A 144,179-nucleotide genomic window follows, 5' to 3' on the forward strand; every position below is an offset into this window, starting at 1 on the left:
GTGTTCTGTGAAATCATCTCACAGAGTTACAGCTTTCCCCTCAAGAAGCCTTTCGCCAAGACAGTTTTTGTGGAATTGGCAAAGTGATATTTGGAAGCCCATAGAGGGCTATGGTGAAAAAGAAAATATCCTCAGATGAAATCTGCAAAGAAGCTTTCTGAGAAACTGCTTAGTATTCTGTTAATTCATCTCACAGAGTTACATGTGTATTTCGTGGATCTCTTTGCTAGCCTTATTTCTGTGGAATCTGAGAACAGATATTTCGGATCCCTTGGAAGACTATAGGGCCAAAGGAAATATCCTCCGATAACAAAGAGAAAGAAGCTTTCTGAGAAACTTCTTTGTGTTCTTTGAAATCATCTCACAGAGTTACAGCTTTCCCCTCAAGAACCCTTTCGCCAAGACAGTTCTTCTGGAATTGGCAGAGTGATATTTGGAAGCCCATAGAGGGCTATGGTGAAAAAGGAAATATCCTCAGATGAAATCTGGAAAGAAGCTTTCTGAGAAACTGCTTAGTGTACTGTTCATTCATCTCACAGAGTTACATCTGTATTTCGTGGATCTCTTTGCTAGCCTTATTTCTGTGGAATCTGAGAACAGATATTTCGGATCCCTTGGAAGACTATAGGGCCAAAGGAAATATCCTCCGATAACAAAGAGAAAGAAGCTTTCTGAGAAACTTCTTTGTGTTCTTTGAAATCATCTCACAGAGTTACAGCGTTCCCCTCAAGAAGCCTTTTGCTAAAACAGTTTTTGTGGAATTGGCAAAGTGATATTTGGAAGCCCATAGAGGGCTATGGTGAAAAAGGAAATATCCTCAGATGAAATCTGGAAAGAAGCTTTCTGAGAAACTGCTTAGTGTTCTGTTAATTCATCTCACAGAGTTACATCTGTATTTAGTGGATCTCTTTGCTAGCCTTATTTCTGTGGAATCTGAGAACAGATATTTCGGATCCCGTGGAAGACTATACGGCCAAAGGAAATATCCTACGATAACAAAGAGAAAGAAGCTTTCTGAGAAACTTGTTTGTGTTCTGTGAAATCACCTCACAGAGTTACAGCTTTCCCTTCAAGAAGGCTTTCGCCAAGACAATTCTTGTGGAATTGGCAAAGTGATATTTGGAAGCCCATAGAGGGCTATGGTGAAATAGGAAATATCCTCAGATGAAATCTGGAACGAAGCTTTCTGAGAAACTGCTTAGTGTTCTGTTAATTCATCTCACAGAGTTACATCTGTATTTCGTCGATCTGTTTGCTAGCCTTATTTCTGGCGAATCTGAGAACAGATATTTCGGATCCCTTGGAAGACAATAGGGCCAAAGGAAATATCCTCCGATAACAAAGAGAAAGAAGCTTTCTGAGAAACTTCTTTGTGTTCTGTGAAATCATCTCACAGAGTTACAGCTTTCCCCTCAAGAAGCCTTTCGCCAAGAAAGTTCTTGTGGAATTGGCAAAGTGATATTTGGAAACCCATAGAGGGCTATGGTGAAAAAGGAAATATCCTCACATGAAATCTGGAAAGAAGCTTTCTGAGAAACTGCTTAGTGTTCTGTTAATTCATCTCATAGAGTTACATCTGTATTTCGTGGATCTCTTTGCTAGCCTTATTTCTGTGGAATGTGAGAACAAATATTTCGGATCCCTTGGAAGACTATAGGGCCAAAGGAAATATCCTCCGATAACAAAGAGAAAGAAGCTTTCTGAGAAACTTCTTTGTGTTCTGTGAAATCAACTCACAGAATTACAGCTTTCCCCTCAAGAAGCCTTTCGCTAAGACAGTTCTTGTGGAATTGGCAAAGTGATATTTGGAAGCCCATAGAGGGCTATGGTGAAAAGGGAAATATCCTCAGATGAAATCTGGAAAGAAGCTTTTTGAGAAACTGCTTAGGGTTCTGTTAATTCATCTCACAGAGTTACATCTGTATTTCGTGGATTTCTTTGCTAGCCTTATTTCTGTGGAATCTGAGAACAGATATTTCGGATCCCTTGGAAGACTTTAGGGCCAAAGGAAATATCCTCCGATAACAAAGAGAAAGAAGCTTTCTGAGAAACTTCTTTCTGTTCTTTGAAATCATCTCACAGAGTTACAGCTTTCCCCTCAAGAAGCCTTTGGTCAAGACAGTTCTTGTGGAATTGGCAAAGTGATATTTGGAAGCCCATAGAGGGCTATGGTGAAAAAGGAAATAACCTCAGATGAAATCTGGAAAGAAGCTTTCTGAGAAACTGCTTAGTATTCTGTTAATTCATCTCACAGAGTTACATGTGTATTTCGTGGATCTCTTTGCTAGCCTTATTTCTGTGGAATCTGAGAACAGATATTTCGGATCCCTTGGAAGACTTTAGGGCCAAAGGAAATATCCTCCGATAACAAAGAGAAAGAAGCTTTCTGAGAAACTTCTTTCTGTTCTTTGAAATCATCTCACAGAGTTACAGCTTTCCCCTCAAGAAGCCTTTGGCCAAGACAGTTCTTGTGGAATTGGCAAAGTGATATTTGGAAGCCCATAGAGGGCTATGGTGAAAAAGGAACTAACCTCAGATGAAATCTGGAAAGAAGCTTTCTGAGAAACTGCTTAGTATTCTGTTAATTCATCTCACTGAGTTACATGTGTATTTCGTGGATCTCTTTGCTAGCCTTATTTCTGTGGAATCTGAGAACAGATATTTCGGATCCCTTGGAAGACTATAGGGCCAAAGGAAATATCCTCCGATAACAAAGAGAAAGAAGCTTTCTGAGAAACTTCTTTGTGTTCTTTGAAATCATCTCACAGAGTTACAGCTTTCCCCTCAAGAACCCTTTCGCCAAGACAGTTCTTGTGGAATTGGCAAAGTGATATTTGGAAGCCCATAGAGGGCTATGGTGAAAAAGGAAATATCCTCAGAAGAAATCTGGAAAGAAGCTTTCTGAGAAACTGCTTAGTGTTCTGTTAATTCATCTCACAGAGTTACATGTGTATTTCGTGGATCTCTTTGCTAGCCTTATTTCTGTGGAATCTGAGAACAGATATTTCGGATCCCTTGGAAGACTATAGGGCCAAAGGAAATATCCTCCGATAACAAAGAGAAAGAAGCTTTCTGAGAAACTTCTTTGTGTTCTTTGAAATCATCTCACAGAGTTACAGGGTCCCCCTCAAGAAGCCTTTTGCTAAAAGAGTTCTTGTGGAATTGGCAAAGTGATATTTGGAAGCCCTTAGAGGGCTATGGTGAAAAAGGAAATATCCTCAGATGAAATCAGGAAGGAAGCTTTCTGAGAAACTGCTTAGTGTTCTGTTAATTCATCTCACAGAGTTACATCTGTATTTCGTGGATCTCTTTGCTATCCTTATTTCTGTGGAATCTAAGAACAGATATTTCGGATCCCGTGGAAGACTATACGGCCAAAGGAAATATCCTCCTATAACAAAGAGAAAGAAGCTTTCTGAGAAACTTCTTTGTGTTCTTTGAAATCATCTCACAGAGTTACAGATTTCCCTCAAGAAGCCTTTCTTTAAGACAGTTCTTGTGGAATTGCCAAAGTGATATTTGGAAGCCCAGAGAGGGCTATGGTGAAAAAGGAAGTATCCTCAGATGAAATCTGGAAAGAAGCTTTCTGAGAAACTGCTTAGTGTTCTGTTAATTCATCTCAGAGAGTTACATGTGTATTTCCTGGATCTCTTTGCTAGCCTTATTTCTGTGGAATCTGAAAACAGATATTTCGGATCCCTTGGAAGACTATACGGCCAAAGGAAATATCCTCTGATAACAAAGAGAAAGAAGCTTTTTGAGAAACTTCTTTGTGTTCTGTGAAATCATCTCACAGAGTTACAGCTTTCCCCTCAAGAAGCCTTTCGCCAAGACAGTTCTTGTGGAATTGGCAAAGTGATATTTGGAAACGCATAGAGGGCTATGGTGAAAAAGGAAATATCCTCAGATGAAATCTGGAAAGAAGCTTTCTGAGAAACTGCTTAGTGTTCTGTTAATTCATCTCATAGAGTTACATCTGTATTTCGTGGATCTCTTTGCTAGCCTTATTTCTGTGGAATGTGAGAACAAATATTTCGGATCCTTTGGTAGACTATAGGGCCAAAGGAAATATCCTCCGATAACAAAGAGAAAGAAGCTTTCTGAGAAACTTCTTTGTGTTCTTTGAGATCATCTCACAGAGTTACAGCTTTCCCCTCAAGAAGCCTTTCGCTAAGACAGTTCTTGTGGAATTGGCAAAGTGATATTTGGAAGCCCATAGAGGGCTATGCTGAAAAAGGAAATATCCTCAGATGAAATCTGGAAAGAAGCTTTCTGAGAAACTGCTTAGTGTTCTGTTAATTCATCTCACAGAGTTACATCTGTATTTCGTGGATCTCTTTGCTATCCTTATTTCTGTGGAATCTAAGAACAGATATTTCGGATCCCGTGGAAGACTATACGGCCAAAGGAAATATCCTCCAATAACAAAGAGAAAGAAGCTTTCTGAGAAACTTCTTTGTGTTCTTTGAAATCATCTCACAGAGTTACAGATTTCCCCTCAAGAAGCCTTTCTTTAAGACAGTTCTTGTGGAATTGCCAAAGTGATATTTGGAAGCCCATAGAGGGCTATGGTGAAAAAGGAAATATCCTCAGATGAAATCTGGAAAGAAGCTTTCTGAGAAACTGCTTAGTATTCTGTTAATTCATCTCACAGAGTTACATGTGTATTTCGTGGATCTGTTTGCTAGCCTTATTTCTGTGGAATCTGAGAACAGATATTTCGGATCCCTTGGAAGACTATAGGGCCAAAGGAAATATCCTCCGATAACAAAGAGAAAGAAGCTTTCTGAGAAACTTCTTTGTGTTCTTTGAAATCATCTCACAGAGTTACTGCTTTCCCCTCAAGAACCCTTTCGCTAAGACAGTTCTTGTGGAATTGGCAAAGTGATATTTGGAAGCCCATAGAGGGCTATGGTGAAAAAGGAAATATCCTCAGATGAAATCTGGAAAGAAGCTTTCTGAGAAACTGCTTAGTGTTCTGTTAATTCATCTCACAGAGTTACATGTGTATTTCGTGGATCTCTTTGCTAGCCTTATTTCTGTGGAATCTGAGAACAGATATTTTGGATCCCTTGGAAGACTATAGGGACAAAGGAAATATCCTCCGATAACAAAGAGAAAGAAACTTTGTGAGAAACTTCTTTGTGTTCTTTGAAATCATCTCACAGAGTTACAGGTTTCCCCTCAAGAAGCCTTTCGCTAAGACAGTTCTTTTGGAATTGGCAAAGTGATATTTGGAAGCCCATAGAGGGCTATGGTGAAAAAGGAAATATCCTCAGATGAAATCTGGAAAGAAGCTTTCTGAGAAACTGCTTAGTGTTCTGTTAATTCATCTCACAGAGTTACATCTGTATTTCGTGGATCTCTTTGCTGCCTTATTTCTGTGGAATCTGAGAAGAAATATTTCGGATCCCGTGGAAGACTATGGGGCCAAAGGAAATATCCTCCGATAACAAAGAGAAAGAAGCTTTCTGAGAAACTTCTTTTTGTTCTGTGAAATCATCGCACAGAGTTACAGCTTTCCCTTCAAGAAGCCTTTCGCTAAGACAGTTCTTGTGGAATGGGCAAAGTGATATTTGGAAGCCCATAGAGGCTATGGTGAAAAACCAAATATCCTCAGATGAAATCTGGAAAGAAGCTTTCTGAGAAACTGCTTAGTGTTCTGTTAATTCATCTCACAGAGTTACATGTGTATTTCATGGATCTCTTTGCTAGCCTTATTTCTGTGGAATCTGAGAACAGATATTACGGATCCCTTGGAAGACTATAGGGCCAAAGGAAATATCCTCCGATAACAAAGAGAAAGAAGCTTTCTGAGAAACTTCTTTGTGTTCTGTGAAATCATCTCACAGAGTTACAGCTTTCCCCTCAAGAAGCCTTTCGCTAAGACAGTTCTTGTGGAATTGGCAAAGTGATATTTGGAAGCCCATAGAGGGCTATGGTGAAAAAGGAAATATCCTCAGATGAAATCCTGAAAGAAGCTTTCTGAGAAACTGCTTAGTGTTCTGTTAATTCATCTCACAGAGTTACATCTGTATTTCGTGGATCTCTTTGCTAGCCTTATTTCTGTGGAATCTGAGAAGAAATATTTCGGATCCCGTGGAAGACTATGGGGCCAAAGGAAATATCCTCCGATAACAAAGAGAAAGAAGCTTTCTGAGAAACTTCTTTTTGTTCTGTGAAATCATCGCACAGAGTTACAGCTTTCCCTTCAAGAAGCCTTTCGCTAAGACAGTTCTTGTGGAATGGGCAAAGTGATATTTGGAAGCCCATAGAGGCTATGGTGAAAAACCAAATATCCTCAGATGAAATCTGGAAAGAAGCTTTCTGAGAAACTGCTTAGTGTTCTGTTAATTCATCTCACAGAGTTACATGTGTATTTCATGGATCTCTTTGCTAGCCTTATTTCTGTGGAATCTGAGAACAGATATTACGGATTCCTTGGAAGACTATAGGGCCAAAGGAAATATCCTCCGATAACAAAGAGAAAGAAACTTTCTGAGAAACTTCTTTGTGTTCTTTGAAATCATCTCACAGAGTTACAGCTTTCCCCTCAAGAAGCCTTTCGTTAAGACCGTTCTTGTGGAATTGCCAAAGTGATATTTGGAAGCCCATAGAGGGCTATGGTGAAAAAGGAAATATCCTCAGATGAAATCTGGAAAGAAGCTTTCTGAGAAACTGCTTAGTGTTCTGTTAATTCATCTCACAGAGTTACATCTGTATTTCGTGGATGTCTTTGCTAGCCTTATTTCTGTGGAATCTGAGAACAGATATTTCGGATCCCTTGGAAGACTATAGGGCCAAAGGAAATATCCTCCGATAACAAAGAGAAAGAAGCTTTCTGAGAAACTTCTTTGTGTTCTGTGAAATCATCTCACAGAATTACAGCTTTCCCCTAAAGAAGCCTTTCGCTAAGACAGTTCTTGTGGAATTGGCAAAGTGATATTTGGAAGCCCATAGAGGGCTATTCTGAAAAAGGAAATATCCTCAGATGAAATCTGGAAAGAAGATTTCTGAGAAACTGCTTAGTATTCTGTTAATTCATCTCACAGAGTTACATGTGTATTTCGTGGATCTCTAGCTAGCCTTATTTCTGTGGAAACTGAGAACAGATATTTCGGATCCCTTGGAAGACTATAGGGCCAAAGGAAATATCCTCCGATAACAAAGAGAAAGAAGCTTTCTGAGAAACTTCTTTGTGTTCTGTGAAATCATCTCACAGAGTTACAGCTTTCCCCACAGGAAGCCTTTCGCCAAGACAGTTCTTGTGGAATTGGCAAAGTGATATTTGGAAGCCCATAGAGGGCTATGGTGAAAAAGGAAATATCCTCAGATGAAATCTGGAAAGAAGCTTTCTGAGAAACTGCTTAGTGTTCTGTTAATTCATCTCACAGAGTTACATCTGTATTTCGTCGATCTCTTTGCTAGCCTTATTTCTGTGGAATCTGAGAACAGATATTTCGGATCCCTTGGAAGACTATAGGGCCATAGGAAATATCCTCCGATAACAAAGAGAGAAAGAAGCTTTCTGAGAAACTTCTTTGTGTTCTTTGAAATCATCTCACAGAGTTACAGCTTTCCCCTTAAGAAGCCTTTCGCTAAGACAGTTCTTGTGGAATTGGCAAAGTGATATTTGGAAGCCCATAGAGGGCTATGGTGAAAAAGGAAATATCCTCAGATGAAATCTGGAAAGAAGCTTTCTGAGAAACTTCTTAGTGTTCTGTTAATTCATCTCACAGAGTTACATCTGTATTTCGTCGATCTCTTTGCTAGCCTTATTTCTGGCGAATCTGAGAACAGATATTTCCGATCCCTTGGAAGACAATAGGGCCAAAGGAAATATCCTCCGATAACAAAGAGAAAGAAGCTTTCTGAGAAACTTCTTTGTGTTCTGTGAAATCATCTCAAAAAGTTACAGCTTTCCCCTCAAGAAGCCTTTCGCTAAGACAGTTCTTGTGGAATTGGCAAAGTGATATTTGGAAGCCCATAGACGGCTATGGTGAAAAACGGTATATCCTCAGATGAAATCTGGAAAAAAGATTTCTGAGAAACTGCTTAGTGTTCTGTTAATTCATCTCACAGAGTTACATCTGTATTTCGTGGATCTCATTGCTAGCCTTATTTCTGTGGAATCTGAGAACAGATATTTCTGATAACTTGGAAGACTAGAGGGCCAAAGGAAATATCCTCTGATAACAAAGAGAAAGAAGCTTTCTGAGAAACTTCTTTGTGTTCTGTGAAATCATCTCACAGAGTTACAGCTTTCCCCTCAAGAAGCCTTTCGCTAAGACAGTTCTTGTGGAATTGGCAAAGTGATATTTGGAAGCCCATAGAGGGCTATGGTGAAAAGGGAAATATCCTCAGATGAAATCTGGAAAGAATCTTTTTGAGAAACTGCTTAGGGTTCTGTTAATTCATCTCACAGAGTTACATCTGTATTTCGTGGATCTCTTTGCTAGCCTTATTTCTGTGGAATCTGAGAACAGATATTTCGGATCCCTTGGAAGACTTTAGGGCCAAAGGAAATATCCTCCGATAACAAAGAGAAAGAAGCTTTCTGAGAAACTTCTTTGGGTTCTTTGAAATCATCTCACAGAGTTACAGCTTTCCCCTCAAGAAGCCTTTGGCCAAGACAGTTCTTGTGGAATTGGCAAAGTGATATTTGGAAGCCCATAGAGGGCTATGGTGAAAAAGGAAATATCCTCAGATGAAATCTGGAAAGAAGCTTTCTGAGAAACTGCTTAGTATTCTGTTAATTCATCTCACAGAGTTACATGTGTATTTCGTGGATCTCTTTGCTAGCCTTATTTCTGTGGAATCTGAGAACAGATATTTCGGATCCCTTGGAAGACTATAGGGCCAAAGGAAATATCCTCCGATAACAAAGAGAAAGAAGCTTTCTGAGAAACTTCTTTGTGTTCTTTGAAATCATCTAACAGAGTTACAGCTTTCCCCACAGGAAGCCTTTCGCCAAGACAGTTCTTGTGGAATTGGCAAAGTGATATTTGAAAGCCCATAGAGGGCTATGGTGAAAAAGGAAATATCCTCAGATGAAATCTGGAAAGAAGCTTTCTGAGAAACTGCTTAGTGTTCTGTTAATTCATCTCACAGAGTTACATGTGTATTTCGTCGATCTCTTTGCTATCCTTATTTCTGTGGAATCTGAGAACAGATATTTCGGATCCCTTGGAAGACTATAGGGCCAAAGGAAATATCCTCCGATAACAAAGAGAAAGAAGCTTTCTGAGAAACTTCTTTGTGTTCTTTGAAATCATCTCACAGAGTTACAGCTTTCCCCTTAAGAAGCCTTTCGCTAAGACAGTTCTTGTGGGATTGGCAAAGTGATATTTGGAAGCCCATAGAGGGCTATGGTGAAAAGGGAAATATCCTCCGATGAAATCTGGAAAGAAGCTTTCTGAGAAACTGCTTAGTGTTCTGTTAATTCATCTCACAGAGTTACATCTGTATTTCGTCGATCTCTTTGCTAGCCTTATTTCTGGCGAATCTGAGAACAGATATTTCCGATCCCTTGGAAGACAATAGGGCCAAAGGAAATATCCTCCGATAACACAGAGAAAGAAGCTTTCTGAGAAACTTCTTTGTGTTCTGTGAAATCATCTCACAGAGTTACAGCTTTCCCCTCAAGAAGCCTTTCGCTAAGACAGTTCTTGTGGAATTGGCAAAGTGATATTTGGAAGCCCATAGAGGGCTATGGTGAAAAAGGGTATATCCTCAGATGAAATCTGGAAAAAAGATTTCTGAGAAACTGCTTAGTGTTCTGTTAATTCATCTCACAGAGTTACAACTGTATTTCGTGGATCTCATTGCTAGCCTTATTTCTGTGGAATCTGAGAACAGATATTTCTGAGAACTTGGAAGACTAGAGGGCCAAAGGAAATATCCTCTGATAACAAAGAGAAAGAAGCTTTCTGAGAAACTTCTTTGTGTTCTGTGAAATCATCTCACAGAGTTACAGCTTTCCCCTCAAGAAGCCTTTCGCTAAGACAGTTCTTGTGGAATTGGCAAAGTGATATTTGGAAGCCCATAGAGGGCTATGGTGAAAAAGGAAATATCCTCAGAGGAAATCTGTAAAGAAGCTTTCTGAAAAACTGCTTAGTGTTCTGTTAATTCATCTCACAGAGTTACATGTGTATTTCTTGCATCTCTTTGCTAGCCTTATTTCTGTGGAATCTGAGAACAGATATTTCGGATCCCTTGGAAGACTATTGGGCCAAAGGAAATATCCTCCGATAACAAAGAGAAAGAAGCTTTCTGAGAAACTTCTTTGTGTTCTTTGAAATCATCTCACAGAGTTACAGCTTTCCCCTCAAGAACCCTTTCGCTAAGACAGTTCTTGTGGAATTGGCAAAGTGATATTTGGAAGCCCATAGAGGGCTATGGTGAAAAAGGAAATATCCTCAGATGAAATCTGGAAAGAAGCTTTCTGAGAAACTGCTTAGTGTTCTGTTAATTCATCTCACAGAGTTACATCTGTATTTCGTGGATCTCTTTGCTAGCCTTATTTCTGTGGAATCTGAGAACAGATATTTCGGATCCCTTGGAAGACTATAGGGCCAAAGGAAATATCCTCCGATAACAAAGAGAAAGAAGCTTTCTGAGAAACTTCTTTGTGTTCTGTGAAATCATCTCACAGAGTTACAGCTTTCCCCACAGGAAGCCTTTCGCCAAGACAGTTCTTGTGGAATTGGCAAAGTGATATTTGGAAGCCCATAGAGGGCTATGGTGAAAAAGGAAATATCCTCCGATGAAATCTGGAAAGAAGCTTTCTGAGAAACTGCTTAGTGTTCTGTTAATTCATCTCACAGAGTTACATCTGTATTTCGTGGATCTCTTTGCTAGCCTTATTTCTGTGTAATCTGAGAACAGATATTTCGGATCCCTTGGAAGACTATACGGCCAAAGGAAATATCCTCCGATAACAAAGAGAAAGAAGCTTTCTGAGAAACTTCTTTGTGTTCTGTGAAATCATCTCACAGAATTACAGCTTTCCCCTCAAGAAGCCTTTCGCTAAGACAGTTCTTGTGGAATTGGCAAAGTGATATTTGGAAGCCCATAGAGGGCTATGGTGAAAAGGGAAATATCCTCAGATGAAATCTGGAAAGAAGCTTTTTGAGAAACTGCTTAGGGTTCTGTTAATTCATCTCACAGAGTTACATCTGTATTTCGTGGATCTCTTTGCTAGCCTTATTTCTGTGGAATCTGAGAACAGATATTTCGGATCCCTTGGAAGACTTTAGGGCCAAAGGAAATATCCTCCGATAACAAAGAGAAAGAAGCTTTCTGAGAAACTTCTTTGTGTTCTTTGAAATCATCTCACAGAGTTACAGCTTTCCCCTCAAGAAGCCTTTGGCCAAGACAGTTCTTGTGGAATTGGCAAAGTGATATTTGGAAGCCCATAGAGGGCTATGGTGAAAAAGGAAGTATCCTCAGATGAAATCTGGAAAGAAGCTTTCTGAGAAACTGCTTAGTATTCTGTTAATTCATCTCACAGAGTTACATGTGTATTTCGTGGATCTCTTTGCTAGCCTTATTTCTGTGGAATCTGAGAACAGATATTTCTGATCCCTTGGAAGACTATAGGGCCAAAGGAAATATCCTCCGATAACAAAGAGAAAGAAGCTTTCTGAGAAACTTCTTTGTGTTCTTTGAAATCATCTCACAGAGTTACAGCTCTCCCCACAGGAAGCCTTTCGCCAAGACAGTTCTTGTGGAATTGGCAAAGTGATATTTGGAAGCCCATAGAGGGCTATGGTGAAAAAGGAAATATCCTCAGATGAAATCTGGAAAGAAGCTTTCTGAGAAACTGCTTAGTGTTCTGTTAATTCATCTCACAGAGTTACATCTGTATTTCGTCGATCTCTTTGCTAGCCTTATTTCTGTGGAATCTGAGAACAGATATTTCGGATCCCTTGGAAGACTATAGGGCCAAAGGAAATATCCTCCGATAACAGAGAGAAAGAAGCTTTCTGAGAAACTTCTTTGTGTTCTTTGAAATCATCTAACAGAGTTACAGCTTTCCCCACAGGAAGCCTTTCGCCAAGACAGTTCTTGTGGAATTGGCAAAGTGATATTTGAAAGCCCATAGAGGGCTATGGTGAAAAAGGAAATATCCTCAGATGAAATCTGGAAAGAAGCTTTCTGAGAAACTGCTTAGTGTTCTGTTAATTCATCTCACAGAGTTACATGTGTATTTCGTCGATCTCTTTGCTATCCTTATTTCTGTGGAATCTGAGAACAGATATTTCGGATCCCTTGGAAGACTATAGGGCCAAAGGAAATATCCTCCGATAACAAAGAGAAAGAAGCTTTCTGAGAAACTTCTTTGTGTTCTTTGAAATCATCTCACAGAGTTACAGCTTTCCCCTTAAGAAGCCTTTCGCTAAGACAGTTCTTGTGGAATTGGCAAAGTGATATTTGGAAGCCCATAGAGGGCTATGGTGAAAAGGGAAATATCCTCCGATGAAATCTGGAAAGAAGCTTTCTGAGAAACTGCTTAGTGTTCTGTTAATTCATCTCACAGAGTTACATGTGTATTTCGTCGATCTCTTTGCTAGCCTTATTTCTGTGGAATCTGAGAACAGATATTTCCGATCCCTTGGAAGACAATAGGGCCAAAGGAAATATCCTCCGATAACAAAGAGAAAGAAGCTTTCTGAGAAACTTCTTTGTGTTCTGTGAAATCATCTCACAGAGTTACAGCTTTCCCCTCAAGAAGCCTTTCGCTAAGACAGTTCTTGTGGAATTGGCAAAGTGATATTTGGAAGCCCATAGAGGGCTATGGTGAAAAAGGAAATATCCTCAGATGAAATCTGGAAAGAAGCTTTCTGAGAAACTGCTTAGTGTTCTGTTAATTCATCTCACAGAGTTACATCTGTATTTCGTGGATCTCTTTGCTAGCCTTATTTCTGTGGAATCTGAGAAGAAATATTTCGGATCCCGTGGAAGACTATGGGGCCAAAGGAAATATCCTCCGATAACAAAGAGAAAGAAGATTTCTGAGAAACTTCTTTTTGTTCTGTGAAATCATCGCACAGAGTTACAGCTTTCCCTTCAAGAAGCCTTTCGCTAAGACAGTTCTTGTGGAATGGGCAAAGTGATATTTGGAAGCCCATAGAGGCTATGGTGAAAAACCAAATATCCTCAGATGAAATCTGGAAAGAAGCTTTCTGAGAAACTGCTTAGTGTTCTGTTAATTCATCTCACAGAGTTACATGTGTATTTCATGGATCTCTTTGCTAGCCTTATTTCTGTGGAATCTGAGAACAGATATTACGGATCCCTTGGAAGACTATAGGGCCAAAGGAAATATCCTCCGATAACAAAGAGAAAGAAACTTTCTGAGAAACTTCTTTGTGTTCTTTGAAATCATCTCACAGAGTTACAGATTTCCCCTCAAGAAGCCTTTCGTTAAGACCGTTCTTGTGGAATTGCCAAAGTGATATTTGGAAGCCCATAGAGGGCTATGGTGAAAAAGGAAATATCCTCAGATGAAATCTGGAAAGAAGCTTTCTGAGAAACTGCTTAGTGTTCTGTTAATTCATCTCACAGAGTTACATCTGTATTTCGTGGATCTCTTTGCTAGCCTTATTTCTGTGGAATCTGAGAACAGATATTTCGGATCCCTTGGAAGACTATAGGGCCAAAGGAAATATCCTCCGATAACAAAGAGAAAGAAGCTTTCTGAGAAACTTCTTTGTGTTCTGTGAAATCATCTCACAGAATTACAGCTTTCCCCTAAAGAAGCCTTTCGCTAAGACAGTTCTTGTGGAATTGGCAAAGTGATATTTGGAAGCCCATAGAGGGCTATTCTGAAAAAGGAAATATCCTCAGATGAAATCTGGAAAGAAGATTTCTGAGAAACTGCTTAGTATTCTGTTAATTCATCTCACAGAGTTACATGTGTATTTCGTGGAACTCTAGCTAGCCTTATTTCTGTGGAAACTGAGAACAGATATTTCGGATCCCTTGGAAGACTATAGGGCCAAAGGAAATATCCTCCGATAACAAAGAGAAAGAAGCTTTCTGAGAAACTTCTTTGTGTTCTGTGAAATCATCTCACAGAGTTACAGCTTTCCCCACAGGAAGCCTTTCGCCAAGACAGTTCTTGTGGAATTGGCAAAGTGATATTTGGAAGCCCATAGAGGGCTATGGTGAAAAAGGAAATATCCTCAGATGAAATCTGGAAAGAAGCTTTCTGAGAAACTGCTTAGTGTTCTGTTAATTCATCTCACAGAGTTACATCTGTATTTCGTGGATCTCTTTGCTAGCCTTATTTCTGTGGAATCTGAGAACAGATATTTCGGATCCCTTGGAAGACTATAGGGCCATAGGAAATATCCTCCGATAACAAAGAGAGAAAGAAGCTTTCTGAGAAACTTCTTTGTGTTCTTTGAAATCATCTCACAGAGTTACAGCTTTCCCCTTAAGAAGCCTTTCGCTAAGACAGTTCTTGTGGAATTGGCAAAGTGATATTTGGAAGCCCATAGAGGGCTATGGTGAAAAAGGGTATATCCTCAGATGAAATCTGGAAAAAAGATTTCTGAGAAACTGCTTAGTGTTCTGTTAATTCATCTCACAGAGTTACATCTGTATTTCGTGGATCTCATTGCTAGCCTTATTTCTGTGGAATCTGAGAACAGATATTTCTGATAACTTGGAAGACTAGAGGGCCAAAGGAAATATCCTCTGATAACAAAGAGAAAGAAGCTTTCTGAGAAACTTCTTTGTGTTCTGTGAAATCATCTCACAGAGTTACAGCTTTCCCCTCAAGAAGCCTTTCGCTAAGACAGTTCTTGTGGAATTGGCAAAGTGATATTTGGAAGCCCATAGAGGGCTATGGTGAAAAGGGAAATATCCTCAGATGAAATCTGGAAAGAATCTTTTTGAGAAACTGCTTAGGGTTCTGTTAATTCATCTCACAGAGTTACATCTGTATTTCGTGGATCTCTTTGCTAGCCTTATTTCTGTGGAATCTGAGAACAGATATTTCGGATCCCTTGGAAGACTATAGGGCCAAAGGAAATATCCTCCGATAACAAAGAGAAAGAAGCTTTCTGAGAAACTTCTTTGTGTTCTTTGAAATCATCTAACAGAGTTACAGCTTTCCCCACAGGAAGCCTTTCGCCAAGACAGTTCTTGTGGAATTGGCAAAGTGATATTTGAAAGCCCATAGAGGGCTATGGTGAAAAAGGAAATATCCTCAGATGAAATCTGGAAAGAAGTTTTCTGAGAAACTGCTTAGTGTCCTGTTAATTCATCTCACAGAGTTACATGTGTATTTCGTCGATCTCTTTGCTATCCTTATTTCTGTGGAATCTGAGAACAGATATTTCGGATCCCTTGGAAGACTATAGGGCCAAAGGAAATATCCTCCGATAACAAAGAGAAAGAAGCTTTCTGAGAAACTTCTTTGTGTTCTTTGAAATCATCTCACAGAGTTACAGCTTTCCCCTTAAGAAGCCTTTCGCTAAGACAGTTCTTGTGGGATTGGCAAAGTGATATTTGGAAGCCCATAGAGGGCTATGGTGAAAAGGGAAATATCCTCCGATGAAATCTGGAAAGAAGCTTTCTGAGAAACTGCTTAGTGTTCTGTTAATTCATCTCACAGAGTTACATCTGTATTTCGTCGATCTCTTTGCTAGCCTTATTTCTGGCGAATCTGAGAACAGATATTTCCGATCCCTTGGAAGACAATAGGGCCAAAGGAAATATCCTCCGATAACACAGAGAAAGAAGCTTTCTGAGAAACTTCTTTGTGTTCTGTGAAATCATCTCACAGAGTTACAGCTTTCCCCTCAAGAAGCCTTTCGCTAAGACAGTTCTTGTGGAATTGGCAAAGTGATATTTGGAAGCCCATAGAGGGCTATGGTGAAAAAGGGTATATCCTCAGATGAAATCTGGAAAAAAGATTTCTGAGAAACTGCTTAGTGTTCTGTTAATTCATCTCACAGAGTTACAACTGTATTTCGTGGATCTCATTGCTAGCCTTATTTCTGTGGAATCTGAGAACAGATATTTCTGATAACTTGGAAGACTAGAGGGCCAAAGGAAATATCCTCTGATAACAAAGAGAAAGAAGCTTTCTGAGAAACTTCTTTGTGTTCTGTGAAATCATCTCACAGAGTTACAGCTTTCCCCTCAAGAAGCCTTTCGCTAAGACAGTTCTTGTGGAATTGGCAAAGTGATATTTGGAAGCCCATAGAGGGCTATGGTGAAAAAGGAAATATCCTCAGAGGAAATCTGTAAAGAAGCTTTCTGAAAAACTGCTTAGTGTTCTGTTAATTCATCTCACAGAGTTACATGTGTATTTCTTGGATCTCTTTGCTAGCCTTATTTCTGTGGAATCTGAGAACAGATATTTCGGATCCCTTGGAAGACTATTGGGCCAAAGGAAATATCCTCCGATAACAAAGAGAAAGAAGCTTTCTGAGAAACTTCTTTGTGTTCTTTGAAATCATCTCACAGAGTTACAGCTTTCCCCTCAAGAACCCTTTCGCTAAGACAGTTCTTGTGGAATTGGCAAAGTGATATTTGGAAGCCCATAGAGGGCTATGGTGAAAAAGGAAATATCCTCAGATGAAATCTGGAAAGAAGCTTTCTGAGAAACTGCTTAGTGTTCTGTTAATTCATCTCACAGAGTTACATCTGTATTTCGTGGATCTCTTTGCTAGCCTTATTTCTGTGGAATCTGAGAACAGATATTTCGGATCCCTTGGAAGACTATAGGGCCAAAGGAAATATCCTCCGATAACAAAGAGAAAGAAGCTTTCTGAGAAACTTCTTTGTGTTCTGTGAAATCATCTCACAGAGTTACAGCTTTCGCCACAGGAAGCCTTTCGCCAAGACAGTTCTTGTGGAATTGGCAAAGTGATATTTGGAAGCCCATAGAGGGCTATGGTGAAAAAGGAAATATCCTCCGATGAAATCTGGAAAGAAGCTTTCTGAGAAACTAGTTAGTGTTCTGTTAATTCATCTCACAGAGTTACATCTGTATTTCGTGGATCTCTTTGCTAGCCTTATTTCTGTGTAATCTGAGAACAGATATTTCGGATCCCTTGGAAGACTATACGGCCAAAGGAAATATCCTCCGATAACAAAGAGAAAGAAGCTTTCTGAGAAACTTCTTTGTGTTCTGTGAAATCATCTCACAGAATTACAGCTTTCCCCTCAAGAAGCCTTTCGCTAAGACAGTTCTTGTGGAATTGGCAAAGTGATATTTGGAAGCCCATAGAGGGCTATGGTGAAAAGGGAAATATCCTCAGATGAAATCTGGAAAGAAGCTTTTTGAGAAACTGCTTAGGGTTCTGTTAATTCATCTCACAGAGTTACATCTGTATTTCGTGGATCTCTTTGCTAGCCTTATTTCTGTGGAATCTGAGAACAGATATTTCGGATCCCTTGGAAGACTTTAGGGCCAAAGGAAATATCCTCCGATAACAAAGAGAAAGAAGCTTTCTGAGAAACTTCTTTGTGTTCTTTGAAATCATCTCACAGAGTTACAGCTTTCCCCTCAAGAAGCCTTTGGCCAAGACAGTTCTTGTGGAATTGGCAAAGTGATATTTGGAAGCCCATAGAGGGCTATGGTGAAAAAGGAAGTATCCTCAGATGAAATCTGGAAAGAAGCTTTCTGAGAAACTGCTTAGTATTCTGTTAATTCATCTCACAGAGTTACATGTGTATTTCGTGGATCTCTTTGCTAGCCTTATTTCTGTGGAATCTGAGAACAGATATTTCTGATCCCTTGGAAGACTATAGGGCCAAAGGAAATATCCTCCGATAACAAAGAGAAAGAAGCTTTCTGAGAAACTTCTTTGTGTTCTTTGAAATCATCTCACAGAGTTACAGCTCTCCCCACAGGAAGCCTTTGGCCAAGACAGTTCTTGTGGAATTGGCAAAGTGATATTTGGAAGCCCATAGAGGGCTATGGTGAAAAAGGAAATATCCTACGATGAAATCTGGAAAGAAGCTTTCTGAGAAACTGCTTAGTGTTCTGTTAATTCATCTCACAGAGTTACATCTGTATTTCGTCGATCTCTTTGCTAGCCTTATTTCTGTGGAATCTGAGAACAGATATTTCGGATCCCTTGGAAGACTATAGGGCCAAAGGAAATATCCTCCGATAACAAAGAGAAAGAAGCTTTCTGAGAAACTTCTTTGTGTTCTTTGAAATCATCTCACAGAGTTACAGCTTTCCCCTTAAGAAGCCTTTCGCTAAGACAGTTCTTGTGGAATTGGCAAAGTGATATTTGGAAGCCCATAGAGGGCTATGGTGAAAAAGGAAATATCCTCAGATGAAATCTGGAAAGAAGCTTTCTGAGAAACTGCTTAGTGTTCTGTTAATTCATCTCACAGAGTTACATCTGTATTTCGTCGATCTCTTTGCTAACCTTATTTCTGGCGAATCTGAGAACAGATATTTCCAATCCCTTGGAAGACAATAGGGCCAAAGGAAATATCCTCCGATAACAAAGAGAAAGAAGCTTTCTGAGAAACTTCTTTGTGTTCTGTGAAATCATCACACAGAGTTACAGCTTTCCCCTCAAGAAGCCTTTCGCTAAGACAGTTCTTGTGGAATTGGCAAAGTGATATTTGGAAGCCCATAGAGGGCTATGGTGAAAAAGGGTATATCCTCAGATGAAATCTGGAAAAAAGATTTCTGAGAAACTGCTTAGTGTTCTGTTAATTCATCTCACAGAGTTACATCTGTATTTCGTGGATCTCATTGCTAGCCTTATTTCTGTGGAATCTGAGAACAGATATTTCTGATAACTTGGAAGACTAGAGGGCCAAAGGAAATATCCTCTGATAACAAAGAGAAAGAAGATTTCTGAGAAACTTCTTTGTGTTCTGTGAAATCATCTCACAGAGTTACAGCTTTCCCCTCAAGAACCCTTTCGCCAAGACAGTTCTTGTGGAATTGGCAAAGTGATATTTGGAAGCCCATAGAGGGCTATGGTGAAAAAGTAAATATCCTCAGATGAAATCTGGAAAGAAGCTTTCTGAGAAACTGCTTAGTGTTCTGTTAATTCATCTCATAGAGTTACATCTGTATTTCGTGGATCTCTTTGCTAGCCTTATTTCTGTGGAATGTGAGAACAAATATTTCGGATCCCTTGGAAGACTATAGGGCCAAAGGAAATATCCTCCGATAACAAAGAGAAAGAAGCTTTCTGAGAAACTTCTTTGTGTTCTGTGAAATCATCTCACAGAATTACAGCTTTCCCCTCAAGAAGCCTTTCGCTAAGACAGTTCTTGTGGAATTGGCAAAGTGATATTTGGAAGCCCATAGAGGGCTATGGTGAAAAGGAAAATTTCCTCAGATGAAATCTGGAAAGAAGCTTTTTGAGAAACTGCTTAGGGTTCTGTTAATTCATCTCACAGAGTTACATCTGTATTTCGTGGATCTCTTTGCTAGCCTTATTTCTGTGGAATCTGAGAACAGATATTTCGGATCCCTTGGAAGACTTTAGGGCCAAAGGAAATATCCTCCGATAACAAAGAGAAAGAAGCTTTCTGAGAAACTTCTTTGTGTTCTTTGAAATCATCTCACAGAGTTACAGCTTTCCCCTCAAGAAGCCTTTGGCCAAGACAGTTCTTGTGGAATTGGCAAAGTGATATTTGGAAGCCCATAGAGGGCTATGGTGAAAAAGGAAATATCCTCAGATGAAATCAGGAAAGAAGCTTTCTGAGAAACTGCTTAGTATTCTGTTAATTCATCTCACAGAGTTACATGTGTATTTCGTGGATCTCTTTGCTAGCCTTATTTCTGTGGAATCTGAGAACAGATATTTCGGATCCCTTGGAAGACTATAGGGCCAAAGGAAATATCCTCCGATAACAAAGAGAAAGAAGCTTTCTGAGAAACTTCTTTGTGTTCTTTGAAATCATCTCACAGAGTTACAGCTTTCCCCTTAAGAAGCCTTTCGCCAAGACAGTTCTTGTGGAATTGGCAAAGTGATATTTGGAAGCCCATAGAGGGCTATGGTGAAAAAGGAAATATCCTCCGATGAAATCTGGAAAGAAGCTTTCTGAGAAACTGCTTAGTGTTCTGATTTCTGGCGAATCTGAGAACAGATATTTCCGATCCCTTGGAAGACAATAGGGCCAAAGGAAATATCCTCCGATAACAAAGAGAAAGAAGCTTTCTGAGAAACTTCTTTGTGTTCTGTGAAATCATCTCACAGAGTTACAGCTTTCCCCTCAAGAAGCCTTTCGCTAAGACAATTCTTGTGGAATTGGCAAAGTGATATTTGGAAGCCCATAGAGGGCTTTGGTGAAAAAGGTTATATCCTCAGATGAAATCTGGAAAAAAGATTTCTGAGAAACTGCTTAGTGTTCTGTTAATTCATCTCACAGAGTTACATCTGTATTTCGTGGATCTCATTGCTAGCCTTACTTCTGTGGAATCTGAGAACAGATATTTCTGATAACTTGGAAGACTAGAGGGCCAAAGGAAATATCCTCTGATAACAAAGAGAAAGAAGCCTTCTGAGAAACTTCTTTGTGTTCTGTGAAATCATCTCACAGAGTTACAGCTTTCCACTCAAGAAGTCTTTCGCTAAGACAGTTCTTGTGGAATTGGCAAAGTGATATTTGGAAGCCCATAGAGGGCTATGGTGAAAAAGGAAATATCCTCAGAGGAAATCTGGAAAGAAGCTTTCTGAAAAACTGCTTAGTGTTCTGTTAATTCATCTCACAGAGTTACATGTGTATTTCGTGGATCTCTTTGCTAGCCTTATTTCTGTGGAATCTGAGAACAGATATTTCGGATCCCTTGGAAGACTATTGGGCCAAAAGAAATATCCTCCAATAACAAAGAGAAAGAAGCTTTCTGAGAAACTTCTTTGTGTTCTTTGAAATCATCTCACAGAGTTACAGCTTTCCCCTCAAGAACCCTTTCGCTAAGACAGTTCTTGTGGAATTGGCAAAGTGATATTTGGAAGCCCATAGAGGGCTATGGTGAAAAAGGAAATATCCTCAGATGAAATCTGGAAAGAAGCTTTCTGAGAAACTGCTTAGTGTTCTGTTAATTCATCTCACAGAGTTACATCTGTATTTCGTGGATCTCTTTGCTAGCCTTATTTCTGTGGAATCTGAGAACAGATATTTCGGATCCCTTGGAAGACTATACGGCCAAAGGAAATATCCTCCGATAACAAAGAGAAAGAAGCTTTCTGAGAAACTTCTTTGTGTTCTTTGAAATCATCTCACAGAGTTACAGCTCTCCCCACAGGAAGCCTTTCGCCAAGACAGTTCTTGTGGAATTGGCAAAGTGATATTTGGAAGCCCATAGAAGGCTATGGTGAAAAAGGAAATATCCTCCGATGAAATCTGGAAAGAAGATTTCTGAGAAACTGCTTAGTGTTCTGTTAATTCATCTCACAGAGTTACATCTGTATTTCGTCGATCTCTTTGCTAGCCTTATTTCTGGCGAATCTGAGAACAGATATTTCCGATCCCTTGGAAGACAATAGGGCCAAAGGAAATATCCTCCGATAACAAAGAGAAAGAAGCTTTCTGAGAAACTTCTTTGTGTTCTGTGAAATCATCTCACAGAGTTACAGCTCTCCCCTCAACAAGCCTTTCGCTAAGACAGTTCTTGTGGAATTGGCAAAGTGATATTTGGAAGCCCATAGAGGGCTATGGTGAAAAAGGGTATATCCTCAGATGAAATCTGGAAAAAAGATTTCTGAGAAACTGCTTAGTGTTCTGTTAATTCATCTCACAGAGTTACATCTGTATTTCGTCGATCTCTTTGCTAGCCTTATTTCTGTGGAATCTGAGAACAGATATTTCGGATCCCTTGGAAGACTATAGGGCCAAAGGAAATATCCTCCGATAACAAAGAGAAAGAAGCTTTCTGAGAAACTTCTTTGTGTTCTTTGAAATCATCTCACAGAGTTACAGCTTTCCCCTTAAGAAGCCTTTCGCTAAGACAATTCTTGTGGAATTGGCAAAGTGATATTTGGAAGCCCACAGAGGGCTATGGTGAAAAAGGAAATATCCTCCGATGAAATCTGGAAAGAAGCTTTTGAGAAACTGCTTAGTCTTCTGTTAATTCATCTCACAGAGTTACATCTGTATTTCGTCGATCTCTTTGCTAGCCTTATTTCTGGCGAATCTGAGAACAGATATTTCCGATCCCTTGGAAGACTATAGGGCCAAAGGAAATATCCTCCGATAACAAAGAGAAAGAAGCTTTCTGAGAAACTTCTTTGTGTTCTTTGAAATCATCTCACAGAGTTACAGCTTTCCCCTTAAGAAGCCTTTCGCTAAGACAATTCTTGTGGAATTGGCAAAGTGATATTTGGAAGCCCATAGAGGGCTATGGTGAAAAAGGAAATATCCTCCGATGAAATCTGGAAAGAAGCTTTCTGAGAAACTGCTTATTGTTCTGTTAATTCATCTCACAGAGTTACATCTGTATTTCGTCGATCTCTTTGCTAGCCTTATTTCTGGCGAATCTGAGAACAGATATTTCCGATCCCTGGGAAGACAATAGGGCCAAAGGAAATATCCTCTGATAACAAAGAGCAAGAAGCTTTCTGAGAAACTTCTTTGTGTTCTGTGAAATCATCTCACAGAGTTACAGCTTTCCCCTCAAGAAGCCTTTCGCTAAGACAGTTCTTGTGGAATTGGCAAAGTGATATTTGGAAGCCCATAGAGGGCTATGGTGAAAAAGGGTATATCCTCAGATGAAATCTGGAAAAAAGATTTCTGAGAAACTGCTTAGTGTTCTGTTAATTCATCTCACAGAGTTACATCTGTATTTCGTGGATCTCATTGCTAGCCTTATTTCTGTGGAATCTGAGAACAGATATTTCTGATAACTTGGAAGACTAGAGGGCCAAAGGAAATATCCTCTGATAACAAAGAGAAAGAAGCTTTCTGAGAAACTTCTTTGTGTTCTGTGAAATCATCTCACAGAGTTACAGCTTTCCCCTCAAGAACCCTTTCGCTAAGACAGTTCTTGTGGAATTGGTAAAGTGATATTTGGAAGCCCATAGAGGGCTATGGTGAAAAAGGAAATATCCTCAGATGAAATCTGGAAAGAAGCTTTCTGAGAAACTGCTTAGTGTTCTGTTAATTCATCTCACAGAGTTACATCTGTATTTCGTGGATCTCTTTGCTAGCCTTATTTCTGTGGAATCTGAGAACAGATATTTCGGATCCCTTGGAAGACTATACGGCCAAAGGAAATATCCTCCGATAACAAAGAGAAAGAAGCTTTTTGAGAAACTTCTTTGTGTTCTGTGAAATCATCTCACAGAGTTACAGCTTTCCCCTCAAGAACCCTTTCGCCAAGACAGTTCTTGTGGAATTGGCAAAGTGATATTTGGAAACGCATAGAGGGCTATGGTGAAAAAGGAAATATCCTCAGATGAAATCTGGAAAGAAGCTTTCTGAGAAACTGCTTAGTGTTCTGTTAATTCATCTCATAGAGTTACATCTGTATTTCGTGGATCTCTTTGCTAGCCTTATTTCTGTGGAATGTGAGAACAAATATTTCGGATCCCTTGGAAGACTATAGGGCCAAAGGAAATATCCTCCGATAACAAAGAGAAAGAAGCTTTCTGTGAAACTTCTTTGTGTTCTGTGAAATCATCTCACAGAATTACAGCTTTCCCCTCAAGAAGCCTTTCGCTAAGACAGTTCTTGTGGAATTGGCAAAGTGATATTTGGAAGCCCATAGAGGGCTATGGTGAAAAGGAAAATTTCCTCAGATGAAATCTGGAAAGAAGCTTTTTGAGAAACTGCTTAGGGTTCTGTTAATTCATCTCACAGAGTTACATCTGTATTTCGTGGATCTCTTTGCAAGCCTTATTTCTGTAGAATCTGAGAACAGATATTTCGGATCCCTTGGAAGACTTTAGGGCCAAAGGAAATATCCTCCGATAACAAAGAGAAAGAAGCTTTCTGAGAAACTTCTTTGTGTTCTTTGAAATCATCTCACAGAGTTACAGCTTTCCCCTCAAGAAGCCTTTGGCCAAGACAGTTCTTGTGGAATTGGCAAAGTGATATTTGGAAACGCATAGAGGGCTATGGTGAAAAAGGAAATATCCTCAGATGAAATCTGGAAAGAAGCTTTCTGAGAAACTGCTTAGTATTCTGTTAATTCACCTCACAGAGTTACATGTGTATTTCGTGGATCTCATTGCTAGCCTTATTTCTGTGGAATCTGAGAACAGATATTTCGGATCCCTTGGAAGACTATAGGGCCAAAGGAAATATCCTCCGATAACAAAGAGAAAGAAGCTTTCTGAGAAACTTCTTTGTGTTCTTTGAAATCATCTCACAGAGTTACAGCTTTCCCCTTAAGAAGCCTTTCGCCAAGACAGTTCTTGTGGAATTGGCAAAGTGATATTTGTAAGCCCATAGAGGGCTATGGTGAAAAAGGAAATATCCTCAGATGAAATCTGGAAAGAAGCTTTCTGAGAAACTGCTTAGTGTTCTGTTAATTCATCTCACAGTGTTACATCTGTATTTCGTCGATCTCTTTGCTAGCCTTATTTCTGGCGAATCTGAGAACAGATATTTCCGATCCCTTGGAAGACAATAGGGCCAAAGGAAATATCCTCCGATAACAAAGAGAAAGAAGCTTTCTGAGAAACTTCTTTGTGTTCTGTGAAATCATCTCACAGAGTTACAGCTTTCCCCTCAAGAAGCCTTTCGCTAAGACAGTTCTTGTGGAATTGGCAAAGTGATATTTGGAAGCCCATAGAGGGCTTTGGTGAAAAAGGGTATATCCTCAGATGAAATCTGGAAAAAAGATTTCTGAGAAACTGCTTAGTGTTCTGTTAATTCATCTCACAGAGTTACATCTGTATTTCGTGGATCTCATTGCTAGCCTTATTTCTGTGGAATCTGAGAACAGATATTTCTGATAACTTGGAAGACTAGAGGGCCAAAGGAAATATCCTCTGATAACAAAGAGAAAGAAGCTTTCTGAGAAACTTCTTTGTGTTCTGTGAAATCATCTCACAGAGTTACAGCTTTCCCCTCAAGAAGTCTTTCGCTAAGACAGTTCTTGTGGAATTGGCAAAGTGATATTTGGAAGCCCATAGAGGGCTATGGTGAAAAAGGAAATATCCTCAGAGGAAATCTGGAAAGAAGCTTTCTGAAAAACTGCTTAGTGTTCTGTTAATTCATCTCACAGAGTTACATGTGTATTTCGTGGATCTCTTTGCTAGCCTTATTTCTGTGGAATCTGAGAACAGATATTTCGGATCCCTTGGAAGTCTATTGGGCCAAAAGAAATATCCTCCGATAACAAAGAGAAAGAAGCTTTCTGAGAAACTTCTTTGTGTTCTTTGAAATCATCTCACAGAGTTACAGCTTTCCCCTCAAGAAGCCTTTCGCTAAGACAGTTCTTGTGGAATTGGCAAAGTGATATTTGGAAGCCCATAGAGGGCTATGGTGAAAAAGGAAATATCCTCAGATGAAATCTGGAAAGAAGCTTTCTGAGACACTGCTTAGTGTTCTGTTAATTCATCTCACAGAGTTACATCTGTATTTCGTGGATCTCTTTGCTAGCCTTATTTCTGTGGAATCTGAGAACAGATATTTCGGATCCCTTGGAAGACTATAGGGCCAAAGGAAATATCCTCCGATAACAAAGAGAAAGAAGCTTTTTGAGAAACTTCTTTGTGTTCTGTGAAATCATCTCACAGAGTTACAGCTTTCCCCTCAAGAAGCCTTTCGCCAAGACAGTTCTTGTGGAATTGGCAAAGTGATATTTGGAAACGCATAGAGGGCTATGGTGAAAAAGGAAATATCTTCAGATGAAATCTGGAAAGAAGCTTTCTGAGAAACTGCTTAGTGTTCTGTTAATTCATCTCACAGAGTTACATCTGTATTTCGTGGATCTCTTTGCTAGCCTTATTTCTGTGGAATGTGAGAACAAATATTTCGGATCCCTTGGAAGACTATAGGGCCAAAGGAAATATCCTCCGATAACAAAGAGAAAGAAGCTTTCTGAGAAACTCCTTTGTGTTCTGTGAAATCATCTCACAGAGTTACAGCTTTCCCCTCAAGAAGCCTTTCGCTAAGACAGTTCTTGTGGAATTGGCAAAGTGATATTTGGAAGCCCATAGAGGGCTATGGTGAAAAGGGAAATATCCTCAGATGAAATCTGGAAAGAAGCTTTTTGAGAAACTGCTTAGGGTTCTGTTAATTCATCTCACAGAGTTACATCTGTATTTCGTGGATCTCTTTGCTAGCCTTATTTCTGTGGAATCTGAGAACAGATATTTCGGATCCCTTGGAAGACTTTAGGGCCAAAGGAAATATCCTCCGATAACAAAGAGAAAGAAGCTTTCTAAGAAACTTCTTTGTGTTCTTTGAAATCATCTCACAGAGTTACAGCTTTCCCCTCAAGAAGCCTTTGGCCAAGACAGTTCTTGTGGAATTGGCAAAGTGATATTTGGAAGCCCATAGAGGGCTATGGTGAAAAAGGAAATATCCTCAGATGAAATCTGGAAAGAAGCTTTCTGAGAAACTGCTTAGTATTCTGTTAATTCATCTCACAGAGTTACATGTGTATTTCGTGGATCTCTTTGCTAGCCTTATTTCTGTGGAATCTGAGAACAGATATTTCGGATCCCGTGGAAGACTATAGGGCCAAAGGAAATATCCTCCGATAACAAAGAGAAAGAAGCTTTCTGAGAAACTTCTTTGTGTTCTTTGAAATCATCTCACAGAGTTACAGCTTTCCCCACAGGAAGCCTTTCGCCAAGACAGTTCTTGTGGAATTGGCAAAGTGATATTTGGAAGCCCATAGAGGGCTATGGTGAAAAAGGAAATATCCTCAGATGAAATCTGGAAAGAAGCTTTCTGAGAAACTGCTTAGTGTTCTGTTAATTCATCTCACAGAGTTACATCTGTATTTCGTCGATCTCTTTGCTAGCCTTATTTCTGTGGAATCTGAGAACAGATATTTCGGATCCCTTGGAAGACTATAGGGCCAAAGGAAATATCCTCCGATAACAAAGAGAAAGAAGCTTTCTGAGAAACTTCTTTGTGTTCTTTGAAATCATCTCACAGAGTTACAGCTTTCCCCTTAAGAAGCCTTTCGCCAAGACAGTTCTTGTGGAATTGGCAAAGTGATATTTGGAAGCCCATAGAGGGCTATGGTGAAAAAGGAAATATCCTCCGATGAAATCTGGAAAGAAGCTTTCTGAGAAACTGCTTAGTGTTCTGTTAATTCATCTCACAGAGTTACATCTGTATTTCGTCGATCTCTTTGCTAGCCTTATTTCTGGCGAATCTAAGAACAGATATTTCCGATCCCTTGGAAGACAATAGGGCCAAAGGAAATAACCTCTGATAACAAAGAGAAAGAAGCTTTCTGAGAAACTCCTTTGTGTTCTGTGAAATCATCTCACAGAGTTACAGCTTTCCCCTCAAGAAGCCTTTCGCTAAGACAGTTCTTGTGGAATTGGCAAAGTGATATTTGGAAGCCCATAGAGGGCTTTGGTGAAAAAGGGTATATCCTCAGATGAAATCTGGAAAAAAGATTTCTGAGAAACTGCTTAGTGTTCTGTTAATTCATCTCACAGAGTTACATCTGTATTTCGTGGATCTCATTGCTAGCCTTATTTCTGTGGAATCTGAGAACAGATATTTCTGATAACTTGGAAGACTAGAGGGCCAAAGGAAATATCCTCTGATAACAAAGAGAAAGAAGCTTTCTGAGAAACTTCTTTGTGTTCTGTGAAATCATCTCACAGAGTTACAGCTTTCCCCTCAAGAAGTCTTTCGCTAAGACAGTTCTTGTGGAATTGGCAAAGTGATATTTGGAAGCCCATAGAGGGCTATGGTGAAAAAGGAAATATCCTCAGAGGAAATCTGGAAAGAAGCTTTCTGAAAAACTGCTTAGTGTTCTGTTAATTCATCTCACAGAGTTACATGTGTATTTCGTGGATCTCTTTGCTAGCCTTATTTCTGTGGAATCTGAGAACAGATATTTCGGATCCCTTGGAAGTCTATTGGGCCAAAAGAAATATCCTCCGATAACAAAGAGAAAGAAGCTTTCTGAGAAACTTCTTTGTGTTCTTTGAAATCATCTCACAGAGTTACAGCTTTCCCCTCCAGAACCCTTTCGCTAAGACAGTTCTTGTGGAATTGGCAAAGTGATATTTGGAAGCCCATAGAGGGCTATGGTGAAAAAGGAAATATCCTCAGATGAAATCTGGAAAGAAGCTTTCTGAGAAACTGCTTAGTGTTCTCTTAATTCATCTCACAGAGTTACATCTGTATTTCGTGGATCTCTTTGCTAGCCTTATTTCTGTGGAATCTGAGAACAGATATTTCGGATCCCTTGGAAGACTATACGGCCAAAGGAAATATCCTCCGATAACAAAGAGAAAGAAGCTTTTTGAGAAACTTCTTTGTGTTCTGTGAAATCATCTCACAGAGTTACAGCTTTCCCCTCAAGAAGCCTTTCGCCAAGACAGTTCTTGTGGAATTGGCAAAGTGATATTTGGAAACGCATAGAGGGCTATGGTGAAAAAGGAAATATCTTCAGATGAAATCTGGAAAGAAGCTTTCTGAGAAACTGCTTAGTGTTCTGTTAATTCATCTCACAGAGTTACATCTGTATTTCGTGGATCTCTTTGCTAGCCTTATTTCTGTGGAATGTGAGAACAAATATTTCGGATCCCTTGGAAGACTATAGGGCCAAAGGAAATATCCTCCGATAACAAAGAGAAAGAAGCTTTCTGAGAAACTCCTTTGTGTTCTGTGAAATCATCTCACAGAGTTACAGCTTTCCCCTCAAGAAGCCTTTCGCTAAGACAGTTCTTGTGGAATTGGCAAAGTGATATTTGGAAGCCCATAGAGGGCTATGGTGAAAAGGGAAATATCCTCAGATGAAATCTGGAAAGAAGCTTTTTGAGAAACTGCTTAGGGTTCTGTTAATTCATCTCACAGAGTTACATCTGTATTTCGTGGATCTCTTTGCTAGCCTTATTTCTGTGGAATCTGAGAACAGATATTTCGGATCTCTTGGAAGACTTTAGGGCCAAAGGAAATATCCTCCGATAACAAAGAGAAAGAAGCTTTCTGAGAAACTTCTTTGTGTTCTTTGAAATCATCTCACAGAGTTACAGCTTTCCCCTCAAGAAGCCTTTGGCCAAGACAGTTCTTGTGGAATTGGCAAAGTGATATTTGGAAGCCCATAGAGGGCTATGGTGAAAAAGGAAATATCCTCAGATGAAATCTGGAAAGAAGCTTTCTGAGAAACTGCTTAGTATTCTGTTAATTCATCTCACAGAGTTACATGTGTATTTCGTGGATCTCTTTGCTAGCCTTATTTCTGTGGAATCTGAGAACAGATATTTCGGATCCCGTGGAAGACTATAGGGCCAAAGGAAATATCCTCCGATAACAAAGAGAAAGAAGCTTTCTGAGAAACTTCTTTGTGTTCTTTGAAATCATCTCACAGAGTTACAGCTTTCCCCTTAAGAAGCCTTTCGCCAAGACAGTTCTTGTGGAATTGGCAAAGTGATATTTGGAAGCCCATAGAGGGCTATGGTGAAAAAGGAAATATCCTCCGATGAAATCTGGAAAGAAGCTTTCTGAGAAACTGCTTAGTGTTCTGTTAATTCATCTCACAGAGTTACATCTGTATTTCGTCGATCTCTTTGCTAGCCTTATTTCTGGCGAATCTGAGAACAGATATTTCCGATCCCTTGGAAGACAATAGGGCCAAAGGAAATAACCTCCGATAACAAAGAGAAAGAAGCTTTCTGAGAAACTCCTTTGTGTTCTGTGAAATCATCTCACAGAGTTACAGCTTTCCCCTCAAGAAGCCTTTCGCTAAGACAGTTCTTGTGGAATTGGCAAAGTGATATTTGGAAGCCCATAGAGGGCTATGGTGAAAAAGGGTATATCCTCAGATGAAATCTGGAAAAAAGATTTCTGAGAAACTGCTTAGTGTTCTGTTAATTCATCTCACAGAGTTACATCTGTATTTCGTGGATCTCATTGCTAGCCTTATTTCTGTGGAATCTGAGAACAGATATTTCTGATAACTTGGAAGACTAGAGGGCCAAAGGAAATATCCTCTGATAACAAAGAGAAAGAAGCTTTCTGAGAAACTTCTTTGTGTTCTGTGAAATCATCTCACAGAGTTACAGCTTTCCCCTCAAGAAGCCTTTCGCTAAGACAGTTCTTGTGGAATTGGCAAAGTGATATTTGGAAGCCCATAGAGGGCTATGGTGAAAAAGGAAATATCCTCAGAGGAAATCTGGAAAGAAGCTTTCTGAAAAACTGCTTAGTGTTCTGTTAATTCATCTCACAGAGTTACATGTGTATTTCGTGGATCTCTTTGCTAGCCTTATTTCTGTGGAATCTGAGAACAGATATTTCGGATCCCTTGGAAGACTATTGGGCCAAAGGAAATATCCTCCGATAACAAAGAGAAAGAAGCTTTCTGAGAAACTTCTTTGTGTTCTTTGAAATCATCTCACAGAGTTACAGCTTTCCCCTCAAGAACCCTTTCGCTAAGGCAGTTCTTGTGGAATTGGCAAAGTGATATTTGGAAGCCCATAGAGGGCTATGGTGAAAAAAGAAATATCCTCAAATGAAATCTGGAAGGAAGCTTTCTGAGAAACTGCTTAGTGTTCTGTTAATTCATCTCACAGAGTTACATCTGTATTTCCTGGATCTCTTTGCTAGCCTTATTTCTGTGGAATCTGAGAACAGATATTTCGGATCCCTTGGAAGACTATACGGCCAAAGGAAATATCCTCGGATAACAAAGAGAAAGAAGCTTTCTGAGAAACTTCTTTGTGTTCTTTGAAATCATCTCACAGAGTTACAGCTTTCCCCTCCAGAACCCTTTCGCTAAGACAGTTCTTGTGGAATTGGCAAAGTGATATTTGGAAGCCCATAGAGGGCTATGGTGAAAAAGGAAATATCCTCAGATGAAATCTGGAAAGAAGCTTTCTGAGAAACTGCTTAGTATTCTGTTAATTCACCTCACAGAGTTACATGTGTATTTCGTGGATCTCATTGCTAGCCTTATTTCTGTGGAATCTGAGAACAGATATTTCGGATCCCTTGGAAGACTATAGGGCCAAAGGAAATATCCTCCGATAACAAAGAGAAAGAAGCTTTCTGAGAAACTTCTTTGTGTTCTTTGAAATCATCTCACAGAGTTACAGCTTTCCCCTTAAGAAGCCTTTCGCCAAGACAGTTCTTGTGGAATTGGCAAAGTGATATTTGTAAGCCCATAGAGGGCTATGGTGAAAAAGGAAATATCCTCCGATGAAATCTGGAAAGAAGCTTTCTGAGAAACTGCTTAGTGTTCTGTTAATTCATCTCACAGTGTTACATCTGTATTTCGTCGATCTCTTTGCTAGCCTTATTTCTGGCGAATCTGAGAACAGATATTTCCGATCCCTTGGAAGACAATAGGGCCAAAGGAAATATCCTCCGATAACAAAGAGAAAGAAGCTTTCTGAGAAACTTCTTTGTGTTCTGTGAAATCATCTCACAGAGTTACAGCTTTCCCCTCAAGAAGCCTTTCGCTAAGACAGTTCTTGTGGAATTGGCAAAGTGATATTTGGAAGCCCATAGAGGGCTTTGGTGAAAAAGGGTATATCCTCAGATGAAATCTGGAAAAAAGATTTCTGAGAAACTGCTTAGTGTTCTGTTAATTCATCTCACAGAGTTACATCTGTATTTCGTGGATCTCATTGCTAGCCTTATTTCTGTGGAATCTGAGAACAGATATTTCTGATAACTTGGAAGACTAGAGGGCCAAAGGAAATATCCTCTGATAACAAAGAGAAAGAAGCTTTCTGAGAAACTTCTTTGTGTTCTGTGAAATCATCTCACAGAGTTACAGCTTTCCCCTCAAGAAGTCTTTCGCTAAGACAGTTCTTGTGGAATTGGCAAAGTGATATTTGGAAGCCCATAGAGGGCTATGGTGAAAAAGGAAATATCCTCAGAGGAAATCTGGAAAGAAGCTTTCTGAAAAACTGCTTAGTGTTCTGTTAATTCATCTCACAGAGTTACATGTGTATTTCGTGGATCTCTTTGCTAGCCTTATTTCTGTGGAATCTGAGAACAGATATTTCGGATCCCTTGGAAGTCTATTGGGCCAAAAGAAATATCCTCCGATAACAAAGAGAAAGAAGCTTTCTGAGAAACTTCTTTGTGTTCTTTGAAATCATCTCACAGAGTTACAGCTTTCCCCTCAAGAAGCCTTTCGCTAAGACAGTTCTTGTGGAATTGGCAAAGTGATATTTGGAAGCCCATAGAGGGCTATGGTGAAAAAGGAAATATCCTCAGATGAAATCTGGAAAGAAGCTTTCTGAGACACTGCTTAGTGTTCTGTTAATTCATCTCACAGAGTTACATCTGTATTTCGTGGATCTCTTTGCTAGCCTTATTTCTGTGGAATCTGAGAACAGATATTTCGGATCCCTTGGAAGACTATAGGGCCAAAGGAAATATCCTCCGATAACAAAGAGAAAGAAGCTTTTTGAGAAACTTCTTTGTGTTCTGTGAAATCATCTCACAGAGTTACAGCTTTCCCCTCAAGAAGCCTTTCGCCAAGACAGTTCTTGTGGAATTGGCAAAGTGATATTTGGAAACGCATAGAGGGCTATGGTGAAAAAGGAAATATCTTCAGATGAAATCTGGAAAGAAGCTTTCTGAGAAACTGCTTAGTGTTCTGTTAATTCATCTCACAGAGTTACATCTGTATTTCGTGGATCTCTTTGCTAGCCTTATTTCTGTGGAATGTGAGAACAAATATTTCGGATCCCTTGGAAGACTATAGGGCCAAAGGAAATATCCTCCGATAACAAAGAGAAAGAAGCTTTCTGAGAAACTCCTTTGTGTTCTGTGAAATCATCTCACAGAGTTACAGCTTTCCCCTCAAGAAGCCTTTCGCTAAGACAGTTCTTGTGGAATTGGCAAAGTGATATTTGGAAGCCCATAGAGGGCTATGGTGAAAAGGGAAATATCCTCAGATGAAATCTGGAAAGAAGCTTTTTGAGAAACTGCTTAGGGTTCTGTTAATTCATCTCACAGAGTTACATCTGTATTTCGTGGATCTCTTTGCTAGCCTTATTTCTGTGGAATCTGAGAACAGATATTTCGGATCCCTTGGAAGACTTTAGGGCCAAAGGAAATATCCTCCGATAACAAAGAGAAAGAAGCTTTCTAAGAAACTTCTTTGTGTTCTTTGAAATCATCTCACAGAGTTACAGCTTTCCCCTCAAGAAGCCTTTGGCCAAGACAGTTCTTGTGGAATTGGCAAAGTGATATTTGGAAGCCCATAGAGGGCTATGGTGAAAAAGGAAATATCCTCAGATGAAATCTGGAAAGAAGCTTTCTGAGAAACTGCTTAGTATTCTGTTAATTCATCTCACAGAGTTACATGTGTATTTCGTGGATCTCTTTGCTAGCCTTATTTCTGTGGAATCTGAGAACAGATATTTCGGATCCCGTGGAAGACTATAGGGCCAAAGGAAATATCCTCCGATAACAAAGAGAAAGAAGCTTTCTGAGAAACTTCTTTGTGTTCTTTGAAATCATCTCACAGAGTTACAGCTTTCCCCACAGGAAGCCTTTCGCCAAGACAGTTCTTGTGGAATTGGCAAAGTGATATTTGGAAGCCCATAGAGGGCTATGGTGAAAAAGGAAATATCCTCAGATGAAATCTGGAAAGAAGCTTTCTGAGAAACTGCTTAGTGTTCTGTTAATTCATCTCACAGAGTTACATCTGTATTTCGTCGATCTCTTTGCTAGCCTTATTTCTGTGGAATCTGAGAACAGATATTTCGGATCCCTTGGAAGACTATAGGGCCAAAGGAAATATCCTCCGATAACAAAGAAAAGAAGCTTTCTGAGAAACTTCTTTGTGTTCTTTGAAATCATCTCACAGAGTTACAGCTTTCCCCTTAAGAAGCCTTTCGCCAAGACAGTTCTTGTGGAATTGGCAAAGTGATATTTGGAAGCCCATAGAGGGCTATGGTGAAAAAGGAAATATCCTCCGATGAAATCTGGAAAGAAGCTTTCTGAGAAACTGCTTAGTGTTCTGTTAATTCATCTCACAGAGTTACATCTGTATTTCGTCGATCTCTTTGCTAGCCTTATTTCTGGCGAATCTAAGAACAGATATTTCCGATCCCTTGGAAGACAATAGGGCCAAAGGAAATAACCTCTGATAACAAAGAGAAAGAAGCTTTCTGAGAAACTCCTTTGTGTTCTGTGAAATCATCTCACAGAGTTACAGCTTTCCCCTCAAGAAGCCTTTCGCTAAGACAGTTCTTGTGGAATTGGCAAAGTGATATTTGGAAGCCCATAGAGGGCTTTGGTGAAAAAGGGTATATCCTCAGATGAAATCTGGAAAAAAGATTTCTGAGAAACTGCTTAGTGTTCTGTTAATTCATCTCACAGAGTTACATCTGTATTTCGTGGATCTCATTGCTAGCCTTATTTCTGTGGAATCTGAGAACAGATATTTCTGATAACTTGGAAGACTAGAGGGCCAAAGGAAATATCCTCTGATAACAAAGAGAAAGAAGCTTTCTGAGAAACTTCTTTGTGTTCTGTGAAATCATCTCACAGAGTTACAGCTTTCCCCTCAAGAAGTCTTTCGCTAAGACAGTTCTTGTGGAATTGGCAAAGTGATATTTGGAAGCCCATAGAGGGCTATGGTGAAAAAGGAAATATCCTCAGAGGAAATCTGGAAAGAAGCTTTCTGAAAAACTGCTTAGTGTTCTGTTAATTCATCTCACAGAGTTACATGTGTATTTCGTGGATCTCTTTGCTAGCCTTATTTCTGTGGAATCTGAGAACAGATATTTCGGATCCCTTGGAAGTCTATTGGGCCAAAAGAAATATCCTCCGATAACAAAGAGAAAGAAGCTTTCTGAGAAACTTCTTTGTGTTCTTTGAAATCATCTCACAGAGTTACAGCTTTCCCCTCCAGAACCCTTTCGCTAAGACAGTTCTTGTGGAATTGGCAAAGTGATATTTGGAAGCCCATAGAGGGCTATGGTGAAAAAGGAAATATCCTCAGATGAAATCTGGAAAGAAGCTTTCTGAGAAACTGCTTAGTGTTCTCTTAATTCATCTCACAGAGTTACATCTGTATTTCGTGGATCTCTTTGCTAGCCTTATTTCTGTGGAATCTGAGAACAGATATTTCGGATCCCTTGGAAGACTATACGGCCAAAGGAAATATCCTCCGATAACAAAGAGAAAGAAGCTTTTTGAGAAACTTCTTTGTGTTCTGTGAAATCATCTCACAGAGTTACAGCTTTCCCCTCAAGAAGCCTTTCGCCAAGACAGTTCTTGTGGAATTGGCAAAGTGATATTTGGAAACGCATAGAGGGCTATGGTGAAAAAGGAAATATCTTCAGATGAAATCTGGAAAGAAGCTTTCTGAGAAACTGCTTAGTGTTCTGTTAATTCATCTCACAGAGTTACATCTGTATTTCGTGGATCTCTTTGCTAGCCTTATTTCTGTGGAATGTGAGAACAAATATTTCGGATCCCTTGGAAGACTATAGGGCCAAAGGAAATATCCTCCGATAACAAAGAGAAAGAAGCTTTCTGAGAAACTCCTTTGTGTTCTGTGAAATCATCTCACAGAGTTACAGCTTTCCCCTCAAGAAGCCTTTCGCTAAGACAGTTCTTGTGGAATTGGCAAAGTGATATTTGGAAGCCCATAGAGGGCTATGGTGAAAAGGGAAATATCCTCAGATGAAATCTGGAAAGAAGCTTTTTGAGAAACTGCTTAGGGTTCTGTTAATTCATCTCACAGAGTTACATCTGTATTTCGTGGATCTCTTTGCTAGCCTTATTTCTGTGGAATCTGAGAACAGATATTTCGGATCTCTTGGAAGACTTTAGGGCCAAAGGAAATATCCTCCGATAACAAAGAGAAAGAAGCTTTCTGAGAAACTTCTTTGTGTTCTTTGAAATCATCTCACAGAGTTACAGCTTTCCCCTCAAGAAGCCTTTGGCCAAGACAGTTCTTGTGGAATTGGCAAAGTGATATTTGGAAGCCCATAGAGGGCTATGGTGAAAAAGGAAATATCCTCAGATGAAATCTGGAAAGAAGCTTTCTGAGAAACTGCTTAGTATTCTGTTAATTCATCTCACAGAGTTACATGTGTATTTCGTGGATCTCTTTGCTAGCCTTATTTCTGTGGAATCTGAGAACAGATATTTCGGATCCCGTGGAAGACTATAGGGCCAAAGGAAATATCCTCCGATAACAAAGAGAAAGAAGCTTTCTGAGAAACTTCTTTGTGTTCTTTGAAATCATCTCACAGAGTTACAGCTTTCCCCACAGGAAGCCTTTCGCCAAGACAGTTCTTGTGGAATTGGCAAAGTGATATTTGGAAGCCCATAGAGGGCTATGGTGAAAAAGGAAATATCCTCAGATGAAATCTGGAAAGAAGCTTTCTGAGAAACTGCTTAGTGTTCTGTTAATTCATCTCACAGAGTTACATCTGTATTTCGTGGATCTCTTTGCTAGCCTTATTTCTGTGGAATCTGAGAACAGATATTTCGGATCCCTTGGAAGACTATAGGGCCAAAGGAAATATCCTCCGATAACAAAGAGAAAGAAGCTTTCTGAGAAACTTCTTTGTGTTCTTTGAAATCATCTCACAGAGTTACAGCTTTCCCCTTAAGAAGCCTTTCGCCAAGACAGTTCTTGTGGAATTGGCAAAGTGATATTTGGAAGCCCATAGAGGGCTATGGTGAAAAAGGAAATATCCTCCGATGAAATCTGGAAAGAAGCTTTCTGAGAAACTGCTTAGTGTTCTGTTAATTCATCTCACAGAGTTACATCTGTATTTCGTCGATCTCTTTGCTAGCCTTATTTCTGGCGAATCTGAGAACAGATATTTCCGATCCCTTGGAAGACAATAGGGCCAAAGGAAATAACCTCCGATAACAAAGAGAAAGAAGCTTTCTGAGAAACTCCTTTGTGTTCTGTGAAATCATCTCACAGAGTTACAGCTTTCCCCTCAAGAAGCCTTTCGCTAAGACAGTTCTTGTGGAATTGGCAAAGTGATATTTGGAAGCCCATAGAGGGCTATGGTGAAAAAGGGTATATCCTCAGATGAAATCTGGAAAAAAGATTTCTGAGAAACTGCTTAGTGTTCTGTTAATTCATCTCACAGAGTTACATCTGTATTTCGTGGATCTCATTGCTAGCCTTATTTCTGTGGAATCTGAGAACAGATATTTCTGATAACTTGGAAGACTAGAGGGCCAAAGGAAATATCCTCTGATAACAAAGAGAAAGAAGCTTTCTGAGAAACTTCTTTGTGTTCTGTGAAATCATCTCACAGAGTTACAGCTTTCCCCTCAAGAAGCCTTTCGCTAAGACAGTTCTTGTGGAATTGGCAAAGTGATATTTGGAAGCCCATAGAGGGCTATGGTGAAAAAGGAAATATCCTCAGAGGAAATCTGGAAAGAAGCTTTCTGAAAAACTGCTTAGTGTTCTGTTAATTCATCTCACAGAGTTACATGTGTATTTCGTGGATCTCTTTGCTAGCCTTATTTCTGTGGAATCTGAGAACAGATATTTCGGATCCCTTGGAAGACTATTGGGCCAAAGGAAATATCCTCCGATAACAAAGAGAAAGAAGCTTTCTGAGAAACTTCTTTGTGTTCTTTGAAATCATCTCACAGAGTTACAGCTTTCCCCTCAAGAACCCTTTCGCTAAGGCAGTTCTTGTGGAATTGGCAAAGTGATATTTGGAAGCCCATAGAGGGCTATGGTGAAAAAAGAAATATCCTCAAATGAAATCTGGAAGGAAGCTTTCTGAGAAACTGCTTAGTGTTCTGTTAATTCATCTCACAGAGTTACATCTGTATTTCCTGGATCTCTTTGCTAGCCTTATTTCTGTGGAATCTGAGAACAGATATTTCGGATCCCTTGGAAGACTATACGGCCAAAGGAAATATCCTCGGATAACAAAGAGAAAGAAGCTTTCTGAGAAACTTCTTTGTGTTCTGTGAAATCATCTCACAGAGTTACAGCTTTCCCCTCAAGAAGCCTTTCGCCAAGACAGTTCTTGTGGAATTGGCAAAGTGATATTTGGAAACGCATAGAGGGCTATGGTGAAAAAGGAAATATCCTCAGATGAAATCTGGAAAGAAGCTTTTTGAGAAACTGCTTAGGGTTCTGTTAATTCATCTCACAGAGTTACATCTGTATTTCGTGGATCTCTTTGCTAGCCTTATTTCTGTGGAATCTGAGAACAGATATTTCGGTTCCCTTGGAAGACTTTAGGGCCAAAGGAAATATCCTCCGATAACAAAGAGAAAGAAGCTTTCTGAGAAACTTCTTTGTGTTCTTTGAAATCATCTCACAGAGTTACAGCTTTCCCCTCAAGAAGCCTTTGGCCAAGACAGTTCTTGTGGATTTGGCAAAGTGATATTTGGAAGCCCATAGAGGGCTATGGTGAAAAAGGAAATATCCTCAGATGAAATCTGGAAAGAAGCTTTCTGAGAAACTGCTTAGTATTCTGTTAATTCATCTCACAGAGTTACATCTGTATTTCGTCGATCTCTTTGCTAGCCTTATTTCTGGCGAATCTGAGAACAGATATTTCCGATCCCTTGGAAGACAATAGGGCCAAAGGAAATATCCTCCGATAACAAAGAGAAAGAAGCTTTCTGAGAAACTTCTTTGTGTTCTGTGAAATCATCTCACAGAGTTACAGCTTTCCCCTCAAGAAGCCTTTCGCTAAGACAGTTCTTGTGGAATTGGCAAAGTGATATTTGGAAGCCCATAGAGGGCTATGGTGAAAAAGGGTATATCCTCAGATGAAATCTGGAAAAAAGATTTCTGAGAAACTGCTTAGTGTTCTGTTAATTCATCTCACAGAGTTACATCTGTATTTCGTGGATCTCATTGCTAGCCTTATTTCTGTGGAATCTGAGAACAGATATTTCTGATAACTTGGAAGACTAGAGGGCCAAAGGAAATATCCTCTGATAACAAAGAGAAAGAAGCTTTCTGAGAAACTTCTTTGTGTTCTGTGAAATCATCTCACAGAGTTACAGCTTTCCCCTCAAGAACCCTTTCGCTTAGACAGTTCTTGTGGAATTGGTAAAGTGATATTTGGAAGCCCATAGAGGGCTATGGTGAAAAAGGAAATATCCTCAGATGAAATCTGGAAAGAAGCTTTCTGAGAAACTGCTTAGTGTTCTGTTAATTCATCTCACAGAGTTACATCTGTATTTCGTGGATCTCTTTGCTAGCCTTATTTCTGTGGAATCTGAGAACAGATATTTCGGATCCCCTGGAAGACTATAGGGCCAAAGGAAATATCCTCCGATAACAAAGAGAAAGAAGCTTTCTGAGAAACTTCTTTGTGTTCTTTGAAATCATCTCACAGAGTTACAGCGTCCCCCTCAAGAAGCCTTTTGCTAAAACAGTTCTTGTGGAATTGGCAAAGTGATATTTGGAAGCCCTTAGAGGGCTATGGTGAAAAAGGAAATATCCTCAGATGAAATCTGGAAGGAAGCTTTCTGAGAAACTGCTTAGTGTTCTGTTAATTCATCTCACCGAGTTACATATGTATTTCGTGGATCTCTTTGCTAGCCTTATATCTGTGGAATCTGAGAAGAGATATTTCGGATCCATTGGAAGACTATGGGGCCAAAGGAAATATCCTCCGATAACAAAGAGAAAGAAGCTTGCTGAGAAACTTCTTTGTGTTCTGTGAAATCATCTCACAGAGTTACAGGTTTCCCCTCAAGAAGCCTTTCGCTAAGACAGTTCTTGTGGAATTGGCAAAGTGATATTTGGAAGCCCATAGAGGGCTATGGTGAAAAAGGAAATATCCTCAGATGAAATCTGGAAAGAAGCTTTCTGAGAAACTGCTTAGTGTTCTGTTAATTCATCTCACAGAGTTATATCTGTATTTGGTGGATGTCTTTGCTAGCCTTATTTCTGTGGAATCTGAGAACAGATATTTCGGATCCCTTGGAAGACTATTAGGGCCAAAGGAAATATCCTCCGATAACAAAGAGAAAGAAGCTTTCTGAGAAACTTCTTTGTGTTCTTTGAGATCATCTCACAGAGTTACACCTTTCCCCTCAAGAAGCTTTTCGCTAAGACAGTTCTTTTGGAATTGGCAAAGTGATATTTGGAAGCCCATAGAGGGCTAGGCTGAAAAAGGAAATATCCTCAGATGAAATCTGGAAAGAAGCTTTCTGAGAAACTGCTTAGTGTTCTGTTAATTCATCTCACAGAATTACATCTGTATTTCGTGGATCTCTTTGCTAGCCTTATTTCTGTGGAATCTGAGAACAGATATTTCGGATCCCGTGGAAGACTATACGGCCAAAAGAAATATCCTACGATAACAAAGAGAAAGAAGCTTTCTGAGAAACTTCTTTGTGTTCTTTGAAATCATCTAACAGAGTTACAGCGTTCCCCTCAAGAAGCCTTTTGCTGAAACAGTTTTTGTGGAATTGGCAAAGTGATATTTGGAAGCCCATAGAGGGCTATGGTGAAAAAGGAAATATCCTCAGATGAAATCTGGAAAGAAGCTTTCTGAGAAACTGCTTAGTGTTCTGTTAATTAATCTCACAGAGTTACATCTGTATTTCGTGGATCCCTTTGCTAGCCTTATATCTGTGGAATCTGAGAAGAGATATTTCGGATCCCTTGGAAGACTATGGGACCAAAGGAAATATACTCCGATAACAAAGAGAAAGAAGCTTTCTGAGAAACTCCTTTGTGTTCTGTGAAATCATCTCACAGAGTTACAGCTTTCCCCTCAAGAAGCCTTTAGCTAAGACAGTTCCTGTGGAATTGGCAAAGTGATATTTGGAAGCCCATAGAGGGCTATGGTGAAAAAGGGTATATCCTCAGATGAAATCTGGAAAAAAGATTTCTGAGAAACTGCTTAGTGTTCTGTTAATTCATCTCACAGAGTTACATCTGTATTTCGTGGATCTCATTGCTAGCCTTATTTCTGTGGAATCTGAGAACAGATATTTCTGATAACTTGGAAGACTAGAGGGCCAAAGGAAATATCCTCTGATAACAAAGAGAAAGAAGCTTTCTGAGAAACTTCTTTGTGTTCTGTGAAATCATCTCACAGAGTTACAGCTTTCCATTCAAGAAGCCTTTCGCTAAGACAGTTCTTGTGGAATTGGCAAAGTGATATTTGGAAGCCCATAGAGGGCTATGGTGAAAAAGGGTATATCCTCAGATGAAATCTGGAAAAAAGATTTCTGAGAAACTGCTTAGTGTTCTGTTAATTCATCTCACAGAGTTACATCTGTATTTCGTGGATCTCATTGCTAGCCTTATTTCTGTGGAATCTGAGAACAGATATTTCTGATAACTTGGAAGACTAGAGGGCCAAAGGAAATATCCTCTGATAACAAAGAGAAAGAAGCTTTCTGAGAAACTTCTTTGTGTTCTGTGAAATCATCTCACAGAGTTACAGCTTTCCATTCAAGAAGCCTTTCGCTAAGACAGTTCTTGTGGAATTGGCAAAGTGATATTTGGAAGCCCAAAGAGGGCTATGGTGAAAAGGAAAATTTCCTCAGATGAAATCTGGAAAGAAGCTTTTTGAGAAACTGCTTAGGGTTCTGTTAATTCATCTCACAGTGTTACATCTGTATTTCGTGGATCTCTTTGCTAGCCTTATTTCTGTAGAATCTGAGAACAGATATTTCGGATCCCTTGGAAGACTATAGGGCCAAAAGAAATATCCTCCGATAACAAAGAGAAAGAAGCTTTCTGAGAAACTTCTTTGTGTTCTTTGAAATCATCTCACAGAGTTACAGCTTTCCCCTCAAGAAGCCTTTGGCCAAGACAGTTCTTGTGGAATTGGCAAAGTGATATTTGGAAGCCCTTAGAGGGCTATGGTGAAAAAGGAAATATCCTCAGATGAAATCTGGAAAGAAGCTTTCTGAGAAACTGCTTAGTATTCTGTTAATTCACCTCACAGAGTTACATGTGTATTTCGTGGATCTCTTTGCTAGCCTTATTTCTGTGGAATCTGAGAACAGATATTTCGGATCCCTTGGAAGACTATAGGGCCAAAGGAAATATCCTCCGATAACAAAGAGAAAGAAGCTTTCTGAGAAACTTCTTTGTGTTCTTTGAAATCATCTCACAGAGTTACAGCTTTCCCCTTAAGAAGCCTTTCGCCAAGACAGTTCTTGTGGAATTGGCAAAGTGATATTTGTAAGCCCATAGAGGGCTATGGTGAAAAAGGAAATATCCTTCGATGAAATCTGGAAAGAAGCTTTCTGAGAAACTGCTTAGGGTTCTGTTAATTCATCTCACAGAGTTACATCTGTATTTCGTCGATCTCTTTGCTAGCCTTATTTCTGGCGAATCTGAGAACAGATATTTCCGATCCCTTGGAAGACAATAGGGCCAAAGGAAATATCCTCCGATAACAAGGAGAAAGAAGCTTTCTGAGAAACTTCTTTGTGTTCTGTGAAATCATCTCACAGAGTTACAGCTTTCCCCTCAAGAAGCCTTTCGCTAAGACAGTTCTTGTGGAATTGGCAAAGTGATATTTGGAAGCCCATAGAGGGCTTTGGTGAAAAAGGGTATATCCTCAGATGAAATCTGGAAAGAAGCTTTCTGAGAAACTGCTTAGTGTTCTGTTAATTCATCTCACAGAGTTACATCTGTATTTCGTGGATCTCATTGCTAGCCTTATTTCTGTGGAATCTGAGAACAGATATTTCTGATAACTTGGAAGACTAGAGGGCCAAAGGAAATATCCTCTGATAACAAAGAGAAAGAAGCTTTCTGAGAAACTTCTTTGTGTTCTGTGAAATCATCTCACAGAGTTACAGCTTTCCCCTCAAGAAGTCTTTCGCTAAGACAGTTCTTGTGGAATTGGCAAATTGATATTTAGAAGCCCATAGAGGGCTATGGTGAAAAAGGAAATATCCTCAGAGGAAATCTGGAAAGAAGCTTTCTGAAAAACTGCTTAGTGTTCTGTTAATTCATCTCACAGAGTTACATGTGTATTTCGTGGATCTCTTTGCTAGCCTTATTTCTGTGGAATCTGAGAACAGATATTTCGGATCCCTTGGAAGTCTATTGGGCCAAAAGAAATATCCTCCGATAACAAAGAGAAAGAAGCTTTCTGAGAAACTTCTTTGTGTTCTTTGAAATCATCTCACAGAGTTACAGCTTTCCCCTCAAGAACCCTTTCGCTAAGACAGTTCTTGTGGAATTGGCAAAGTGATATTTGGAAGCCCATAGAGGGCTATGGTGAAAAAGGAAATATCCTCAGATGAAATCTGGAAAGAAGCTTTCTGAGAAACTGCTTAGTGTTCTCTTAATTCATCTCACAGAGTTACATCTGTATTTCGTGGATCTCTTTGCTAGCCTTATTTCTGTGGAATCTGAGAACAGATATTTCGGATCCCTTGGAAGACTATACGGCCAAAGGAAATATCCTCCGATAACAAAGAGAAAGAAGCTTTTTGAGAAACTTCTTTCTGTTCTGTGAAATCATCTCACAGAGTTACAGCTTTCCCCTCAAGAAGCCTTTCGCCAAGACAGTTCTTGTGGAATTGGCACAGTGATATTTGGAAACGCATAGAGGGCTATGGTGAAAAAGGAAATATCTTCAGATGAAATCTGGAAAGAAGCTTTCTGAGAAACTGCTTAGTGTTCTGTTAATTCATCTCACAGAGTTACATCTGTATTTCGTGGATTTCTTTGCTAGCCTTATTTCTGTGGAATGTGAGAACAAATATTTCGGATCCCTTGGAAGACTATAGGGCCAAAGGAAATATCCTCCGATAACAAAGAGAAAGAAGCTTTCTGAGAAACTCCTTTGTGTTCTGTGAAATCATCTCACAGAGTTACAGCTTTCCCCTCAAGAAGCCTTTCGCTAAGACAGTTCTTGTGGAATTGGCAAAGTGATATTTGGAAGCCCATAGAGGGCTATGGTGAAAAGGGAAATATCCTCAGATGAAATCTGGAAAGAAGCTTTTTGAGAAACTGCTTAGGGTTCTGTTAATTCATCTCACAGAGTTACATCTGTATTTCGTGGATCTCTTTGCTAGCCTTATTTCTGTGGAATCTGAGAACAGATATTTCGGATCCCTTGGAAGACTTTAGGGCCAAAGGAAATATCCTCCGATAACAAAGAGAAAGAAGCTTTCTGAGAAACTTCTTTGTGTTCTTTGAAATCATCTCACAGAGTTACAGCTTTCCCCTCAAGAAGCCTTTGGCCAAGACAGTTCTTGTGGAATTGGCAAAGTGATATTTGGAAGCCCATAGAGGGCTATGGTGAAAAAGGAAATATCCTCAGATGAAATCTGGAAAGAAGCTTTCTGAGAAACTGCTTAGTATTCTGTTAATTCATCTCACAGAGTTACATGTGTATTTCGTGGATCTCTTTGCTAGCCTTATTTCTGTGGAATCTGAGAACAGATATTTCGGATCCCGTGGAAGACTATAGGGCCAAAGGAAATATCCTCCGATAACAAAGAGAAAGAAGCTTTCTGAGAAACTTCTTTGTGTTCTTTGAAATCATCTCACAGAGTTACAGCTTTCCCCACAGGAAGCCTTTCGCCAAGACAGTTCTTGTGGAATTGGCAAAGTGATATTTGGAAGCCCATAGAGGGCTATGGTGAAAAAGGAAATATCCTCAGATGAAATCTGGAAAGAAGCTTTCTGAGAAACTGCTTAGTGTTCTGTTAATTCATCTCACAGAGTTACATCTGTATTTCGTCGATCTCTTTGCTAGCCTTATTTCTGTGGAATCTGAGAACAGATATTTCGGATCCCTTGGAAGACTATAGGGCCAAAGGAAATATCCTCCGATAACAAAGAGAAAGAAGCTTTCTGAGAAACTTCTTTGTGTTCTTTGAAATCATCTCACAGAGTTACAGCTTTCCCCTTAAGAAGCCTTTCGCCAAGACAGTTCTTGTGGAATTGGCAAAGTGATATTTGGAAGCCCATAGAGGGCTATGGTGAAAAAGGAAATATCCTCCGATGAAATCTGGAAAGAAGCTTTCTGAGAAACTGCTTAGTGTTCTGTTAATTCATCTCACAGAGTTACATCTGTATTTCGTCGACCTCTTTGCTAGCCTTATTTCTGGCGAATCTGAGAACAGATATTTCCGATCCCTTGGAAGACAATAGGGCCAAAGGAAATAACCTCCGATAACAAAGAGAAAGAAGCTTTCTGAGAAACTCCTTTGTGTTCTGTGAAATCATCTCACAGAGTTACAGCTTTCCCCTCAAGAAGCCTTTCGCTAAGACAGTTCTTGTGGAATTGGCAAAGTGATATTTGGAAGCCCATAGAGGGCTTTGGTGAAAAAGGGTATATCCTCAGATGAAATCTGGAAAAAAGATTTCTGAGAAACTGCTTAGTGTTCTGTTAATTCATCTCACAGAGTTACATCTGTATTTCGTGGATCTCATTGCTAGCCTTATTTCTGTGGAATCTGAGAACAGATATTTCTGATAACTTGGAAGACTAGAGGGCCAAAGGAAATATCCTCTGATAACAAAGAGAAAGAAGCTTTCTGAGAAACTTCTTTGTGTTCTGTGAAATCATCTCACAGAGTTACAGCTTTCCCCTCAAGAAGTCTTTCGCTAAGACAGTTCTTGTGGAATTGGCAAAGTGATATTTGGAAGCCCATAGAGGGCTATGGTGAAAAAGGAAATATCCTCAGAGGAAATCTGGAAAGAAGCTTTCTGAAAAACTGCTTAGTGTTCTGTTAATTCATCTCACAGAGTTACATGTGTATTTCGTGGATCTCTTTGCTAGCCTTATTTCTGTGGAATCTGAGAACAGATATTTCGGATCCCTTGGAAGTCTATTGGGCCAAAAGAAATATCCTCCGATAACAAAGAGAAAGAAGCTTTCTGAGAAACTTCTTTGTGTTCTTTGAAATCATCTCACAGAGTTACAGCTTTCCCCTCAAGAACCCTTTCGCTAAGACAGTTCTTGTGGAATTGGCAAAGTGATATTTGGAAGCCCATAGAGGGCTATGGTGAAAAAGGAAATATCCTCAGATGAAATCTGGAAAGAAGCTTTCTGAGAAACTGCTTAGTGTTCTCTTAATTCATCTCACAGAGTTACATCTGTATTTCGTGGATCTCTTTGCTAGCCTTATTTCTGTGGAATCTGAGAACAGATATTTCGGATCCCTTGGAAGACTATACGGCCAAAGGAAATATCCTCCGATAACAAAGAGAAAGAAGCTTTTTGAGAAACTTCTTTGTGTTCTGTGAAATCATCTCACAGAGTTACAGCTTTCCCCTCAAGAAGCCTTTCGCCAAGACAGTTCTTGTGGAATTGGCAAAGTGATATTTGGAAACGCATAGAGGGCTATGGTGAAAACGGAAAGATCTTCAGATGAAATCTGGAAAGAAGCTTTCTAGAAACTGCTTAGTGTTCTGTTAATTCATCTCACAGAGTTACATCTGTATTTCGTGGATCTCTTTGCTAGCCTTATTTCTGTGGAATGTGAGAACAAATATTTCGGATCCCTTGGAAGACTATAGGGCCAAAGGAAATATCCTCCGATAACAAAGAGAAAGAAGCTTTCTGAGAAACTCCTTTGTGTTCTGTGAAATCATCTCACAGAGTTACAGCTTTCCCCTCAAGAAGCCTTTCGCTAAGACAGTTCTTGTGGAATTGGCAAAGTGATATTTGGAAGCCCATAGAGGGCTATGGTGAAAAGGGAAATATCCTCAGATGAAATCTGGAAAGAAGCTTTTTGAGAAACTGCTTAGGGTTCTGTTAATTCATCTCACAGAGTTACATCTGTATTTCGTGGATCTCTTTGCTAGCCTTATTTCTGTGGAATCTGAGAACAGATATTTCGGATCCCTTGGAAGACTTTAGGGCCAAAGGAAATATCCTCCGATAACAAAGAGAAAGAAGCTTTCTGAGAAACTTCTTTGTGTTCTTTGAAATCATCTCACAGAGTTACAGCTTTCCCCTCAAGAAGCCTTTGGCCAAGACAGTTCTTGTGGAATTGGCAAAGTGATATTTGGAAGCCCATAGAGGGCTATGGTGAAAAAGGAAATATCCTCAGATGAAATCTGGAAAGAAGCTTTCTGAGAAACTGCTTAGTATTCTGTTAATTCATCTCACAGAGTTACATGTGTATTTCGTGGATCTCTTTGCTAGCCTTATTTCTGTGGAATCTGAGAACAGATATTTCGGATCCCGTGGAAGACTATAGGGCCAAAGGAAATATCCTCCGATAACAAAGAGAAAGAAGCTTTCTGAGAAACTTCTTTGTGTTCTTTGAAATCATCTCACAGAGTTACAGCTTTCCCCACAGGAAGCCTTTCGCCAAGACAGTTCTTGTGGAATTGGCAAAGTGATATTTGGAAGCCCATAGAGGGCTATGGTGAAAAAGGAAATATCCTCAGATGAAATCTGGAAAGAAGCTTTCTGAGAAACTGCTTAGTGTTCTGTTAATTCATCTCACAGAGTTACATCTGTATTTCGTCGATCTCTTTGCTAGCCTTATTTCTGTGGAATCTGAGAACAGATATTTCGGATCCCTTGGAAGACTATAGGGCCAAAGGAAATATCCTCCGATAACAAAGAGAAAGAAGCTTTCTGAGAAACTTCTTTGTGTTCTTTGAAATCATCTCACAGAGTTACAGCTTTCCCCTTAAGAAGCCTTTCGCCAAGACAGTTCTTGTGGAATTGGCAAAGTGATATTTGGAAGCCCATAGAGGGCTATGGTGAAAAAGGAAATATCCTCCGATGAAATCTGGAAAGAAGCTTTCTGAGAAACTGCTTAGTGTTCTGTTAATTCATCTCACAGAGTTACATCTGTATTTCGTCGATCTCTTTGCTAGCCTTATTTCTGGCGAATCTGAGAACAGATATTTCCGATCCCTTGGAAGACAATAGGGCCAAAGGAAATAACCTCCGATAACAAAGAGAAAGAAGCTTTCTGAGAAACTCCTTTGTGTTCTGTGAAATCATCTCACAGAGTTACAGCTTTCCCCTCAAGAAGCCTTTCGCTAAGACAGTTCTTGTGGAATTGGCAAAGTGATATTTGGAAGCCCATAGAGGGCTTTGGTGAAAAAGGGTATATCCTCAGATGAAATCTGGAAAGAAGCTTTCTGAGAAACTGCTTAGTGTTCTGTTAATTCATCTCACAGAGTTACATCTGTATTTCGTGGATCTCATTGCTAGCCTTATTTCTGTGGAATCTGAGAACAGATATTTCTGATAACTTGGAAGACTAGAGGGCCAAAGGAAATATCCTCTGATAACAAAGAGAAAGAAGCTTTCTGAGAAACTTCTTTGTGTTCTGTGAAATCATCTCACAGAGTTACAGCTTTCCCCTCAAGAAGTCTTTCACTAAGACAGTTCTTGTGGAATTGGCAAATTGATATTTAGAAGCCCATAGAGGGCTATGGTGAAAAAGGAAATATCCTCAGAGGAAATCTGGAAAGAAGCTTTCTGAAAAACTACTTAGTGTTCTGTTAATTCATCTCACAGAGTTACATGTGTATTTCGTGGATCTCTTTGCTAGCCTTATTTCTGTGGAATCTGAGAACAGATATTTCGGATCCCTTGGAAGTCTATTGGGCCAAAAGAAATATCCTCCGATAACAAAGAGAAAGAAGCTTTCTGAGAAACTTCTTTGTGTTCTTTGAAATCATCTCACAGAGTTACAGCTTTCCCCTCAAGAACCCTTTCGCTAAGACAGTTCTTGTGGAATTGGCAAAGTGATATTTGGAAGCCCATAGAGGGCTATGGTGAAAAAGGAAATATCCTCAGATGAAATCTGGAAAGAAGCTTTCTGAGAAACTGCTTAGTGTTCTCTTAATTCATCTCACAGAGTTACATCTGTATTTCGTGGATCTCTTTGCTAGCCTTATTTCTGTGGAATCTGAGAACAGATATTTCGGATCCCTTGGAAGACTATACGGCCAAAGGAAATATCCTCCGATAACAAAGAGAAAGAAGCTTTTTGAGAAACTTCTTTCTGTTCTGTGAAATCATCTCACAGAGTTACAGCTTTCCCCTCAAGAAGCCTTTCGCCAAGACAGTTCTTGTGGAATTGGCACAGTGATATTTGGAAACGCATAGAGGGCTATGGTGAAAAAGGAAATATCTTCAGATGAAATCTGGAAAGAAGCTTTCTGAGAAACTGCTTAGTGTTCTGTTAATTCATCTCACAGAGTTACATCTGTATTTCGTGGATTTCTTTGCTAGCCTTATTTCTGTGGAATGTGAGAACAAATATTTCGGATCCCTTGGAAGACTATAGGGCCAAAGGAAATATCCTCCGATAACAAAGAGAAAGAAGCTTTCTGAGAAACTCCTTTGTGTTCTGTGAAATCATCTCACAGAGTTACAGCTTTCCCCTCAAGAAGCCTTTCGCTAAGACAGTTCTTGTGGAATTGGCAAAGTGATATTTGGAAGCCCATAGAGGGCTATGGTGAAAAGGGAAATATCCTCAGATGAAATCTGGAAAGAAGCTTTTTGAGAAACTGCTTAGGGTTCTGTTAATTCATCTCACAGAGTTACATCTGTATTTCGTGGATCTCTTTGCTAGCCTTATTTCTGTGGAATCTGAGAACAGATATTTCGGATCCCTTGGAAGACTTTAGGGCCAAAGGAAATATCCTCCGATAACAAAGAGAAAGAAGCTTTCTGAGAAACTTCTTTGTGTTCTTTGAAATCATCTCACAGAGTTACAGCTTTCCCCTCAAGAAGCCTTTGGCCAAGACAGTTCTTGTGGAATTGGCAAAGTGATATTTGGAAGCCCATAGAGGGCTATGGTGAAAAAGGAAATATCCTCAGATGAAATCTGGAAAGAAGCTTTCTGAGAAACTGCTTAGTGTTCTGTTAATTCATCTCACAGAGTTACATGTGTATTTCGTGGATCTCTTTGCTAGCCTTATTTCTGTGGAATCTGAGAACAGATATTTCGGATCCCTTGGAAGTCTATTGGGCCAAAAGAAATATCCTCCGATAACAAAGAGAAAGAAGCTTTCTGAGAAACTTCTTTGTGTTCTTTGAAATCATCTCACAGAGTTACAGCTTTCCCCTCAAGAACCCTTTCGCTAAGACAGTTCTTGTGGAATTGGCAAAGTGATATTTGGAAGCCCATAGAGGGCTATGGTGAAAAAGGAAATATCCTCAGATGAAATCTGGAAAGAAGCTTTCTGAGAAACTGCTTAGTGTTCTCTTAATTCATCTCACAGAGTTACATCTGTATTTCGTGGATCTCTTTGCTAGCCTTATTTCTGTGGAATCTGAGAACAGATATTTCGGATCCCTTGGAAGACTATACGGCCAAAGGAAATATCCTCCGATAACAAAGAGAAAGAAGCTTTTTGAGAAACTTCTTTCTGTTCTGTGAAATCATCTCACAGAGTTACAGCTTTCCCCTCAAGAAGCCTTTCGCCAAGACAGTTCTTGTGGAATTGGCACAGTGATATTTGGAAACGCATAGAGGGCTATGGTGAAAAAGGAAATATCTTCAGATGAAATCTGGAAAGAAGCTTTCTGAGAAACTGCTTAGTGTTCTGTTAATTCATCTCACAGAGTTACATCTGTATTTCGTGGATTTCTTTGCTAGCCTTATTTCTGTGGAATGTGAGAACAAATATTTCGGATCCCTTGGAAGACTATAGGGCCAAAGGAAATATCCTCCGATAACAAAGAGAAAGAAGCTTTCTGAGAAACTCCTTTGTGTTCTGTGAAATCATCTCACAGAGTTACAGCTTTCCCCTCAAGAAGCCTTTCGCTAAGACAGTTCTTGTGGAATTGGCAAAGTGATATTTGGAAGCCCATAGAGGGCTATGGTGAAAAGGGAAATATCCTCAGATGAAATCTGGAAAGAAGCTTTTTGAGAAACTGCTTAGGGTTCTGTTAATTCATCTCACAGAGTTACATCTGTATTTCGTGGATCTCTTTGCTAGCCTTATTTCTGTGGAATCTGAGAACAGATATTTCGGATCCCTTGGAAGACTTTAGGGCCAAAGGAAATATCCTCCGATAACAAAGAGAAAGAAGCTTTCTGAGAAACTTCTTTGTGTTCTTTGAAATCATCTCACAGAGTTACAGCTTTCCCCTCAAGAAGCCTTTGGCCAAGACAGTTCTTGTGGAATTGGCAAAGTGATATTTGGAAGCCCATAGAGGGCTATGGTGAAAAAGGAAATATCCTCAGATGAAATCTGGAAAGAAGCTTTCTGAGAAACTGCTTAGTATTCTGTTAATTCATCTCACAGAGTTACATGTGTATTTCGTGGATCTCTTTGCTAGCCTTATTTCTGTGGAATCTGAGAACAGATATTTCGGATCCCGTGGAAGACTATAGGGCCAAAGGAAATATCCTCCGATAACAAAGAGAAAGAAGCTTTCTGAGAAACTTCTTTGTGTTCTTTGAAATCATCTCACAGAGTTACAGCTTTCCCCACAGGAAGCCTTTCGCCAAGACAGTTCTTGTGGAATTGGCAAAGTGATATTTGGAAGCCCATAGAGGGCTATGGTGAAAAAGGAAATATCCTCAGATGAAATCTGGAAAGAAGCTTTCTGAGAAACTGCTTAGTGTTCTGTTAATTCATCTCACAGAGTTACATCTGTATTTCGTCGATCTCTTTGCTAGCCTTATTTCTGTGGAATCTGAGAACAGATATTTCGGATCCCTTGGAAGACTATAGGGCCAAAGGAAATATCCTCCGATAACAAAGAGAAAGAAGCTTTCTGAGAAACTTCTTTGTGTTCTTTGAAATCATCTCACAGAGTTACAGCTTTCCCCTTAAGAAGCCTTTCGCCAAGACAGTTCTTGTGGAATTGGCAAAGTGATATTTGGAAGCCCATAGAGGGCTATGGTGAAAAAGGAAATATCCTCAGATGAAATCTGGAAAGAAGCTTTCTGAGAAACTGCTTAGTGTTCTGTTAATTCATCTCACAGAGTTACATCTGTATTTCGTCGACCTCTTTGCTAGCCTTATTTCTGGCGAATCTGAGAACAGATATTTCCGATCCCTTGGAAGACAATAGGGCCAAAGGAAATAACCTCCGATAACAAAGAGAAAGAAGCTTTCTGAGAAACTCCTTTGTGTTCTGTGAAATCATCTCACAGAGTTACAGCTTTCCCCTCAAGAAGCCTTTCGCTAAGACAGTTCTTGTGGAATTGGCAAAGTGATATTTGGAAGCCCATAGAGGGCTTTGGTGAAAAAGGGTATATCCTCAGATGAAATCTGGAAAAAAGATTTCTGAGAAACTGCTTAGTGTTCTGTTAATTCATCTCACAGAGTTACATCTGTATTTCGTGGATCTCATTGCTAGCCTTATTTCTGTGGAATCTGAGAACAGATATTTCTGATAACTTGGAAGACTAGAGGGCCAAAGGAAATATCCTCTGATAACAAAGAGAAAGAAGCTTTCTGAGAAACTTCTTTGTGTTCTGTGAAATCATCTCACAGAGTTACAGCTTTCCCCTCAAGAAGTCTTTCGCTAAGACAGTTCTTGTGGAATTGGCAAAGTGATATTTGGAAGCCCATAGAGGGCTATGGTGAAAAAGGAAATATCCTCAGAGGAAATCTGGAAAGAAGCTTTCTGAAAAACTGCTTAGTGTTCTGTTAATTCATCTCACAGAGTTACATGTGTATTTCGTGGATCTCTTTGCTAGCCTTATTTCTGTGGAATCTGAGAACAGATATTTCGGATCCCTTGGAAGTCTATTGGGCCAAAAGAAATATCCTCCGATAACAAAGAGAAAGAAGCTTTCTGAGAAACTTCTTTGTGTTCTTTGAAATCATCTCACAGAGTTACAGCTTTCCCCTCAAGAACCCTTTCGCTAAGACAGTTCTTGTGGAATTGGCAAAGTGATATTTGGAAGCCCATAGAGGGCTATGGTGAAAAAGGAAATATCCTCAGATGAAATCTGGAAAGAAGCTTTCTGAGAAACTGCTTAGTGTTCTCTTAATTCATCTCACAGAGTTACATCTGTATTTCGTGGATCTCTTTGCTAGCCTTATTTCTGTGGAATCTGAGAACAGATATTTCGGATCCCTTGGAAGACTATACGGCCAAAGGAAATATCCTCCGATAACAAAGAGAAAGAAGCTTTTTGAGAAACTTCTTTGTGTTCTGTGAAATCATCTCACAGAGTTACAGCTTTCCCCTCAAGAAGCCTTTCGCCAAGACAGTTCTTGTGGAATTGGCAAAGTGATATTTGGAAACGCATAGAGGGCTATGGTGAAAACGGAAAGATCTTCAGATGAAATCTGGAAAGAAGCTTTCTAGAAACTGCTTAGTGTTCTGTTAATTCATCTCACAGAGTTACATCTGTATTTCGTGGATCTCTTTGCTAGCCTTATTTCTGTGGAATGTGAGAACAAATATTTCGGATCCCTTGGAAGACTATAGGGCCAAAGGAAATATCCTCCGATAACAAAGAGAAAGAAGCTTTCTGAGAAACTCCTTTGTGTTCTGTGAAATCATCTCACAGAGTTACAGCTTTCCCCTCAAGAAGCCTTTCGCTAAGACAGTTCTTGTGGAATTGGCAAAGTGATATTTGGAAGCCCATAGAGGGCTATGGTGAAAAGGGAAATATCCTCAGATGAAATCTGGAAAGAAGCTTTTTGAGAAACTGCTTAGGGTTCTGTTAATTCATCTCACAGAGTTACATCTGTATTTCGTGGATCTCTTTGCTAGCCTTATTTCTGTGGAATCTGAGAACAGATATTTCGGATCCCTTGGAAGACTTTAGGGCCAAAGGAAATATCCTCCGATAACAAAGAGAAAGAAGCTTTCTGAGAAACTTCTTTGTGTTCTTTGAAATCATCTCACAGAGTTACAGCTTTCCCCTCAAGAAGCCTTTGGCCAAGACAGTTCTTGTGGAATTGGCAAAGTGATATTTGGAAGCCCATAGAGGGCTATGGTGAAAAAGGAAATATCCTCAGATGAAATCTGGAAAGAAGCTTTCTGAGAAACTGCTTAGTATTCTGTTAATTCATCTCACAGAGTTACATGTGTATTTCGTGGATCTCTTTGCTAGCCTTATTTCTGTGGAATCTGAGAACAGATATTTCGGATCCCGTGGAAGACTATAGGGCCAAAGGAAATATCCTCCGATAACAAAGAGAAAGAAGCTTTCTGAGAAACTTCTTTGTGTTCTTTGAAATCATCTCACAGAGTTACAGCTTTCCCCACAGGAAGCCTTTCGCCAAGACAGTTCTTGTGGAATTGGCAAAGTGATATTTGGAAGCCCATAGAGGGCTATGGTGAAAAAGGAAATATCCTCAGATGAAATCTGGAAAGAAGCTTTCTGAGAAACTGCTTAGTGTTCTGTTAATTCATCTCACAGAGTTACATCTGTATTTCGTCGATCTCTTTGCTAGCCTTATTTCTGTGGAATCTGAGAACAGATATTTCGGATCCCTTGGAAGACTATAGGGCCAAAGGAAATATCCTCCGATAACAAAGAGAAAGAAGCTTTCTGAGAAACTTCTTTGTGTTCTTTGAAATCATCTCACAGAGTTACAGCTTTCCCCTTAAGAAGCCTTTCGCCAAGACAGTTCTTGTGGAATTGGCAAAGTGATATTTGGAAGCCCATAGAGGGCTATGGTGAAAAAGGAAATATCCTCCGATGAAATCTGGAAAGAAGCTTTCTGAGAAACTGCTTAGTGTTCTGTTAATTCATCTCACAGAGTTACATCTGTATTTCGTCGATCTCTTTGCTAGCCTTATTTCTGGCGAATCTGAGAACAGATATTTCCGATCCCTTGGAAGACAATAGGGCCAAAGGAAATAACCTCCGATAACAAAGAGAAAGAAGCTTTCTGAGAAACTCCTTTGTGTTCTGTGAAATCATCTCACAGAGTTACAGCTTTCCCCTCAAGAAGCCTTTCGCTAAGACAGTTCTTGTGGAATTGGCAAAGTGATATTTGGAAGCCCATAGAGGGCTTTGGTGAAAAAGGGTATATCCTCAGATGAAATCTGGAAAGAAGCTTTCTGAGAAACTGCTTAGTGTTCTGTTAATTCATCTCACAGAGTTACATCTGTATTTCGTGGATCTCATTGCTAGCCTTATTTCTGTGGAATCTGAGAACAGATATTTCTGATAACTTGGAAGACTAGAGGGCCAAAGGAAATATCCTCTGATAACAAAGAGAAAGAAGCTTTCTGAGAAACTTCTTTGTGTTCTGTGAAATCATCTCACAGAGTTACAGCTTTCCCCTCAAGAAGTCTTTCGCTAAGACAGTTCTTGTGGAATTGGCAAATTGATATTTAGAAGCCCATAGAGGGCTATGGTGAAAAAGGAAATATCCTCAGAGGAAATCTGGAAAGAAGCTTTCTGAAAAACTGCTTAGTGTTCTGTTAATTCATCTCACAGAGTTACATGTGTATTTCGTGGATCTCTTTGCTAGCCTTATTTCTGTGGAATCTGAGAACAGATATTTCGGATCCCTTGGAAGTCTATTGGGCCAAAAGAAATATCCTCCGATAACAAAGAGAAAGAAGCTTTCTGAGAAACTTCTTTGTGTTCTTTGAAATCATCTCACAGAGTTACAGCTTTCCCCTCAAGAACCCTTTCGCTAAGACAGTTCTTGTGGAATTGGCAAAGTGATATTTGGAAGCCCATAGAGGGCTACGGTGAAAAAGGAAATATCCTCAGATGAAATCTGGAAAGAAGCTTTCTGAGAAACTGCTTAGTGTTCTCTTAATTCATCTCACAGAGTTACATCTGTATTTCGTGGATCTCTTTGCTAGCCTTATTTCTGTGGAATCTGAGAACAGATATTTCGGATCCCTTGGAAGACTATACGGCCAAAGGAAATATCCTCCGATAACAAAGAGAAAGAAGCTTTTTGAGAAACTTCTTTCTGTTCTGTGAAATCATCTCACAGAGTTACAGCTTTCCCCTCAAGAAGCCTTTCGCCAAGACAGTTCTTGTGGAATTGGCACAGTGATATTTGGAAGCCCATAGAGGGCTATGGTGAAAAAGGAAATATCCTCAGATGAAATCTGGAAAGAAGCTTTCTGAGAAACTGCTTAGTGTTCTGTTAATTCATCTCACAGAGTTACATCTGTATTTCGTGGATCTCTTTGCTAGCCTTATTTCTGTGGAATCTGAGAACAGATATTTCTGATCCCTTGGAAGACTATACGGCCAAAGGAAATATCCTCCGATAACAAAGAGAAAGAAGCTTTTTGAGAAACTTCTTTGTGTTCTGTGAAATCATCTCACAGAGTTACAGCTTTCCCCTCAAGAAGCCTTTCGCTAAGACAGTTCTTGTGGAATTGGGAAAGTGATATTTGGAAACGCATAGAGGGCTATGGTGAAAAAGGAAATATCTTCAGATGAAATCTGGAAAGAAGCTTTCTGAGAAACTGCTTAGTGTTCTGTTAATTCATCTCACAGAGTTACATCTGTATTTCGTGGATCTCTTTGCTAGCCTTTTTTCTGTGGAATGTGAGAACAAATATTTCGGATCCCTTGGAAGACTATAGGGCCAAAGGAAATATCCTCCGATAACAAAGAGAAAGAAGCTTTCTGAGAAACTCCTTTGTGTTCTGTGAAATCATCTCACAGAGTTACAGCTTCCCCCTCAAGAAGCCTTTCGCTAAGACAGTTCTTGTGGAATTGGCAAAGTGATATTTGGAAGCCCATAGAGGGCTATGGTGAAAAGGGAAATATTCTCAGATGAAATCTGGAAAGAAGCTTTTTGAGAAACTGCTTAGGGTTCTGTTAATTCATCTCACAGAGTTACATCTGTATTTCGTGGATTTCTTTGCTAGCCTTATTTCTGTGGAATCTGAGAACAGATATTTCGGATCCCTTGGAAGACTTTAGGGCCAAAGGAAATATCCTCCGATAACAAAGAGAAAGAAGCTTTCTGAGAAACTTCTTTGTGTTCTTTGAAATCATCTCACAGAGTTACAGCTTTCCCCTCAAGAAGCCTTTGGCCAAGACAGTTCTTGTGGAATTGGCAAAGTGATATTTGGAAGCCCATAGAGGGCTATGGTGAAAAAGGAAATATCCTCAGATGAAATCTGGAAAGAAGCTTTCTGAGAAACTGCTTAGTATTCTGTTAATTCATCTCACAGAGTTACATGTGTATTTCGTGGATCTCTTTGCTAGCCTTATTTCTGTGGAATCTGAGAACAGATATTTCGGATCCCTTGGAAGACTATAGGGCCAAAGGAAATATCCTCCGATAACAAAGAGAAAGAAGCTTTCTGAGAAACTTCTTTGTGTTCTTTGAAATCATCTCACAGAGTTACAGCTTTCCCCACAGGAAGCCTTTCGCCAAGACAGTTCTTGTGGAATTGGCAAAGTGATATTTGGAAGCCCATAGAGGGCTATGGTGAAAAAGGAAATATCCTCAGATGAAATCTGGAAAGAAGCTTTCTGAGAAACTGCTTAGTGTTCTGTTAATTCATCTCACAGAGTTACATCTGTATTTCGTGGATCTCTTTGCTAGCCTTATTTCTGTGGAATCTGAGAACAGATATTTCGGATCCCTTGGAAGACTATAGGGCCAAAGGAAATATCCTCCGATAACAAAGAGAAAGAAGCTTTCTGAGAAACTTCTTTGTGTTCTTTGAAATCATCTCACAGAGTTACAGCTTTCCCCTTAAGAAGCCTTTCGCCAAGACAGTTCTTGTGGAATTGGCAAAGTGATATTTGGAAGCCCATAGAGGGCTATGGTGAAAAAGGAAATATCCTCCGATGAAATCTGGAAAGAAGCTTTCTGAGAAACTGCTTAGTGTTCTGTTAATTCATCTCACAGAGTTACACCTGTATTTCGTCGATCTCTTTGCTAGCCTTATTTCTGGCGAATCTGAGAACAGATATTTCCGATCCCTTGGAAGACAATAGGGCCAAAGGAAATATCCTCCGATAACAAAGAGAAAGAAGCTTTCTGAGAAACTCCTTTGTGTTCTGTGAAATCATCTCACAGAGTTACAGCTTTCCCCTCAAGAAGCCTTTCGCTAAGACAGTTCTTGTGGAATTGGCAAAGTGATATTTGGAAGCCCATAGAGGGCTATGGTGAAAAAGGGTATATCCTCAGATGAAATCTGGAAAAAAGATTTCTGAGAAACTGCTTAGTGTTCTGTTAATTCATCTCACAGAGTTACATCTGTATTTCGTGGATCTCATTGCTAGCCTTATTTCTGTGGAATCTGAGAACAGATATTTCTGATAACTTGGAAGACTAGAGGGCCAAAGGAAATATCCTCTGATAACAAAGAGAAAGAAGCTTTCTGAGAAACTTCTTTGTGTTCTGTGAAATCATCTCACAGAGTTACAGCTTTCCCCTCAAGAAGCCTTTCGCTAAGACAGTTCTTGTGGAATTGGCAAAGTGATATTTGGAAGCCCATAGAGGGCTATGGTGAAAAAGGAAATATCCTCAGAGGAAATCTGGAAAGAAGCTTTCTGAAAAACTGCTTAGAGTTCTGTTAATTCATCTCACAGAGTTACATGTGTATTTCGTGGATCTCTTTGCTAGCCTTATTTCTGTGGAATCTGAGAACAGATATTTCGGATCCCTTGGAAGACTATTGGGCCAAAGGAAATATCCTCCGATAACAAAGAGAAAGAAGCTTTCTGAGAAACTTCTTTGTGTTCTTTGAAATCATCTCACAGAGTTACAGCTTTCCCCTCAAGAACCCTTACGCTAAGACAGTTCTTGTGGAATTGGCAAAGTGATATTTGGAAGCCCATAGAGGGCTATGGTGAAAAAGGAAATATCCTCAGATGAAATCTGGAAAGAAGCTTTCTGAGAAACTGCTTAGTGTTCTGATAATTCATCTCACAGAGTTACATCTGTATTTCCTGGATCTCTTTGCTAGCCTTATTTCTGTGGAATCTGAGAACAGATATTTCGGATCCCTTGGAAGACTATAGGGCCAAAGGAAATATCCTCCGATAACAAAGAGAAAGAAGCTTTTTGAGAAACTTCTTTGTTTTCTGTGAAATCATCTCACAGAGTTACAGCTTTCCCCTCACGAAGCCTTTCGCCAAGACAGTTCTTGTGGAATTGGCAAAGTGATATTTGGAAACGCATAGAGGGCTATGGTGAAAAAGGAAATATCCTCAGATGAAATCTGGAAAGAAGCTTTTTGAGAAACTGCTTAGGGTTCTGTTAATTCATCTCACAGAGTTACATCTGTATTTCGTGGATCTCTTTGCTAGCCTTATTTCTGTGGAATCTGAGAACAGATATTTCGGATCCCTTGGAAGACTTTAGGGCCAAAGGAAATATCCTCCGATAACAAAGAGAAAGAAGCTTTCTGAGAAACTTCTTTGTGTTCTTTGAAATCATCTCACAGAGTTACAGCTTTCCCCTCAAGAAGCCTTTGGCCAAGACAGTTCTTGTGGAATTGGCAAAGTGATATTTGGAAGCCCATAGAGGGCTATGGTGAAAAAGGAAATATCCTCAGATGAAATCTGGAAAGAAGCTTTGTGAGAAACTGCTTAGTATTCTGTTAATTCATCTCACAGAGTTACATGTGTATTTCGTGGATCTCTTTGCTAGCCTTATTTCTGTGGAATCTGAGAACAGATATTTCGGATCCCTTGGAAGACTATAGGGCCAAAGGAAATATCCTCCGATAACAAAGAGAAAGAAGCTTTCTGAGAAACTTCTTTGTGTTCTTTGAAATCATCTCACAGAGTTACAGCTTTCCCCACAGGAAGCCTTTCGCCAAGACAGTTCTTGTGGAATTGGCAAACTGATATTTGGAAGCCCATAGAGGGCTATGGTGAAAAAGGAAATATCCTCAGATGAAATCTGGAAAGAAGCTTTCTGAGAAACTGCTTAGTGTTCTGTTAATTCATCTCACAGAGTTACATCTGTATTTCGTCGATCTCTTTGCTAGCCTTATTTCTGTGGAATCTGAGAACAGATATTTCGGATCCCTTGGAAGACTATAGGGCCAAAGGAAATATCCTCCGATAACAAAGAGAAAGAAGCTTTCTGAGAAACTTCTTTGTGTTCTTTGAAATCATCTCACAGAGTTACAGCTTTCCCCTTAAGAAGCCTTTCGCTAAGACAGTTCTTGTGGAATTGGCAAAGTGATATTTGGAAGCCCATAGAGGGCTATGGTGAAAAAGGAAATATCCTCCGATGAAATCTGGAAAGAAGCTTTCTGAGAAACTGCTTAGTGTTCTGTTAATTCATCTCACAGAGTTACATCTGTATTTCGTCGATCTCTTTGCTAGCCTTATTTCTGGCGAATCTGAGAACAGATATTTCCGATCCCTTGGAAGACAATAGGGCCAAAGTAAATATCCTCCGATAACAAAGAGAAAGAAGCTTTCTGAGAAACTTCTTTGTGTTCTGTGAAATCATCTCACAGAGTTACAGCTTTCCCCTCAAGAAGCCTTTCGCTAAGACAGTTCTTGTGGAATTGGCAAAGTGATATTTGGAAGCCCATAGAGGGCTATGGTGAAAAAGGGTATATCCTCAGATGAAATCTGGAAAAAAGATTTCTGAGAAACTGCTTAGTGTTCTGTTAATTCATCTCACAGAGTTACATCTGTATTTCGTGGATCTCATTGCTAGCCTTATTTCTGTGGAATCTGAGAACAGATATTTCTGATAACTTGGAAGACTAGAGGGCCAAAGGAAATATCCTCTGATAACAAAGAGAAAGAAGCTTTCTGAGAAACTTCTTTGTGTTCTGTGAAATCATCTCACAGAGTTACAGCTTTCCCCTCGAGAACCCTTTCGCTAAGACAGTTCTTGTGGAATTGGCAAAGTGATATTTGGAAGCCCATAGAGGGCTATGGTGAAAAAGGAAATATCCTCAGATGAAATCTGGAAAGAAGCTTTCTGAGAAACTGCTTAGTGTTCTGTTAATTCATCTCACAGAGTTACATCTGTATTTCGTGGATCTCTTTGCTAGCCTTATTTCTGTGGAATCTGAGAACAGATATTTCGGATCCCTTGGAAGAATATAGGGCCAAAGGAAATATCCTCCGATAACAAAGAGAAAGAAGCTTTCTGAGAAACTTCTTTGTGTTCTTTGAAATCATCTCACAGAGTTACAGCGTTCCCCTCAAGAAGCCTTTTGCTAAAACAGTTCTTGTGGAATTGGCAAAGTGATATTTGGAAGCCCTTAGAGGGCTATGGTGAAAAAGGAAATATCCTCAGATGAAATCTGGAAGGAAGCTTTCTGAGAAACTGCTTAGTGTTCTGTTAATTCATCTCACCGAGTTACATATGTATTTCGTGGATCTCTTTGCTAGCCTTATATCTGTGGAATCTGAGAAGAGATATTTCGGATCCATTGGAAGACTATGGGGCCAAAGGAAATATCCTCCGATAACAAAGAGAAAGAAGCTTTCTGAGAAACTTCTTTGTGTTCTTTGAAATCATCTCAGAGAGTAACAGCTTTCCCCTCAAGAAGCCTTTGGCCAAGACAGTTCTTGTGGAATTGGCAAAGTGATATTTGGAAGCCCATAGAGGGCTATGGTGAAAAAGGAAATATCCTCAGATGAAATCTGGAAAGAAGCTTTCTGAGAAACTGCTTAGTATTCTGTTAATTCATCTCACAGAGTTACATGTGTATTTCGTGGATCTCTTTGCTAGCCTTATTTCTGTGGAATCTGAGAACAGATATTTCGGATCCCTTGGAAGACTATAGGGCCAAAGGAAATATCCTCCGATAACAAAGAGAAAGAAGCTTTCTGAGAAACTTCTTTGTGTTCTTTGAAATCATCTCACAGAGTTACAGCTTTCCCCACAGGAAGCCTTTCGCCAAGACATTTCTTGTGGAATTGGCAAAGTGATATTTGGAAGCCCATAGAGGGCTATGGTGAAAAAGGAAATATCCTCAGATGAAATCTGGAAAGAAGCTTTCTGAGAAACTGCTTAGTGTTCTGTTAATTCATCTCACAGAGTTACATCTGTATTTCGTGGATCTCTTTGCTAGCCTTATTTCTGTGGAATCTGAGAACAGATATTTCTGATCCCTTGGAAGACTATACGGCCAAAGGAAATATCCTCCGATAACAAAGAGAAAGAAGCTTTTTGAGAAACTTCTTTGTGTTCTGTGAAATCATCTCACAGAGTTACAGCTTTCCCCTCAAGAAGCCTTTCGCTAAGACAGTTCTTGTGGAATTGGGAAAGTGATATTTGGAAACGCATAGAGGGCTATGGTGAAAAAGGAAATATCTTCAGATGAAATCTGGAAAGAAGCTTTTTGAGAAACTGCTTAGGGTTCTGTTAATTCATCTCACAGAGTTACATCTGTATTTCGTGGATTTCTTTGCTAGCCTTATTTCTGTGGAATCTGAGAACAGATATTTCGGATCCCTTGGAAGACTTTAGGGCCAAAGGAAATATCCTCCGATAACAAAGAGAAAGAAGCTTTCTGAGAAACTTCTTTGTGTTCTTTGAAATCATCTCACAGAGTTACAGCTTTCCCCTCAAGAAGCCTTTGGCCAAGACAGTTCTTGTGGAATTGGCAAAGTGATATTTGGAAGCCCATAGAGGGCTATGGTGAAAAAGGAAATATCCTCAGATGAAATCTGGAAAGAAGCTTTCTGAGAAACTGCTTAGTATTCTGTTAATTCATCTCACAGAGTTACATGTGTATTTCGTGGATCTCTTTGCTAGCCTTATTTCTGTGGAATCTGAGAACAGATATTTCGGATCCCTTGGAAGACTATAGGGCCAAAGGAAATATCCTCCGATAACAAAGAGAAAGAAGCTTTCTGAGAAACTTCTTTGTGTTCTTTGAAATCATCTCACAGAGTTACAGCTTTCCCCACAGGAAGCCTTTCGCCAAGACAGTTCTTGTGGAATTGGCAAAGTGATATTTGGAAGCCCATAGAGGGCTATGGTGAAAAAGGAAATATCCTCAGATGAAATCTGGAAAGAAGCTTTCTGAGAAACTGCTTAGTGTTCTGTTAATTCATCTCACAGAGTTACATCTGTATTTCGTGGATCTCTTTGCTAGCCTTATTTCTGTGGAATCTGAGAACAGATATTTCGGATCCCTTGGAAGACTATAGGGCCAAAGGAAATATCCTCCGATAACAAAGAGAAAGAAGCTTTCTGAGAAACTTCTTTGTGTTCTTTGAAATCATCTCACAGAGTTACAGCTTTCCCCTTAAGAAGCCTTTCGCCAAGACAGTTCTTGTGGAATTGGCAAAGTGATATTTGGAAGCCCATAGAGGGCTATGGTGAAAAAGGAAATATCCTCCGATGAAATCTGGAAAGAAGCTTTCTGAGAAACTGCTTAGTGTTCTGTTAATTCATCTCACAGAGTTACACCTGTATTTCGTCGATCTCTTTGCTAGCCTTATTTCTGGCGAATCTGAGAACAGATATTTCCGATCCCTTGGAAGACAATAGGGCCAAAGGAAATATCCTCCGATAACAAAGAGAAAGAAGCTTTCTGAGAAACTCCTTTGTGTTCTGTGAAATCATCTCACAGAGTTACAGCTTTCCCCTCAAGAAGCCTTTCGCTAAGACAGTTCTTGTGGAATTGGCAAAGTGATATTTGGAAGCCCATAGAGGGCTATGGTGAAAAAGGGTATATCCTCAGATGAAATCTGGAAAAAAGATTTCTGAGAAACTGCTTAGTGTTCTGTTAATTCATCTCACAGAGTTACATCTGTATTTCGTGGATCTCATTGCTAGCCTTATTTCTGTGGAATCTGAGAACAGATATTTCTGATAACTTGGAAGACTAGAGGGCCAAAGGAAATATCCTCTGATAACAAAGAGAAAGAAGCTTTCTGAGAAACTTCTTTGTGTTCTGTGAAATCATCTCACAGAGTTACAGCTTTCCCCTCAAGAAGCCTTTCGCTAAGACAGTTCTTGTGGAATTGGCAAAGTGATATTTGGAAGCCCATAGAGGGCTATGGTGAAAAAGGAAATATCCTCAGAGGAAATCTGGAAAGAAGCTTTCTGAAAAACTGCTTAGAGTTCTGTTAATTCATCTCACAGAGTTACATGTGTATTTCGTGGATCTCTTTGCTAGCCTTATTTCTGTGGAATCTGAGAACAGATATTTCGGATCCCTTGGAAGACTATTGGGCCAAAGGAAATATCCTCCGATAACAAAGAGAAAGAAGCTTTCTGAGAAACTTCTTTGTGTTCTTTGAAATCATCTCACAGAGTTACAGCTTTCCCCTCAAGAACCCTTACGCTAAGACAGTTCTTGTGGAATTGGCAAAGTGATATTTGGAAGCCCATAGAGGGCTATGGTGAAAAAGGAAATATCCTCAGATGAAATCTGGAAAGAAGCTTTCTGAGAAACTGCTTAGTGTTCTGATAATTCATCTCACAGAGTTACATCTGTATTTCCTGGATCTCTTTGCTAGCCTTATTTCTGTGGAATCTGAGAACAGATATTTCGGATCCCTTGGAAGACTATAGGGCCAAAGGAAATATCCTCCGATAACAAAGAGAAAGAAGCTTTTTGAGAAACTTCTTTGTGTTCTGTGAAATCATCTCACAGAGTTACAGCTTTCCCCTCAAGAAGCCTTTCGCCAAGACAGTTCTTGTGGAATTGGCAAAGTGATATTTGGAAACGCATAGAGGGCTATGGTGAAAAAGGAAATATCCTCAGATGAAATCTGGAAAGAAGCTTTTTGAGAAACTGCTTAGGGTTCTGTTAATTCATCTCACAGAGTTACATCTGTATTTCGTGGATCTCTTTGCTAGCCTTATTTCTGTGGAATCTGAGAACAGATATTTCGGATCCCTTGGAAGACTTTAGGGCCAAAGGAAACATCCTCCGATAACAAAGAGAAAGAAGCTTTCTGAGAAACTTCTTTGTGTTCTTTGAAATCATCTCACAGAGTTACAGCTTTCCCCTCAAGAAGCCTTTGGCCAAGACAGTTCTTGTGGAATTGGCAAAGTGATATTTGGAAGCCCATAGAGGGCTATGGTGAAAAAGGAAATATCCTCAGATGAAATCTGGAAAGAAGCTTTGTGAGAAACTGCTTAGTATTCTGTTAATTCATCTCACAGAGTTACATGTGTATTTCGTGGATCTCTTTGCTAGCCTTATTTCTGTGGAATCTGAGAACAGATATTTCGGATCCCTTGGAAGACTATAGGGCCAAAGGAAATATCCTCCGATAACAAAGAGAAAGAAGCTTTCTGAGAAACTTCTTTGTGTTCTTTGAAATCATCTCACAGAGTTACAGCTTTCCCCACAGGAAGCCTTTCGCCAAGACAGTTCTTGTGGAATTGGCAAACTGATATTTGGAAGCCCATAGAGGGCTATGGTGAAAAAGGAAATATCCTCAGATGAAATCTGGAAAGAAGCTTTCTGAGAAACTGCTTAGTGTTCTGTTAATTCATCTCACAGAGTTACATCTGTATTTCGTCGATCTCTTTGCTAGCCTTATTTCTGTGGAATCTGAGAACAGATATTTCGGATCCCTTGGAAGACTATAGGGCCAAAGGAAATATCCTCCGATAACAAAGAGAAAGAAGCTTTCTGAGAAACTTCTTTGTGTTCTTTGAAATCATCTCACAGAGTTACAGCTTTCCCCTTAAGAAGCCTTTCGCTAAGACAGTTCTTGTGGAATTGGCAAAGTGATATTTGGAAGCCCATAGAGGGCTATGGTGAAAAAGGAAATATCCTCCGATGAAATCTGGAAAGAAGCTTTCTGAGAAACTGCTTAGTGTTCTGTTAATTCATCTCACAGAGTTACATCTGTATTTCGTCGATCTCTTTGCTAGCCTTATTTCTGGCGAATCTGAGAACAGATATTTCCGATCCCTTGGAAGACAATAGGGCCAAAGTAAATATCCTCCGATAACAAAGAGAAAGAAGCTTTCTGAGAAACTTCTTTGTGTTCTGTGAAATCATCTCACAGAGTTACAGCTTTCCCCTCAAGAAGCCTTTCGCTAAGACAGTTCTTGTGGAATTGGCAAAGTGATATTTGGAAGCCCATAGAGGGCTATGGTGAAAAAGGGTATATCCTCAGATGAAATCTGGAAAAAAGATTTCTGAGAAACTGCTTAGTGTTCTGTTAATTCATCTCACAGAGTTACATCTGTATTTCGTGGATCTCATTGCTAGCCTTATTTATGTGGAATCTGAGAACAGATATTTCTGATAACTTGGAAGACTAGAGGGCCAAAGGAAATATCCTCTGATAACAAAGAGAAAGAAGCTTTCTGAGAAACTTCTTTGTGTTCTGTGAAATCATCTCACAGAGTTACAGCTTTCCCCTCGAGAACCCTTTCGCTAAGACAGTTCTTGTGGAATTGGCAAAGTGATATTTGGAAGCCCATAGAGGGCTATGGTGAAAAAGGAAATATCCTCAGATGAAATCTGGAAAGAAGCTTTCTGAGAAACTGCTTAGTGTTCTGTTAATTCATCTCACAGAGTTACATCTGTATTTCGTGGATCTCTTTGCTAGCCTTATTTCTGTGGAATCTGAGAACAGATATTTCGGATCCCTTGGAAGAATATAGGGCCAAAGGAAATATCCTCCGATAACAAAGAGAAAGAAGCTTTCTGAGAAACTTCTTTGTGTTCTTTGAAATCATCTCACAGAGTTACAGCGTTCCCCTCAAGAAGCCTTTTGCTAAAACAGTTCTTGTGGAATTGGCAAAGTGATATTTGGAAGCCCTTAGAGGGCTATGGTGAAAAAGGAAATATCCTCAGATGAAATCTGGAAGGAAGCTTTCTGAGAAACTGCTTAGTGTTCTGTTAATTCATCTCACCGAGTTACATATGTATTTCGTGGATCTCTTTGCTAGCCTTATATCTGTGGAATCTGAGAAGAGATATTTCGGATCCATTGGAAGACTATGGGGCCAAAGGAAATATCCTCCGATAACAAAGAGAAAGAAGCTTTCTGAGAAACTTCTTTGTGTTCTGTGAAATCATCTCACAGAGTTACAGGTTTCCCCTCAAGAAGCCTTTCTCTAAGACAGTTCTTGTGGAATTGGCAAAGTGATATTTGGAAGCCCATAGAGGGCTATGGTGAAAAAGGAAATATCCTCAGATGAAATCTGGAAAGAAGCTTTCTGAGAAACTGCTTAGTGTTCTGTTAATTCATCTCACAGAGTTATATCTGTATTTGGTGGATGTCTTTGCTAGCCTTATTTCTGTGGAATCTGAGAACAGATATTTCGGATCCCTTGGAAGACTATTAGGGCCAAAGGAAATATCCTCCGATAACAAAGAGAAAGAAGATTTCTGAGAAACTTCTTTCTGTTCTTTGAGATCATCTCACAGAGTTACACCTTTCCCCTCAAGAAGCTTTTCGCTAAGACAGTTCTTTTGGAATTGGCAAAGTGATATTTGGAAGCCCATAGAGGGCTTGGCTGAAAAAGGAAATATCCTCAGATGAAATCTGGAAAGAAGCTTTCTGAGAAACTGCTTAGTGTTCTGTTAATTCATCTCACAGAGTTACATCTGTATTTCGTGGATCTCTTTGCTAGCCTTATTTCTGTGGAAACTGAGAACAGATATTTCGGATCCCGTGGAAGACTATACGGCCAAAGGAAATATCCTACGATAACAAAGAGAAAGAAGCTTTCTGAGAAACTTCTTTGTGTTCTTTGAAATCATCTCACAGAGTTACAGCGTTCCCCTCAAGAAGCCTTTTGCTAAAACAGTTTTTGTGGAATTGGCAAAGTGATATTTGGAAGCCCATAGAGGGCTATGGTGAAAAAGGAAATATCCTCAGATGAAATCTGGAAAGAAGCTTTCTGAGAAACTGCTTAGTGTTCTGTTAATTCATCTCACCGAGTTACATATGTATTTCGTGGATCCCTTTGCTAGCCTTATATCTGTGGAATCTGAGAAGAGATATTTCGGATCCCTTGGAAGACTATGGGGCCAAAGGAAATATCCTCCGATAACAAAGAGAAAGAAGCTTTCTGAGAAACTTCTTTTTGTTCTGTGAAATCATCTCACAGAGTTACAGCTTTCCCTTCAAGAAGCCTTTCGCTAAGACAGTTCTTGTGGAATTGGCAAAGTGATATTTGGAAGCCCATAGAGGCTATGGTGAAAAACGAAATATCCTCAAATGAAATCTGGAAAGAAGCTTTCTGAGAAACTGCTTAGTGTTCTGTTAATTCATCTCACAGAGTTACATGTGTATTTCATGGATCTCTTTGCTAGCCTTATTTCTGTGGAATCTGAGAACAGATATTTCGGATCCCTTGGAAGACTATAGGGCCAAGGGAAATATCCTCCGATAACAAAGAGAAAGAAACTTTCTGAGAAACTTCTTTGTGTTCTTTGAAATCATCTCACAGAGTTACAGATTTCCCCTCAAGAAGCCTTTCGTTAAGACAGTTCTTGTGGAATTGCCAAAGTGATATTTGGAAGCCCATAGAGGGCTATGGTGAAAAAGGAAATATCCTCAGATGAAATCTGGAAAGAAGCTTTCTCAGAAACTGCCTAGTGTTCTGTTAATTCATCTCACAGAGTTACATCTGTATTTCGTGGATCTCTTTGCTAGCCTTATTTCTGTGGAATCTGAGAACAGATATTTCGGATCCCTTGGAAGACTATAGGGCCAAAGGAAATATCCTCCGATAACAAAGAGAAAGAAGCTTTCTGAGAAACTTCTTTGTGTTCTGTGAAATCATCTCACAGAGCTACAGCTTTCCCCTCAAGAAGCCTTTCGCTAAGACAGTTCTTGTGGAATTGGCAAAGTGATATTTGGAAGCCCATAGAGGGCTATGGTGAAAAAGGAAATATCCTCAGATGAAATCTGGAAAGAAGCTTTCTGAAAAACTGCTTAGTGTTCAGTTAATTCATCTCACAGAGTTACATGTGTAATTCGTGGATCTCTTTGCTAGCCTTATTTCTGTGGAATCTGAGAACAGATATTTCGGATCCCTTGGAAGACTATTGGGTCAAAGGAAATATCCTCCGATAACAAAGAGAAAGAAGCTTTCTGAGAAACTTCTTTGTGTTCTTTGAAATCATCTCACAGAGTTACAGCTTTCCCCTCAAGAACCCTTTCGCTAAGACAGTTCTTGTGGAATTGGCAAAGTGATATTTGGAAGCCCATAGAGGGCTATGGTGAAAAAAGAAATATCCTCAAATGAAATCTGGAAAGAAGCTTTCTGAGAAACTGCTTAGTGTTCTGTTAATTCATCTCACAGAGTTACATCTGTATTTCCTGGATCTCTTTGCTAGCCTTATTTCTGTGGAATCTGAGAACAGATATTTCGGATCCCTTGGAAGACTATACGGCCAAAGGAAATATCCTCGGATAACAAAGAGAAAGAAGATTTTTGAGAAACTTCTTTGTGTTCTGTGAAATCATCTCACAGAGTTACAGCTTTCCCCTCAAGAAGCCTTTCGCCAAGACAGTTCTTGTGGAATTGGCAAAGTGATATTTGGAAACGCATAGAGGGCTATGGTGAAAAAGGAAATATCCTCAGAAGAAATCTGGAAAGAAGCTTTTTGAGAAACTGCTTAGGGTTCTGTTAATTCATCTCACAGAGTTACATCTGTATTTCGTGGATCTCTTTGCTAGCCTTATTTCTGTGGAATCTGAGAACAGATATTTCGGTTCCCTTGGAAGACTTTAGGGCCAAAGGAAATATCCTCCGATAACAAAGAGAAAGAAGCTTTCTGAGAAACTTCTTTGTGTTCTTTGAAATCATCTCACAGAGTTACAGCTTTCCCCTCAAGAAGCCTTTGGCCAAGACAGTTCTTGTGGAATTGGCAAAGTGATATTTGGAAGCCCATAGAGGGCTATGGTGAAAAAGGAAATATCCTCAGATGAAATCTGGAAAGAAGCTTTCTGAGAAACTGCTTAGTATTCTGTTAATTCATCTCACAGAGTTACATCTGTATTTCGTCGATCTCTTTGCTAGCCTTATTTCTGGCGAATCTGAGAACAGATATTTCCGATCCCTTGGAAGACAATAGGGCCAAAGGAAATATCCTCCGATAACAAAGAGAAAGAAGCTTTCTGAGAAACTTCTTTGTGTTCTGTGAAATCATCTCACAGAGTTACAGCTTTCCCCTCAAGAAGCCTTTCGCTAAGACAGTTCTTGTGGAATTGGCAAAGTGATATTTGGAAGCCCATAGAGGGCTACGGTGAAAAAGGGTATATCCTCAGATGAAATCTGGAAAAAAGATTTCTGAGAAACTGCTTAGTGTTCTGTTAATTCATCTCACAGAGTTACATCTGTATTTCGTGGATCTCATTGCTAGCCTTATTTCTGTGGAATCTGAGAACAGATATTTCTGATAACTTGGAAGACTAGAGGGCCAAAGGAAATATCCTCTGATAACAAAGAGAAAGAAGCTTTCTGAGAAACTTCTTTGTGTTCTGTGAAATCATCTCACAGAGTTACAGCTTTCCCCTCAAGAACCCTTTCGCTTAGACAGTTCTTGTGGAATTGGCAAAGTGATATTTGGAAGCCCATAGAGGGCTATGGTGAAAAAGGAAATATCCTCAGATGAAATCTGGAAAGAAGCTTTCTGAGAAACTGCTTAGTGTTCTGTTAATTCATCTCACAGAGTTACATCTGTATTTCGTGGATCTCTTTGCTAGCCTTATTTCTGTGGAATCTGAGAACAGATATTTCGGATCCCTTGGAAGACTATAGGGCCAAAGGAAATATCCTCCGATAACAAAGAGAAAGAAGCTTTCTGAGAAACTTCTTTGTGTTCTTTGAAATCATCTCACAGAGTTACAGCGTCCCCCTCAAGAAGCCTTTTGCTAAAACAGTTCTTGTGGAATTGGCAAAGTGATATTTGGAAGCCCTTAGAGGGCTATGGTGAAAAAGGAAATATCCTCAGATGAAATCTGGAAGGAAGCTTTCTGAGAAACTGCTTAGTGATCTGTTAATTCATCTCACCGAGTTACATATGTATTTCGCGGATCTCTTTGCTAGCCTTATATCTGTGGAATCTGAGAAGAGATATTTCGGATCCATTGGAAGACTATGGGGCCAAAGGAAATATCCTCCGATAACAAAGAGAAAGAAGCTTGCTGAGAAACTTCTTTGTGTTCTGTGAAATCATCTCACAGAGTTACAGGTTTCCCCTCAAGAAGCCTTTCGCTAAGACAGTTCTTGTGGAATTGGCAAAGTGATATTTGGAAGCCCATAGAGGGCTATGGTGAAAAAGGAAATATCCTCAGATGAAATCTGGAAAGAAGCTTTCTGAGAAACTGCTTAGTGTTCTGTTAATTCATCTCACAGAGTTATATCTGTATTTGGTGGATGTCTTTGCTAGCCTTATTTCTGTGGAATCTGAGAACAGATATTTCGGATCCCTTGGAAGACTATTAGGGCCAAAGGAAATATCCTCCGATAACAAAGAGAAAGAAGCTTTCTGAGAAACTTCTTTGTGTTCTTTGAGATCATCTCACAGAGTTACACCTTTCCCCTCAAGAAGCTTTTCGCTAAGACAGTTCTTTTGGAATTGGCAAAGTGATATTTGGAAGCCCATAGAGGGCTAGGCTGAAAAAGGAAATATCCTCAGATGAAATCTGGAAAGAAGCTTTCTGAGAAACTGCTTAGTGTTCTGTTAATTCATCTCACAGAATTACATCTGTATTTCGTGGATCTCTTTGCTAGCCTTATTTCTGTGGAATCTGAGAACAGATATTTCGGATCCCGTGGAAGACTATACGGCCAAAGGAAATATCCTACGATAACAAAGAGAAAGAAGCTTTCTGAGAAACTTCTTTGTGTTCTTTGAAATCATCTCACAGAGTTACAGCGTTCCCCTCAAGAAGCCTTTTGCTAAAACAGTTTTTGTGGAATTGGCAAAGTGATATTTGGAAGCCCATAGAGGGCTATGGTGAAAAAGGAAATATCCTCAGATGAAATCTGGAAAGAAGCTTTCTGAGAAACTGCTTAGTGTTCTGTTAATTCATCTCACAGAGTTACATCTGTATTTCGTGGATCCCTTTGCTAGCCTTATATCTGTGGAATCTGAGAAGAGATATTTCGGATCCCTTGGAAGACTATGGGACCAAAGGAAATATCCTCCGATAACAAAGAGAAAGAAGCTTTCTGAGAAACTCCTTTGTGTTCTGTGAAATCATCTCACAGAGTTACAGCTTTCCCCTCAAGAAGCCTTTCGCTAAGACAGTTCTTGTGGAATTGGCAAAGTGATATTTGGAAGCCCATAGAGGGCTATGGTGAAAAAGGGTATATCCTCAGATGAAATCTGGAAAAAAGATTTCTGAGAAACTGCTTAGTGTTCTGTTAATTCATCTCACAGAGTTACATCTGTATTTCGTGGATCTCATTGCTAGCCTTATTTCTGTGGAATCTGAGAACAGATATTTCTGATAACTTGGAAGACTAGAGGGCCAAAGGAAATATCCTCTGATAACAAAGAGAAAGAAGCTTTCTGAGAAACTTCTTTGTGTTCTGTGAAATCATCTCACAGAGTTACAGCTTTCCCCTCAAGAAGCCTTTCGCCAAGACAGTTCTTGTGGAATTGGCAAAGTGATATTTGGAAACGCATAGAGGGCTATGGTGAAAAAGGAAATATCTTCAGATGAAATCTGGAAAGAAGCTTTCTGAGAAACTGCTTAGTGTTCTGTTAATTCATCTCACAGAGTTACATCTGTATTTCGTGGATCTCTTTGCTAGCCTTATTTCTGTGGAATGTGAGAACAAATATTTCGGATCCCTTGGAAGACTATAGGGCCAAAGGAAATATCCTCCGATAACAAAGAGAAAGAAGCTTTCTGAGAAACTCCTTTGTGTTCTGTGAAATCATCTCACAGAGTTACAGCTTTCCCCTCAAGAAGCCTTTCGCTAAGACAGTTCTTGTGGAATTGGCAAAGTGATATTTGGAAGCCCATAGAGGGCTATGGTGAAAAGGGAAATATCCTCAGATGAAATCTGGAAAGAAGCTTTTTGAGAAACTGCTTAGTGTTCTGTTAATTCATCTCACAGAGTTACATCTGTATTTCGTGGATTTCTTTGCTAGCCTTATTTCTGTGGAATCTGAGAACAGATATTTCGGATCCCTTGGAAGACTTTAGGGCCAAAGGAAATATCCTCCGATAACAAAGAGAAAGAAGCTTTCTGAGAAACTTCTTTGTGTTCTTTGAAATCATCTCACAGAGTTACAGCTTTCCCCTCAAGAAGCCTTTGGCCAAGACAGTTCTTGTGGAATTGGCAAAGTGATATTTGGAAGCCCATAGAGGGCTATGGTGAAAAAGGAAATATCCTCAGATGAAATCTGGAAAGAAGCTTTCTGAGAAACTGCTTAGTATTCTGTTAATTCATCTCACAGAGTTACATGTGTATTTCGTGGATCTCTTTGCTAGCCTTATTTCTGTGGAATCTGAGAACAGATATTTCGGATCCCTTGGAAGACTATAGGGCCAAAGGAAATATCCTCCGATAACAAAGAGAAAGAAGCTTTCTGAGAAACTTCTTTGTGTTCTTTGAAATCATCTCACAGAGTTACAGCTTTCCCCACAGGAAGCCTTTCGCCAAGACAGTTCTTGTGGAATTGGCAAAGTGATATTTGGAAGCCCATAGATGGCTATGGTGAAAAAGGAAATATCCTCAGATGAAATCTGGAAAGAAGCTTTCTGAGAAACTGCTTAGTGTTCTGTTAATTCATCTCACAGAGTTACATCTGTATTTCGTCGATCTCTTTGCTAGCCTTATTTCTGTGGAATCTGAGAACAGATATTTCGGATCCCTTGGAAGACTATAGGGCCAAAGGAAATATCCTCCGATAACAAAGAGAAAGAAGCTTTCTGAGAAACTTCTTTGTGTTCTTTGAAATCATCTCACAGAGTTACAGCTTTCCCCTTAAGAAGCCTTTCGCCAAGACAGTTCTTGTGGAATTGGCAAAGTGATATTTGGAAGCCCATAGAGGGCTATGGTGAAAAAGGAAATATCCTCCGATGAAATCTGGAAAGAAGCTTTCTGAGAAACTGCTTAGTGTTCTGTTAATTCATCTCACAGAGTTACACCTGTATTTCGTCGATCTCTTTGCTAGCCTTATTTCTGGCGAATCTGAGAACAGATATTTCCGATCCCTTGGAAGACAATAGGGCCAAAGGAAATATCCTCCGATAACAAAGAGAAAGAAGCTTTCTGAGAAACTCCTTTGTGTTCTGTGAAATCATCTCACAGAGTTACAGCTTTCCCCTCAAGAAGCCTTTCGCTAAGACAGTTCTTGTGGAATTGGCAAAGTGATATTTGGAAGCCCATAGAGGGCTATGGTGAAAAAGGGTATATCCTCAGATGAAATCTGGAAAAAAGATTTCTGAGAAACTGCTTAGTGTTCTGTTAATTCATCTCACAGAGTTACATCTGTATTTCGTGGATCTCATTGCTAGCCTTATTTCTGTGGAATCTGAGAACAGATATTTCGGATCCCTTGGAAGACTAGAGGGCCAAAGGAAATATCCTCTGATAACAAAGAGAAAGAAGCTTTCTGAGAAACTTCTTTGTGTTCTGTGAAATCATCTCACAGAGTTACAGCTTTCCCCTCCAGAAGCCTTTCCCTAAGACAGTTCTTGTGGAATTGGCAAAGTGATATTTGGAAGCCCATAGAGGGCTATGGTGAAAAAGGAAATATCCTCAGAGGAAATCTGGAAAGAAGCTTTCTGAAAAACTGCTTAGTGTTCTGTTAATTCATCTCACAGAGTTACATGTGTATTTCGTGGATCTCTTTGCTAGCCTTATTTCTGTGGAATCTGAGAACAGATATTTCGGATCCCTTGGAAGACTATTGGGCCAAAGAAAATATCCTCCGATAACAAAGAGAAAGAAGCTTTCTGAGAAACATCTTTGTGTTCTTTGAAATCATCTCACAGAGTTACAGCTTTCCCCTCAAGAACCCTTTCGCTAAGACAGTTCTTGTGGAATTGGCAAAGTGATATTTGGAAGCCCATAGAGGGCTATGGTGAAAAAGGAAATATCCTCAGATGAAATCTGGAAAGAAGCTTTCTGAGAAACTCCTTTGTGTTCTGTGAAATCATCTCACAGAGTTACAGCTTTCCCCTCAAGAAGCCTTTCGCTAAGACAGTTCTTGTGGAATTGGCAAAGTGATATTTGGAAGCCCATAGAGGGCTATGGTGAAAAAGGGTATATCCTCAGATGAAATCTGGAAAAAAGATTTCTGAGAAACTGCTTAGTGTTCTGTTAATTCATCTCACAGAGTTACATCTGTATTTCGTGGATCTCATTGCTAGCCTTATTTCTGTGGAATCTGAGAACAGATATTTCTGATAACTTGGAAGACTAGAGGGCCAAAGGAAATATCCTCTGATAACAAAGAGAAAGAAGCTTTCTGAGAAACTTCTTTGTGTTCTGTGAAATCATCTCACAGAGTTACAGCTTTCCATTCAAGAAGCCTTTCGCTAAGACAGTTCTTGTGGAATTGGCAAAGTGATATTTGGAAGCCCATAGAGGGCTATGGTGAAAAAGGAAATATCCTCAGAGGAAATCTGGAAAGAAGCTTTCTGAAAAACTGCTTAGTGTTCTGTTAATTCATCTCACAGAGTTACATGTGTATTTCGTGGATCTCTTTGCTAGCCTTATTTCTGTGGAATCTGAGAACAGATATTTCGGATCCCTTGGAAGTCTATTGGGCCAAAAGAAATATCCTCCGATAACAAAGAGAAAGAAGCTTTCTGAGAAACTTCTTTGTGTTCTTTGAAATCATCTCACAGAGTTACAGCTTTCCCCTCAAGAACCCTTTCGCTAAGACAGTTCTTGTGGAATTGGCAAAGTGATATTTGGAAGCCCATAGAGGGCTATGGTGAAAAAGGAAATATCCTCAGATGAAATCTGGAAAGAAGCTTTCTGAGAAACTGCTTAGTGTTCTGTTAATTCATCTCACAGAGTTACATCTGTATTTCGTGGATCTCTTTGCTAGCCTTATTTCTGTGGAATCTGAGAACAGATATTTCGGATCCCTTGGAAGACTAGAGGGCCAAAGGAAATATCCTCTGATAACAAAGAGAAAGAAGCTTTCTGAGAAACTTCTTTGTGTTCTGTGAAATCATCTCACAGAGTTACAGCTTTCCCCTCCAGAAGCCTTTCCCTAAGACAGTTCTTGTGGAATTGGCAAAGTGATATTTGGAAGCCCATAGAGGGCTATGGTGAAAAAGGAAATATCCTCAGAGGAAATCTGGAAAGAAGCTTTCTGAAAAACTGCTTAGTGTTCTGTTAATTCATCTCACAGAGTTACATGTGTATTTCGTGGATCTCTTTGCTAGCCTTATTTCTGTGGAATCTGAGAACAGATATTTCGGATCCCTTGGAAGACTATTGGGCCAAAGAAAATATCCTCCGATAACAAAGAGAAAGAAGCTTTCTGAGAAACATCTTTGTGTTCTTTGAAATCATCTCACAGAGTTACAGCTTTCCCCTCAAGAACCCTTTCGCTAAGACAGTTCTTGTGGAATTGGCAAAGTGATATTTGGAAGCCCATAGAGGGCTATGGTGAAAAAGGAAATATCCTCAGATGAAATCTGGAAAGAAGCTTTCTGAGAAACTCCTTTGTGTTCTGTGAAATCATCTCACAGAGTTACAGCTTTCCCCTCAAGAAGCCTTTCGCTAAGACAGTTCTTGTGGAATTGGCAAAGTGATATTTGGAAGCCCATAGAGGGCTATGGTGAAAAAGGGTATATCCTCAGATGAAATCTGGAAAAAAGATTTCTGAGAAACTGCTTAGTGTTCTGTTAATTCATCTCACAGAGTTACATCTGTATTTCGTGGATCTCATTGCTAGCCTTATTTCTGTGGAATCTGAGAACAGATATTTCTGATAACTTGGAAGACTAGAGGGCCAAAGGAAATATCCTCTGATAACAAAGAGAAAGAAGCTTTCTGAGAAACTTCTTTGTGTTCTGTGAAATCATCTCACAGAGTTACAGCTTTCCATTCAAGAAGCCTTTCGCTAAGACAGTTCTTGTGGAATTGGCAAAGTGATATTTGGAAGCCCATAGAGGGCTATGGTGAAAAAGGAAATATCCTCAGAGGAAATCTGAAAAGAAGCTTTCTGAAAAACTGCTTAGTGTTCTGTTAATTCATCTCACAGAGTTACATGTGTATTTCGTGGATCTCTTTGCTAGCCTTATTTCTGTGGAATCTGAGAACAGATATTTCGGATCCCTTGGAAGTCTATTGGGCCAAAAGAAATATCCTCCGATAACAAAGAGAAAGAAGCTTTCTGAGAAACTTCTTTGTGTTCTTTGAAATCATCTCACAGAGTTACAGCTTTCCCCTCAAGAACCCTTTCGCTAAGACAGTTCTTGTGGAATTGGCAAAGTGATATTTGGAAGCCCATAGAGGGCTATGGTGAAAAAGGAAATATCCTCAGATGAAATCTGGAAAGAAGCTTTCTGAGAAACTGCTTAGTGTTCTGTTAATTCATCTCACAGAGTTACATCTGTATTTCGTGGATCTCTTTGCTAGCCTTATTTCTGTGGAATCTGAGAACAGATATTTCGGATCCCTTGGAAGACTATACGGCCAAAGGAAATATCCTCCGATAACAAAGAGAAAGAAGCTTTTTGAGAAACTTCTTTGTGTTCTGTGAAATCATCTCACAGAGTTACAGCTTTCCCCTCAAGAAGCCTTTCGCCAAGACAGTTCTTGTGGAATTGGCAAAGTGATATTTGGAAACGCATAGAGGGCTATGGTGAAAAAGGAAATATCTTCAGATGAAATCTGGAAAGAAGCTTTCTGAGAAACTGCTTAGTGTTCTGTTAATTCATCTCACAGAGTTACATCTGTATTTCGTGGATCTCTTTGCTAGCCTTATTTCTGTGGAATGTGAGAACAAATATTTCGGATCCCTTGGAAGACTATAGGGCCAAAGGAAATATCCTCCGATAACAAAGAGAAAGAAGCTTTCTGAGAAACTCCTTTGTGTTCTGTGAAATCATCTCACAGAGTTACAGCTTTCCCCTCAAGAAGCCTTTCGCTAAGACAGTTCTTGTGGAATTGGCAAAGTGATATTTGGAAGCCCATAGAGGGCTATGGTGAAAAGGGAAATATCCTCAGATGAAATCTGGAAAGAAGCTTTTTGAGAAACTGCTTAGGGTTCTGTTAATTCATCTCACAGAGTTACATCTGTATTTCGTGGATTTCTTTGCTAGCCTTATTTCTGTGGAATCTGAGAACAGATATTTCGGATCCCTTGGAAGACTTTAGGGCCAAAGGAAATATCCTCCGATAACAAAGAGAAAGAAGCTTTCTGAGAAACTTCTTTGTGTTCTTTGAAATCATCTCACAGAGTTACAGCTTTCCCCTCAAGAAGCCTTTGGCCAAGACAGTTCTTGTGGAATTGGCAAAGTGATATTTGGAAGCCCATAGAGGGCTATGGTGAAAAAGGAAATATCCTCAGATGAAATCTGGAAAGAAGCTTTCTGAGAAACTGCTTAGTATTCTGTTAATTCATCTCACAGAGTTACATGTGTATTTCGTGGATCTCTTTGCTAGCCTTATTTCTGTGGAATCTGAGAACAGATATTTCGGATCCCTTGGAAGACTATAGGGCCAAAGGAAATATCCTCCGATAACAAAGAGAAAGAAGCTTTCTGAGAAACTTCTTTGTGTTCTTTGAAATCATCTCACAGAGTTACAGCTTTCCCCACAGGAAGCCTTTCGCCAAGACAGTTCTTGTGGAATTGGCAAAGTGATATTTGGAAGCCCATAGAGGGCTATGGTGAAAAAGGAAATATCCTCAGATGAAATCTGGAAAGAAGCTTTCTGAGAAACTGCTTAGTGTTCTGTTAATTCATCTCACAGAGTTACATCTGTATTTCGTCGATCTCTTTGCTAGCCTTATTTCTGTGGAATCTGAGAACAGATATTTCGGATCCCTTGGAAGACTATAGGGCCAAAGGAAATATCCTCCGATAACAAAGAGAAAGAAGCTTTCTGAGAAACTTCTTTGTGTTCTTTGAAATCATCTCACAGAGTTACAGCTTTCCCCTTAAGAAGCCTTTCGCCAAGACAGTTCTTGTGGAATTGGCAAAGTGATATTTGGAAGCCCATAGAGGGCTATGGTGAAAAAGGAAATATCCTCCGATGAAATCTGGAAAGAAGCTTTCTGAGAAACTGCTTAGTGTTCTGTTAATTCATCTCACAGAGTTACACCTGTATTTCGTCGATCTCTTTGCTAGCCTTATTTCTGGCGAATCTGAGAACAGATATTTCCGATCCCTTGGAAGACAATAGGGCCAAAGGAAATATCCTCCGATAACAAAGAGAAAGAAGCTTTCTGAGAAACTCCTTTGTGTACTGTGAAATCATCTCACAGAGTTACAGCTTTCCCCTCAAGAAGCCTTTGGCCAAGACAGTTCTTGTGGAATTGGCAAAGTGATATTTGGAAGCCCATAGAGGGCTATGGTGAAAAAGGAAATATCCTCAGATGAAATCTGGAAAGAAGCTTTCTGAGAAACTGCTTAGTATTCTGTTAATTCATCTCACAGAGTTACATGTGTATTTCGTGGATCTCTTTGCTAGCCTTATTTCTGTGGAATCTGAGAACAGATATTTCGGATCCCTTGGAAGACTCTAGGGCCAAAGGAAATATCCTCCGATAACAAAGAGAAAGAAGCTTTCTGAGAAACTTCTTTGTGTTCTTTGAAATCATCTCACAGAGTTACAGCTTTCCCCACAGGAAGCCTTTCGCCAAGACAGTTCTTGTGGAATTGGCAAACTGATATTTGGAAGCCCTTAGAGGGCTATGGTGAAAAAGGAAATATCCTCAGATGAAATCTGGAAAGAAGCTTTCTGAGAAACTGCTTAGTGTTCTGTTAATTCATCTCACAGAGTTACATCTGTATTTCGTCGATCTCTTTGCTAGCCTTATTTCTGTGGAATCTGAGAACAGATATTTCGGATCCCTTGGAAGACTATAGGGCCAAAGGAAATATCCTCCGATAACAAAGAGAAAGAAGCTTTCTGAGAAACTTCTTTGTGTTCTGTGAAATCATCTCACAGAGTTACAGCTTTCCCCTCAAGAAGCCTTTCGCTAAGACAGTTCTTGTGGAATTGGCAAAGTGATATTTGGAAGCCCATAGAGGGCTATGGTGAAAAAGGGTATATCCTCAGATGAAATCTGGAAGAAAGATTTCTGAGAAACTGCTTAGTGTTCTGTTAATTCATCTCACAGAGTTACATCTGTATTTCGTGGATCTCATTGCTAGCCTTATTTCTGTGGAATCTGAGAACAGATATTTCTGATAACTTGGAAGACTAGAGGGCCAAAGGAAATATCCTCTGATAACAAAGAGAAAGAAGCTTTCTGAGAAACTTCTTTGTGTTCTGTGAAATCATCTCACAGAGTTACAGCTTTCCCCTCGAGAACCCTTTCGCTAAGACAGTTCTTGTGGAATTGGCAAAGTGATATTTGGAAGCCCATAGAGGGCTATGGTGAAAAAGGAAATATCCTCAGATGAAATCTGGAAAGAAGCTTTCTGAGAAACTGCTTAGTGTTCTGTTAATTCATCTCACAGAGTTACATCTGTATTTCGTGGATCTCTTTGCTAGCCTTATTTCTGTGGAATCTGAGAACAGATATTTCGGATCCCTTGGAAGAATATAGGGCCAAAGGAAATATCCTCCGATAACAAAGAGAAAGAAGCTTTCTGAGAAACTTCTTTGTGTTCTTTGAAATCATCTCACAGAGTTACAGCGTTCCCCTCAAGAAGCCTTTTGCTAAAACAGTTCTTCTGGAATTGGCAAAGTGATATTTGGAAGCCCTTAGAGGGCTATGGTGAAAAAGGAAATATCCTCAGATGAAATCTGGAAGGAAGCTTTCTGAGAAACTGCTTAGTGTTCTGTTAATTCATCTCACCGAGTTACATATGTATTTCGTGGATCTCTTTGCTAGCCTTATATCTGTGGAATCTGAGAAGAGATATTTCGGATCCATTGGAAGACTATGGGGCCAAAGGAAATATCCTCCGATAACAAAGAGAAAGAAGCTTTCTGAGAAACTTCTTTGTGTTCTGTGAAATCATCTCACAGAGTTACAGGTTTCCCCTCAAGAAGCCTTTCTCTAAGACAGTTCTTGTGGAATTGGCAAAGTGATATTTGGAAGCCCATAGAGGGCTATGGTGAAAAAGGAAATATCCTCAGATGAAATCTGGAAAGAAGCTTTCTGAGAAACTGCTTAGTGTTCTGTTAATTCATCTCACAGAGTTATATCTGTATTTGGTGGATGTCTTTGCTAGCCTTATTTCTGTGGAATCTGAGAACAGATATTTCGGATCCCTTGGAAGACTATTAGGGCCAAAGGAAATATCCTCCGATAACAAACGGAAAGAAGCTTTCTGAGAAACTTCTTTCTGTTCTTTGAGATCATCTCACAGAGTTACACCTTTCCCCTCAAGAAGCTTTTCGCTAAGACAGTTCTTTTGGAATTGGCAAAGTGATATTTGGAAGCCCATAGAGGGCTTGGCTGAAAAAGGAAATATCCTCAGATGAAATCTGGAAAGAAGCTTTCTGAGAAACTGCTTAGTGTTCTGTTAATTCATCTCACAGAGTTACATCTGTATTTCGTCGATCTCTTTGCTAGCCTTATTTCTGGCGAATCTGAGAACAGATATTTCCGATCCCTTGGAAGACAATAGGGCCAAAGGAAATATCCTCCGATAACAAAGAGAAAGAAGCTTTCTGAGAAACTTCTTTGTGTTCTGTGAAATCATCTCACAGAGTTACAGCTTTCCCCTCAAGAAGCCTTTCGCTAAGACAGTTCTTGTGGAATTGGCAAAGTGATATTTGGAAGCCCATAGAGGGCTTTGGTGAAAAAGGGTATATCCTCAGATGAAATCTGGAAAAAAGATTTCTGAGAAACTGCTTAGTGTTCTGTTAATTCATCTCACAGAGTTACATCTGTATTTCGTGGATCTCATTGCTAGCCTTATTTCTGTGGAATCTGAGAACAGATATTTCTGATAACTTGGAAGACTAGAGGGCCAAAGGAAATATCCTCTGATAACAAAGAGAAAGAAGCTTTCTGAGAAACTTCTTTGTGTTCTGTGAAATCATCTCACAGAGTTACAGCTTTCCCCTCAAGAACCCTTTCGCTAAGACAGTTCTTGTGGAATTGGCAAAGTGATATTTGGAAGCCCATAGAGGGCTATGGTGAAAAAGGAAATATCCTCAGATGAAATCTGGAAAGAAGCTTTCTGAGAAACTGCTTAGTGTTCTGTTAATTCATCTCACAGAGTTACATCTGTATTTCGTGGATCTCTTTGCTAGCCTTATTTCTGTGGAATCTGAGAACAGATATTTCGGATCCCTTGGAAGAATATAGGGCCAAAGGAAATATCCTCCGATAACAAAGAGAAAGAAGCTTTCTGAGAAACTTCTTTGTTTTCTTTGAAATCATCTCACAGAGTTACAGCGTCCCCCTCAAGAAGCCTTTTGCTAAAACAGTTCTTGTGGAATTGGCAAAGTGATATTTGGAAGCCCATAGAGGGCTATGGTGAAAAAGGAAATATCCTCAGATGAAATCTGGAAAGAAGCTTTCTGAGAAACTGCTTAGTGTTCTCTTAATTCATCTCATAGAGTTACATCTGTATTTCGTGGATCTCTTTGCTAGCCTTATTTCTGTGGAATCTGAGAACAGATATTTCGGATCCATTGGAAGACTATGGGGCCAAAGGAAATATCCTCCGATAACAAAGAGAAAGAAGCTTTCTGAGAAACTTCTTTGTGTTCTGTGAAATCATCTCACAGAGTTACAGGTTTCCCCTCAAGAAGCCTTTCGCTAAGACAGTTCTTGTGGGATTGGCAAAGTGATATTTGGAAGCCCATAGAGGGCTATGGTGAAAAAGGAAATATCCTCAGATGAAATCTGGAAAGAAGCTTTCTGAGAAACTGCTTAGTGATCTGTTAATTCATCTCACAGAGTTATATCTGTATTTGGTGGATGTCTTTGCTAGCCTTATTTCTGTGGAATCTGAGAACAGATATTTCGTATCCCTTGGAAGACTATTAGGGCCAAAGGAAATATCCTCCGATAACAAAGAGAAAGAAGCTTTCTGAGAAACTTCTTTCTGTTCTTTGAGATCATCTCACAGAGTTACACCTTTCCCCTCAAGAAGCTTTTCGCTAAGACAGTTCTTTTGGAATTGGCAACGTGATATTTGGAAGCCCATAGAGGGCTTGGCTGAAAAAGGAAATATCCTCAGATGAAATCTGGAAGGAAGCTTTCTGAGAAACTGCTTAGTGTTCTGTTAATTCATCTCACAGAGTTACATCTGTATTTCGTGGATCTCTTTGCTAGCCTTATTTCTGTGGAATCTGAGAACAGATATTTCGGATCCCGTGGAAGACTATACGGCCAAAGGAAATATCCTACGATAACAAAGAGAAAGAAGCTTTCTGAGAAACTTCTTTGTGTTCTTTGAAATCATCTCACAGAGTTACAGCGTTCCCCTCAAGAAGCCTTTTGCTAAAACAGTTTTTGTGGAATTGGCAAAGTGATATTTGGAAGCCCATAGAGGGCTATGGTGAAAAAGGAAATATCCTCAGATGAAATCTGGAAAGAAGCTTTCTGAGAAACTGCTTAGTGTTCTGTTAATTCATCTCACCGAGTTACATATGTATTTCGTGGATCCCTTTGCTAGCCTTATATCTGTGGAATCTGAGAAGAGATATTTCGGATCCCTTGGAAGACTATGGGGCCAAAGGAAATATCCTCCGATAACAAAGAGAAAGAAGCTTTCTGAGAAACTTCTTTTTGTTCTGTGAAATCATCTCACAGAGTTACAGCTTTCCCTTCAAGAAGCCTTTCGCTAAGACAGTTCTTGTGGAATTGGCAAAGTGATATTTGGAAGCCCATAGAGGCTATGGTGAAAAACGAAATATCCTCAAATGAAATCTGGAAAGAAGCTTTCTGAGAAACTGCTTAGTGTTCTGTTAATTCATCTCACAGAGTTACATGTGTATTTCATGGATCTCTTTGCTAGCCTTATTTCTGTGGAATCTGAGAACAGATATTTCGGATCCCTTGGAAGACTATAGGGCCAAGGGAAATATCCTCCGATAACAAAGAGAAAGAAACTTTCTGAGAAACTTCTTTGTGTTCTTTGAAATCATCTCACAGAGTTACAGATTTCCCCTCAAGAAGCCTTTCGTTAAGACAGTTCTTGTGGAATTGCCAAAGTGATATTTGGAAGCCCATAGAGGGCTATGGTGAAAAAGGAAATATCCTCAGATGAAATCTGGAAAGAAGCTTTCTGAGAAACTGCTTAGTGTTCTGTTAATTCATCTCACAGAGTTACATCTGTATTTCGTGGATCTCTTTGCTAGCCTTATTTCTGTGGAATCTGAGAACAGATATTTCGGATCCCTTGGAAGACTATAGGGCCAAAGGAAATATCCTCCGATAAAAAAGAGAAGGAAGCTTTCTGAGAAACTTCTTTGTGTTCTGTGAAATCAACTCACAGAATTACAGCTTTCCCCTCAAGAAGCCTTTCGCTAAGACAGTTCTTGTGGAATTGGCAAAGTGATATTTGGAAGCCCATAGAGGGCTATGGTGAAAAGGGAAATATTCTCAGATGAAATCTGGAAAGAAGCTTTTTGAGAAACTGCTTAGGGTTCTGTTAATTCTTCTCACAGAGTTACATCTGTATTTCGTGGATCTCTTTGCTAGCCTTATTTCTGTGGAATCTGAGAACAGATATTTCGGATCCCTTGGAAGACTTTAGGGTCAAAGGAAATATCCTCCGATAACAAAGAGAAAGAAGCTTTCTGAGAAACTTCTTTGTGTTCTTTGCAATCATCTCACAGAGTTACAGCTTTCCCCACAGGAAGCCTTTCGCCAAGACAGTTCTTGTGGAATAGGCAAAGTGATATTTGGAAGCCCATAGAGGGCTATTCTGAAAAAGGAAATATCCTCAGATGAAATCTGGAAAGAAGCTTTCTGAGAAACTGCTTAGTGTTCTGTTAATTCATCTCACAGAGTTACATCTGTATTTCGTGGATCTCTTTGCTAGCCTTATTTCTGTGGAATCTGAGAACAGATATTTCGGATCCCGTGGAAGACTATACGGCCAAAGGAAATATCCTACGATAACAAAGAGAAAGAAGATTTCTGAGAAACTTCTTTGTGTTCTGTGAAATCACCTCACAGAGTTACAGCTTTCCCTTCAAGAAGCCTTTCGCCAAGACAATTCTTGTGGAATTGGCACAGTGATATTTGGAAGCCCATAGAGGGCTATGTTGAAATAGGAAATATCCTCAGATGAAATCTGGAACGAAGCTTTCTGGGAAACTGCTTAGTGTTCTGTTAATTCATCTCACAGAGGTACATCTGTATTTCGTCGATCTGTTTGCTAGCCTTATTTCAGGCGAATCTGAGAACAGATAATTCGGATCCCTTGGAATACATAGGGCCAAAGGAAATATTCTCCTATAACAAAGAGAAAGAAGATTACTGAGAAACTTCTTTGTGTTCTGTGAAATCATCTCACAGAGTTACAGCTTTCCCCTCAAGAAGCCTTTCGCTAAGACAGTTCTTGTTGAATTGGCAATGTGATATTTGGAAGCCCATAGAGGGCTATGGTGAAAAAGGAAATATCCTCAGATGAAGTCTGGAAAGAAGCTTTCTGAGAAACTGCTTAGTGTTCTGTTAATTCATCTCACGGAGTTACATCTGTATTTCCTGGATCTCTTTACTAGCATTATATCTGTGGAATCTGAGAAGAGATATTTTGGATCCCTTGGAAGACTATGGGGCCAAAGGAAATATCCTCCGATAACAAAGAGAAAGAAGCTTTCTGTGAAACTTCTTTGTGTTCTTTGAAATAATCTAACAGAGTTACAGCTTTCCCCTCAAGAAGCCTTCTGCTAAAACAGTTTTTGTGGAATTGGCAAAGTGATATTTGGAAGCCCATAGAGGGCTATGGTGAATAAGGAAATATCCTCAGATGAAATCTGGAAAGAAGCTTTCTGAGAAACTGCTTAGTGTTCTGTTAATTCATCTCACCGAGTTACATCTGTATTTCGTGGATCTCTTTGCTAGTCTTATATCTGTGGAATCTGAGAAGAGATATTTCGGATCCCTTGGAAGACTTAGGGGCCAAAGGAAATATTCTCCGATAACAAAGAGAAAGAAGCTTTCTGAGAAACTTCTTTGTGTTCTGTGAAATCATCTCACAGAGTTACAGCTTTCCCCACAGGAAGCCTTTCGCAAAGACAGTTCTTGTGGAATTGGCAAAGTGATATTTGGAAGCCCATAGAGGGCTATGGTGATAAAGGAAATATCCTCAGATGAAATCTGGAAAGAAGCTTTCTGAGAAACTGCTTAGTGTTCTGTTAATTCATCTCACAGAGTTACATCTGTATTTCTCGATCTCTTTGCTAGCCTTATTTCTGTGGAATCTGAGAACAGATATTTCGGATCCCTTGGGAGACTATAGGGCCAAAGGAAATATCCTCCGATAACAAAGAGAAAGAAGCTTTCTGAGAAACTTCTTTGTGTTCTTTGAAATCATCTAACAGAGTTACAGCTTTCCCCTTAAGAAGCCTTTCGCTAAGACAGTTCTTGTGGAATTGGCAAAGTGATATTTGGAAGCCCATAGAGGGCTATGGTGAAAAAGGAAATATCCTCCGATGAAATCTGGAAAGAATCTTTCTGAGAAACTGCTTAGTGTTCTGTTAATTCATCTCACAGAGTTACATCTGTATTTCGTCGATCTCTTTGCTAGCCTTATTTCTGCGGAATCTGAGAAAAGATATTTCGCATCCCTTGGAAGACTGTAAGGCCAAAGGAAATATCCTCCGATAACAGAGAGAAAGAAGCTTTCTGAGAAACTTCTTTGTTTTCTGTGAAATCATCTCACAGAGTTAGAGCTTTCCCCTCAAGAAGCCTTTCTCCAAGACAGTTCTTCTGGAATTGGCAGAGTGATATTTGGAAGGCCATATAGGGCTATGGTGAAAATGGAAATATCCTCAGATGAAATCTGGAAAGAAGCTTTCTGAGAAACTGCTTAGTGTTCTGTTAATTCATCTCACAGAGTTACATCTGTATTTCGTGGATCTCTTTGCTAGCCTTATTTCTGTGGTAACTGAGAACAGATATTTCGGATCCCTTGGAAGACTATAGGGCCAATGGAAATATCCTCCGATAACAAAGAGAAAGAAACTTTCTGAGAAACTTCTTAGTGTTCTTTGAAATCATCTCACAGAGTTACAGATTTCCCCTCAAGAAGCCTTTCGCTAAGACAGTTCTTGTGGAATTGGCAAAGTGATATTTGGAAGCCCATAGAGGGCTATGTTAAAAAAGGAAATATCCTCAGATGAAATCTGGAAAGAAGCTTTCTGAGAAACTGCTTAGTGTTCTGTTAATTCATCTCACAGAGTTACATGTGTATTTCGCCGATCTCTTTGCTAGCCTTATTTCTGGCGAATCTGAGAACAGATATTTCCGATCCCTTGGAAGACAATAGGGCCAAAGGAAATATCCTCCGATAACAAAGAGAAAGAAGCTTTCTGAGAAACTTCTTTGTGTTCTGTGAAATCATCTCACAGAGTTACAGCTTTCCCCTCAAGAAGCCTTTCGCTAAGACAGTTCTTGTGGAATTGGCAAAGTGATATTTGGAAGCCCATAGAGGGCTATGGTGAAAAATGATATATCCTCAGATGAAATCTGGAAAAAAGCTTTCTGAGAAACTGCTTAGTGTTCTGTTAATTCATCTCACAGAGTTACATCTGTATTTCGTGGATCTCTTTGCTAGCCTTATTTCTGTGGAATCTGAGAACAGATATTTCGGATCCCTTGGAAGACTATACGGCCAAAGGAAATATCCTCCGATAACAAAGAGAAAGAAGCTTTCTGAGAAACTTCTTTGTGTTCTGTGAAATCACCTCACAGAGTTACAGCTTTCCCCTCAAGAAGCCTTTCGCCAAGACAGTTCTTGTGGAATTGGCAAAGTGATATTTGGAAGCCCATAGAGGGCTATGGTGAAAAAGGAAATATCCTCAGATGAAATCTGGAAAGAAGCTTTCTGAAAAACTGCTTAGTGTTCAGTTAATTCATCTCACAGAATTACATCTGTATTTCGTGGATCTCTTTGCTAGCCTTATTTCTGTGGAATCTGAGAACAGATATTTCGGATCCCTCGAAGACTATAGGGCCAAGGGCAATATCCTCCGATAACAAAGAGAAAGAAGCTTTCTGAGAAACTTCTTTGTGTTCTTTGAAATCATCTCACAGAGTTACAGCTTTCCCCTCAAGAAGCCGTTCGCTAAGACAGTTCTTGTGGAATTGGCAACGTGATATTTGGAAGCCCATAGAGGGCTATGGTGAAAAAGGAAATATCCTCAGATGAAATATGGAAAGAAGCTTTCTGAGAAACTGCTTAGTGTTCTCTTAATTCATCTCACAGAGTTATATCTGTATTTCGTGGATCTCTTTGCTAGCCTTATTTCTGTGGAATCTGAGAACAGATATTTCGGATCCCTTGGAAGACTATAGGGCCAAAGGAAATATCCTCCGATAACAAAGAGAAAGAAGCTTTCTGAGAAACTTCTTTGTGTTCTGTGAAATCATCTCACAGAGTTACAGCTTTCCCCTCAAGAAGCCTTTCGCCAAGACAGTTCTTGTGGAATTGGCAAAGTGATATTTGGAAGCCCATAGAGGGCTATGGTGAAAAAGGAAATATCCTCAGATGAAATCTGGAAAGAAACTTTCTGAAAAACTGCTTAGTGTTCAGTTAATTCATCTCACAGAGTTACATGTGTATTTCTTGGATCTCTTTGCTGGCCTTATTTCTGTGGAATCTGAGAACAGATATTTCAGATCCCTTGGAAGACTATAGGGCCAAAGGAAATATCCTCCGATAACAAAGAGAAAGAAGCTTTCTGAGAAACTTCTTTGTGTTCTTTGAAATCATCTCACAGAGTTACAGCTTTCCCCTCAAGAAGCCGTTCGCTAAGACAGTTCTTGTGGAATTGGCAAAGTGATAGTTGGAAGCCCATAGAGGGCTATGGTGAAAAAGGAAATATCCTCAGATGAAATATGTAAAGAAGCTTTCTGAGAAACTGCTTAGTGTTCTCTTAATTCATCTCACAGAGTTACATCTGTATTTCGTGGATCTCTTTGCTAGCCTTATTTCTGTGGAATCTGAGAACAGATATTTCGGATCCCTTGGAAAACTATAGGGCCAAAGGAAATATCCTCCGATAACAAAGAGAAAGAAGCTTTCTGAGAAACTTCTTTGTGTTCTTTGAAATCATCTCACAGAGTTACAGCGTTCCCCTCAAAAAGCCTTTTGCTAAAACAGTTTTTGTGGAATTGGCAAAGTGATATTTGGAAGACCATTGAGGGCTATGGTGAAAAAGGAAATATCCTCAGATGAAATCTGGAAAGAAGCTTTCTGAGAAACTGCTTAGTGTTCTGTTAATTCATCTCACCGAGTTTCATCTGTATTTCGTGGATCTCTTTGCTAGCCTTATATCTTTGGAATCTGAGAAGAGATATTTCGGATCCCTTGGAAGACTATGGGGCCAAAGGAAATATCCTCCGATAACAAAGAGAAAGAAGCTTTCTGAGAAACTTCTTTGTGTTCTGTGAAATCATCTCACAGAGTTACAGCTTCCCCCTCAAGAAGCCTTTCGCTAAGACAGTTCTTGTGGAATTGGAAAAGTGATATTTGGAATCCCATAGAGGGCTGTGGTGAAAAAGGAAATATACTGAGATGAAATCTGGAAAGAAGCTTTCTGAGAAACTGCTTAGTGTTCTGTTAATTCATCTCACAGAGTTACATGTGTATTTCGTGGATCTCTTTGCTAGCCTTATTTCTGTGGAATCTGAGAACAGATATTTCGGATCCCTTGGAAGACTATAGGGCCAAAGGAAATATCCTCCGATAAAAAGAGAAAGAAACTTTCTGAGAAACTTCTTTGTTTTCTTTGAAATCATCTCACAGAGTTACAGATTTCCCCTCAAGAAGCCTTTCGCTAAGACATTTCTTGTGGAATTGGCAAAGTGATATTTGGAAGCCCATAAGGGCTATGGTGAAAAAGGAAATATCCTCAGATGAAATCTGGAAAGAAGCTTTCTGAGAAACGGCTTAGTGTTCTGTTAATTCATCTCCGAGAGTTACATCTCTATTTCGTGGATCTCTTTGCTAGCCTTATTTCTGTGGAATCTGAGAACAGATATTTCGGATCCCTTGGAAGACTATAGGGCCAAAGGATATATCCTCCGATAACAAAGAGAAAGAAGGTTTCTGAGAAACTTCTTTGTGTCCTGTGAAATCATCTCACAGAGTTATAGCTTTCCCCTCAAGAAGCCTTTCACCAAGAGAGTTCTTGTGGAATTGGCAAAGTGATATTTGGAAGACCATTGAGGGCTATGGTGAAAAAGGAAATATCCTCAGATGAAATCTGGAAAGAAGCTTTCTGAGAAACTGCTTAGTGTTCTGTTAATTCATCTCACCGAGTTTCATCTGTATTTCGTGGATCTCTTTGCTAGCCTTATATCTTTGGAATCTGAGAAGAGATATTTCGGATCCCTTGGAAGACTATGGGGCCAAAGGAAATATCCTCCGATAACAAAGAGAAAGAAGCTTTCTGAGAAACTTCTTTGTGTTCTGTGAAATCATCTCACAGAGTTACAGCTTCCCCCTCAAGAAGCCTTTCGCTAAGACAGTTCTTGTGGAATTGGAAAAGTGATATTTGGAATCCCATAGAGGGCTGTGGTGAAAAAGGAAATATACTCAGATGAAATCTGGAAAGAAGCTTTCTGAGAAACTGCTTAGTGTTCTGTTAATTCATCTCACAGAGTTACATGTGTATTTCGTGGATCTCTTTGCTAGCCTTATTTCTGTGGAATCTGAGAACAGATATTTCGGATCCCTTGGAAGACTATAGGGCCAAAGGAAATATCCTCTGATAAAAAGAGAAAGAAACTTTCTGAGAAAGTTCTTTGTTTTCTTTGAAATCATCTCACAGAGTTACAGATTTCCCCTCAAGAAGCCTTTCGCTAAGACATTTCTTGTGGAATTGGCAAAGTGATATTTGGAAGCCCATAAGGGCTATGGTGAAAAAGGAAATATCCTCAGATGAAATCTGGAAAGAAGCTTTCTGAGAAACTGCTTAGTGTTCTGTTAATTCATCTCCGAGAGTTACATCTCTATTTCGTGGATCTCTTTGCTAGCCTTATTTCTGTGGAATCTGAGAACAGATATTTCGGATCCCTTGGAAGACTATAGGGCCAAAGGATATATCCTCCGATAACAAAGAGAAAGAAGGTTTCTGAGAAACTTCTTTGTGTCCTGTGAAATCATCTCACAGAGTTATAGCTTTCCCCTCAAGAAGCCTTTCACCAAGAGAGTTCTTGTGGAATTGGCAAAGTGATATTTGGAAGCCCATAGAGGGCTATGGTGAAAAAGGAAATATCCTCAGATGAAATCTGGAAAGAAGCTTTCTGAGAAACTGCTTAGTGTTCTGTTAATTCATCTCACAGAGTTACATCTGTATTTCGTGGATCTCTTTGCTAGCCTTATTTCTGTGGAATCTGAGAACAGATATTTCGGTTCCCGTGGAAGACTATAGGGCCAAAGGAAATATCCTCCGATAACAAAGAGAAAGAAGCTTTCTGAGAAACTTCTTTGTGTTCTGTGAAATCATCTCACAGAGTTACAGCTTTCCCCTCAAGAAGCCTTTCGCCAAGACAGTTCTTGTGGAATTGGCAAAGTGATATTTGGAAGCCCATAGAGGGCTATGGTGAAAAAGGAAATATCCTCAGATGAAATCTGGAAAGAAGCTTTCTGAAAAACTGCTTAGTGTTCTATTAATTCATCTCACAGGGTTACATCTGTATTTCGTGGATCTCTTTGCTAGCCTTTTTTCTGTGGAATCTGAGAACAGATATTTCGGATCCCTTGGAAGACTATAGGGCCAAAGGAAATATCCTCCGATAACAAAGAGAAAGAAGCTTTCTGAGAAACTTCTTTGTGTTCTTTGAAATCATCTCACAGAGTTACAGCTTTCCCCTCAAGAACCCTTTCGCTAAGACAGTTCCTGTGGAATTGGAAAAGTTATATTTGGAAGCCCATAGAGGGCTATGGTGAAAAAGGAAATATCCTCAGATGAAATCTGGAAAGAGGCTTTCTGAGAAACTGCTTAGAGTTCTGTTAATTCATCTCACAGAGTTACATCTGTATTTCGTGGTTGTCTTTGGTAGCCTTATTTCTGTGGAATCTGAGAACAGATATTTCGGGTCCCTTTGAAGACTTTAGGGCCAAAGGAAATATCCTCCGATAACAAAGAGAAAGAAGCTTTCTGAGAAACTTCTTTGTGTTCTTTGAAATCATCTCACAGAGTTACAGCTTTCCCCTCAAGAACCCTTTCGCTAAGACAGTTCCTGTGGAATTGGAAAAGTTATATTTGGAAGCCCATAGAGGGCTATGGTGAAAAAGGAAATATCCTCAGATGAAATCTGGAAAGAGGCTTTCTGAGAAACTGCTTAGAGTTCTGTTAATTTATCTCACAGAGTTACATCTGTATTTCGTGGTTGTCTTTGGTAGCCTTATTTCTGTGGAATCTGAGAACAGATATTTCGGGTCCCTTTGAAGACTTTAGGGCCAAAGGAAATATCCTCTGATAACAAAGAGAAAGTAGCTTTCTGAGAAACTTCTTTGTGTTCTGGAAATCATCTCACACAGTTACAGCTTTCCCCTCAAGAACTCTTTCGCCAAGACAGTTCTTGTGGAATTGGCAAAGTGATATTTGGAAGCCCATAGAGGGCTATGGTGAAAAAGGAAATATCCTCAGATGAAATCCGGAAAGAAGCTTTCTGAGAAACTGCTTAGTGTTCTGTTAATTCATCTCACAGAGTTACATCTGTATTTCGTGGATCTCTTTGCTAGCCTTATTTCTGTGGAATCTGAGATCAGATATTTCGGATCCCTTGGAAGACTATAGGTCCAAAGGAAATATCCTCCAATAACAAAGAGAAAGAAGGTTTCTGAGAAAATTATTTGTGTTCTTTGAAATCATCTCACAGAGTTACAGCTTTCCCCTCAAGAAGCCTTTCGCTAAGACAGTTCTTGTGGAATTGGCAAAGTGATATTTGGAAGCCCATTGAGGGCTATGGTGAAAAAGGAAATATCCTCAGATGAAATCTGGAAAGAAGCTTTCTGAGAAACTGCTTAGTGTTCTGTTAATTCATCTCACAGAGTTACATCTGTATTTCGTCGTCTCTTTGCTAGCCTTTTTTCTGTGGAATCTGAGAACAGATATTTCGCATCCCTTGGAAGACTATACGGCCAAAGGAAATATCCTACGATAACAAAGAGAAAGAAGCTTTCTGAGAAACTTCTTTGTGTTCTGGAAATCATCTCACACAGTTACAGCTTTCCCCTCAAGAACTCTTTCGCCAAGACAGTTCTTGTGGAATTGGCAAAGTGATATTTGGAAGCCCATAGAGGGCTACGGTGAAAAAGGAAATATCCTCAGATGAAATCCGGAAAGAAGCTTTCTGAGAAACTGCTTAGTGTTCTGTTAATTCATCTCACAGAGTTACATCTGTATTTCGTGGATCTCTTTGCTAGCCTTATTTCTGTGGAATCTGATAACAGATATTTCGGATCCCTTGGAAGACTATAGGTCCAAAGGAAATATCCTCCAATAACAAAGAGAAAGAAGGTTTCTGAGAAAATTATTTGTGTTCTTTGAAATCATCTCACAGAGTTACAGCTTTCCCCTCAAGAAGCCTTTCGCTAAGACAGTTCTTGTGGAATTGGCAAAGTGATATTTGGAAGCCCATTGAGGGCTATGGTGAAAAAGGAAATATCCTCAGATGAAATCTGGAAAGAAGCTTTCTGAGAAACTGCTTAGTGTTCTGTTAATTCATCTCACAGAGTTACATCTGTATTTCGTCGTCTCTTTGCTAGCCTTTTTTCTGTGGAATCTGAGAACAGATATTTCGCATCCCTTGGAAGACTATACGGCCAAAGGAAATATCCTACGATAACAAAGAGAAAGAAGCTTTCTGAGAAACTTCTTTGTGTTCTGTGAAATCATCTCACAGAGTTACAGCTTTCCCCTCAAGAAGCCTTTCGCCAAGACAGTTCTTGTGGAATTCGCAAAGTGATATTTGGAAGCCCATAGAGGGCTATGGTGAAAAAGGAAATATCCTCAGATGAAATCCGGAAAGAAGCTTTCTGAGAAACTGCTTAGTGTTCTGTTAATTCATCTCACAGAGTTACATCTGTATTTCGTGGATCTCTTTGCTAGCCTTATTTCTGTGGAATCTGAGAACAGATATTTCGGATCCCTTGGAAGACTATAGGGCCAAAGGAAATATCCTCCGATAACAAAGAGAAAGAAGCTTTCTGAGAAACTTCTTTGTGTTCTTTGAAATCATCTCACAGATTTACAGCTTTCCCCTCAAGAAGCCTTTCGCTAAAACAGTTCTTGTGGAATTGGCAAAGTGATATTCGGAAGCCCATAGAGGGCTATGGTGAAAAAGGAAATATCCTCAGATGAAATCTGGAAAGAGGCTTTCTGAGAAACTGCTTAGAGTTCTGTTAATTCATCTCACAGAGTTACATCTGTATTTCGTGGATGTCTTTGCTAGCCTTATTTCTGTGGAATCTGAGAACAGATATTTCGGGTCCCTTTGAAGACTATAGGGCCAAAGGAAATATCCTCTGATAACAAAGAGAAAGAAGCCTTCTGAGAAACTTCTTTGTGTTCTTTGAAATCATCTCACACAGTTACAGCTTTCCCCTCAAGAACTCTTTCGCCAAGACAGTTCTTGTGGAATTGGGAAAGTGATATTTGGAAGCCCATAGAGGGCTATGGTGAAAAAGGAAATATCCTCAGATGAAATCTGGAAAGAAGCTTTCTGAGAAACTGCTTAGTGTTCTGTTAATTCATCTCACAGAGTTACATCTGTATTTCGTGGATCTCTTTGCTAGCCTTATTTCCGTGGAATCTGAGAACAGATATTTCGGATCCCTTGGAAGACTATAGGGCCAAAGCAAATATCCTCCGATAACAAAGAGAAAGAAGCTTTCTGAGAAACTTCTTTGTGTTCTTTGAAATCATCTCACAGAGTTACAGCTTTCCCCTCAAGAACCCTTTCGCTAAGACAGTTCCTGTGGAATTGGAAAAGTGATATTTGGAAGCCCATAGAGGGCTATGGTGAAAAAGGAAATATCCTCAGATGAAATCTGGAAAGAGGCTTTCTGAGAAACTGCTTAGAGTTCTGTTAATTCATCTCACAGAGTTACATCTGTATGTCGTGGTTGTCTTTGGTAGCCTTATTTCTGTGGAATCTGAGAACAGATATTTCGGGTCCCTTTGAAGACTATAGGGCCAAAGGAAATATCCTCTGATAACAAAGAGAAAGAAGCTTTCTGAGAAACTTCTTTGTGTTCTTTGAAATCATCTCACAGAGTTACAGCTTTCCCCTCAAGAACCCTTTCGCTAAGACAGTTCCTGTGGAATTGGAAAAGTTACATTTTGAAGCCCATAGAGGGCTATGGTGAAAAAGGAAATATCCTCAGATGAAATCTGGAAAGAGGCTTTCTGAGAAACTGCTTAGAGTTCTGTTAATTCATCTCACAGAGTTACATCTGTATTTCGTGGTTGTCTTTGGTAGCCTTATTTCTGTGGAATCTGAGAACAGATATTTCGGGTCCCTTTGAAGACTTTAGGGCCAAAGGAAATATCCTCTGATAACAAAGAGAAAGAAGCTTTCTGAGAAACTTCTTTGTGTTCTGGAAATCATCTCACACAGTTACAGCTTTCCCCTCAAGAACTCTTTCGCCAAGACAGTTCTTGTGGAATTGGCAAAGTGATATTTGGAAGCCCATAGAGGGCTATGGTGAAAAAGGAAATATCCTCAGATGAAATCCGGAAAGAAGCTTTCTGAGAAACTGCTTAGTGTTCTGTTAATTCATCTCACAGAGTTACATCTGTATTTCGTGGATCTCTTTGCTAGCCTTATTTCTGTGGAATCTGATAACAGATATTTCGGATCCCTTGGAAGACTATAGGTCCAAAGGAAATATCCTCCAATAACAAAGAGAAAGAAGGTTTCTGAGAAAATTATTTGTGTTCTTTGAAATCATCTCACAGAGTTACAGATTTCCCCTCAAGAAGCCTTTCGCTAAGACAGTTCTTGTGGAATTGGCAAAGTGATATTTGGAAGCCCATTGAGGGCTATGGTGAAAAAGGAAATATCCTCAGATGAAATCTGGAAAGAAGCTTTCTGAGAAACTGCTTAGTGTTCTGTTAATTCATCTCACAGAGTTACATCTGTATTTCGTCGTCTCTTTGCTAGCCTTTTTTCTGTGGAATCTGAGAACAGATATTTCGCATCCCTTGGAAGACTATACGGCCAAAGGAAATATCCTCCGAAAGCAGAGAGAAAGAAGCTTTCTGAGAAACTTCTTTGTGTTCTGTGAAATCATCTCACAGAGTTACAGCGTTCCCCTCAAGAAGCCTTTTGCTAAAACAGTTTTTGTGGAATTGGCAAAGTGATATTTGGAAGCCCATAGAGGGCTATGGTGAAAAAGTAAATATCCTCAGATGAAATCTGGAAAGAAACTTTTTGAGAAACTGCTTAGTGTTCTGTTAATTCATCTCACCGAGTTACATCTGTATTTCGTGGATCTCTTTGCTAGCCTTATATCTGTGGAATCTGAGAAGAGATATTTCGGACCCCTTGGAAGACTATAGGGCCAAAGGAAATATCCTCCGATAACAAAGAGAAAGAAGCTTTCTGAGAAACTTGTTTGTGTTCTGTGAAATCATCTCACAGAGTTACAGCTTTCCCCTCAAGAAGCCTTTCACCAAGACAGTTCTTGTGGAATTGGGAAAGTGATATTTGGAAGCCCATAGAGGGCTATGGTGAAAAAGGAAATATCCTCAGATGAAATCTGGAAAGAAGCTTTCTGAGAAACTGCTTAGTGTTCTGTTAATTCATCTCACAGAGTTACATCTGTATTTCGTGGATCTCTTTGCTCGCCTTATTTCTGTGGAATCTGAGAACAGATATTTCGGATCCCGTGGAAGACTATACGGCCAAAGGAAATATCCTACGATAACAAAGAGAAAGAAGCTTTTTGAGAAACTTCTTTGTGTTCTGTGAAATCATCTCACAGAGTTACAGCTTTCCCCTCAAGAAGCCTTTCGCCAAGACAGTTCTTGTGGAATTCGCAAAGTGATATTTGGAAGCCCATAGAGGGCTATGGTGAAAAAGGAAATATCCTCAGATGAAATCCGGAAAGAAGCTTTCTGAGAAACTGCTTAGTGTTCTGTTAATTCATCTCACAGAGTTACATCTGTATTTCGTGGATCTCTTTGCTAGCCTTATTTCTGTGGAATCTGAGAACAGATATTTCGGATCCCTTGGAAGACTATAGGGCCAAAGGAAATATCCTCCGATAACAAAGAGAAGGAAGCTTTCTGAGAAACTACTTTGTGTTCTTTGAAATCATCTCACAGAGTTACAGCTTTCCCCTCAAGAAGCCTTTCGCTAAAACAGTTCTTGTGGAATTGGCAAAGTGATATTTGGAAGCCCATAGAGGGCTATGGTGAAAAAGGAAATATCCTCAGATGAAATCTGGAAAGAGGCTTTCTGAGAAACTGCTTAGAGTTCTGTTAATTCATCTCACAGAGTTACATCTGTATTTCGTGGATCTCTTTGCTAGCCTTATTTCTGTGGAATCTGAGAACAGATATTTCGGGTCCCTTTGAAGACTATAGGGCCAAAGGAAATATCCTCTGATAACAAAGAGAAAGAGGCTTTCTGAGAAACTTCTTTGTGTTCTGTGAAATCATCTCACACAGTTACAGCTTTCCCCTCAAGAACTCTTTCGCCAAGACAGTTCTTGTGGAATTGGCAAAGTGATATTTGGAAGCCCATAGAGGGCTATGGTGAAAAAGGAAATATCCTCAGATGAAATCTGGAAAGAAGCTTTCTGAGAAACTGCTTAGTGTTCTGTTAATTCATCTCACAGAGTTACATCCGTATTTCGTGGATCTCTTTGCTAGCCTTATTTCTGTGGAATCTGAGAACAGATATTTCGGATCCCTTGGAAGATTATAGGGCCAAAGGAAATATCCTCCGATAACAAAGAGAAAGAAGCTTTCTGAGAAACTTCTTTGTGTTCTTTGAAATCATCTCACAGAGTTACAGCTTTCCCCTCAAGAACCCTTTCGCTAAGACAGTTCCTGTGGAATTGGAAAAGTTATATTTGGAAGCCCATAGAGGGCTATGGTGAAAAAGGTAATATCCTCAGATGAAATCTGGAAAGAGGCTTTCTGAGAAACTGCTTAGAGTTCTGTTAATTCATCTCACAGAGTTACATCTGTATTTCGTGGTTGTCTTTGGTAGCCTTATTTCTGTGGAATCTGAGAACAGATATTTCGGGTCCCTTTGAAGACTATAGGGCCAAAGGAAATATCCTCCGATAACAAAGAGAAAGAAGCTTTCTGAGAAACTTCTTTGTGTTCTTTGAAATCATCTCACAGAGTTACAGCTTTCCCCTCAAGAACCCTTTCGCTAAGACAGTTCCTGTGGAATTGGAAAAGTTATATTTGGAAGCCCATAGAGGGCTATGGTGAAAAAGGAAATATCCTCAGATGAAATCTGGAAAGAGGCTTTCTGAGAAACTGCTTAGTGTTCTGTTAATTCATCTCACAGAGTTACATCTGTATTTCGTGGTTGTCTTTGGTAGCCTTATTTCTGTGGAATCTGAGAACAGATATTTCGGGTCCCTTTGAAGACTTTAGGGCCAAAGGAAATATCCTCTGATAACAAAGAGAAAGAAGCTTTCTGAGAAACTTCTTTGTGTTCTGGAAATCATCTCACACAGTTACAGCTTTCCCCTCAAGAACTCTTTCGCCAAGACAGTTCTTGTGGAATTGGCAAAGTGATATTTGGAAGCCCATAGAGGGCTATGGTGAAAAAGGAAATATCCTCAGATGAAATCCGGAAAGAAGCTTTCTGAGAAACTGCTTAGTGTTCTGTTAATTCATCTCACAGAGTTACATCTGTATTTCGTGTATCTCTTTGCTAGCCTTGTTTCTGTGGAATCTGATAAGAGATATTTCGGATCCCTTGGAAGACTATAGGTCCAAAGGAAATATCCTCCAATAACAAAGAGAAAGAAGGTTTCTGAGAAAATTATTTGTGTTCTTTGAAATCATCTCACAGAGTTACAGCTTTCCCCTCAAGAAGCCTTTCGCTAAGACAGTTCTTGTGGAATTGGCAAAGTGATATTTGGAAGCCCATTGAGGGCTATGGTGAAAAAGGAAATATCCTCAGATGAAATCTGGAAAGAAGCTTTCTGAGAAACTGCTTAGTGTTCTGTTAATTCATCTCACAGAGTTACATCTGTATTTCGTCGATCTCTTTGCTAGCCTTATTTCTGCGGAATCTGAGAAAAGATATTTCGCATCCCTTGGAAGACTGTAAGGCCAAAGGAAATATCCTCCGATAACAGAGAGAAAGAAGCTTTCTGAGAAACTTCTTTGTGTTCTGTGAAATCATCTCACAGAGTTACAGCTTTCCCCTCAAGAAGCCTTTCTCCAAGACAGTTTTTCTGGAATTGGCAGAGTGATATTTGGAAGGCCATATAGGGCTATGGTGAAAATGGAAATATCCTCAGATGAAATCTGGAAAGAAGCTTTCTGAGAAACTGCTTAGTGTTCTGTTAATTCATCTCACAGAGTTACATCTGTATTTCGTGGATCTCTTTGCTAGCCTTATTTCTGTGGTAACTGAGAACAGATATTTCGGATCCCTTGGAAGACTATAGGGCCAATGGAAATATCCTCCGATAACAAAGAGAAAGAAACTTTCTGAGAAACTTCTTAGTGTTCTTTGAAATCATCTCACAGAGTTACAGATTTCCCCTCAAGAAGCCTTTCGCTAAGACAGTTCTTGTGGAATTGGCAATGTGATATTTGGAAGCCCATAGAGGGCTATGTTAAAAAAGGAAATATCCTCAGATGAAATCTGGAAAGAAGCTTTCTGAGAAACTGCTTAGTGTTCTGTTAATTCATCTCACAGAGTTACATCTGTATTTCGCCGATCTCTTTGCTAGCCTTATTTCTGTGGAATCTAAGAACAGATATTTCCGATCCCTTGGAAGACAATAGGGCCAAAGGAAATATCCTCCGATAACAAAGAGAAAGAAGCTTTCTGAGAAACTTCTTTGTGTTCTGTGAAATCATCTCACAGAGTTACAGCTTTCCCCTCAAGAAGCCTTTCGCTAAGACAGTTCTTGTGGAATTGGCAAAGTGATATTTGGAAGCCCATAGAGGGCTATGGTGAAAAATGATATATCCTCAGATGAAATCTGGAAAAAAGCTTTCTGAGAAACTGCTTAGTGTTCTGTTAATTCATCTCACAGAGTTACATCTGTATTTCGTGGATCTCTTTGCTAGCCTTATTTCTGTGGAATCTGAGAACAGATATTTCGAATCCCTTGGAAGACTATAGGGCCAAAGGAAATATCCTCCGATAACAAAGAGAAAGAAGCTTTCTGAGAAACTTCTTTGTGTTCTGTGAAATCATCTCACAGAGTTACAGCTTTCCCCTCAAGAAGCCTTTCGCCAAGACAGTTCTTGTGGAATTGGCAAAGTGATATTTGGAAGCCCATAGAGGGCTATGGTGAAAAAGGAAATATCCTCAGATGAAATCTGGAAAGAAGCTTTCTGAAAAACTGCTTAGTGTTCAGTTAATTCATCTCACAGAGTTACATCTGTATTTCTTGAATCTCTTTGCTGGCCTTATTTCTGTGGAATCTGAGAACAGATATTTCAGATCCCTTGGAAGACTATAGGGCCAAAGGAAATATCCTCCGATAACAAAGAGAAAGAAGCTTTCTGAGAAACTTCTTTGTGTTCTTTGAAATCATCTCACAGAGTTACAGCGTTCCCCTCAAGAAGCCTTTTGCTAAAACAGTTTTTGTGGAATTGGCAAAGTGATATTTGGAAGACCATTGAGGGCTATGGTGAAAAAGGAAATATCCTCAGATGAAATCTGGAAAGAAGCTTTCTGAGAAACTGCTTAGTGTTCTGTTAATTCATCTCACCGAGTTTCATCTGTATTTCGTGGATCTCTTTGCTAGCCTTATATCTTTGGAATCTGAGAAGAGATATTTCGGATCCCTTGGAAGACTATGGGGCCAAAGGAAATATCCTCCGATAACAAAGAGAAAGAAGCTTTCTGAGAAACTTCTTTGTGTTCTGTGAAATCATCTCACAGAGTTACAGCTTCCCCCTCAAGAAGCCTTTCGCTAAGACAGTTCTTGTGGAATTGGAAAAGTGATATTTGGAATCCCATAGAGGGCTGTGGTGAAAAAGGAAATATACTCAGATGAAATCTGGAAAGAAGCTTTCTGAGAAACTGCTTAGTGTTCTGTTAATTCATCTCACAGAGTTACATGTGTATTTCGTGGATCTCTTTGCTAGCCTTATTTCTGTGGAATCTGAGAACAGATATTTCGGATCCCTTGGAAGACTATAGGGCCAAAGGAAATATCCTCCGATAAAAAGAGAAAGAAACTTTCTGAGAAACTTCTTTGTGTTCTTTGAAATCATCTCACAGAGTTACAGATTTCCCCTCAAGAAGTCTTTCGCTAAGACAGTTCTTGTGGAATTGGCAAAGTGATATTTGGAAGCCCATAAGGTCTATGGTGAAAAAGGAAATATCCTCAGATGAAATCTGGAAAGAAGCTTTCTGAGAAACTGCTTAGTGTTCTGTTAATTCATCTCCGAGAGTTACATCTCTATTTCGTGGATCTCTTTGCTAGCCTTATTTCTGTGGAATCTGAGAACAGATATTTCGGATCCCTTGGAAGACTATAGGGCCAAAGGAAATATCCTCCGATAACAAAGAGAAAGAAGGTTTCTGAGAAACTTCTTTGTGTTCTGTGAAATCATCTCACAGAGTTATAGCTTTCCCCTCAAGAAGCCTTTCACCAAGAGAGTTCTTGTGGAATTGGCAAAGTGATATTTGGAAGCCCATAGAGGGCTATGGTGAAAAAGGAAATATCCTCAGATGAAATCTGGAAAGAAGCTTTCTGAGAAACTGCTTAGTGTTCTGTTAATTCATCTCACAGAGTTACATCTGTATTTCGTGGATCTCTTTGCTAGCCTTATTTCTGTGGAATCTGAGAACAGATATTTCGGTTCCCGTGGAAGACTATAGGGCCAAAGGAAATATCCTCCGATAACAAAGAGAAAGAAGCTTTCTGAGAAACTTCTTTGTGTTCTGTGAAATCATCTCACAGAGTTACAGCTTTCCCCTCAAGAAGCCTTTCGCCAAGACAGTTCTTGTGGAATTGGCAAAGTGATATTTGGAAGCCCATAGAGGGCTATGGTGAAAAAGGAAATATCCTCAGATGAAATCTGGAAAGAAGCTTTCTGAAAAACTGCTTAGTGTTCAGTTAATTCATCTCACAGAGTTACATGTGTATATCTTGGATCTCTTTGCTGGCCTTATTTCTGTGGAATCTGAGAACAGATATTCCAGATCCCTTGGAAGACTATAGGGCCAAAGGAAATATCCTCCGATAACAAAGAGAAAGAAGCTTTCTGAGAAACTCCTTTGTGTTCTTTGAAATCATCTCACAGAGTTACAGCTTTCCCCTCAAGAAGCCGTTCGCTAAGACAGTTCTTGTGGAATTGGCAAAGTGATATTTGGAAGCCCATAGAGGGCTATGGTGAAAAAGGAAATATCCTCAGATGAAATATGGAAAGAAGCTTTCTGAGAAACTGCTTAGTGTTCTCTTAATTCATCTCACAGAGTTACATCTGTATTTCGTGGATCTCTTTGCTAGCCTTATTTCTGTGGAATCTGAGAACAGATATTTCGGATCCCTTGGAAGACTATAGGGCCAAAGGAAATATCCTCCGATAACAAAGAGAAAGAAGCTTTCTGAGAAACTTCTTTGTGTTCTTTGAAATCATCTCACAGAGTTACAGCGTTCCCCTCAAGAAGCCTTTTGCTAAAACAGTTTTTGTGGAATTGGCAAAGTGATATTTGGAAGACCATTGAGGGCTATGGTGAAAAAGGAAATATCCTCAGATGAAATCTGGAAAGAAGCTTTCTGAGAAACTGCTTAGTGTTCTGTTAATTCATCTCACCGAGTTTCATCTGTATTTCGTGGATCTCTTTGCTAGCCTTATATCTTTGGAATCTGAGAAGAGATATTTCGGATCCCTTGGAAGACTATGGGGCCAAAGGAAATATCCTCCGATAACAAAGAGAAAGAAGCTTTCTGAGAAACTTCTTTGTGTTCTGTGAAATCATCTCACAGAGTTACAGCTTCCCCCTCAAGAAGCCTTTCGCTAAGACAGTTCTTGTGGAATTGGAAAAGTGATATTTGGAATCCCATAGAGGGCTGTGGTGAAAAAGGAAATATACTCAGATGAAATCTGGAAAGAAGCTTTCTGAGAAACTGCTTAGTGTTCTGTTAATTCATCTCACAGAGTTACATGTGTATTTCGTGGATCTCTTTGCTAGCCTTATTTCTGTGGAATCTGAGAACAGATATTTCGGATCCCTTGGAAGACTATAGGGCCAAAGGAAATATCCTCCGATAAAAAGAGAAAGAAACTTTCTGAGAAACTTCTTTGTGTTCTTTGAAATCATCTCACAGAGTTACAGATTTCCCCTCAAGAAGCCTTTCGCTAAGACAGTTCTTGTGGAATTGGCAAAGTGATATTTGGAAGCCCATAAGGGCTATGGTGAAAAAGGAAATATCCTCAGATGAAATCTGGAAAGAAGCTTTCTGAGAAACTGCTTAGTGTTCTGATAATTCATCTCCGAGAGTTACATCTCTATTTCGTGGATCTCTTTGCTAGCCTTATTTCTGTGGAATCTGAGAACAGATATTTCGGATCCCTTGGAAGACTATAGGGCCAAAGGAAATATCCTCCGATAACAAAGAGAAAGAAGCTTTCTGAGAAACTTCTTTGTGTTCTTTGAAATCATCTCACAGAGTTACAGCTTTCCCCTCAAGAACCCTTTCGCTAAGACAGTTCCTGTGGAATTGGAAAAGTTATATTTGGAACCCCATAGAGGGCTATGGTGAAAAAGGAAATATCCTCAGATGAAATCTGGAAAGAGGCTTTCTGAGAAACTGCTTAGAGTTCTGTTAATTCATCTCACAGAGTTACATCTGTATTTCGTGGTTGTCTTTGGTAGCCTTATTTCTGTGGAATCTGAGAACAGATATTTCGGGTCCCTTTGAAGACTTTAGGGCCAAAGGAAATATCCTCTGATAACAAAGAGAAAGAAGCTTTCTGAGATACTTCTTTGTGTTCTGGAAATCATCTCACACAGTTACAGCTTTCCCCTCAAGAACTCTTTCGCCAAGACAGTTCTTGTGGAATTGGCAAAGTGATATTTGGAAGCCCATAGAGGGCTATGGTGAAAAAGGAAATATCCTCAGATGAAATCCGGAAAGAAGCTTTCTGAGAAACTGCTTAGTGTTCTGTTAATTCATCTCACAGAGTTACATCTGTATTTCGTGGATCTCTTTGCTAGCCTTATTTCTGTGGAATCTGATAACAGATATTTCGGATCCCTTGGAAGACTATAGGTCCAAAGGAAATATCCTCCAATAACAAAGAGAAAGAAGGTTTCTGAGAAAATTATTTGTGTTCTTTGAAATCATCTCACAGAGTTACAGCTTTCCCCTCAAGAAGCCTTTCGCTAAGACAGTTCTTGTGGAATTGGCAAAGTGATATTTGGAAGCCCATTGAGGGCTATGGTGAAAAAGGAAATATCCTCAGATGAAATCTGGAAAGAAGCTTTCTGAGAAACTGCTCAGTGTTCTGTTAATTCATCTCACAGAGTTACATCTGTATTTCGTCGTCTCTTTGCTAGCCTTTTTTCTGTGGAATCTGAGAACAGATATTTCGCATCCCTTGGAAGACTATACGGCCAAAGGAAATATCCTCCGAAAGCAGAGAGAAAGAAGCTTTCTGAGAAACTTCTTTGTGTTCTGTGAAATCATCTCACAGAGTTACAGCGTTCCCCTCAAGAAGCCTTTTGCTAAAACAGTTTTTGTGGAATTGGCAAAGTGATATTTGGAAGCCCATAGAGGGCTATGGTGAAAAAGTAAATATCCTCAGATGAAATCTGGAAAGAAGCTTTTTGAGAAACTGCTTAGTGTTCTGTTAATTCATCTCACCGAGTTACATCTGTATTTCGTGGATCTCTTTGCTAGCCTTATATCTGTGGAATCTGAGAAGAGATATTTCGGATCCCTTGGAAGACTATAGGGCCAAAGGAAATATCCTCCGATAACAAAGAGAAAGAAGCTTTCTGAGAAACTTGTTTGTGTTCTGTGAAATCATCTCACAGAGTTACAGCTTTCCCCTCAAGAAGCCTTTCACCAAGACAGTTCTTGTGGAATTGGGAAAGTGATATTTGGAAGCCCATAGAGGGCTATGGTGAAAAAGGAAATATCCTCAGATGAAATCTGGAAAGAAGCTTTCTGAGAAACTGCTTAGTGTTCTGTTAATTCATCTCACAGAGTTACATCTGTATTTCGTGGATCTCTTTGCTCGCCTTATTTCTGTGGAATCTGAGAACAGATATTTCGGGTCCCTTTGAAGACTATAGGGCCAAAGGAAATATCCTCTGATAACAAAGAGAAAGAAGCTTTCTGAGAAACTTCTTTGTGTTCTGTGAAATCATCTCACACAGTTACAGCTTTCCCCTCAAGAACTCTTTCGCCAAGACAGTTCTTGTGGAATTGGCAAAGTGATATTTGGAAGCCCATAGAGGGCTATGGTGAAAAAGGAAATATCCTCAGATGAAATCCGGAAAGAAGCTTTCTGAGAAACTGCTTAGTGTTCTGTTAATTCATCTCACAGAGTTACATCTGTATTTCGTGGATCTCTTTGCTAGCCTTATTTCTGTGGAATCTGATAACAGATATTTCGGATCCCTTGGAAGACTATAGGTCCAAAGGAAATATCCTCCAATAACAAAGAGAAAGAAGGTTTCTGAGAAAATTCTTTGTGTTCTTTGAAATCATCTCACAGAGTTACAGCTTTCCCCTCAAGAAGCCTTTCGCTAAGACAGTTCTTGTGGAATTGGCAAAGTGATATTTGGAAGCCCATTGAGGGCTATGGTGAAAAAGGAAATATCCTCAGATGAAATCAGGAAAGAAGCTTTCTGAGAAACTGCTTAGTGTTCTCTTAATTCATCTCACAGAGTTACATCTGTATTTCGTGGATATCTTTGCTGGCCTTATTTCTGTGGAATCTGAGAACAGATATTTCGGATCCCTTGGAAGACTATAGGGCCAAAGGAAATATCCTCCAATAACAAAGAGAAAGAAGCTTTCTGAGAAACTTCTTTGTGTTCTGTGAAATCATCTCACAGAGTTACAGCTTTCCCCTCAAGAAGACTTTCGCTAGGACAGTTCTTGTGGAATTGGCAAAGTGATATTTGGAAGCCCATAGAGGGCTATGGTGAAAAAGGAAATATGCTCAGATGAAATCTGGAAAGAAGCTTTCTGAGAAACTGCTTAGTGTTCTGTTAATTCATTTCCCAGAGTTACATCTGTATTTCGTGGATCTCTTTGCTCGCCTTATTTCTGTGGAATCTGAGAACAGATATTTCGGATCCCTTGGAAGACTATACGGCCAAAGGAAATATCCTCCGATAACAAAGAGAAAGAAGCTTTTGGAGAAACTTCTTTGTGTTCTGTGAAATCATCTCACAGAGTTACAGCTTTCCCCTCAAGAAGCCTTTCGACAAGACAGTTCTTGTGTAATTGGCAAAGTGATATTTGGAAGCCCATAGAGGGCTATGGTGAAAAAGGAAATATCCTCAGATGAAATCCGGAAAGAAGCTTTCTGAGAAACTGCTTAGTGTTCTGTTAATTCATCTCATAGAGTTACATCTGTATTTCGTGGATCTCTTTGCTAGCCTTATTTCTGTGGAATCTGAGAACAGATATTTCGGATCCCTTGGAAGACTATAGGGCCAAAGGAAATATCCTCTGATAACAAAGAGAAAGAAGCTTTCTGAGAAACTTCTCTGTGTTCTTTGAAATCATCTCACAGAGTTACAGCTTTCCCCTCAAGAAGCCTTTCGCTAAGACAGTTCTTGTGGAATTGGCAAAGTGATATTTGGAAGCCCATAGAGGGCTATGGTGAAAAAGGAAATATCCTAGGATGAAATCTGGAAAGAAGCTTTCTGAGAAACTGCTTAGTCTTCTATTAATTCATCTCACACAGTTACATCTGTATTTCGTCGATCTCTTTGCTAGCCTTATTTCTGTGGAATCAGAGAACAGATATTTCGGATCCCTTGGAAGACTATAGGGCCAAAGGAAATATCCTCCGATAACAAAGAGAAAGAAACTTTCTGAGAAACTTCTTTGTGTTCTTTGAAATCATCTCACAGAGTTACAACTTTCCCCTCAAGAAACCTTTCGATAAGACAGTTCTTGTGGAATTGGCAAAGTGATATTTGGAAGCCCATAGAGGGCTATGGTGAAAAAGGAAATATCCTCAGATGAAATCTGGAAAGAAGCTTTCTGAGAAACTGCTTAGTGTTCTGTTAATTCATCTCACAGAGTTAAATCTGTATTTCGTGGATCTCTTTGCTAGCCTTATTTCTGTGGAATCTGATAACAGATATTTCGGATCCCTTGGAAGACTATAGGTCCAAAGGAAATATCCTCCAATAACAAAGAGAAAGAAGGTTTCTGAGAAACTTATTTGTGTTCTTTGAAATCATCTCACAGAGTTACAGCTTTCCCCTCAAGAAGCCTTTCGCTAAGACAGTTCTTGTGGAATTGGCAAAGTGATATTTGGAAGCCCATAGAGGGCTATGGTGAAAAAGGAAATATCCTCAGATGAAATCTGGAAAGAAGCTTTCTGAGAAACTGCTTAGTGTTCTGTTTATTCATCTCACAGAGTTAAATCTGTATTTCGTCGATCTCTTTGCTAGCCTTATTTCTGTGGAATCTGAGAACAGATATTTCGCATCCCTTGGAAGACACTAGGGCCAAAGGAAATATCCTCCGATAATAGAGAGAAAGAAGCTTTCTGAGAAACTTATTTGTGTTCTGTGAAATCATCTCACAGAGTTACAGCTTTCCCCTCAAGAAGGCTTTCGCTAAGACAGTTCTTGTGGAATTGGCAAAGTTATATTTGGAAGCCCATAGAGGGCTATGGTGAAAAAGGAAATATCCTAGGATGAAATGTGGAAAGAAGCTTTCTGAGAAACTGCTTAGTCTTCTGTTAATTCATCTCACACAGTTACATCTGTATTTCGTCGATCTCTTTGCTAGCCTTATTTCTGTGGAATCAGAGAACAGATATTTCGGATCCCTTGGAAGACTATAGGGCCAAAGGAAATATCCTCCGATAACAAAGAGAAAGAAACTTTCTGAGAAACTTCTTTGTGTTCTTTGAAATCATCTCACAGAGTTACAGCTTTCCCCTCAAGAAGCCTTTCGATAAGACAGTTCTTGTGGAATTGGCAAAGTGATATTTGGAAGCCCATAGAGGGCTATGGTGAAAAAGGAAATATCCTCAGATGAAATCTGGAAAGAAGCTTTCTGAAAAACTGCTTAGTGTTCTGTTAATTCATCTCACAGAGTTACATCTGTATTTCGTGGATCTCTTTGCTAGCCTTATTTCTGTGGAATCTGAGAACAGATATTTCGGATCCCTTGGAAGACTATAGGGCCAAAGGAAATATCCTCCGATAACAAAGAGAAAGAAGCTTTCTGAGAAACTTCTTTGTGTTCTGTGAAATCATCTCACAGAGTTACAGCTTTCCCCTCAAGAAGCCTTTCGCTAAGACAGTTGTTGTGTAATTGGCAAAGTGATATTTGGAAGCCCCTAGAGGGCTGTGGTGAAAAAGGAAATATCCTCAGATGAAATCTGGAAACAAGCTTTCTGAGAAACTGCTTAGTGTTCTGTTAATTCATCTCACAGAGTTACATCTGTATTTCGTGGATCTCTTTGCTAGCCTTATTTCTGTGGAATCTGAGAGCAGATATTTCGGATCCCTTGGAAGACTATAGGTCCAAAGGAAATATCCTCCAATAACAAAGAGAAAGAAGGTTTCTGAGAAAATTCTTTGTGTTCTTTGAAATCATCTCACAGAGTTACAGCTTTCCCCTCAAGAAGCCTTTCGCTAAGACAGTTCTTGTGGAATTGGCAAAGTGATATTTGGAAGCCCATTGAGGGCTATGGTGAAAAAGGAAATATCCTCAGATGAAATCAGGAAAGAAGCTTTCTGAGAAACTGCTTAGTGTTCTCTTAATTCATCTCACAGAGTTACATCTGTATTTCGTGGATATCTTTGCTGGCCTTATTTCTGTGGAATCTGAGAACAGATATTTCGGATCCCTTGGAAGACTATAGGGCCAAAGGAAATATCCTCCAATAACAAAGAGAAAGAAGCTTTCTGAGAAACTTCTTTGTGTTCTGTGAAATCATCTCACAGAGTTACAGCTTTCCCCTCAAGAAGACTTTCGCTAGGACAGTTCTTGTGGAATTGGCAAAGTGATATTTGGAAGCCCATAGAGGGCTATGGTGAAAAAGGAAATATCCTCAGATGAAATCTGGAAAGAAGCTTTCTGAGAAACTGCTTAGTGTTCTGTTAATTCATTTCCCAGAGTTACATCTGTATTTCGTGGATCTCTTTGCTCGCCTTATTTCTGTGGAATCTGAGAACAGATATTTCGGATCCCTTGGAAGACTATACGGCCAAAGGAAATATCCTCCGATAACAAAGAGAAAGAAGCTTTTGGAGAAACTTCTTTGTGTTCTGTGAAATCATCTCACAGAGTTACAGCTTTCCCCTCAAGAAGCCTTTCGACAAGACAGTTCTTGTGTAATTGGCAAAGTGATATTTGGAAGCCCATAGAGGGCTATGGTGAAAAAGGAAATATCCTCAGATGAAATCCGGAAAGAAGCTTTCTGAGAAACTGCTTAGTGTTCTGTTAATTCATCTCATAGAGTTACATCTGTATTTCGTGGATCTCTTTGCTAGCCTTATTTCTGTGGAATCTGAGAACAGATATTTCGGATCCCTTGGAAGACTATAGGGCCAAAGGAAATATCCTCTGATAACAAAGAGAAAGAAGCTTTCTGAGAAACTTCTCTGTGTTCTTTGAAATCATCTCACAGAGTTACAGCTTTCCCCTCAAGAAGCCTTTCGCTAAGACAGTTCTTGTGGAATTGGCAAAGTGATATTTGGAAGCCCATAGAGGGCTATGGTGAAAAAGGAAATATCCTCAGATGAAATCTGGAAAGAATCTTTCTGAGAAACTGCTTAGTGTTCTGTTAATTCATCTCACAGAGTTACATCTGTATTTCGTGGATCTCTTTGCTAGCCTTATTTCTGTGGAATCTGAGAACAGATATTTCGGATCCCTTGGAAGACTATGGGACCAAAGGAAATATCCTCCGATAACAAAGAGAAAGAAGCTTTCTGAGAGACTTCTTTGTGTTCTTTGAAATCATCTCACAGAGTTACAGCTTTCCCCTCAAGAAGTCTTTCGCTAAGACAGTTCTTGTGGAATTGGGAAAGTGATATTTGGAAGCCCATAGAGGGCTATGGTGAAAAAGGAAATATCCTCCGATGAAATCTGGAAAGAAGCTTTCTGAGAAACTGCTTAGTGTTCTGTTAATTCATCTCACAGAGTTACATCTGTATTTCGTGGATCTCTTTGCTAGCCTTATCTGTGGAATCTGAGAACAGATATTTCGGATCCCTTGGAAGACTATAGGGCCAAAGGAAATATCCTCCAATAACAAAGAGAAAGAAGCTTTCTGAGTAACTTCTTTGTGTTCTGTGAAATCATCTCACAGAGTTACAGCTTTCCCCTCAAGAAGCCGTTCGCTAAGACAGTTCTTGTGGAATTGGCAAAGTGATATTTGGAAGCCCATAGAGGGCTATGGTGAAAAAGAAAGTATCCTAAGATGAAATCTGGAAAGAAGCTTTTTGAGAAACTGCTTAGTCTTCTGTTAATTCATCTCACAGATTTACATCTATATTTCGTCGATCTCTTTGCTAGCCTTATTTCTGTGGAATCTGAGAACAGATATTTCGCATCCCTTGGAAGACTGTAGGGCCAAAGGATATAATCCTCCGATAACAGAGAGAAAGAAGCTTTCTGAGAAACTTCTTTGTGTTCTGTGAAATCATCTCACAGAGTTACAGCTTTCCCCTCAAGAAGCCTTTCGCTAAGACAGTTCTTGTGGAATTGGCAAAGTTATATTTGGAAGCCCATAGAGGGCTATGGTGAAAAAGGAAATATCCTAGGATGAAATCTGGAAAGAAGCTTTCTGAGAAACTGCTTAGTCTTCTATTAATTCATCTCACACAGTTACATCTGTATTTCGTCGATCTCTTTGCTAGCCTTATTTCTGTGGAATCAGAGAACAGATATTTCGGATCCCTTGGAAGACTATAGGGCCAAAGGAAATATCCTCCGATAACAAAGAGAAAGAAACTTTCTGAGAAACTTCTTTGTGTTCTTTGAAATCATCTCACAGAGTTACAACTTTCCCCTCAAGAAACCTTTCGATAAGACAGTTCTTGTGGAATTGGCAAAGTGATATTTGGAAGCCCATAGAGGGCTATGGTGAAAAAGGAAATATCCTCAGATGAAATCTGGAAAGAAGCTTTCTGAGAAACTGCTTAGTGTTCTGTTAATTCATCTCACAGAGTTAAATCTGTATTTCGTGGATCTCTTTGCTAGCCTTATTTCTGTGGAATCTGATAACAGATATTTCGGATCCCTTGGAAGACTATAGGTCCAAAGGAAATATCCTCCAATAACAAAGAGAAAGAAGGTTTCTGAGAAACTTATTTGTGTTCTTTGAAATCATCTCACAGAGTTACAGCTTTCCCCTCAAGAAGCCTTTCGCTAAGACAGTTCTTGTGGAATTGGCAAAGTGATATTTGGAAGCCCATAGAGGGCTATGGTGAAAAAGGAAATATCCTCAGATGAAATCTGGAAAGAAGCTTTCTGAGAAACTGCTTAGTGTTCTGTTTATTCATCTCACAGAGTTAAATCTGTATTTCGTCGATCTCTTTGCTAGCCTTATTTCTGTGGAATCTGAGAACAGATATTTCGCATCCCTTGGAAGACACTAGGGCCAAAGGAAATATCCTCCGATAATAGAGAGAAAGAAGCTTTCTGAGAAACTTATTTGTGTTCTGTGAAATCATCTCACAGAGTTACAGCTTTCCCCTCAAGAAGGCTTTCGCTAAGACAGTTCTTGTGGAATTGGCAAAGTTATATTTGGAAGCCCATAGAGGGCTATGGTGAAAAAGGAAATATCCTAGGATGAAATGTGGAAAGAAGCTTTCTGAGAAACTGCTTAGTCTTCTGTTAATTCATCTCACACAGTTACATCTGTATTTCGTCGATCTCTTTGCTAGCCTTATTTCTGTGGAATCGGAGAACAGATATTTCGGATCCCTTGGAAGACTATAGGGCCAAAGGAAATATCCTCCGATAACAAAGAGAAAGAAGCTTTCTGAGAAACTTCTTTGTGTTCTTTGAAATCATCTCACAGAGTTACAGCTTTCCCCTCAAGAAGCCTTTCGATAAGACAGTTCTTGTGGAATTGGCAAAGTGATATTTGGAAGCCCATAGAGGGCTATGGTGAAAAAGGAAATATCCTCAGATGAAATCTGGAAAGAAGCTTTCTGAAAAACTGCTTAGTGTTCTGTTAATTCATCTCACAGAGTTACATCTGTATTTCGTGGATCTCTTTGCTAGCCTTATTTCTGTGGAATCTGAGAACAGATATTTCGGATCCCTTGGAAGACTATAGGGCCAAAGGAAATATCCTCCGATAACAAAGAGAAAGAAGCTTTCTGAGAAACTTCTTTGTGTTCTGTGAAATCATCTCACAGAGTTACAGCTTTCCCCTCAAGAAGCCTTTCGCTAAGACAGTTGTTGTGTAATTGGCAAAGTGATATTTGGAAGCCCCTAGAGGGCTGTGGTGAAAAAGGAAATATCCTCAGATGAAATCTGGAAACAAGCTTTCTGAGAAACTGCTTAGTGTTCTGTTAATTCATCTCACAGAGTTACATCTGTATTTCGTGGATCTCTTTGCTAGCCTTATTTCTGTGGAATCTGAGAGCAGATATTTCGGATCCCTTGGAAGACTATAGGGCCAAAGGAAATATCCTCTAATAACAAAGAGAAGGAAGCTTTCTGAGAAACTTCTTTGTGTTCTGTTAAATCATCTCACAGAGTTACAGCTTTCCCCTCAAGAAGCCTTTCGTTAAGACAGTTCTTGTGGAATTGGCAAAGTGATATTTGGAAGCCCATAGAGGGCTGTGGTGAAAAAGGAAATATCCTCAGATGAAATCTGGAAAGAAGCTTTCGGAGAAACTTCTTAGTGTTCTGTTAATTCATCTCACAGAGTTACATCTGTGTTTCGTCGATCTCCTTGCTAGCCTTATTTCTGTGGAATCTGAGAACAGATATTTCGGATCCCTTGGAAGACTATAGGGCCAAAGGAAATATCCTCCGATAACAAAGAGAAAGAAGCTTTCTGAGAAACTTCTTTGTGTTCTGTGAAATCATCTCACACAGTTACAGCTTTCCCCTCAAGAAGCCTTTCTCCAAGACAATTCTTCTGGAATTGGCAGAGTGATATTTGGAAGGCCATAGAGGGCTATGGTGAAAAAGGAAATATCCTCCGATGAAATCTGGAAAGAAGCTTTCTGAGAAACTGTTTAGTGTTCTGTTAATTCATCTCACAGAGTTACATCTGTATTTCGTGGATCTCTTTGCTAGCCTTATTTCTGTGGAATCTGAGAACAGATATTTCGGATCCCTTGGAAGACTATAGGGCCAAAGGAAATATCCTCCGATAACAAAGAGAAAGAATCTTTCTGAGAAACTTCTTTGTGTTCTGTGAAATCATCTCACAGAGTTACAGCTTTCCCCTCAAGAAGCCTTTCGCTAAGACAGTTCTTGTGGAATTGGCAAAGTTATATTTGGAAGCCCATAGAGGGCTATGGTGAAAAAGGAAATATCCTCGGATGATATCTGGAAAGAAGCTTTCTGAGAAACTGCTTAGTGTTCTGTTAATTCATCTCACAGAGTTACATCTGTATTTCGTCGATCTCTTTGCTAGCCTTATTTCTGTGGAATCTGAGAACAGATATTTCGGATCCCTTGGAAGACTATAGGGCCAAAGGAAATATCCTCCGATAACAGACAGAAAGAAGCTTTCTGAGAAACTTCTTTGTGTTCTGTGAAATCATCTGACAGAGTTACAGCTTTCCCCTCAAGAAGCCTTTCGCCAAGACAGTTCTTCTGGAATTGGCAGAGTGATATTTGGAAGCCCTTAGAAGGCTATGGTGAAAAAGGAAATATCCTCAGATGAAATCTGTAAAGAAAATTTCTGAGACACTGCTTAGTGTTCTGTTAATTCATCTCACAGAGTTGCATGTGTATTTCGTGGATCTCTTTGCTAGCCTTATTTCTGTGGAATCTGAGAACAGATATTTCGGATCTCTTGGAAGACTATAGGGCCAAAGGAAATATCCTCCGATAACAAAGAGAAAGAAGCTTTCTGAGAAACTTCTTTGTGTTCTGTGAAATCATCTCACAGAGTTACAGCTTTCCCCTCAAGAAGCCTTTCGCTAAGACAGTTCTTGTGGAATTGGCAAAGTTATATTTGGAAGCCCATAGAGGGCTATGGTGAAAAAGGAAATATCCTAGGATGAAATCTGGAAAGAAGCTTTCTGAGAAACTGCTTAGTCTTCTGTTAATTCATCTCACACAGTTACATCTGTATTTCGTCGATCTCTTTTCTAGCCTTATTTCTGTGGAATCAGAGAACAGATATTTCGGATCCCTTGGAAGACTTTAGGGCCAAAGGAAATATCCTCCGATAACAAAGAGAAAGAAACTTTCTGAGAAACTTCTTTGTGTTCTTTGAAATCATCTCACAGAGTTACAGCTTTCCCCTCAAGAAGCCTTTCGATAAGACAGTTCTTGTGGAATTGGCAAAGTGATATTTGGAAGCCCATAGAGGGCTATGGTGAAAAAGGAAATATCCTCAGATGAAATCTGGAAAGAAGCTTTCTGAGAAACTGCTTAGTGTTCTGTTAATTCATCTCACAGAGTTACATCTGTATTTCGTGGATCTCTTTGCTAGCCTTATTTCTGTGGAATCTGAGAACAGATATTTCGGATCCCTTGGAAGACTATAGGGCCAAAGGAAATATCCTCCGATAACAAAGAGAAAGAAGCTTTCTGAGAAACTTCTTTGGGTTCTTTGAAATCATCTCACAGAGTTACAGCTTTCCCCTCAAGAAGCCTTTCGCTAAGACAGATCTTGTGGAATTGGCAAAGTGATATTTGGAAGCACATAGAGGGCTATGGTGAAAAAGGAAATATCCTCAGATGACATCTGGAAACAAGCTTTCTGAGAAACTGCTTAGTGTTCTGTTAATTCATCTCACAGAGTTACATCAGTATTTCGTGGATCTCTTTGCTAGCCTTATTTCTGTGGAATCTGAGAACAGATATTTCGGATCCCTTGGAAGACTATAGGGCCAAAGGAAATATCCTCTAATAACAAAGAGAAGGAAGCTTTCTGAGAAACTTCTTTGTGTTCTGTTAAATCATCTCACAGAGTTACAGCTTTCCCCTCAAGAAGCCTTTCGTTAAGACAGTTCTTGTGGAATTGGCAAAGTGATAACTGGAAGCCCATAGAGGGCTGTGGTGAAAAAGGAAATATCCTCAGATGAAATCTGGAAAGAAGCTTTCGGAAAAACTTCTTAGTGTTCTGTTAATTCAACTCACAGAGTTACATCTGTATTTCGTGGATCTCTTTGCTAGCCTTATTTCTGTGGAATCTGAGAACAGATATTTCGGATCCCTTGGAAGACTATAGGGCCAAAGGAAATATCCTCCGATAACAAAGAGAAAGAAGCTTTCTGAGAAACTTCTTTGTGTTCTGTGAAATCATCTCACAGAGTTACAGCTTTCCCCACAGGAAGCCTTTCGCCAAGACAGTTCTTGTGGAATTGGCAAAGTGATATTTGGAAGCCCATAGAGGGCTATGGTGAAAAAGGAAATATCCTCCGATGAAATCTGGAAAGAAGCTTTCTGAGAAACTGCTTAGTGTTCTGTTAATTCATCTCACAGAGTTACATCTGTATTTCGTGGATCTCTTTGCTAGCCTTATTTCTGTGGAATCTGAGAACAGATATTTCGGATCCCTTGGAAGACTATAGGGCCAAAGGAAATATCCTCCGATAACAAAGAGAAAGAAGCTTTCTGAGAAACTTCTTTGTGTTCTTTGAAATCATCTCACAGAGTTACAGCTTTCCCCTCAAGAAGCCTTTCGCTAAGACAGTTCTTGTGGAATTGGCAAAGTGATATTTGGAAGCCCATAGAGGGCTATGTTGAAAAAGGAAATATCCTCCGATGAAATCTGGAAACAAGCTTTCTGAGAAACTGCTTAGTGTTCTGTTAATTCATCTCACAGAGTTACATCTGTATTTCGTGGATCTCTTTGCTAGCCTTATTTCTGTGGAATCTGAGAACAGATATTTCGGATCCCTTGGAAGACTATAGGGCCAAAGGAAATATCCTCCGATAACAGACAGAAAGAAGCTTTCTGAGAAACTTCTTTGTGTTCTGTGAAATCATCTGACAGAGTTACAGCTTTCCCCTCAAGAAGCCTTTCGCCAAGACAGTTCTTCTGGAATTGGCAGAGTGATATTTGGTAGCCCTTAGAAGGCTATGGTGAAAAAAGAAATATCCTCAGATGAAATCTGGAAAGAAAATTTCTGAGACACTGCTTAGTGTTCTGTTAATTCATCTCACAGAGTTGCATGTGTATTTCGTGGATCTCTTTGCTAGCCTTATTTCTGTGGAATCTGAGAACAGATATTTCGGATCCCTTGGAAGACTATAGGGCCAAAGGAAATATCCTCCGATAACAAAGAGAAAGAAGCTTTCTGAGAAACTTCTTTGTGTTCTGTGAAAGCTGTAACTCTCTCACAGAGTTACAGCTTTCCCCTCAAGAAGCCTTTCGCTAAGACAGTTCTTGTGGAATTGGCAAAGTTATATTTGGAAGCCCATAGCGGGCTATGGTGAAAAAGGAAATATCCTAGGATGAAATCTGGAAAGAAGCTTTCTGAGAAACTGCTTAGTCTTCTGTTAATTCATCTCACACAGTTACATCTGTATTTCGTCGATCTCTTTGCTAGCCTTATTTCTGTGGAATCAGAGAACAGATATTTCGGATCCCTTGGAAGACTATAGGGCCAACGGAAATATCCTCCGATAACAAAGAGAAAGAAACTTTCTGAGAAACTTCTTTGTGTTCTTTGAAATCATCTCACAGAGTTACAGCTTTCCCCTCAAGAAGCCTTTCGATAAGACAGTTCTTGTGGAATTGGCAAAGTGATATTTGGAAGCCCATAGAGGGCTATGGTGAAAAAGGAAATATCCTCAGATGAAATCTGGAAAGAAGCTTTCTGAGAAACTGCTTAGTGTTCTGTTAATTCATCTCACAGAGTTACATCTGTATTTCGTGGATCTCTTTGCTAGCCTTATTTCTGTGGAATCTGAGAACAGATATTTCGGATCCCTTGGAAGACTATAGGGCCAAAGGAAATATCCTCCGATAACAAAGAGAAAGAAGCTTTCTGAGAAACTTCTTTGGGTTCTTTGAAATCATCTCACAGAGTTACAGCTTTCCCCTCAAGAAGCCTTTCGCTAAGACAGTTCTTGTGGAATTGGCAAAGTGATATTTGGAAGCCCATAGAGGGCTATGGTGAAAAAGGAAATATCCTCAGATGACATCTGGAAACAAGCTTTCTGAGAAACTGCTTAGTGTTCTGTTAATTCATCTCACAGAGTTACATCAGTATTTCGTGGATCTCTTTGCTAGCCTTATTTCTGTGGAATCTGAGAACAGATATTTCGGATCCCTTGGAAGACTATAGGGCCAAAGGAAATATCCTCTAATGACAAAGAGAAGGAAGCTTTCTGAGAAACTTCTTTGTGTTCTGTTAAATCATCTCACAGAGTTACAGCTTTCCCCTCAAGAAGCCTTTCGTTAAGACAGTTCTTGTGGAATTGGCAAAGTGATAACTGGAAGCCCATAGAGGGCTGTGGTGAAAAAGGAAATATCCTCCGATGAAATCTGGAAAGAAGCTTTCGGAGAAACTTCTTAGTGTTCTGTTAATTCATCTCACCGAGTTACATCTGTATTTCGTCGATCTCTTTGCTAGCCTTATTTCTGTGGAATCTGAGAACAGATATTTCGGATCCCTTGGAAGACTATAGGGCCAAAGGAAATATCCTCTGATAACAAAGAGAAAGAAGCTTTCTGAGAAACTTCTTTGTGTTCTGTGAAATCATCTCACAGAGTTACAGCTTTCCCCACAGGAAGCCTTTCGCCAAGACAGTTCTTGTGGAATAGGCAAAGTGATATTTGGAAGCCCATAGAGGGCTATGGTGAAAAAGGAAATATCCTCAGATGAAATCTGGAAAGAAGCTTTCTGAGAAACTGCTTAGTGTTCTGTTAATTCATCTCACAGAGTTACATCTGTATTTCGTGGATCTCTTTGCTAGCCTTATTTCTGTGGAATCTGAGAACAGATATTTCGGATCCCTTGGAAGACTATAGGGCCAAAGGAAATATCCTCCGATAACAAAGAGAAAGAAGCTTTCTGAGAAACTACTTTGTGTTCTTTGAAATCATCTCACAGAGTTACAGCTTTCCCCTCAAGAAGCCTTTCGCTAAGACAGTTCTTGTGGAATTGGCAAAGTGATATTTGGAAGCCCATAGAGGGCTATGGTGAAAAAGGAAATATCCTCAGATGAAATCTGGAAAGAAGCTTTCTGAGAAACTGCTTAGTGTTCTGTTAATTCATCTCACCGAGTTACATCTGTATTTCATGGATCTCTTTGCTAGCCTTATTTCTGTGGAATCTGAGAACAGATATTTCGGATCCCTTGGAACACTATAGGGCCAAAGGAAGTATCCTCCGATAACAAGGAGAAAGAAACTTTCTGAGAAACTTCTTTGTGTTCTTTGAAATCATCTCACAGAGTTACAGCTTTCCCCTCAAGAAGCCTTTCGACAAGACAGTTCTTGTGGAAGGGGCAAAGTGATATTTGGAAGCCCATAGAGGGCTATGGTTAAAAAGGAAATATCCTCAGATGAAATCTGGAAAGAAGCTTTCTGAGAAACTGCTTAGTGTTCTGTTAATTCATCTCACAGAGTTACGTCTGTATTTCGTCGATCTCTTTGCTAGCCTTATTTCTGTGGAATCTGAGAACAGATATTTCGGATCCCTTGGAAGACTATAGGGCCAAAGGAAATATCCTCCGATAACAAAGAGAAAGAAGCTTTCTGAGAAACTTCTTTGTGTTCTGTGAAATCATTTCACAGAGTTACAGCTTTCCCCTCAAGAAGCCTTTCGCTAAGACAGTTCTTGTTGAATTGGCAAAGTGATATTTGGAAGCCCATAGAGGGCTATGGTGAAAAAGGAAATATCCTCCGATGAAATCTGGAAAGAAGCTTTCTGAGAAACTGCTTAGTGTTCTGTTAATTCATCTCACAGAGTTACATCTGTATTTCGTGGATATCTTTGCTAGCCTTATTTCGGTGGAATCTGAAAACAGATATTTCGGATCCCTTGGAAGACTATAGGGCCAAAGGAAATATCCTCGGATAACAAAGAGAAAGAAACTTTCTCAGAAACTTCTTTGTGTTCTTTGAAATCATCTCACAGAATTACATCTTTCCCCTCAAGAAGCCTTTCGATAAGACAGTTCTTGTGGAATTGGCAAAGTGATATTTGGAAGCCCATAGAGGGCTATGGTGAAAAAGGAAATATCCTCAGATGAAATCTGGAAAGAAGCTTTCTGAGAAACTGCTTAGTGTTCTGTTAATTCATCTCACCGAGTTACATCTGTATTTCGTGGATCTCTTTGCTAGCCTTATTTCTGTGGAATCTGAGAACAGATATTTCGGATCCCTTGGAAGACTATAGGGCCAAAGGAAATATCCTCCGATAACAAAGAGAAAGAAGCTTTCTGAGAAACTTCTTTGTGTTCTTTGAAATCATCTCACAGAGTTACAGCGTTCCCCTCAGGAAGCCTTTCGATAAGACAGTTCTTGTGGAATTGGCAAAGTGATATTTGGAAGCCCATAGAGGGCTATGGTGAAAAAGGAAATATCCTCCGATGAAATCTGGAAAGAAGCTTTCTGAGAAACTGCTTAGTGTTCTGTTAATTCATCTCACAGAGTTACATCTGTATTTCGTCGATCTCTTTGCTAGCCTTATTTCTGTGGAATCTGAGAACAGATATTTCGGATCCCTTGGAAGACTATAGGGCCAAAGGAAATATCCTCCGATAACAAAGAGAAAGAAGCTTTCTGAGAAACTTCTTTGTGTTCTTTGAAATCATCTCACAGAGTTACAGCGTTCCCCTCAGGAAGCCTTTCGATAAGACAGTTCTTGTGGAATTGGCAAAGTGATATTTGGAAGCCCAAAGAGGGCTATGGTGAAAAAGGAAATATCCTCCGATGAAATCTGGAAAGAAGCTTTCTGAGAAACTGCTTAGTGTTCTGTTAATTCATCTCACAGAGTTACATCTGTATTTCGTGGATCTCTTTGCTAGCCTTATTTCTGTGGAATCTGAGAACAGATATTTCGGATCCCTTGGAAGACTATAGGGCCAAAGGAAATATCCTCCGATAACAAAGAGAAAGAAGCTTTCTGAGAAAATTCTTTGTGTTCTGTGAAATCATCTCACAGAGTTACAGCTTTCGCCTCAAGAAGCCTTTCGCTAAGACAGTTCTTGTGGAATTGGCAAAGTGATATTTGGAAGCCCATAGAGGGCTATGGTGAAAAAGGAAATATCCTCCGATGAAATCTGGAAAGAAGCTTTCTGAGAAACTGCTTAGTGTTCTGTTAATTCATCTCACAGAGTTACATCTGTATTTCGTGGTCTCTTTGCTAGCCTTATTTCTGTGGAATCTGAGAACAGATATTTCGGATCCCTTGGAAGACTATAGGGACAAAGGAAATATCCTCCGATAACAAAGAGAAAGAAGCTTTCTGAGAAACTTCTTTGTGTTCTGTGAAATCATCTCACAGAGTTACAGCTTTCCCCACAGGAAGCCTTTCGCCAAGACAGTTCTTGTGGAATTGGCAAAGTGATATTTGGAAGCCCATAGAGGGCTATGGTGAAAAAGGAAATATTCTCCGATGAAATCTGGAAAGAAGCTTTCTGAGAAACTGCTTAGTGTTCTGTTAATTCATCTCACAGAGTTACATCTGTATTTCGTCGATCTCTTTGCTAGCCTTATTTCTGTGGAATCTGAGAACAGATATTTCGCATCCCTTGGAAGACTATAGGGTCAAAGGAAATATACTCCGATAACAGAGAGAAAGAAGCTTTCTGAGAAACTTCTTTGTGTTCTGTGAAATCATCTCACAGAGTTACAGTTTTCCCCTCAAGAAGCCTTTCGCCAAGAAAGTTCTTCTGGAATTGGCAGAGTGATGTTTGGTAGCCCATAGAGGGCTATGGTGAAAAAGGAAATATCCTCAGATGAAATCTGGAAAGAAGCTTTCTGAGAAACTGCTTACTGTTCTGTTAATTCATCTCACAGAGTTACATCTGTATTTCGTCGATCTCTTTGCTAGCCTTATTTCTGTGGAATCTGAGAACAGATATTTCGGATCCCTTGGAAGACTATAGGGCCAAAGGAAATATCCTCCGATAAAAAAGAGAAAGAAGCTTTCTGAGAAACTTCTTTGTGTTCTGTGAAATCATCTCACAGAGTTACAGCTTTCCCCTCAAGAAGCCTTTCGCTAAGACAGTTCTTGTGGAATTGGCAAAGTGATATTTGGAAGCCCATAGAGGGCTATGGTGAAAAAGGAAATAACCTCAGATGAAATCTGGAAACAAGCTTTCTGAGAAACTGCTTAGTGTTCTGCTAATTCATCTCACAGAGTTACATCTGTATTTCGTGGATCTCTTTGCTAGCCTTATTTCTGTGGAATCTGAGAACAGATATTTCGCATCCCTTGGAAGACTATAGGGCCAAAGGAAATATCCTCCGATAACAAAGAGAAAGAAGCTTTCTGAGAAACTTCTTTATGTTCTGTGAAATCATCTCACAGATTTACAGCTTTCCCCTCAAGAAGCCTTTCGACAAGACAGTTCTTGTGAAATTTGCAAAGTGATATTTGGGAGCCCATAGAGGGCTATGGTTAAAAAGGAAATAATCTCAGATGAAATCTGGAAAGAAGCTTTCTGAGAAACTACTTAGTGTTCTGTTAATTCATCTCACAGAGTTACATCTGTATTTCGTGGATATCTTTGCTAGCCTTATTTCTGTGGAATCTGAGAACAGATATTTCGGATCCCTTGGAAGACTATAGGGCCAAGGAAATATCCTCGGATAACAAAGAGAAAGAAACTTTCTAAGAAACTTCTTTGTGTTCTTTGAAATCATCTCACAGAATTACATCTTTCCCCTCAAGAAGCCTTTCGATAAGACAGTTCTTGTGGAATTGGCAAAGTGATATTTGGAAGCCCATAGAGGGCTATGGTGAAAAAGGAAATATCCTCCGATGAAATCTGGAAACAAGCTTTCTGAGAAACTGCTTAGTGTTCTGTTAATTCATCTCACAGAGTTACATCTGTATTTCGTGGATCTTTTGCTAGCCTTATTTCTGTGGAATCCGTGAACAGATATTTCGCATCCCTTGGAAGATTATAGGGCCAAAGGAAATATCCTCCGATAACAAAGAGAAAGAAGCTTTCTGAGAAACTTCTTTATGTTCTGTGAAATCATCTCACAGATTTACAGCTTTCCCCTCAAGAAGCCTTTCGACAAGACAGTTCTTGTGGAATTTGCAAAGTGATATTTGGGAGCCCATAGAGGGCTATGGTGAAAAAGGAAATATCCTCAGATGAAATCTGGAAAGAAGCTTTCTGAGAAACTACTTAGTGTTCTGTTAATTCATCTCACAGAGTTACATCTGTATTGCTTGGATATCTTTGCTAGCCTTATTTCTGTGGAATCTGAGAACAGATATTTCGGATCCCTTGGAAGACTATAGGGCCAAAGGAAATATCCTCAGATAACAAAGAGAAAGAAACTTTCTCAGAAACTTCTTTGTGTTCTTTGAAATCATCTCACAGAATTACATCTTTCCCCTCAAGAAGCCTTTCGATAAGACAGTTCTTGTGGAATTGGCAAAGTGATATTTGGAAGCCCATAGAGGGCTGTGGTGAAAAAGGAAATATCCTCAGATGAAATCTGGAAAGAAGCTTTCGGAGAAACTTCTTAGTGTTCTGTTAATTCATCTCACCGAGTTACATCTGTATTTCGTCGATCTCTTTGCTAGCCTTATTTCTGTGGAATCTGAGAACAGATATTTCGGATCCCTTGGAAGACTATAGGGCCAAAGGAAATATCCTCTGATAACAAAGAGAAAGAAGCTTTCTGAGAAACTTCTTTGTGTTCTGTGAAATCATCTCACAGAGTTACAGCTTTCCCCACAGGAAGCCTTTCGCCAAGACAGTTCTTGTGGAATAGGCAAAGTGATATTTGGAAGCCCATAGAGGGCTATGGTGAAAAAGGAAATATCCTCAGATGAAATCTGGAAAGAAGCTTTCTGAGAAACTGCTTAGTGTTCTGTTAATTCATCTCACAGAGTTACATCTGTATTTCGTGGATCTCTTTGCTAGCCTTATTTCTGTGGAATCTGAGAACAGATATTTCGGATCCCTTGGAAGACTATAGGGCCAAAGGAAATATCCTCCGATAACAAAGAGAAAGAAGCTTTCTGAGAAACTACTTTGTGTTCTTTGAAATCATCTCACAGAGTTACAGCTTTCCCCTCAAGAAGCCTTTCGCTAAGACAGTTCTTGTGGAATTGGCAAAGTGATATTTGGAAGCCCATAGAGGGCTATGGTGAAAAAGGAAATATCCTCAGATGAAATCTGGAAAGAAGCTTTCTGAGAAACTGCTTAGTGTTCTGTTAATTCATCTCACCGAGTTACATCTGTATTTCGTGGATCTCTTTGCTAGCCTTATTTCTGTGGAATCTGAGAACAGATATTTCGGATCCCTTGGAACACTATAGGGCCAAAGGAAGTATCCTCCGATAACAAGGAGAAAGAAACTTTCTGAGAAACTTCTTTGTGTTCTTTGAAATCATCTCACAGAGTTACAGGTTTCCCCTCAAGAAGCCTTTCGACAAGACAGTTCTTGTGGAAGGGGCAAAGTGATATTTGGAAGCCCATAGAGGGCTATGGTTAAAAAGGAAATATCCTCAGATGAAATCTGGAAAGAAGCTTTCTGAGAAACTGCTTAGTGTTCTGTTAATTCATCTCACAGAGTTACGTCTGTATTTCGTCGATCTCTTTGCTAGCCTTATTTCTGTGGAATCTGAGAACAGATATTTCGGATCCCTTGGAAGACTATAGGGCCAAAGGAAATATCCTCCGATAACAAAGAGAAAGAAGCTTTCTGAGAAACTTCTTTGTGTTCTGTGAAATCATTTCACAGAGTTACAGCTTTCCCCTCAAGAAGCCTTTCGCTAAGACAGTTCTTGTTGAATTGGCAAAGTGATATTTGGAAGCCCATAGAGGGCTATGGTGAAAAAGGAAATATCCTCCGATGAAATCTGGAAAGAAGCTTTCTGAGAAACTGCTTAGTGTTCTGTTAATTCATTTCCCAGAGTTACATCTGTATTTCGTGGATATCTTTGCTAGCCTTATTTCGGTGGAATCTGAAAACAGATATTTCGGATCCCTTGGAAGACTATAGGGCCAAAGGAAATATCCTCGGATAACAAAGAGAAAGAAACTTTCTCAGAAACTTCTTTGTGTTCTTTGAAATCATCTCACAGAGTTACAGCTTTCCCCACAGGAAGCCTTTCGCCAAGACAGTTCTTGTGGAATTGGCAAAGTGATATTTGGAAGCCCATAGAGGGCTATGGTGAAAAAGGAAATATCCTCCGATGAAATCTGGAAAGAAGCTTTCTGAGAAACTGCTTAGTGTTCTGTTAATTCGTCTCACAGAGTTACATCTGTATTTCGTCTATCTCTTTGCTAGCCTTATTTCTGTGGAATCTGAGAACAGATATTTCGCATCCCTTGGAAGACTATAGGGTCAAAGGAAATATACTCCGATAACAGAGAGAAAGAAGCTTTCTGAGAAACTTCTTTGTGTTCTGTGAAATCATCTCACAGAGTTACAGTTTTCCCCTCAAGAAGCCTTTCGCCAAGAAAGTTCTTCTGGAATTGGCAGAGTGATGTTTGGTAGCCCATAGAGGGCTATGGTGAAAAAGGAAATATCCTCAGATGAAATCTGGAAAGAAGCTTTCTGAGAAACTGCTTACTATTCTGTTAATTCATCTCACAGAGTTACATCTGTATTTCGTCGATCTCTTTGCTAGCCTTATTTCTGTGGAATCTGAGAACAGATATTTCGGATCCCTTGGAAGACTATAGGGCCAAAGGAAATATCCTCCGATAAAAAAGAGAAAGAAGCTTTCTGAGAAACTTCTTTGTGTTCTGTGAAATCATCTCACAGAGTTACAGCTTTCCCCTCAAGAAGCCTTTCGCTAAGACAGTTCTTGTGGAATTGGCAAAGTGATATTTGGAAGCCCATAGAGGGCTATGGTGAAAAAGGAAATAACCTCAGATGAAATCTGGAAACAAGCTTTCTGAGAAACTGCTTAGTGTTCTGCTAATTCATCTCACAGAGTTACATCTGTATTTCGTGGATCTCTTTGCTAGCCTTATTTCTGTGGAATCTGAGAACAGATATTTCGCATCCCTTGGAAGACTATAGGGCCAAAGGAAATATCCTCCGATAACAAAGAGAAAGAAGCTTTCTGAGAAACTTCTTTATGTTCTGTGAAATCATCTCACAGAGTTACAGCTTTCCCCTCAAGAAGCCTTTCGACAAGACAGTTCTTGTGAAATTTGCAAAGTGATATTTGGGAGCCCATAGAGGGCTATGGTTAAAAAGGAAATAATCTCAGATGAAATCTGGAAAGAAGCTTTCTGAGAAACTACTTAGTGTTCTGTTAATTCATCTCACAGAGTTACATCTGTATTTCGTGGATATCTTTGCTAGCCTTATTTCTGTGGAATCTGAGAACAGATATTTCGGATCCCTTGGAAGACTATAGGGCCAAGGAAATATCCTCGGATAACAAAGAGAAAGAAACTTTCTAAGAAACTCTTTGTGTTCTTTGAAATCATCTCACAGAATTACATCTTTCCCCTCAAGAAGCCTTTCGATAAGACAGTTCTTGTGGAATTGGCAAAGTGATATTTGGAAGCCCATAGAGGGCTATGGTGAAAAAGGAAATATCCTCCGATGAAATCTGGAAACAAGCTTTCTGAGAAACTGCTTAGTGTTCTGTTAATTCATCTCACAGAGTTACATCTGTATTTCGTGGATCTTTTGCTAGCCTTATTTCTGTGGAATCCGTGAACAGATATTTCGCATCCCTTTTAAGATTATAGGGCCAAAGGAAATATCCTCCGATAACAAAGAGAAAGAAGCTTTCTGAGAAACTTCTTTATGTTCTGTGAAATCATCTCACAGAGTTACAGCTTTCCCCTCAAGAAGCCTTTCGACAAGACAGTTCTTGTGGAATTTGCAAAGTGATATTTGGGAGCCCATAGAGGGCTATGGTGAAAAAGGAAATATCCTCAGATGAAATCTGGAAAGAAGCTTTCTGAGAAACTACTTAGTGTTCTGTTAATTCATCTCACAGAGTTACATCTGTATTGCTTGGATATCTTTGCTAGCCTTATTTCTGTGGAATCTGAGAACAGATATTTCGGATCCCTTGGAAGACTATAGGGCCAAAGGAAATATCCTCGGATAACAAAGAGAAAGAAACTTTCTCAGAAACTTCTTTGTGTTCTTTGAAATCATCTCACAGAATTACATCTTTCCCCTCAAGAAGCCTTTCGATAAGACAGTTCTTGTGGAATTGGCAAAGTGATATTTGGAAGCCCATAGAGGGCTATGGTGAAAAAGGAAATATCCTCAGATGAAATCTGGAAAGAAGCTTTCTGAGAAACTGCTTAGTGTTCTGTTAATTCATCTCACCGAGTTACATCTGTATTTCGTGGATCTCTTTGCTAGCCTTATTTCTGTGGAATCTGAGAACAGATATTTCGGATCCCTTGGAAGACTATAGGGCCAAAGGAAATATCCTCCGATAACAAAGAGAAAGAAGCTTTCTGAGAAACTTCTTTGTGTTCTTTGAAATCATCTCACAGAGTTACAGCGTTCCCCTCAGGAAGCCTTTCGATAAGACAGTTCTTGTGGAATTGGCTAAGTGATATTTGGAAGCCCATAGAGGGCTATGGTGAAAAAGGAAATATCCTCCGATGAAATCTGGAAAGAAGCTTTCTGAGAAACTGCTTAGTGTTCTGTTAATTCATCTCACAGAGTTACATCTGTATTTCGTCGATCTCTTTGCTAGCCTTATTTCTGTGGAATCTGAGAACAGATATTTCGGATCCCTTGGAAGACTATAGGGCCAAAGGAAATATCCTCCGATAACAAAGAGAAAGAAGCTTTCTGAGAAAATTCTTTGTGTTCTGTGAAATCATCTCACAGAGTTACAGCTTTCGCCTCAAGAAGCCTTTCGCTAAGACAGTTCTTGTGGAATTGGCAAAGTGATATTTGGAAGCCCATAGAGGGCTATGGTGAAAAAGGAAATATCCTCCGATGAAATCTGGAAAGAAGCTTTCTGAGAAACTGCTTAGTGTTCTGTTAATTCATCTCACAGAGTTACATCTGTATTTCGTGGTCTCTTTTCTAGCCTTATTTCTGTGGAATCTGAGAACAGATATTTCGGATCCCTTGGAAGACTATAGGGACAAAGGAAATATCCTCCGATAACAAAGAGAAAGAAGCTTTCTGAGAAACTTCTTTGTGTTCTGTGAAATCATCTCACAGAGTTACAGCTTTCCCCACAGGAAGCCTTTCGCCAAGACAGTTCTTGTGGAATTGGCAAAGTGATATTTGGAAGCCCATAGAGGGCTATGGTGAAAAAGGAAATATCCTCCGATGAAATCTGGAAAGAAGCTTTCTGAGAAACTGCTTAGTGTTCTGTTAATTCATCTCACAGAGTTACATCTGTATTTCGTCGATCTCTTTGCTAGCCTTATTTCTGTGGAATCTGAGAACAGATATTTCGCATCCCTTGGAAGACTATAGGGCCAAAGGAAATATCCTCCGATAACAGAGAGAAAGAAGCTTTCTGAGAAACTTCTTGTGTTCTGTGAAATCATCTCACAGAGTTACAGCTTTCCCCTCAAGAAGCCTTTCGCCAAGACAGTTCTTCTGGAATTGGCAGAGTGATATTTGGTAGCCCTTAGAGGGCTATGGTGAAAAAGGAAATATCCTCAGATGAAATCTGGAAAGAAGCTTTCTGAGAAACTGCTTAGTGTTCTGTTAATTCATCTCACAGAATTACATCGGTATTTCGTGGATCTCTTTGCTAGCCTTATTTCTGTGGAATCTGAGAACAGATATTTCGGATCCCTTTGAAAACTATAGGGCCAAAAGGAAATATCCTCCGATAAAAAAGAGAAAGAAGCTTTCTGAGAAACTTCTTTGTGTTCTGTGAAATCATCTCACAGAGTTACAGCTTTCCCCTCAAGAAGCCTTTCGCCAAGACAGTTCTTCTGGAATTGGCAGAGTGATATTTGGGAGCCCATAGACGGCTATGGTGAAAAAGGAAATATCCTCAGATGAAATCTGGAATGAAGCTTTCTGAGACACTGCTTAGTGTTCTGTTAATTCATCTCACAGAGTTACATCTGTATTTCGTCGATCTCTTTGCTAGCCTTATTTCTGTGGAATCTGAGAACAGATATTTCGGATCCCTTGGAAGACTATAGGGCCAAAGGAAATATCCTCCGATAACAGAGAGAAAGAAGCTTTCTGAGAAACTTCTTGTGTTCTGTGAAATCATCTCACAGAGTTACAGCTTTCCCCTCAAGAAGCCTTTCGCTAAGACAGTTCTTGTGGATTTCGCAAAGTGATATTTCGAAGCCAAAGGGGGCTAAGGTGAAAAAGGAAATATCGTCGGATGAAATCTGGAAAGAAGCTTTCTGAGAAACTGCTTAGTGTTCTGTTAATTCATCTCACAGAGTTACATCTGTATTTCGTCGATCTCTTTGCTAGCCTTATTTCTGTGGAATCTGAGAACAGATATTTCGGATCCCTTGGAAGACTATAGGGCCAAAGGAAATATCCTTCGATAACAAAGAGAAAGAAGCTTTCTGAGAAACTTCTTTGTGTTCTGTGAAATCATCTCACACAGTTACAGCTTTCCCATCAAGAACTCTTTCGCCAAGACAGTTCTTCTGGAATTGGCAAAGTGATATTTGGAATCCCATAGAGGGCTATGGTGAAAAAAGAAATATCCTCGATGAAATCTGGAAAGAAGCTTTCTGAGAAACTGCTTAGTGTTCTGTTAATTCATCTCACAGAGTTACATCTGTATTTCGTCGATCTCTTTGCTAGCCTTATTTCTGTGGAATCTGAGAACAGATATTTCGCATCCCTTGGAAGACTACAGGGCCAAAGGAAATATCCTCCGATAAAAAAGAGAAAGAAGCTTTCTGAGAAACTTCTTTGTGTTCTGTGAAATCATCTCACAGAGTTACAGCTTTCCCCTCAAGAAGCCTTTCGCTAAGACAGTTCTTCTTGAATTGGCAGAGTGATATTTGGAAGCCCTTAGAGGGCTATGCTGAAAAAGGAAATATCCTCAGATGAAATCTGGAAAGAAGCTTTCTGAGACACTGCTTAGTGTTCTGTTAATTCATCTCACAGAGTTACATCTGTATTCCGTCGATCTCTTTGCTAGCCTTATTTCTGTGGAATCTAAGAACAGATATTTCGGATCCCTTGGAAGACTATAGGGCCAAAGGAAATATCCTCCGATAACAAAGAGAAAGAAGCTTTCTGAGAAACTTCTTTGTGTTCTTTGAAATCATCTCACAGAGTTACAGCTTTCCCCTCAAGAAGCCTTTCGCTAAGACAGTTCTTGTGGAATTGGCAAAGTGATATTTGGAAGCCCATAGAGGGCTATGGTGAAAAAGGAAATATCCTCAGATGAAATCTGGAGAGAAGCTTTCTGAGAAACTGCTTAATGTTCTGTCAATTCATCTCACAGAGTTACATCTGTATTTCGTGGATCTCTTTGCTAGCCTTATTTCTGTGGAATCTGAGAGCAGATATTTCGGATCCCTTGGAAGACTATAGGGCCAAAGGAAATATCCTTCGATAACAAAGAGAAAGAATCGTTCTGAGAAACTTCTTTGTGTTCTTTGAAATCATCTCACAGTGTTACAGCTTTCCCCTCAAGAAGCCTTTCGCCAAGACAGTTCTTGTGGAATTGGCAAAGTGATATTTGGAAGCCCATAGAGGGCTATGGTGAAAAAGGAAATATCCTCAGATGAAATCTGGAAAGAAGCTTTCTGAGAAACTGCTTAGTGTTCTGTTAATTCACCTCACAGAGTTACATCTGTATTTCATCGATCTCTTTGCTACCCTTATTTCTGTGGAATCTGAGAACAGATATTTCGCATCCCTTGGAAGACTATAGGGCCATAGGAAATATCCTCCGATAACAGAGAAAAAGAAGCTTTCTGAGAAACTTCTTTGTGTTCTGTGAAATCATCTCACAGAGTTACAGCTTTCCCCTCAAGAAGCCTTTCGCTAAGACAGTTCTTGTGGAATTGGCAAAGTGATATTTGGAATCCCATAGAGGGCTATGGTGAAAAAGGAAATATCCTCGATGAAATCTGGAAAGAAGCTTTCTGAGAAACTGCTTAGTGTTCTGTTAATTCATCTCACAGAGTTACATCTGTATTTCGTCGATCTCTTTGCTAGCCTTATTTCTGTGGAATCTGAGAACAGATATTTCGCATCCCTTGGAAGACCACAAGGCCAAAGGAAATATCCTCCGATAAAAAAGAGAAAGAAGCTTTCTGAGAAACTTCTTTGTGTTCTGTGAAATCATCTCACAGAGTTACAGCTTTCCCCTCAAGAAGCCTTTCGCTAAGACAGTTCTTCTTGAATTGGCAGAGTGATATTTGGGAGCCCTTAGAGGGCTATGCTTAAAAAGGAAATATCCTCAGATGAAATCTGGAAAGAAGCTTTCTGAGACACTGCTTAGTGTTCTGTTAATTCATCTCACAGAGTTACATCTGTATTCCGTGGATCTCTTTGCTAGCCTTATTTCTGTGGAATCTGAGAACAGATATTTCGGATCCCTTGGAAGACTATAGGGCCAAAGGAAATATCCTCCGATAACAAAGAGAAAGAAGCTTTCTGAGAAACTTCTTTGTGTTCTGTGAAATCATCTCACAGAGTTACAGCTTTCCCCCTAAGAAGCCTTTCGCTAAGACAGTTCTTGTGGAATTGGCAAAGTGATATTTGGAAGCCCATAGAGGGCTATGGTGAAAAAGGAAATATCCTCCGATGAAATCTGGAAAGAAGCTTTCTGAGAAACTGCTTAGTGTTCTGTTAATTCATCTCACAGAGTTACATCTGTATTTCGTGGATCTCTTTGCTAGCCTTATTTCTGTGGAATCTGAGAACAGATATTTCGGATCCCTTGGAAGACTATAGGGCCAAAGGAAATATCCTCCGATAACAAAGAGAAAGAAGCTTTCTGAGAAACTTCTTTGTGTTCTGTGAAATCATCTCACAGAGTTACAGCTTTCCCCTCAAGAAGCCTTTCGCTAAGACAGTCCTTGTGGAATTGGCAAAGTGATATTTGGAAGCCCATAGAGGGCTATGGTGAAAAAGGAAATATCCTCAGATGAAATCTGGAAAGAAGCTTTCTGAGAAACTGCTTAGTGTTCTGTTAATTCATCTCACAGAGTTACATCTGTATTTCGTCGATCTCTTTGCTAGCCTTATTTCTGTGGAATCTGAGAACAGATATTTCGGATCCCTTGGAAGACTATAGGGCCAAAGGAAATATCCTCCGATAACAAAGAGAAAGAAGCTTTCTGAGAAACTTCTTTGTGTTCTTTGAAATCATCTCACAGAGTTACAGCTTTCCCCTCAAGAAGCCTTTCGCTAAGACAGTTCTTGTGGAATTGGCAAAGTGATATTTGGAAGCCCATAGAGGGCTATGGTGAAAAAGGAAATATCCTCAGATGAAATCTGGAGAGAAGCTTTCTGAGAAACTGCTTAATGTTCTGTTAATTCATCTCACAGAGTTACATCTGTATTTCGTGGATCTCTTTGCTAGCCTTATTTCTGTGGAATCTGAGAGCAGATATTTCGGATCCCTTGGAAGACTATAGGGCCAAAGGAAATATCCTTCGATAACAAAGAGAAAGAATCGTTCTGAGAAACTTCTTTGTGTTCTTTGATATCATCTCACAGATTTACAGCTTTCCCCTCAAGAAGCCTTTCGCCAAGACAGTTCTTGTGGAATTGGCAAAGTGATATTTGGAAGCCCATAGAGGGCTATGGTGAAAAAGGAAATATCCTCAGATGAAATCTGGAAAGAAGCTTTCTGAGAAACTGCTTAGTGTTCTGTTAATTCACCTCACAGAGTTACATCTGTATTTCGTCGATCTCTTTGCTACCCTTATTTCTGTGGAATCTGAGAACAGATATTTCGCATCCCTTGGAAGACTATAGGGCCATAGGAAATATCCTCCGATAACAGAGAAAAAGAAGCTTTCTGAGAAACTTCTTTGTGTTCTGTGAAATCATCTCACAGAGTTACAGCTTTCCCCTCAAGAAGCCTTTCGCCAAGACAGTTCTTCTGGAATTGGCAGAGTGATATTTGGTAGCCCTTAGAGGGCTATGGTGAAAAAGGAAATATCCTCAGATGAAATCTGGAAAGAAGCTTTCTGAGAAACTGCTTAGTGTTCTGTTAATTCATCGCACAGAGTTACATCTGTATTTCGTGGATCTCTTTGCTAGCCTTATTTCTGTGGAATCTGAGATCAGATATTTCGGATCCCTTGGAAGACTATAGGGCCAAAGGAAATATCCTCCGATAAAAAAGAGAAAGAAGCTTTCTGAGAAACTTCTTTGTGTTCTGTGAAATCATCTCCCAGAGTTACAGCTTTCCCCTCAAGAAGCCTTTCGCTAAGACAGTTCTTGTGGAATTGGCAAAGTGATATTTGGAAGCCCATAGAGGACTATGGTGAAAAAGGAAATATCCTCCGATGAAATCTGGAAAGAAGCTTTCTGAGAAACTGCTTAGTGTTCTGTTAATTCATCTCACAGAGTTACATCTGTATTTCGTGGATCTCTTTGCTAGCCTTATTTCTGTGGAATCTGAGAACAGATATTTCGGATCCCTTGGAAGACTATAGGGCCAACGGAAATATCCTCCGATAACAGAGAGAAAGAAGCATTCTGAGAAACTTCTTTGTGTTCTGTGAAATCATTTCACAGAGTTACAGCTTTCCCCTCAAGAAGCTTTCGCCAAGACAGTTCTTCTGGAATTGGCAGAGTGATATTTGGAAGCCCATAGAGGGCTATGGTGAAAAAGGAAATATCCTCAGATGAAATCTGGAAAGAAGCTTTCTGAGAAACTGCTTAGTGTTCTGTTAATTCATCTCACAGAGTTACATCTGTATTCCGTGGATCTCTTTGCTAGCCTTATTTCTGTGGAATCTGAGAACAGATATTTCGGATCCCTTGGAAGACTATAGGGCCAAAGGAAATATCCTCCGATAACAAAGAGAAAGAAGCTTTCTGAGAAACTTCTTTGTGTTCTGTGAAATCATCTCACAGAGTTACAGCTTTCCCCTAATGAAGCCTTTCGCTTAGACAGTTCTTGTGGAATTGGCAAAGTGATATTTGGAAGCCCATAGAGGGCTATGGTGAAAAAGGAAATATCCTCAGATGAAATCTGGAAAGAAGCTTTCTGAGAAACTGCTTAGTGTTCTGTTAATTCAACTCACAGAGTTACATGTGTATTTCGTCGATCTCTTTGCTAGCCTTATTTCTGTGGAATCTGAGAACAGATATTTCGGATCCCTTGGAAGACTATAGGGCCAAAGGAAATATCCTCCGATAAAAAAGAGAAAGAAGCTTTCTGAGAAACTTCTTTGTGTTCTGTGAAATCATCTCCCAGAGTTACAGCTTTCCCCTCAAGAAGCCTTTCGCTAAGACAGTTCTTGTGGAATTGGCAAAGTGATATTTGGAAGCCCATAGAGGACTATGGTGAAAAAGGAAATATCCTCCGATGAAATCTGGAAAGAAGCTTTCTGAGAAACTGCTTAGTGTTCTGTTAATTCATCTCACAGAGTTACATCTGTATTTCGTGGATCTCTTTGCTAGCCTTATTTCTGTGGAATCTGAGAACAGATATTTCGGATCCCTTGGAAGACTATAGGGCCAAAGGAAATATCCTCCGATAACAGAGAGAAAGAAGCTTTCTGAGAAACTTCTTTGTGTTCTGTGAAATCATCTCACAGAGTTACAGCTTTCCCCTCAAGAAGCCTTTCGCTAAGACAGTTCTTGTGGATTTCGCAAAGTGATATTTCGAAGCCAAAGGGGGCTAAGGTGAAAAAGGAAATATCGTCGGATGAAATCTGGAAAGAAGCTTTCTGAGAAACTGCTTAGTGTTCTGTTAATTCATCTCACAGAGTTACATCTGTATTTCGTCGATCTCTTTGCTTGCCTTATTTCTGTGGAATCTGAGAACAGATATTTCGGATCCCTTGGAAGACTATAGGGCCAAAGGAAATATCCTTCGATAACAAAGAGAAAGAAGCTTTCTGAGAAACTTCTTTGTGTTCTGTGAAATCATCTCACACAGTTACAGCTTTCCCATCAAGAACTCTTTCGCCAAGACAGTTCTTGTGGAATTGGCAAAGTGATATTTGGAAGCCCATAGAGGGCTATGGTGAAAAAGGAAATATCCTCGATGAAATCCGGAAAGAAGCTTTCGGACTAACTGCTTAGTTTTCTGCTAATTCACCTCACAGAGTTACATCTGTATTTCGTGGATCTCTTTGCTAACCTTAATTCTGTGGAATCTGAGAACAGATATTTCGGATCCCTTGGAAGACTATAGGGCCAAAGGAAATATCCCCCGATAACAAAGAGAAAGAAGCTTTCTGAGAAACTTCTTTGTGTTCTGTGAAATCATCTCACAGAGTTACAGCTTTCCCCTCAAGAAGCCTTTCGCTAAGACAGTTCTTGTGGAATTGGCAAAGTGATATTTGGAATCCCATAGAGGGCTATGGTGAAAAAGGAAATATCCTCGATGAAATCTGGAAAGAAGCTTTCTGAGAAACTGCTTAGTGTTCTGTTAATTCATCTCACAGAGTTACATCTGTATTTCGTCGATCTCTTTGCTAGCCTTATTTCTGTGGAATCTGAGAACAGATATTTCGCATCCCTTGGAAGACTACAGGGCCAAAGGAAATATCCTCCGATAAAAAAGAGAAAGAAGCTTTCTGAGAAACTTCTTTGTGTTCTGTGAAATCATCTCACACAGTTACAGCTTTCCCATCAAGAACTCTTTCGCCAAGACAGTTCTTGTGGAATTGGCAAAGTGATATTTGGAAGCCCATAGAGGGCTATGGTGAAAAAGGAAATATCCTCAGATGAAATCCGGAAAGAAGCTTTCGGACTAACTGCTTAGTTTTCTGCTAATTCACCTCACAGAGTTACATCTGTATTTCGTGGATCTCTTTGCTAACCTTAATTCTGTGGAATCTGAGAACAGATATTTCGGATCCCTTGGAAGACTATAGGGCCAAAGGAAATATCCCCCGATAACAAAGAGAAAGAAGCTTTCTGAGAAACTTCTTTGTGTTCTGTGAAATCATCTCACAGAGTTACAGCTTTCCCCTCAAGAAGCCTTTCGCTAAGACAGTTCTTGTGGAATTGGCAAAGTGATATTTGGAATCCCATAGAGGGCTATGGTGAAAAAGGAAATATCCTCGATGAAATCTGGAAAGAAGCTTTCTGAGAAACTGCTTAGTGTTCTGTTAATTCATCTCACAGAGTTACATCTGTATTTCGTCGATCTCTTTGCTAGCCTTATTTCTGTGGAATCTGAGAACAGATATTTCGCATCCCTTGGAAGACTACAGGGCCAAAGGAAATATCCTCCGATAAAAAAGAGAAAGAAGCTTTCTGAGAAACTTCTTTGTGTTCTGTGAAATCATCTCACAGAGTTACAGCTTTCCCCTCAAGAAGCCTTTCGCTAAGACAGTTCTTCTTGAATTGGCAGAGTGATATTTGGAAGCCCTTAGAGGGCTATGCTGAAAAAGGAAATATCCTCAGATGAAATCTGGAAAGAAGCTTTCTGACACACTGCTTAGTATTCTGTTAATTCATCTCACAGAGTTACATCTGTATTCCGTCGATCTCTTTGCTAGCCTTATTTCTGTGGAATCTAAGAACAGATATTTCGGATCCCTTGGAAGACTATAGGGCCAAAGGAAATATCCTCCGATAACAAAGAGAAAGAAGCTTTCTGAGAAACTTCTTTGTGTTCTTTGAAATCATCTCACAGAGTTACAGCTTTCCCCTCAAGAAGCCTTTCGCTAAGACATTTCTTGTGGAATTGGCAAAGTGATATTTGGAAGCCCATAGAGGGCTATGGTGAAAAAGGAAATATCCTCAGATGAAATCTGGAGAGAAGCTTTCTGAGAAACTGCTTAATGTTCTGTCAATTCATCTCACAGAGTTACATCTGTATTTCGTGGATCTCTTTGCTAGCCTTATTTCTGTGGAATCTGAGAGCAGATATTTCGGATCCCTTGGAAGACTATAGGGCCAAAGGAAATATCCTTCGATAACAAAGAGAAAGAATCGTTCTGAGAAACTTCTTTGTGTTCTGTGAAATCATCTCACAGAGTTACAGCTTTCCCCTCAAGAAGCCTTTCGCTAAGACAGTTCTTGTGGAATTGGCAAAGTGATATTTGGAAGCCCATGGAGGACTATGGTGAAAAAGGAAATATCCTCCGATGAAATCTGGAAAGAAGCTTTCTGAGAAACTGCTTAGTGTTCTGTTAATTCATCTCACAGAGTTACATCCGTATTTCGTGGATCTCTTTGCTAGCCTTATTTCTGTGGAATCTGAGAACAGATATTTCGGATCCCTTGGAAGACTATAGGGCCAACGGAAATATCCTCCGATAACAGAGAGAAAGAAGCATTCTGAGAAACTTCTTTGTGTTCTGTGAAATCATTTCACAGAGTTACAGCTTTCCCCTCAAGAAGCTTTCGCCAAGACAGTTCTTTTGGAATTGGCAGAGTGATATTTGGAAGCCCATAGAGGGCTATGGTGAAAAAGGAAATATCCTCAGATGAAATCTGGAAAGAAGCTTTCTGAGAAACTGCTTAGTGTTCTGTTAATTCATCTCACAGAGTTACATCTGTATTCCGTGGATCTCTTTGCTAGCCTTATTTCTGTGGAATCTGAGAACAGATATTTCGGATCCCTTGGAAGACTATAGGGCCAAAGGAAATATCCTCCGATAACAAAGAGAAAGAAGCTTTCTGAGAAACTTCTTTGTGTTCTGTGAAATCATCTCACAGAGTACAGCTTTCCCCTAATGAAGCCTTTCGCTTAGACAGTTCTTGTGGAATTGGCAAAGTGATATTTGGAAGCCCATAGAGGGCTATGGTGAAAAAGGAAATATCCTCGATGAAATCTGGAAAGAAGCTTTCTGAGAAACTGCTTAGTGTTCTGTTAATTCATCTCACAGGGTTACATCTGTATTTCGTCGATCTCTTTGCTAGCCTTATTTCTGTGGAATCTGAGAACAGATATTTCGCATCCCTTGGAAGACCACAGGGCCAAAGGAAATATCCTCCGATAACAAAGAGAAAGAAGCTTTCTGAGAAACTTCTTTGTGTTCTGTGAAATCATCTCACAGAGTTACAGCTTTCCCCTCAAGAAGCCTTTCGCTAAGACAGTTCTTCTTGAATTGGCAGAGTGATATTTGGAAGCCCTTAGAGGGCTATGCTGAAAAAGGAAATATCCTCAGATGAAATCTGGAAAGAAGCTTTCTGAGACACTGCTTAGTGTTCTGTTAATTCATCTCACAGAGTTACATCTGTATTCCGTGGATCTCTTTGCTAGCCTTATTTCTGTGGAATCTGAGAACAGATATTTCGGATCCCTTGGAAGACTATAGGGCCAAAGGAACTATCCTCCGATAACAAAGAGAAAGAAGCTTTCTGAGAAACTTCTTTGTGTTCTGTGAAATCATCTCACAGAGTTACAGCTTTCCCCCTAAGAAGCCTTTCGCTAAGACAGTTCTTGTGGAATTGGCAAAGTGATATTTGGAAGCCCATAGAGGGCTATGGTGAAAAAGGAAATATCCTCCGATGAAATCTGGAAAGAAGCTTTCTGAGAAACTGCTTAGTGTTCTGTTAATTCATCTCACAGAGTTACATCTGTATTTCGTGGATCTCTTTGCTAGCCTTATTTCTGTGGAATCTGAGAACAGATATTTCGGATCCCTTGGAAGACTATAGGGCCAAAGGAAATATCCTCCGATAACAAAGAGAAAGAAGCTTTCTGAGAAACTTCTTTGTGTTCTGTGAAATCATCTCACAGAGTTACAGCTTTCCCCTCAAGAAGCCTTTCGCTAAGACATTTCTTGTGGAATTGGCAAAGTGATATTTGGAAGCCCATAGAGGGCTATGGTGAAAAAGGAAATATCCTCAGATGAAATCTGGAAAGAAGCTTTCTGAGAAACTGCTTAGTGTTCTGTTAATTCATCTCACAGAGTTACATCTGTATTTCGTGGATCTCTTTGCTAGCCTTATTTCTGTGGAATCTGAGAACAGATATTTCGGATCCCTTGGAAGACTATAGGGCCAAAGGAAATATCCTCCGATAACAAAGAGAAAGAAGCTTTCTGAGAAACTTCTTTGTGTTCTTTGAAATCATCTCACAGAGTTACAGCTTTCCCCTCAAGAAGCCTTTCGCTAAGACAGTTCTTGTGGAATTGGCAAAGTGATATTTGGAAGCCCATAGAGGGCTATGGTGAAAAAGGAAATATCCTCAGATGAAATCTGGAGAGAAGCTTTCTGAGAAACTGCTTAATGTTCTGTTAATTCATCTCACAGAGTTACATCTGTATTTCGTGGATCTCTTTGCTAGCCGTATTTCTGTGGAATCTGAGAGCAGATATTTCGGATCCCTTGGAAGACTATAGGGCCAAAGGAAATATCCTTCGATAACAAAGAGAAAGAATCGTTCTGAGAAACTTCTTTGTGTTCTTTGAAATCATCTCACAGAGTTACAGCTTTCCCCTCAAGAAGCCTTTCGCCAAGACAGTTCTTGTGGAATTGGCAAAGTGATATTTGGAAGCCCATAGAGGGCTATGGTGAAAAAGGAAATATCCTCAGATGAAATCTGCAAAGAAGCTTTCTGAGAAACTGCTTAGTGTTCTGTTAATTCAACTCACAGAGTTACATCTGTATTTCGTCGATCTCTTTGCTAGCCTTATTTCTGTGGAATCTGAGAACAGATATTTCGGATCCCTAGTAAGACTATAGGGCCAAAGGAAATATCCTCCGATAAAAAAGAGAAAGAAGCTTTCTGAGAAACTTCTTTGTGTTCTGTGAAATCATCTCCCAGAGTTACAGCTTTCCCCTCCAGAAGCCTTTCGCTAAGACAGTTCTTGTGGAATTGGCAAAGTGATATTTGGAAGCCCATAGAGGACTATGGTGAAAAAGGAAATATCCTCCGATGAAATCTGGAAAGAAGCTTTCTGAGAAACTGCTTAGTGTTCTGTTAATTCATCTCACAGAGTTACATCTGTATTTCGTGGATCTCTTTGCTAGCCTTATTTCTGTGGAATCTGAGAACAGATATTTCGGATCCCTTGGAAGACTATAGGGCCAAAGGAAATATCCTCCGATAACAGAGAGAAAGAAGCTTTCTGAGAAACTTCTTTGTGTTCTGTGAAATCATCTCACAGAGTTACAGCTTTCCCCTCAAGAAGCCTTTCGCCAAGACAGTTCTTCTGGAATTGGCAGAGTGATATTTGGGAGCCCATAGACGGCTATGGTGAAAAAGGAAATATCCTCAGATGAAATCTGGAATGAAGCTTTCTGAGACACTGCTTAGTGTTCTGTTAATTCATCTCACAGAGTTACATCTGTATTTCGTGGATCTCTTTGCTAGCCTTATTTCTGTGGAATCTGAGAACAGATATTTCGGATCCCTTGGAAGACTATAGGGCCAAAGGAAATATCCTCCGATAACAACGAGAAAGAAGCTATCTGAGAAACTTCTTTGTGTTCTGTGAAATCATCTCACAGAGTTACAGCTTTCCCCTCAGGAAGCCTTTCGCTAAGACAATTCTTGTGGATTTCGCAAAGTGATATTTCGAAGCCAAAGGGGGCTAAGGTGAAAAAGGAAATATCGTCGGATGAAATCTGGAAAGAAGCTTTCTGAGAAACTGCTTAGTGTTCTGTTAATTCATCTCACAGAGTTACATCTGTATTTCGTCGATCTCTTTGCTAGCCTTATTTCTGTGGAATCTGAGAACAGATATTTCGGATCCCTTGGAAGACTATAGGGCCAAAGGAAATATCCTTCGATAACAAAGAGAAAGAAGCTTTCTGAGAAACTTCTTTGTGTTCTGTGAAATCATCTCACACAGTTACAGCTTTCCCATCAAGAACTCTTTCGCCAAGACAGTTCTTGTGGAATTGGCAAAGTGATATTTGGAAGCCCATAGAGGGCTATGGTGAAAAAGGAAATATCCTCAGATGAAATCCGGAAAGAAGCTTTCGGACTAACTGCTTAGTTTTCTGCTAATTCACCTCACAGAGTTACATCTGTATTTCGTGGATCTCTTTGCTAACCTTAATTCTGTGGAATCTGAGAACAGATATTTCGGATCCCTTGGAAGACTATAGGGCCAAAGGAAATATCCCCCGATAACAAAGAGAAAGAAGCTTTCTGAGAAACTTCTTTGTGTTCTGTGAAATCATCTCACAGAGTTACAGCTTTCCCCTCAAGAAGCCTTTCGCTAAGACAGTTCTTGTGGAATTGGCAAAGTGATATTTGGAATCCCATAGAGGGCTATGGTGAAAAAGGAAATATTCTCGATGAAATCTGGAAAGAAGCTTTCTGAGAAACTGCTTAGTGTTCTGTTAATTCATCTCACAGAGTTACATCTGTATTTCGTCGATCTCTTTGCTAGCCTTATTTCTGTGGAATCTGAGAACAGATATTTCGCATCCCTTGGAAGACTACAGGGCCAAAGGAAATATCCTCCGATAAAAAAGAGAAAGAAGCTTTCTGAGAAACTTCTTTGTGTTCTGTGAAATCATCTCACAGAGTTACAGCTTTACCCTCAAGAAGCCTTTCGCTAAGACAGTTCTTCTTGAATTGGCAGAGTGATATTTGGAAGCCCTTAGAGGGCTATGCTGAAAAAGGAAATATCCTCAGATGAAATCTGGAAAGAAGCTTTCTGAGACACTGCTTAGTGTTCTGTTAATTGATCTCACAGAGTTACATCTGTATTCCGTGGATCTCTTCGCTAGCCTTATTTCTGTGGAATCTGAGAACAGATATTTCGGATCCCTTGAAAGACTATAGGGCCAAAGGAAATATCCTCCGATAACAAAGAGAAAGAAGCTTTCTGAGAAACTTCTTTGTGTTCTGTGAAATCATCTCACAGAGTTACAGCTTTCCCCCTAAGAAGCCTTTCGCTAAGACAGTTCTTGTGGAATTGGCAAAGTGATATTTGGAAGCCCATAGAGGGCTATGGTGAAAAAGGAAATATCCTCCGATGAAATCTGGAAAGAAGCTTTCTGAGAAACTGCTTAGTGTTCTGTTAATTCATCTCACAGAGTTACATCTGTATTTCGTGGATCTCTTTGCTAGCCTTATTTCTGTGGAATCTGAGAACAGATATTTCGGATCCCTTGGAAGACTATAGGGCCAAAGGAAATATCCTCCGATAACAACGAGAAAGAAGCTATCTGAGAAACTTCTTTGTGTTCTGTGAAATCATCTCACAGAGTTACAGCTTTCCCCTCAAGAAGCCTTTCGCTAAGACAGTTCTTCTTGAATTGGCAGAGTGATATTTGGAAGCCCTTAGAGGGCTATGCTGAAAAAGGAAATATCGTCGGATGAAATCTGGAAAGAAGCTTTCTGAGACACTGCTTAGTGTTCTGTTAATTCATCTCACAGAGTTACATCTGTATTCCGTGGATCTCTTTGCTAGCCTTATTTCTGTGGAATCTGAGAACAGATATTTCGGATCCCTTGAAAGACTATAGGGCCAAAGGAAATATCCTCCGATAACAAAGAGAAAGAAGCTTTCTGAGAAACTTCTTTGTGTTCTGTGAAATCATCTCACAGAGTTACAGCTTTCCCCTCAAGAAGCCTTTCGCTAAGACAGTTCTTGTGGAATTGGCAAAGTGATATTTGGAAGCCCATAGAGGGCTATGGTGAAAAAGGAAATATCCTCAGATGAAATCTGGAAAGAAGCTTTCTGAGAAACTGCTTAGTGTTCTGTTAATTCATCTCACAGAGTTACATCTGTATTTCGTCGATCTCTTTGCTAGCCTTATTTCTGTGGAATCTGAGAACAGATATTTGGGATCCCTTGGAAGACTATAGGGCCAAAGGAAATATCCTCCGATAACAAAGAGAAAGAAGCTTTCTGAGAAACTTCTTTGTGTTCTTTGAAATCATCTCACAGAGTTACAGCTTTCCCCTCAAGAAGCCTTTCGCTAAGACAGTTCTTGTGGAATTGGCAAAGTGATATTTGGAAGCCCATAGAGGGCTATGGTGAAAAAGGAAATATCCTCAGATGAAATCTGGAGAGAAGCTTTCTGAGAAACTGCTTAATGTTCTGTCAATTCATCTCACAGAGTTACATCTGTATTTCGTGGATCTCTTTGCTAGCCTTATTTCTGTGGAATCTGAGAGCAGATATTTCGGATCCCTTGGAAGACTATAGGGCCAAAGGAAATATCCTTCGATAACAAAGAGAAAGAATCGTTCTGAGAAACTTCTTTGTGTTCTTTGAAATCATCTCACAGAGTTACAGCTTTCCCCTCAAGAAGCCTTTCGCCAAGACAGTTCTTGTGGAATTGGCAAAGTGATATTTGGAAGCCCATAGAGGGCTATGGTGAAAAAGGAAATATCCTCAGATGAAATCTGGAAAGAAGCTTTCTGAGAAACTGCTTAGTGTTCTGCTAATTCACCTCACAGAGTTACATCTGTATTTCGTCGATCTCTTTGCTACCCTTATTTCTGTGGAATCTGAGAACAGATATTTCGCATCCCTTTGAAGACTATAGGGCCATAGGAAATATCCTCCGATAACAGAGAAAAAGAAGCTTTCTGAGAAACTTCTTTGTGTTCTGTGAAATCATCTCACAGAGTTACAGCTTTCCCCTCAAGAAGCCTTTCGCCAAGACAGTTCTTCTGGAATTGGCAGAGTGATATTTGGTAGCCCTTAGAGGGCTATGGTGAAAAAGGAAATATCCTCAGATGAAATCTGGAAAGAAGCTTTCTGAGAAACTGCTTAGTGTTCTGTTAATTCATCTCACAGAGTTACATCTGTATTTCGTGGATCTCTTTGCTAGCCTTATTTCTGTGGAATCTGAGATCAGATATTTCGGATCCCTTGGAAGACTATAGGGCCAAAGGAAATAACCTCCGATAAAAAAGAGAAAGAAGCTTTCTGAGAAACTTCTTTGTGTTCTGTGAAATCATCTCCCAGAGTTACAGCTTTCCCCTCAAGAAGCCTTTCGCTAAGACAGTTCTTGTGGAATTGGCAAAGTGATATTTGGAAGCCCATAGAGGACTATGGTGAAAAAGGAAATATCCTCCGATGAAATCTGGAAAGAAGCTTTCTGAGAAACTGCTTAGTGTTCTGTTAATTCATCTCACAGAGTTACATCTGTATTTTGTGGATCTCTTTGCTAGCCTTATTTCTGTGGAATCTGAGAACAGATATTTCGGATCCCTTGGAAGACTATAGGGCCAACGGAAATATCCTCCGATAACAGAGAGAAAGAAGCATTCTGAGAAACTTCTTTGTGTTCTGTGAAATCATTTCACAGAGTTACAGCTTTCCCCTCAAGAAGCTTTCGCCAAGACAGTTCTTCTGGAATTGGCAGAGTGATATTTGGAAGCCCATAGAGGGCTATGGTGAAAAAGGAAATATCCTCAGATGAAATCTGGAAAGAAGCTTTCTGAGAAACTGCTTAGTGTTCTGTTAATTCATCTCACAGAGTTACATCTGTATTC

Source organism: Macaca nemestrina, chromosome 2 (genome assembly GCF_043159975.1).
Source record: "Macaca nemestrina isolate mMacNem1 chromosome 2, mMacNem.hap1, whole genome shotgun sequence".
NCBI classification, from domain to species: Eukaryota; Metazoa; Chordata; class Mammalia; order Primates; family Cercopithecidae; genus Macaca; species Macaca nemestrina.